At 37.5% G+C, this 144,179-nt stretch overlaps 2 protein-coding genes across 17 annotated transcripts; one reads left to right on the forward strand and one right to left on the reverse strand.

Moving 5' to 3' along the window:
* The first annotated feature begins 2,946 nt into the window (after positions 1 to 2,946).
* Positions 2,947 to 33,541, forward strand: GSDME (gasdermin E). Of its 2 annotated transcripts, XM_039342083.1 has the most exons (11): positions 2,947 to 4,115; positions 5,737 to 5,977; positions 15,916 to 16,108; positions 16,839 to 17,010; positions 18,418 to 18,538; positions 22,556 to 22,741; positions 26,186 to 26,313; positions 26,704 to 26,814; positions 26,975 to 27,155; positions 29,026 to 29,099; positions 31,331 to 33,541. In XM_039342083.1, exons 2-11 carry the CDS (start codon positions 5,761 to 5,763, stop codon positions 31,565 to 31,567), a joined length of 1,620 nt encoding a protein of 539 aa, XP_039198017.1. In that variant the 5' UTR covers positions 2,947 to 4,115; positions 5,737 to 5,760; the 3' UTR covers positions 31,568 to 33,541. The 2 variants fall into 2 exon arrangements, with proteins under 2 accessions (XP_039198017.1, XP_039198018.1); XM_039342084.1 differs by lacking the exon at positions 26,704 to 26,814 and having other exon boundaries at positions 3,415 to 4,115.
* Positions 33,542 to 34,014: 473 nt separating this feature from the next.
* On the reverse strand, positions 34,015 to 81,931 carry MPP6 (membrane palmitoylated protein 6). Of its 15 annotated transcripts, none has more exons than XM_039342071.1 (13): positions 69,821 to 72,538; positions 69,642 to 69,730; positions 57,994 to 58,112; positions 54,998 to 55,150; positions 54,329 to 54,481; positions 53,500 to 53,727; positions 50,056 to 50,187; positions 46,912 to 47,011; positions 46,497 to 46,565; positions 44,980 to 45,141; positions 43,628 to 43,830; positions 41,333 to 41,461; positions 34,015 to 39,214 (listed from the first exon to the last, which is right to left on the reverse strand). In XM_039342071.1, the coding sequence occupies exons 3-13, from the start codon at positions 58,108 to 58,110 to the stop codon at positions 39,038 to 39,040; spliced, it is 1,623 nt and encodes a 540-aa protein (XP_039198005.1). In that variant the 5' UTR covers positions 58,111 to 58,112; positions 69,642 to 69,730; positions 69,821 to 72,538; the 3' UTR covers positions 34,015 to 39,037. The 15 variants fall into 15 exon arrangements, with proteins under 15 accessions (XP_039198005.1, XP_039198004.1, XP_039198015.1 ...); XM_039342070.1 differs by having other exon boundaries at positions 57,994 to 58,115; XM_039342081.1 differs by lacking the exons at positions 69,642 to 69,730; positions 69,821 to 72,538 and adding an exon at positions 81,674 to 81,931.
* Positions 81,932 to 144,179: the final 62,248 nt, after the last annotated feature.

Consider the following 144,179-nt stretch of genomic DNA (forward strand, 5'->3'; position numbering starts at 1 on the left):
TGATTGAATATTATTCCCCCCCAATCAATTTAGTTATATTGTTGAAGACTACACTCAGGTAAGCAAACAGGCAGTTTTTTTATATAAAAGTACAGGTAGTTCTTGATTTACAACACAATTGAGCCCAAAATTTCTGTTGTTAAGAGAAACATTTAAGTAAGTTTTACCCCATTTTACCTTTCTTGTTACAGTTGTTAATAACAAGGTTGTTAAATGAATCTGGCTTCCCCATTGACTTTCTTGTCAGAAGGTTGCAAAAGGTGCTCACATGATCTTGGGATACTGTAACTGTCATAAATATGAGTCATTTGCCAAGTGTCTGAATTTTGATCATATACCATGGGGATGCTGCACCCGTTATAAATGTGAAAAATGGTCATAAGTCAGTTTTTTCAGCACTGTTGTAATTTTGAATGATCGTTGAATGAACTATTGTAAGTCAAGGAATACCTTTATGTATGAATGGACATTTAAAAAAAAAGTTGGATGCTGCATACTCTTATTCCATGTACCAGCTAATTTAGAAATGTGGGATGTCAGCTTCATTTACTTCAGTTTTAAAAACAATGGCGTGTCAACTGCTTTAAACTTGGAATGTCTATGTTAGTTTATGGTAAAAATTGTAGGGTTTAGTGTGCATTTCAAAAATTTGCCTTTGTTTTCTTTACAGGGTGAATCTGAAGAGCAGAAATCCAGTATATATGTAATCTAAGTACTGGAGAATATTTATGTTTGAAATTTTAAATTTTATTGAATGTATTAAAATATTTATATCTATATGACAAATAAATATATTTTAATCCTGCCATAATTTGAGTCAGTATTTTAAATTGATTACAAACTGGATTACAGTACCTGCTGATGTTTAGAACTATGACATACATACATATCACCTTACCCAGGATTTTATTTCATTCAGTAAAGTGTGGAAATGTAATTAGTAAAACCACATGAATTTAGCCACAAAGCCATACTATTCAAGCCATTTTGCAGTACTGAGGCATAAAATGCCTCACTTTGCCCTTGACCATATTGAAAACCAACTGTGTGATATTATTTGTACCTCATTACAAGCAAATCTCATATAAAAATCATTTAAAACATTTGCAGTAGGTCTGACAACTAAAAACCAATAAAATGACAACTTAAGACATAAAAGGACTCAAAAGCAGATTGCTCAATCTGGCTAGATCTAGAATGACCCCCAGTAAGGTGACCAACATTTTTACAATGAAAAGGAGGACACAAATAAATTGAAGAAAAAAATATTGTAAATAAAATAAACATTTTATTCATTGCAACAATAATACAGAATACACTATAATATGATAAATGCATAATAAAAAACATTTGTAACAATAACATTTTATATTGTAATTATGCTTACATGCCACGCCCGCAGCCGCCCCACCAGCACTGCTGCCCCGCCATGTAGAGCGGGCCCCGCAGCTCCCAAAGCACCAGCTGTGCTGGCTCTGGCCCCAGGGGGACAGCCCGCCGTCAACACACCCTGCTTGCAGCCGCCCCACCAGCACCACCGCCCACCCTGCACAGCCCCATGTAGAGTAGGCCCCGCGGCTCTCACAGCATGGGGAGCAGCTGGGCACCGCTGCCCCTCACACCCGCCTGCAGCAGCCCCACTGTCCCTGCCTCTTGCTCCTGCAGCCATTATTGTCTAAGCAGGGGCGAAGATCAAGAGAAAGCCGAGGTGGCGCAGCAGTTAGAGAGCAGTACTGCAGGCCACGTTAGCTGACTGTGTTCAACAGGTCAACGGTTCAAATCTCACTGGCTCAAGGTTGACTCAGCCTTCTATCCTTCCGAGGTAGGTAAAATGAGGACCCAGATTGTTGGGGGCAATGTAAATATATATATACATTGCTTACTGGTGTACACTGCTTAGAGAGTGCTTGCACTTAAAGCGGTATATAAGTCTCATAAATAAAATAAAAATAAATAAATAAAGTTACCGTGGCATCGCCGCTCCAGTCTCCTCCAGGTATATTTGGGACTAACTAGGAGATGGTGTAGTTGGGTAACGGAGGGGTGCAAAGTTCCTGCCAATTCGCCTTCGCTGCAGACAACTTACATGTGCAAAGTTTGCCGGCCGGGTGTTTTGGCGCGCTCAGCAGCAATTCCTATTGGCTTTCAAAAGCCAATAGGGGGAGTAGCACAGCTCATACAAAATTTGGAAAAAAAAACATCAAAAAAAGGTATTGGAATGCCGTTCTGAGCGTTCTATGAGAACATAGATTAGTCTTCAAATATCAAAAAGGAGGACATGTAGGAGGACACTTTTTGAGGGAGGACAGAACTTAAAAAAGGAGGACTGTTCTCCCTAAAGGAGGACGGTTGGTCACCTTACCCCCAGAATATTTGTTCTCAGCATGATTTTAAGTGATTTTGAAGAAACAGCAAGCTATTCTAGCCAGACTGGTCTCTGTTTTTCTTTTTGAATTAGTCTTATCTATTATCTACACTATGGATCTTGCATTGATTATCAGTTACTTTCCAGGTGCAATTTAAAGTGCTAGTTTTGAGGTGCAATTTAAAGTGCTGGTTAGAAAGCTCTTTAGGATTGTGCATAGGTACCAACTGGCCTGATCTATTAGGTTACCTAGTGAAAAACTGCTCCTAATGCCCTACTTCTGGAAAGAAAAGGGAGCTAGGGAGTGAGCAGAAGCAGCAGCACTAATTATTTGGGGAGCTTCCCTTTGGAGGGAAGGTCAATAGCATAAGTACAAAGTGCTCCTAATGAAGGGACTTGGTTAGCATTTGGGACATTGAATTGTGGACTAACTAGTTTCTGAATAATCTTTGTAAGCAGCTCCAGGTAAAATGCTTTGCAGTAGGTAGTCTAATTAGAAAAAAAAAGCATGAGTCATTGTACCCTATTAAGGTTTTTTTTGTCCCAGGTAAGGCAGCAAAGCCAAACTTGCAAGCTATTCCTAGGAGAATATGATACAAATACAATTTTTACTTTATCATGAAACATGATTTTTTTTTACTTTTAATCCATCCATTGCTAACTTAAAGAGGGCTTTGATTTTTAAGTGGGCCCCATGTAATCTGTGGATTGACCCAGTATTAAAATTTATATCATGGCTTGCTAACACAAGGAATGCAATGTTATTTAGAAAAAAATGATTAATTGCACTCAAGAGGAAAATCTGTTCCAGGTTGGTTTCCAAGCTTCAGAATTTAGGCTGCTGCTTTTGTGTATAACAGAAAAAAATGAAGATCAACCAGTTTTTTAGTTTCTTGATGTTATGTATATAATATAGCACTTGTCACATCTGGTGGTGACTAATTCATCAGGGCTGCAAAAAATTATTTTGTCATCCTCTGATTGCATAATTTTTTTTAGCCCACATCTGGTAGCCTTACATTCTTTCAGACTAAATCTAAACCACTTTTTATATTTACATTTTGACTGATTTTTAGATTTTTTAGTTTTATTCTATTTTCATAGCACCTTGCTGATGAAATCCTGGGAAGTTAAAAGCTCGTGCTTATGAGTTTGGCTGGCCTTGATAATATTTACTCAGCTATGGATTATAAACCAAAGTGCAAGGGGTGCCGTGGGAGATATTCTTCCCCGTGATTCCGCCCACATCTTGGTTTTTATGTATTTACCTTTAATCATTGGAAACATGGAAATACAGACCTAGTATTTTTCAAGTTGCCTAAACAGAAATGTATTTTAAGTAGCCTCTTAAGCAGGCATGCAAATCTAAGTACAAAGATTATTATTACGCAAGAAAATAAAACAAGTTCCAATTAGGCAGCTTTCAAATGAATGCTTGCACAGTTGTCTCTCATTCCTTCCTATATCACCGTTTGCATCATGGTTGAGTCCGTCAGTTCGTATTTGTTACGGCGCTGGCAGAGGCAGTATTTGGCCACGCCCCTCGTTTGGAGCACACCTCCTCCCCGCCGGTCACGAGCGAATAAAAGAAAGAAAGCGGCGAGTTCGGAAAGCGAGTCAGGAGAAGGGTTGGCTACAGTCGAGTGAGGCATCGCAGACTGGAGCGATAGGCCCTAACAATAGAACTTGGATTGCAGCAATTGCGAAGAAATTGGTCTTGCGCAGTGGAGTTATTGTCGATCCTGTTATTGTGAGTAAAAAAAGGAAGCGTAAGGGAGGTGCAGATGCAATTCTAGGTGAAAGCCGCTTTTTACTGCACTGGGGTCAACTTATTCTCCCCACCCCACCCCACGTGGTCCTTTCTCGGCTAAATTTTCCTCCTGTTGTTTATCAGAAACCATCTGGGAATATCACAAATGATAATCACAGGGCCCTAGTATGCTGCAATTGTCAAAGATTCATGTTGATTAGACTTGTACCAAGTCTAGCCAGTGTCCCAGGCGTTTGGCCTCCACCCCCTTGATGCTGCTGTCCTCTTCTTGTAGCGCGACCCTCTGCCTCTCTCTCAGCGACCGGGACAGAGCTCTGCTGAGCCAAGGCGAGATTCACCCTCTTCTGCCCTCCGAACCCGAACTATCGTTGTCTCTATCTCGCTTGCTCCTTCCTCATGAAGACCTTCCTGTTCAGTGTGATTAGAAAGGGGGGGAGGGTGTGCTGCTGCTGCTGCTCATAAATTGCTGGTCATAAATTGATTATCCAAATTAGTACCAAGAATTACAAAATACTCCCTCTCTTTGTATCTTTTGTAACTCTTACAGCTGTACCAAGTGAGGTAAACTAAAACCACCAAAATTTCTATTTTAGGCTAGTGTTTCTCAACTTAAGCAGTTTTAAGATATATGGACCAACTTCCAAAATTCCTCATATCAGCAAGAGAAATGCTGCTTTAAAGTATTGTAGTTTAAATTTAAACAGAAAAGGGTTGTGTTGCTTTGGATTCTTTTCTTACTGTCTTACAACTACAGCTGTACATTTATTACACAAACACAATGTCTAGTTGTGGCTGCTTTCTTTTTACTTCTGCCACTGTTGCACATATGTGCTGTTATAGTCTGTAGAGTAAATGAATGGTGTTATTCTGTTATGTGAAAAAAAAATCAAAGAGTTTAAAGCAGAAAAAATATATGATCACATTTTTCATTGCCTTAAATGTCATAGACATGTTTGCTGACAGTCACCAACTCCCTACATAAAATAAAATTGATGTTACAATATTGTATTTTTAAATATATCTGCCTTACTTTGGTTAAAATAAAGTTCTTTTGTTTTCTTACAGCAATAGGCAGCAAAATGTCAAGGTATGGCTGGGTAGAAATCTTATAAGTACAAATCAATACCTTCTTTCGACATATACTTTAAAGGATAGTCCTTGCCTTAAAACCATTTTTATTGACTTTGAACTTGTAACAGTACTGAAAAAAGTAACTTATGGCAGGTTCTTGCACATATGAATATTGTAGCATTTGCATGACCAGAATTTGAGCACTTGGTAATCAACATGAATCTTTGACAATTGCAGCATACTAGGGCTCTGTGATTATCATTTGTGATATTCCCAGATGGTTTCTGGTAAGCGAAGTCAATGGGAAAAGCTGGATTTGTTTAATGATTAGGTAGATTCACTTAACCACAGTGATTCATTTAACAACTGTGCAAAAAGGGTTGTAAAATTGAGTGCAACTCTGTTAATAGCTGCCTCACTTAGCAATATAAATATTTGTTCCAACTGAGGTAATGTCAAAGATTACTAGTAAATGAACATTTTTCCACACACTATTTGTATTTCTCACATTTTGATTTTGTTTCTGCAGATTTTTGTTGAATATCTCCTAAGGATGTTTGCAAAAGCAACCAAGACTTTTGTGAAGGAGGTTGACTGTGGAGGAGACTTAATCTCTGTGTCATCCCTGAATAACTTAGATAAATTACAGTTCCTGAACTTAGTCACAAAGAAAAAGAAAACTTGGTGCTGGCAAAATCCAAAGTACCATCTCTCATCAGTTTCATTGAATGATGTGCTTGCTGAAGATATGCATGAACCTATAAAGCCAGGTAGAGTCACAGTTATACTCTGTTATAGGAGATAAGAGGAAGTGCAAAGTACTATGCATCATTGTATAATTACCTGCTTTATTACTGTTGTTAAAATCGTTATCATTTTCCCCCCAAAAAAGTTAGATACAGCAATATTACTTTACATGTTACTTTGCTCTTTTGTTGGTTTTCTGCAAGTTTTTGAAATCCATTTTCAATCAAAATTGTTCAGATTGATCTATTAGATAATTTAAATTGTGAAACTTTCTACAGTTTCATTGATTGGTGAAAATTCAATTTAAGTTGCACCATTTTATGGGGTACGTGCTATAAAATGACTTACTTGCAGTACTTAATATGTTCACTTACAGAATAAGTGCTAAAGTCTAATCATTTAGTAAATGTCTCAATTTGTATTCAGAAAGCACTTTGACCTTTCAGAATAGCAGTAATTAATGATAACATTTTTTGAATATTGCTAAATTAATACCTATAATTTAGAATATCATTGCTTTTAGTCAGTTGGAAATAGAATAGAATAGAGCTGGAAGGGACCTTGGAGGTCTTCTAGTCCAGCCCCCTGCTCAAGCAGGAGGACTTATACCATCTCAGACAAGTGACTGTCTAGCCTCTTCTTAAAAATCTCCAGTGATGGAGTGCCCACAATTTCTGGAGGCAAGCTATTCCACTGGTTAACTGTCCTCACTGTCAGGAAGTTTCTCCTTAATTCCAGATTGCTTCTCTCTTTGATCAGTTTCCAACCATTGTTCCTTGTCCTGACTTATGGTGCTTTGGTGAATAATATGACCCCCTCTTCTTTGTAGTAGCCTCTCAAATACTGGAATACTGTTATCATGTCTCCCCTATTTCTTCTTTTCTTTAGACTAGCCAAACCCAAGTCCTACAGCCATTCTTTGTATATTTTAGTCTCCAGGCCCTTAATCATCTTAGTTGCTTTTCTCTGAATTTTTTTCCAAACTCTCAACATCTTTTTTGTGATATGATGACCAAAATTGGCTGCAGTATTCCAAGTGTGGTCTTACTAGGGTTTTATAAAGCGGTCTTAATACTGCATGTGATCTTGATTCTATGCCTCTGTTTATACAACCCAGGATTGTATAACTTTTTGGGCTGCTGCTGCACACTGCTGGCTCATAGTCAAGTGATCGTCCACTAGGACTCCAAGGTCCCTCTCACAGTTACTGTTTTTAAGCCAGGTCTCGCCCAATCTTTACTTTGTACCTTTGTTTTTCTCCACATTGAAACTCATGTTGTTGAATAGGGCCCATTATTCAAGTTTGTCAAGATCTTTTTACATCCTGAATTTGGGGTATTGGCTACTCCTGCCAGTTTGGTGTCATCTGCAAATTTGATGAGTTCTCCTTCAATTCCCTCATCTAAATCATTGATGAAGATATTGAAGAGTACTGGGCCTCAGATGAAACCTTGTGCTTCCTTCTCTCCATGGGGATGTAGTAGATAGATTTAAATTGAATTCAGGCATAATATCTTGAAAAACCATTTAGTAGTTTAGGTTTTTTTTAAAAAAAACCCTGCTATAATTAATATAATTAAAGACATAATTTTTCTTTCAGAAAATTGCTTTTACTTGCTAGTTCATATTTTTTAATTTGGTGGTATCCAAATTCGTGGATTACAGTTCAGGATCATTGAGGAACTTCATTATTTGCTGTTTTTAAAGATGTTAAAGATTTTTTACTTTAAATTGATATCTTGTTCCTTCACTGAAGGGGAGTATACATTCTTGCTCTGACTACTGTTAACAGCATCTTATTGATTGAGTTCTCATGCCATGCTAAATCACAATGTAATTTTTTTTGGTGTGGTTCTGTGAGAACTCATCCTTATGGTTTGCAAACTATGTTTTTTTTTAAATTAAGCAGGAATGTGTAAAATAGTGGATTTTGATTTTTCTCCTATAACACATTGGCTATTTTAGGAATACAGGACATCCTTGACTTACAACTGTTCTTTTAGTGACCATTTGAAGTTACAAGGGCACTGAAAAAGTGATTTATGACCTTTTTTCACACTTAGGACTGCTACAGAATCCCCATAATCATATCAAAATTTGGATGCTTGGCAACTGGTTCACATTTAAGATGATTGCAGTGTCCTGGGGTCATGTCATCAACTGTTGTTACTTTCTGTCAAGCAAAGTCAATGAAGCCAGATTCACTTAACAAACGTGTTACTAACAACAACTGCAGTGATTCACTTAATTACATGTGTTATTGCCGGGAGATGGGTTGTTTTTTTATTTTATTTTTAGTATTTTTATTTTATTTATACTGTGTTTTTATTGTTTGCAAGCTGCCTAGAGTCACTGTTAACAATTAGGCAGCTATATATATTTTCTGAATAAATAAATAAATTGTGGCAAGAAAGATTGTAAAATGGGCCAAAAGTCACTTACTGTAACAACTATCTGATCTAGTAACAGAAATTTTGGATTAAATTGTAAAAGTCAATTGTGAAGTCAATGACTACTTGTAGTCTACAAATCATTTCCCATTTCTAATCTAGAATATTCTAGAAAATGATAGACCATTCCTACAATGTTAGATAGACATATTCCAGGAGAAAAACCTAGAACACCAGAATCTTATTTTACTTTCTATATAATATGCCCCCTTTATGGATTACTGCCTTGTCGTGGCGAAGGGGCTTGTGTAACTCAGTGAAGCTATAAGCTATGCCGTGCAGGGCCACCCAAGACGGACAGGTCATAGCAGAGAGTTCTGACAAAATATGGTCCACTGGAGAAGGAAATGGCAAACCACTCCAGTATCTTTGCCATGAAAACCCCATGGACAGTACTAAAAGGAAAAAAGATATGACGCTGGAAGATGAGCCCCTCAGGTCGGAAGGTGTCCAATATGCTACTGGGGAAGAGCAGGGGGCTAGTACTAGTAGCGCCAGAAAGAATGAAGCGACTGGGCCAAAGCCGAAAGGACGCTCAGCTGTGGATATATCTGGTGGTGAAAGGAAAGTCCGATGCTGTAAAGATTTTTTCTCCATAGGAACCTGGAATGTAAGATCCATGAATCAAGGCAAGCTAGACGTAGTCAAAAAAGAGATGACAAGACTGAACATCGACATCTTAGGAATCAGCGAACTAAAATGGACAGGAATGGGTGAATTTAACTCAGATGACCATCAGGTATACTACTGTGGGCAAGAATCCCTCAGAAGAAATGGAGTAGCCTTCATAGTCAATAAAAGAATAGGAAAAGCAATACTGGGATACAATCCCCAAAATGACAGAATGATCTCAATTCAAATCCAAGGCAAACCATTCAATATAACAATCCAAATCTATGCCCCAACCACTGGTGCTGAAGAGGATGAAATTGACCGGTTCTATGAAGCCCTACAGCACCTTATAGAATTAACACCAAAAAATGATGTCCTTATCATCATGGGGGATTGGAATGCTAAGGTTGGAAGCCAAAAGATAACCGGAATAACAGGCAAGTTTGGCCTTGGAGTACAAAATGAAGCAGGGCACAGGCTATAGAATTTTGTCAAGAGAATACGATGGTCATAACAAACACTCTTTTCCAACAACCCAAGAGATGGCTCTACACATGGAGATCACCAGACGGTCAACATAGAAATCAGATTGACTATGTGCTCTGCAGCCAAAGATGGAGAAGCTCTATACAGTCAGTAAAAACAAGACCAGGAGCTGACTGTGGCTCAGATCATGAGCTTCTCGTTGCAAAATTTAGGCTTAAATTGAAAAAAATAGGGAAAAGCACTAGGCCACTCAGGAATGAACTAAATCATATTCCTAATGAATATACAGTAGAGGTGACAAATAGATTTAAGGAATTAGATCTGATAGACAGTGCCTGAAGAACTATGGATGGAAGTTCGCAACATTGTACAAGAGGTAGCAACTAAAATCATCCCAAAGAAAAAGAAATGCAAGAAAACAAAATGGCTGTCTGAGGAAGCTTTGCAAATAGCTGAGGAAAGAAGGGAAGCGAAAGGCAAAGGAGAAAGAGAAAGATACACCCAATTGAATGCAGAATTCCAGAGAATAGCTAGAAGAGATAAGAATGCCTTCTTAAATGAACAGTGCAAAGAAATAGAAGAAAACAACAGAATAGGGAGGACCAGAGATCTCTTCAAGAAAATTGGAGATATGAAGGGAACGTTTCATGCAAAGATGGGCATGATAAAGGACCAAAATGGCAGAGACCTAACAGAGGCAGAAGAGATTAAGAAGAGATGGCAAAACTACACAGAAGAACTATACAAGAATGAGCTTAACATCCCAGATAACCACAATGAGATGGTCACTGACCTCGAACCAGACATCCTAGAATGTGAAGTGAAATGGGCCTTAGAAAATCTGAGCAACAACAAAGCTAGTGGAGGTGACAGTATTCCAGCTGAGCTATTCAAAATCTTAAAAGACGATGCAGTAAAAGTGCTACACTCAATTTGCCAGCAAATTTGGAAAACTCAACAGTGGCCACAGGATTGGAAAAGGTCAGTTTACATTCCAATTCCAAAGAAAGGCAATGCCAAAGAATGTTCAAACTATCGCACCATTGCACTCATTTCACATGCTAGTAAAGTTATGCTTAAAATCCTACAAGCTAGACTCCAGCAGTATGTGGATCGAGAACTACCAGAAGTACAGGCAGGATTTCGAAGAGGCAGAGGAACTAGAGATCAAATTGCCAACATACGCTGGATCATGGAGAAAGCTAGGGAGTTCCAGAAAAACATCTACTTCTGCTTCATTGACTATGCAAAAGCCTTTGATTGTGTGGATCACAACAAATTGTGGCAAGTTCTTAAAGAGATGGGAGTACCAGACCATCTTATTTGTCTCTTGAGAAACCTATATGCGGGTCAAGAAGCAACAGTGAGAACCGACACGGAACCACTGATTGGTTCAAAATTGGAAAAGGAGTCCGGCAAGGCTGTATACTGTCGCCCTGCCTATTTAACTTATATGCAGAGCACATCATGAGAAAGGCAGGGCTAGATGAATCAAAAGTTGGAATTAAGATTGCCGGGAGAAATATCAACAACCTAAGATATGCAGATGATACCACTCTAATGGCAGAAAGTGAAGAGGAACTAAAGAGCCTCTTGATGCGGGTGAAGAAGGAGAGTGCAAAAGTTGGCTTGAAACTCAACATTAAGAAAACCAAAATCATGGCATCCGGCCCTCTCAATTCCTGGCAAATAGATGGGGAAGAAATGGAGGTAGTGACAGATTTTATTTTTCTGGGCTCCAAGATCACCTCAGATGGGGACTGCAGCCAAGAAATTAAAAGACGCTTGCTCCTGGGGAGGAAAGCTATGGCAAATCTAGACAGCATACTAAAAAGCAGAGACATCACCCTGCCAACAAAAGTGCGTATAGTCCAGGCCATGGTTTTCCCAGTTGCAATGTATGGCTGTGAAAGTTGGACCATAAGAAAGGCTGAGCGCCAAAGAATTGAGGCCTTTGAACTATGGTGCTGGAGAAGACTCTTGCGAGTCCCTTGGACTGCAAGGCGTTCAAACCGGTCAGTTCTAGAAGAGATCAACCCTGACTGCTCTTTAGAAGGCCAGATCCTGAAGTTGAAACTCAAATACTTTGGCCACCTAATGAGAAGGAAGGACTCACTGGAGAAGGGGCTAATGCTGGGAAAGATTGAGGGCAATAGAAGAAAGGGACAACAGAGAATGAGGTGGCTGAATGGAATTACTGAAGTAGTAGGCATGAACTTAAATGGACTCCAGAAGATGGTAGAGGACAGGAAGACCTGGAGGAACGTTGTCCATGGGATCGCGATGGGTCTGACACGACTTTGCAACTAACAACAACAGCTGAATTACTAATGGACCCAGACAATATGTAGTCTATTAAAGTATTTGATTGTAAAACTAGAAAATTAATACAATATTTATATAAAAAAAGAAATTCTAAAAATAATCTAGTAGGAGGACCAAGCATCTTCTCTCTTTCTATTTTTTCCACAAACCCATAGAATTTTAGATAGTCATTTTATTTCTAAGCTCTCTCTGCTACTCTATTCCATGTTTAAAATTTGGGGCATAAAAATAGTAGATTTCTCATATAAACCTTCCTGAACTTTCAAGGTGAACGTGGAATTAATGCAAATGATTAAAATAGTAATTAGATAATATGAACAATATGCATCAGAATTAATCTCAAACTGAATGTATGATCATCAGATCAAATCATTCTATCGGATGAGTGAATTTCTCATTGTCCATGGGTCGCGATGGGTCGGACACGACTTCGCAATTAACAACAACAACAACAATATAATATGCCTTTCTGCTCCAGTGAACAAGCAATGCAATTAATAAGATTTAAAAATAAAACATGAGATGAAGAGTAAAAATATACATATATACACCATCAATTTGCCAATAAGCATGGCTTAGTGTTAATGCCTTAGACACGATGCCTTGAGGCATGAATATACATCTCCTTTATTTTATTTTATTTTTTTATAAATTTTTATTAATAATACAAAATTAAAAACACATTGGACATAGATATGACATCACTGGTTCCACACATCTTCCAACATTTTACAATAGTATTAGTACTCATATAGATATATAGTTCTTGAACTTTGCTCACTATTTATAATATACTATTAACACTTTTTCCCTTATTTCTATATGTCTATTTATCTTTTAAATATACATTTGTCTATAATCTATATTTTATTCTAGCACTATATATTTATCTTGGTTACCCTCTATTGTCTATCCAATCATAAAATTGTTCCCAGATTTTATAGTACTTGGTTTCACTTTTATCCTTGAGTTCCCATGTAAGTCTATCCATTTCAGTGCAATTGAAAATCTTCAGTAATATTTCCTCTTCTGTTGGAGTATCTTTCTCTTTCCATTTTTGAACGAAGGCTATTTGTGCCTCTGTTACTAAATGCAGTGGTAAATAATTTGTGTCTTTCTTATATTTTCTTTCTATAATTCCCAATAAGAAAAATTCCGGTTTGGCTTCTATATCTATTTGCAAAATTTCTTCCAACCACTTCTTTAATAAGTTCCAAAATTTTTGTGCCTTTGGGCATTGCCACCACATGTGGTAGTAATTCCCAACGGTCTCTTCACACTTCCAGCAAATCGAGGATTTCCCCTTGTTCATTCGTGCTAGTCTTGTGGGAGGGAGGTGCCACCTATAAAACATCTTATAGAGGTTTTCCTTATAGGAGGTTGCTAGGTAATTTTTAGATTTTTTTTCTCATAAACTTTGCCAAATATCCAAATCAATATTGTGTCCAAAATATTTACACCAAATTATCATCGTTTCTTTCACCTGTTCCTCAATCATATCTTGCTCTAATAAATATCGATATAATTTACTTATAATCTTGCCTTCCCTGCTAAATAAGATTTTATCTAATTCTGAAGAATCTTGCTTTATACCCCGTTCCTTTTTGTCTTTATTAAATTTGGATTGAATTTGAAGATAAGCCCACCATTCCAGATCAATTCCTTCTTCCTTTAAGGTATTTCTCGCTTTTAATTCTCCTTTCTCATTCAAAATAACTTTATAGGTGACAGCACCCCCACGTCTTATCAAATTTGGATGTGTACACATTTCTAATATAGACACCCAGTTGGGGATTTTCCTATAATTATTTCTTTTTATTTTTTCCAGATATCCAATACTCTCCTAATATAATGCTTCCGGAAGTGTTGCTGGCCTAAATGTCTTTCTTCGCACAAAGTAGCATGCCACCCTGTCTGTAGGTCATGACCTTCTAGTGCAGTGGTTCTCAACCTTTTTAATGCCGCGACCCCCCAACTGGTCATAAGTTGAGGACTACTCAACCGGTCGTAAGTCGAGGACTACTCAACTGGTGCAGCACCGTTTGCAGAATGGGACTTTTGGCGGGTTCAGAAGGGCAAAGACAGCCTGGACAATTCCTATTGGTTTTTGAAAGCCAATAGAATTAGACTCTATTCAAGAGAGTCTATTCTATTGGCTTTCAAAAGCCAATAGAATAAAAGGGAGTAGCACAGCTAAGGAAAAGGGGGAAAAAATGGCGGACTGCGTTGTTTGGCGACCCCCGTGAAATGATCGTTCGATCCCAAATGGGGTCCCGACCCACAGGTTGAGAACCACTGTTCTAGTGCTAATAATCTTGAATATACATCTCCTTTAGTAGCCACCAGTTTCTCTGCCCTGACTGACTTTTTTATAGTAAAAACAAAGGAAATTGGAATTACACCAAACAAATTTAGCATCATTTTATTTTCCCTTACTTTATTTTATTTTTGTTGGGAAACACGCTTTCTTGTCCAGAAAAAGGACAAAAGAGCTCAAGGGTAGCAGGTATTATTCCATGGTGAGAAACTAAAGGAGAATAGAAAATTGTATACTGGCGAATCAGTGCTCTATAATTGTGTACAGACAGTGCAATAATTGTATAATTGGGCAACCTATTCTTAAAAGCTGGTTTATTATGATGTATCAGTAATGGTTAAAATAAAATTCAGAAAAGCCATGCATGATTTACTATAGCTTCTGTGACTCAGTCTACTTCAAACATGTCAGGGCAACAGCTCTTGCAAGTTTTCCTTGTTTTACTGACCTTTAGTTTCATTTAATTCTTTAAATGAGCCTTTTAAGTTGTAGAAGAAAATGAATATTAAACGTATAGTAACCTCTTAGAATTAAGAATTAGCTTGAGAGTATAGGACTGCATATTACCCCAACACAAATGCAAGACCCCAAGAAATTTAGAATAGGAATGTCTGTTCTGTGCTAGTCTTTCAAATACATGATTGGTCCCAATCCTCCTTTAATTCTTCATTGGCTGAAAGTTATTATTTCAGTGTGCTTTTGGATGTGGTTGACTTTAATATCCAGCAAGATTTGTATCAAGTTGTTTTTATTTCCTTTGTCCTTAATTTCGTGCTTTGTTCACTATATTGTTCAGAGTCCATCAGAACTAGGGGTGGACTCTGGGGTGATATAAATAGATAGACTAAGTACAAATAGGCAGACAGGCAAAGCATGGCAAGACTTATTTTATGACTATTTCGTTTTCACAGTGGATAGAGAACGTCTGGTGGAATTCAGAGAACTGTTATTTAGAATGACTGCTATTATTCTTTAAATGTTCTGCTGACCAGGACTTAGGGGACAGTATCAATATACAGATGGCCCCTCTGTCTCAGGTCACTTGTAGTCCTGGATGCAGGATCATGAAAGGACAGCAAGAACAATACCCAGTGTCCTAACCCACCCACGAACACCTGAATGGGAACATGTTTAGCTACTTCTGCTTTCTCCCTTCTTATCTATAGTGTAGCAGACTTACTGGGTGCAATCTTTATCTTATGTGTATCAGCTTTGTTGGATGGGTTGCTTATGTAATTATTCAGAATAAATACAAGGATTTCTTGTCATTCGTGGCTCTCCTCATTTAGAGGTGTCCATCTCTATTCAGCTGAATAAAAACGTAAAACTTCTGGTTTCCTATATTTCTTTAACCAGCAAAACCTCAGAACTTGCATATCAGTTCCATATACATGGTTGCATTTCTAAGACCCCAATCCTTTCAAAGTATTGTGAGGTTTATAGCATACAGATCCATACATTCCAAGGATGGGGAACTTGGATTACCCAAGCAACATTGATAAACTCCCAGTAGACTCTACTAACATGACCCACTGGTTCAAAGAAACTGCATTTATTTTAGCATCATGTGAAGGATCACAGATTCTCCATCTTTGCTTTATTCATTGGATGATAAACATTTTTAAATACAGGAAGCAGTGAAAAATAGTAACTAAGTAAGTCAGTAGATGTTTCAATATGTTTTGTTATCAATAGTGTTTGATTTTTTAAATAATTATATTGTGCTCCAGTTTAATGTTCTGTAATTTGATATGTTGCTTTTTGTCCCAAGTTATTGCAGAGTCTGACTTTGTGAAGTATGAAGGCAAGTTTGAAGACTGTATCAGAGGAAGCATAGAAACTTCATTAGGAAGAATTAATTTAGGAACTGGAGGAAGCGATGTTGTGGAAAGTCTGTCCTCTTTTGGAAATCTTAAAAAGCAAGATGTTGACTTGCACAAGCTTATGAAAGATGTGAAGGGAAGGTACATATTTATTTTATTCTATAAATAGTTTTACTGGATAGGGTTTTAAAGGCATCTTTGTGAGGTTTAAAAAGAAGAATTGTTTTGAAAAGTGTTACAGATACTTGGAATTGAATAAATAAGCAGTAAAAAATGGTGATGATGAAAACCATGGTTTCTGGAATTAGTATAAATTTGCTGGGGAAATGCTACTGATAACCAGATTTAGTTTGTATTATAGCTAAGGTAGTTGAATAGACTCGTGTTCATAATTATATTCAACAATTAATCTTATTTTGCCCCAGTCATTCAATTTCAGCGCAAACTACCTCATAGGATTGCATTGTAAGATAATTAGAGTGATCTCATGTATGCCATATTGATCTCAAGAATGAATATAAATGCAATGATAGGTAAATATATTCTCATATCTGTTTTGAAAAAGATGCAGATATGTCGGGAAGACTTGAATATGGAGCATTTGGGAAGAAGGCTCATAGAGTATTGAAAAGTCTGATGTTAGCTTTTAATTGAGTCATAAATCCAGTATTATCACTGTGATATTTTTTATATATGCTGCTTGTATCCAAATGCAATAATCCAACACATTTTTTTCTCTTTCTGATTGGTATACTAGCTCTTTGTTACTAAAGAGTGCATTGTTTATCAAGTTATGGGAGAACAATAGTATGTCCATCTATTAAAAATAAACTTTTTTCATAGTAATTTTAATTTTTTTTTTCTCCTTTAGATCAATAAATCTACAGACTCCATTGTTGGAACAAATGGTTGAAAAAAAGAATGATGTTCTTTGTATCCTTACAGAAAAAATATTGACAACTCAGAAATGTTTAGTATCAGAACATATTCAAAAACAGGAAAAACTTGCTGGAATGGTGGGAATAAGTACAAAAATTATAAAGGTATTAATGCATAACGAAGAATATCAATGAACTCTTACAACGTTCTATTGCATTTTTCCATATCATCCGCCAGCAAGATGTATATCGCCTTTGTGCCCTTTAAATCCCTGTTCTGAAAAGGTTGAAATTTCATCCCTGTCCATTCCAGTCTTGTATTGCATTGCTGATCACATCCTTGTGGCTTTTGAAGCCCCCCACCTTTTTTTAAAGAAAAAAAGTGCATTTATTTGTTCCCAGGCACAAATAAACTGGTTTGCATTAAACTGAAGTATTAATGTTTCTGTTCAAAAACAAATGTTCTGTGAGTTTGAAGACTGTTTGCTATTAAGTCTATTTGCTATTAAATGTTAGAATGAATAAAAATATGTACAGTTTTTATAAGGTGAAAATACTCAGAAGTGTGATGCATTTAACCCAGAATCGTTTCAAGAAGTCTTGCTAAGGTTTTTGAACTTAAATGAAAGTTACCAAATGCTGGATGAGACTAAAGATAATTGAATCATTTTCTCCAGTTCTGTCAGCAGTAGAGCATCTCACAATAAATTAATTATAGAGATGCTTACTCCAGCTGAAAGGCACTGCAGATCTATCTCTGGGGATAGAAGATCCATTTGTATTAAGGAGAATTCCTTGTAGTTGATCTATCTTCTGTGAATTAAAAACCCACCTATTTCTCAAAGGCAAACTTAAGAAAATACATTTGAGAGCTATCTAGTTTTAAAAAACTTCCAAAATATTTATTTATGTAAAGTTTGGTGCTTTCTGAGCTTGGTAGTTTGCTTGCTGATGTTTCTTTATTCTGCTATGTAACATCATCAGTGCCTAATTGGGTAATGAAACATCCGCAATAAACAGCCAAGCTCAGAGAGCACCAATGACTCCAATACCAAGATACATATGTTCTTATTTATTTATGCGTTCATTTCTCTCTTTAAGTACCGTATATTCCGGTGTATAAGGCGACCCGGCGTATAAGACAACCCCCGTCTTCCGCGCCGAGTCGCATGCCTAGAAAGTCATCTTATACGCCAGAAACTACCGTAATTTCCGGCCTATAAGACTACTCGGCGTATAAGACGACCTCTGACTTCAGCACCGATTTTACTGCTTGCGAAAGTCGTCTTATACACCGGAAAGTACGGTAACTCTTGGTCCTGTACCTCTCTCTACACACCTTGCCCCCCCCCCCCCGGCCATATATCTTATTAAGGACTTGGGCTGAGATATGATAGCTTAAATTTATCAGCCCTGGGCATTTTCTGTTTCATTGTTTGGCTTTAACTTAAAAGTAATTGAAAAGTTATTTTTAAATTCTACAAAATGACTCCTTGTCATCCTTTCATGTGTAAATTAATGTATTTTGGAATTAATTTGCACAAATTAACCAGCAATTAAATCTCTCTCTAGGTATCAGTGAGTGAAAATGGGAATATGATCAAGAACTCTAATGTGGTATTAGAGATCCCTGCTCCAACTACAATTGCTTATGCTGTAATAGAATTGTATATAAAGCGCAATGGTCAATTTGGTAAGTAATGTGGCTATTCTCACCTTCCTTTTCCTCAGGGCAGCATAAAAGAGCATGCTTTTTATTAGACCGAGATTATCAGCAGAGGTTCTCTTATCCCAACATTTTATTTTGAATTCAGTTTTATATGTACCATATATCAGTACATAATTGGTGCTCCTTTAAAGGAAAGGCTTTCAGATGTTTTGAATCAGTATTAGTCAGAAACCGAGTATAATACATGAGAAGATAAAGTACAAGGTAAACCAAGGCATTCAAATATTTTATTTGGTTGCAAATTATAGATTTTACTGTAGCCAGAAAAAGAGATAGCATACAATGTCAGAGAAATCTACACACACAAGGCATGTCTTGACAATCTAGATTGCTAATTCATTCTGTTCAGTGCTTGCTCATCTATCCTTAGTGTACTGCAGAGGGGCAAACTAGCTTACACCAGCTGACTAGGAGAGCTTGGGTCTCTGGCAGTTCTGGACTCCTCTGTCGATCTCGCTTCACTTCTTGTCCCAATGCCTTGCACTTGACTAAGTCCAGTGCTGGCGTCCACTCTCTGCGTACACAAATGCAGTTAGGTTATTCCCACTGAAGTGGTACCCATAAATCTACTTGCAATATTGTATGCTTTCGAACTGCTGGGTGAGTGGCAGCTAGGGATCAAGCAATGGGAGCTTATTCCATGTCAGAGCCAGATTCAAACTGCTGGAGTGCAGGCCATTTCTGGTCGGCAGTTCCAGCGTCATTAAGCCACTGTGCCACTGCAACCTCTTTTAGTATATACTCTTATCTCAGTATATGAAATATTTAAAATATGGACATCACATAATAGTATTGAGAACAGGCAGTACTGCTAAAAAAAAAAAAGTGAAAGCATACATATTAATGTGTTCAAAGCTATGCTTACACCATATTTAAAGGTAAGAATTTTGTACATTATTTTTCCCTCCTTTACAATATTGCTATTTCTTTTCTAATTTCTGTTTGCTGGATTTTAATATTTGGCCATCTTATCTTCGAAACCTTATAAATCAACATCTTTGCTCAGCAAAACTAAGCCTACCTTAGGCGGAGTAAGACAGACACTTCAGTTTAAGGAGTTTATGAATAATATTCCTGGACCATCAGTATTTGTTCACAAGACCCTTGGCCATTCTTTTTCTTGTAGAATAAATCTCTGTGTGTCTCGTAGCCTGTTTTGCATTTCCTAAACTAGTCTGCAGCTTCCATGTGTGATCAAGGACACCATTACTTCTAATGGAATAGGACTGCTTTTTGTATTTTGGGATATACAACAAATATCTTGAAAATGTTTGCTGTGGTTTTCTCTGCATGAAAAGATCACCCTATTCTATCCTGTAGTGCAGTGGTTCTCAACGTTTGTGTGACGGCGACCCCCGTCACACAAACGTTCTGCGCATGCGCGGTGCCGCGCGCGTGCGCGGCGCCGCCCCCTGAGGGGAGAAAATGGCAGATTGCCTTCTTTGGCGACCCCCGAAAAATGGTCGATCGACCCCAAATGGGGTCGCAACCCATAGGTTGAGAACCGCTGCTGTAGTGGAAGGATGTTCTCATCTATAGCGATTCTATATATTTTCATCCATTTCTTCAGTGAACATCCAAGTAATTGTGCCAAAAATAGGTGACATGCAATGTGCTTAGAGTTCTATTGACATTCAGTGAAGTTAGGAGGCAGCATTTTTTAAAGTACTTTTTATACAATTAGAATAAAAACTAATGCAAACTATAAAAGTATAAGAATAAAAAAGAAAAAATATAAAAAGCAAATTTTTCCTTTCATTACAACCATTTTTGCAATGTATTACATCTCCCAGGGTACAACAGTACAGCCATTGGTGGTACAACGGTTACCACCAACGGTTAAGACACTGCCTTGGCAGCTAACAACCTGGGTTTAAAACCCGAGTGCCAAATGACAGGACGGGCTTCTATTTTACTTACTCCATCTCTTGCCAACCTAGCAGTTAAAAGCATGCAAATGTGAGTAGACAAATGGGTACTGCTTTAGTGAGAAAGGTTAATGCATTCCATATTTTTGTACTGGCCACGTGATGACGGAAGCGTTTCTCAGACAAACAGGCTTCCTTAGCTGAGAATCTGTGATGAGCACTGCCCTTTTAAACCTTTAGGATACAATATATACTCTCTTCACCTCATATCTCATCTCTTAAGTAAAAACAAAATCCAAAAGTCTCATCATTCCTTCCTTATTAGCAAAAATCCAGTTACCATATCTCTTTTTTGATTTATTGTGTATTTCTTTTAAGCAATGAAACATCAACTAGTTTTGTTTATGTCAGGATTTTTCTCATTGCTTTTCACAATTATATCCACATTCAAATTAAGGTCAAAGTTATCTAAATAGCTTGTTTATCTTTTGCAACTTCCTTGATACTTCATTTATCATATTAGATAATTTTGAAGACCATTTTTTAAAAAAATACCTGCTTAAAAATTCATTGTTAGAGTGCTGTGCTGCATTCTTTATTTAATTATATAAGTTGTAAGGAGTTATCACAGTCACACTGTAATAAGTTTTTTTTCTTACTCAGTTGTTGATTTTTTAACTGGATATCATGGAAGCTCCTAATCTGATATCAGGATGAATGCTATCTCTCAATCTTGATAAATACTTGTAGCAGCATCTCTTTTATACTAGAATGATATTCTTGACATACTTAGCTATATCATTACTTTTCAAATTTCAAATTTCCTTTTACAGTTTGAGCAGTAAAACATTTTCTCAACAATTACAGTAAAACTTTCATGCTCTCCTGAATTGTCTTCTTACATTTGACATTCATATATTTTTCAAATGTGTGCCTTGACTTACTTTTTATTGCTTCTTTGGAGTATCAGTGTTCCCTTTTGTTTATCAGTCACACAGGGTATGTTGTTCTTTGAATGCTTTAAATATTCCTGTAAATCAGAGTCCCTATAGCCTTTTGACTTAAAAACTCAAAACACAGTGTGTTAATATCACAGAGGAACAATAATATGAATAGGTTAAAGAGAGAAGTAGGGAAAGGAGATGATTTATTCTTGGGCAATATCACATAGGTATTAAAACATTTGTGACATTGTCACAAATGTGATAAATCATACTAGGTTTTTTTATTTTTTAATGTGCATTAATGTTTCTGGAAAGGAAGATTTGGAATGGAAATGCTTTCACATAGATCAGAGTTACAAATTCAATTGCAATGTGTTGCTTACTCTTAAAGCTATCTTACCTATGCGCCTCCTTCAGTGATGCAGTATTCAGGAGGAGGGTGCAGACATGTATACATGTATTCATAGAGCATTTATGTTTATATTCTGATCATGAATTTGCAATGGTATACTGATGACCTTGACATTTCTTTATTGAATACTTCACTCATCTGTTCTAAAGTAGCAAATTGTTCTCTATTCTTTAACTGTGGTGCATTTCATTCAAGCTTTTAAAGAGTCTTGACATGGTGTAAGGAAGGACAGAAACCTTTCTGTTTCATTGTTTAAACAGTGAGAAAGTTATGAACATTAATATTTTAAATTAATAAATTAATTTTATAATATAAATTATTTGTCTGCCACCTGGAGACACTAATAGAATGGACGCTATACAATAGAAATTAGATGTATGCACATGAATGAATGAATGAATGAATAAATATTGCAAGTCCAGCCTGCTTAATGTTATGGAATTAATTTCCCAGAGGCATGATGGACGTTTCTTATTGTAAACTCTAGAAGAACATATCTACCAGTGAAAACAACCTGATGGTAATCATAGGGAACATCCTTATTCCTCTTATTAAATAGATGATTTCTGATTTGTTACACTCATCTGGATAAATGTTTTATGAATGGGCAAGATCTCTCACACGTTTAACAAAATGGTTTAATGCTAATTAGACCATCAAGGGATAATTTATTTGCTTTTCTTCATATTATGGGATCGAACAGGAGCTGAGAGCTGAGTTACCTGAGAATAAGATAGCCAAACCATTCCTTTTGTAGAATTATGCCTCCTTCATGACCAACAAGGTGGTTTTGAAAGGGGGACTATGGAGGAACCATCTTACCATTCTTTGGCCTTCAAAGATGCTTGCTGCCCTCATCTTTTTGATGTTGTGGATAATGAGAAACTGTCTGGACCTGAAAGCCCTATTCCAGGTGGTGTTTCACTTAACATTCTAAGCAAAGGTAGGACTAAAAACGTGTTCACATTTCCTGTTCATTACACTAGCTTAAACCAACATTTTTTTCAGCTTAATGTGTGGTTTTGAGGATCTCAGAAAGGTAGTTCTAGAATTAGGTGCATGTGTGTAAAGGCAATTCTTGATGCAATTATGGCATCATAAATAGTTGGGCTTAATTCCTCCGAAAATGTACTGTATCACCAGTTGTAAACACTAAGAGCTACAACATTTACAAGTCATGGAAATTTTGTATTGTTTAAGCAACCTCAATTATGAGTTCCCTCTCCACTCTTTCCCATGCTATCTTTATTATCCTCTTACTATGCATTTATATCTCTTTAAGTGCTTGAACTGATAGATAATAAAAATACCAATAGTCTTCACTTTCAGTTGCTGCTTTTCATACTTGCCCCGGGCTGCTCCAGGGTGATCATTGGCATAAGAATATTTTATCCCCCTTTTAAAATGTAAAGAACAAATTATGTGTGGAATGAACTACAGATACAGACCATACAAAACTAATGGGATACTTATATATTGATGCTATATATTTTACTTATGAATGAACGTGCAGAACCAAAGAGAGCTAATTTTATATGTACAGTGAAGGAAAAAATATTTGATCCCCTGCTGATTTTGTACGTTTGCCCACTGACAAAGAAACGATCAGTTTATAATTTTAATGGTAGGTTTATTTTAACAGTGAGAGACAGAATAACAACAACAAAAAATCCAGAAAAACACATTTCAAAAAAGTTATCAATTGATTTGCATTTTAATGAGTGAAATATTTGATCCCCTATCAATCAGCAAGATTTTTGGCTCCTAAGTGCCTTTTATACAGGTAACAAGCTGAAATTAGGGGCACTCTCTTAAAGGTTGTTACCTATATAAAAAAACACCTGTCCACAGAAGCAATCCATCAATCAGATTCCAAACTCTCCACCATGGTCTCAAAACCTTAATGACTTGGAGAGGACCTGCAAAGAGGAGTGGGACAAAATCCCTCCTGAGATGTGTGTAAACCTGGTGGCCAACTACAGTACAAGAAATATCTGACCTCTGTGATTGCCAACAAGAGTTTTGCCACAAAGTACTAAGTCATGTTTTGCAAAGTGGTCAAAATACTTATTTCACTCATTAAAATGCAAATCAATTTATAATTTTTTTGAAATGCGTTTTTCTGGGTGTTTTTATTGTTATTCTGTCTCTCACTGTTAAAATAAACCTACCATTAAAATTATAGACTGATCATTTCCTTGTCAGTGGGCAAACATACAAAATCAGCAAGGGAATCAAATAATTTTTCCCCTCACTATAACAGTAGTGAGAGAAAAAGGGGAGAGTGTTCATTTGGATGAATAGGAAGAAGTAATAATTCCTACCGTATTAGAAAACTACCCGTTTGCTCAGTTGGAAGGCTCAGACCAAGTCAAAACTAGTATCAACTTCTTAGTTTAAAAAAAAAAATCTCAAACTTATCCTTCTATAGCAAAAGATACATTCTTTATCCTAAAACAAGATAATGATTTTTTATGAAGCTATTTTTAGCACTTAAATGATGGGACTAGTGAAATACACAAAACAAGATGGTAAATTCCAAAGCATTTGTTGAATTTTGTACTAAACAAAAAAACCCAATAAAACAGGGTTTAATTTTATATTTATTTTTAATTTTATATTTATTTAATGAGTTATGCATTTATATGAATCCTTTAACTTATAGACATGAAAGTACAATGCTTATTTCTAGAGTACTAAACTTCATATATTTTCTTAAGATAACTTTTCTTTTCCATGATATATTATAGATCAGGCCTTTTCAATCGGTGGTTCGCGTACCACTGGTGTTACATTGGCAGATGGTACGTGACCGTCCTAGAGAAGTAGTAGCGGGGGAGGGGAATGAGCTGAAGCAATGGCAGCACCGCACAAGCCTGAGCGAGAGATGGCTGGAGCTGCAGGGCTGTCAGGGCTCAGCAGAAGCGCCAGGATCAGCGCCAGGTTCCAGCTGATCCTGGTGCTTCTGTTGAGTCTTGCAGAATCGCCAATGAGCTGGAGCCCGGCATTGATCCTAGCGCTTCTGTTGAGCCCTGATATCCCTGCAGAAGCGCCGATCAGCTATCAGGGCTCAGCAGAAGAGCCAAGATCAGTGTGGAAAGGAAGGGAAGGAAAGGAAAGGAAAGGAAAGGAAAGGAAAGGAAAGGAAGGAGATGGAAATGAGAAGGAGGGAGGCAAGGCGGGAGGGAAAAAGAAAGGACTTCCCCAGATGGTAACCACAGTGCTAATGCGGCCCTCAATGAAATTGAGTTTGACACCCCTGATATAAAAGCTTTTTAAGTGAATCTGGTTTCCCCATTGACTTTGCTTGTCAAAAGGTTGCAAAAGGGGATCACATGACCTTGAGACACTGCAGCCATCATAAATATGAATCAGTTGCCAAGCATCCAGATGTAAATCACATGACCCTGGGAATACTGAAAGGGTCATAATTGCGAAAAATGGCCATGAGTCACTTTTTTCAGTGCTGTTGTAACTTCAAGCAGTCACTAAGTGAACTTTTGTAAGTCGAGGACTACCTGTACTTTATCTTTTTTTCTTTTGGCCAAGTTTTTGACACTTTGCTAGGCGACTGGTGGTATTCGGATATTGCCAAATCCTAAAAGTGGTACAATCGGTGAAAAGGTTGAAAAGCCCTGTTATAGACCACTCTCTAGTAATTTTACATATTGCAGACTATTCCAAATAATAATGTTTACAACTGATGAAAATGCAGTTTTTTAATTAATTGCTTCAAGACAAACAAGGACTCAACTTATAATTGGGATCGCAAACTTGTTTGTTGAGTGAATTGGCCATTAAGCGAGATGTCGCGTGATATCTCAATAATCCTCACTCAACAGCCACAATCCCAGCACTCCTTATTGCAATTATTAAGTGGATGGAGTCAAAGGTTAGGGAGTGTAGGTATGCCTCAAGAGGGTGGAGAAGAAATAATAAATTGTATCATATGCTAAATTATAGTCTGTTAACAATGGTTTACTGACTAAACCAAGATTGATTGGGTTCATGTGATATGACAAAGCCATTTTACATCTTCGCATGAAGCAGGAACCTAGTACATCAGGCTATTACAGAAATGTATTTCATTTGAATTCTAATTTTCTCTGTTATCACTATGTATACACGAATTTTCTCTTTGATAAAATCATAGGATGAATTTTCGAAATTTGAGTCAGGATAAAAATGGTCAGTTTTGTAAAAAAAAATCCCTCCATAAAAATGCTAATGCATATGATGCCTTATACTTCCAACATGCACACACAGAAACACACATACACAATCTTTTAAATGAAATGAATGTATGTTGCATTCAGAATTGTTAGGAATAGCTTTTCCAACTTAATTCTATTTAATGATTACATATGCATGCATAATATGTTTTCAGATATCCTCCAATTAAAGACCCAGTTCCAACCTTTTATGAATCTATCAGAAGAAAAGCAGAGAGCTTTATACCAAATGGTTTGTGACTTTTTGCTTCATGAAGAAACAGTGATGCAACTAGAAAATGTGGTAATTTTTATTTCCTAATCATACATGCAATTTTTCTTATTTTTTAAAGCTTGTTCTTTATAAAGAAAGGAAAACAGTTCTCATTGCAGTAATAATCTGTATGTTTCTAATTAAATATTTATAATTATTATGATAGCTATAAATCAGTATTATCTTGGGGATTAATAGATGGCTTGTCTTCATGATGATCTATCTTCAATCTGATCCTTCAGTATTTCCATTACTGTTATATCTGAAGGCATCCACCTTCCTGTTAGTGATCCTGTTTTTTTTTTCCACACTTCCCAGCAGAGTTAATGTTTAAAGGAGTCAGGTTTTCACATAATATGAAATCAGTGGAATTTTTATTGGTGTTGACTGATTTGAGCATCATTATTTTCTGGATCACAGCAAGTAGCATCACCTACCCAACCTTGGATGGTCTCAGAACAAGTTAAACAGAGTTGCTTAATATTGCTTAACATTTGGATAGAAATTCTCAATAATTTCCAAGGCTTCAAGGTACAATTTTTTAAAAAAATGCCATTTCCATATTGTTGTAAAAGAAACATAAATAGATGTGTCAAGGCAATCAGAAGTCAAACTTGGTCTGATTAATTTTAATCTGAATATGATTAAATCTGCCCATTGTGTCTGTTCCCTTTTTATTTTGTTTTTGCAGCTGGACAGTATATATTCTGAAGGGAGTCCAGGCATCATAGCAATGGAGGAATTAAAGTCACCAGAGAAACCATGTTTAGAAGAATTTCTGCAGCTTGTGGGTGTACAATTACAGAGCAAACAACAGATTCACAATAAGGAGCTTTTCCTAGCTGCTCATTTCCTCCTCAGTGCATTGGCAGGTACAAAAAAATAAATAAGCGGTTTTTCTTCTAAAAATAATTTTTGTTCAGACTTTGTAAATTCAGTTTGTGAATATAGAGGAAATCCTTGATGCATAAAGCATAAAGGAATGCAGAACTAAATGCAGGGTGCTTGGATGTCAACCCTTCAAGGTAGACCTGATTAGGAAACACACTCCACAGGAAGGCCAGAATTATACTTTATTGAGATAAGCTATAACAAAATCTTGTTAAGTCTGACTGCTTCTACCATTCCTCTTATGCCTCTTGCGAATCAGGGAAGAATCATTCCTAGTGTCTTTCTGATATTTCCACAGACTTAAGGAATGTTTCTGTCCTCTTCACAGTATTTACATAAGGGTTTCCAAAAATTTGCTTCAAGGTTATTTTCCTAGCTTCTACATAGGAATTATTTAACCTCAACTGCCTTGGGATGATGGCTTTCTCATTTGGATTCACATGGTTTATATTATTTGCCTTGTGTGCCAAGTTTATTTATTGCTGCTAAGAAAAAAACAAAAAGTGTTCAAGCTTTCACGTCAGTGTTTCTGAGTTTGTCCTAAAACTAATAATTTAGAAAGAAATTGAACTAAACAAAGGAAAAGATGCTGAGTAGAAATGCCTACTTATTAATTAAATATTATTTTTAATAATCTCAGGTGAACAAGTTTCAGGTCATTATCATTTGAAACTCAGTATCTCTAAACAAAAGGGCTATTAAAATTAATCTTTTTTACATTACATTCGCTAGATATCTTTGTGACTCATCCTACTTTACATATGCTTAGTATTTAATTTATGTCTCACTAAGAGCGTCTTTATCATTTCTTCACTCTCTGTTCAGATCACTGACTCCTGATTGAGTGATAAAGTAGAGACTATATGCTTGGATCTTTTGCTAGAGTCTTAGAACTAATCAAAGAACTTAAGTCCCACCATTATAGAAACCCTCACTTTTTCCAAGAATGATATTGATATATTTGCAAAGATTATGTTATTATATTTGTCACCTGGGTCTTTGAAGACTTAAGTACCACAGACTTAACATTGCAATGATTTACTTTACATAGAGCCCCAATCTTTATACTACTGTTTGTGAATCATTGCTCTAATCAGTCTTTGATGTCATAGAGGTTTTTTGGGGAAAATTCTTTGTCTGTGTTGAAGTATTGATCTTCTTGTGACAGGTCAGATGGGATCCATAAAGCTTTTGAAATGAAACCATATTTTTTATAATCTCAGATTGTTTTTGTTGCTAAATTAAACAGGGATTTTTTTTATTTCATATTTTTTCCTTTGATATGGTTGATTACATTTTTGTCTTGATCCTATCATGCATTACGTTTCTTCCACTGTTTCTTTTGCCTGCCTACCTTATTGCTCAATCAATAGGTACTCCTATAGAATCATTCAGTATTGGGGGAGAAAAATTATTTTTCTAATTTTTCCTTAAAGATATCTGAAGGTCCTGTTTTTGATCGTCTGTTACCCTCTTCTTGGAGTCTTCATCATATACTTGTTTTTCACTAGTGAAAACTTGTTTTTCATTTGTCAAACCTTTTAAATGCAAGAATGAATTTTAGATTGTCTGAACAATAGCAATTTAAAGACAAGATTCAATTGTGTGGTTCACCAAACTACAGGAATATTCTTTTCAGCATGGCAATACAGATTCTTAAAACATTCTCTTTTAAGAACAACAATTGCTCTGTATTGGTATATTCTAGATCCTGTGTGGACTTGACTCTGTGGACTGCCCTACTTTCTTGAGTTTATTCAGTAAGGTTTTTAGAGGTCCATGACTCAGCAGGAATATTTCTTTTATATATTTAAAAGTTTTTGTTTTTTAATCTTTATTTCCTTTCTTCAGAACTGTCAAGTTATTCCCTAGTGCTGCTGCTAGCCTGCTGTGACCTCCAGCTTGTCCGTATACTGTATTGCTTGGTAAGTCTGTCAATTTAAGTTGGAAATGTGTTAAAAGTAGCAACAAGAGCATAGGTTCTAGCAGCTGGTTCCTAGTGGTATTTATTCATGGCAATATCACTTCTAGCCCTTTTGGAATATATATTCCATTCAGCTTAAGAAATTAACTAACAAATAATGGGAATAATATTTTAATGTCATAAACATTATCCTTCAACAACAGGTTCCTAAGGCAATTTACAGCAGGAAAGATAAGAAAAATCAGTGCAACACTGAATAAAAAGCAATCACTGATTTTATATCTTGTCATAATTACAGTACTTCAAATAATAATCTGATACCTGAAAAACAACAGTCAACATTTGGTTTGTTTCTTACACTAAAAAATAACACATTTTTCAAATGACATAGATTTTTTTTCAAATTCAAATTCTTTATTACTACAAGTCAGTGATTCAGATTAAATAAAGCTTAATAAGACCTACAGAATACAACCTATAATACAGAACTGTAATACAGAATATTCAATTAAATAAGACAGTAGGAATTAACAATCATTCAATACAAGTATTTATTGCAACTACATTTTTTGTTCATTTGTTGCTATCACCTGCACAAATTTACTAGACTTCATAATCTGCTCATTTTAAACATACATACATATATACATATACATATACATATACATATACATATACATATATATATATATTTCCCCTTCAAATCTGGTCCTTTAGTTCCTGTTGTTACTTATCTACCACTCCCTTTGAAATACATGGGAAAACAATAAAGGAGGGAGAGAAACATGCATGACAACATCTTACATGCTGATTATTGATACGAATATGTTCAGCAGCAGTTCGATATAGATAAGTTTTTGTATCACCTTTTGGAAGCATGAATGGTTATTTCTGCTTTTGCTTGCCTGTTTTAATGTGTTATTGGTAATGGATGGTTTTGCTATAATTATGCTCTCATGCTGTTATCAGCTTTTTTGAAGTATTATGAATTCATTTTAATAAATCTTTATTTTCATAAATTTATGTTAATACATCATCAATATTCATCATCAAGATGGCTATAAAATAGAAAAGTTTCAGTACCCTGCCTATTTCACAGCAGTGTAGAAGTGAAAGTTTGATAAAAATTACCCCCTTGAAGTGAAAGGATGATGAGCAATGATCTGATTCAAAGCGCTGTGCAATGTTTCAAAGTGCTACATAGATAGAATGGCTTTTTTATTACTTCTGGGATGCTACAGATACAAAACAGTAGTGTGCTGAGATATGAGATGCAATGAATGGTATGGTTTCTCTGTCAATGATCTAAGTAACCAATTGGTGCTATCCTATTTATCCCATTGTGCGACTAACACAGATTTTAATCAACACTGATACTTAAAATTGATATAGTTGTATAGACTTTGACTTCTCAGTGAAACATTTAGTGTTTTTAGAACACGGTTTATACATGTATTTTTCTGTGTACCATACTATTCTGTTATTGGGTCTCGCTGTTTCACTCTTAACATGGAGAATTGCCAACTCAGAGTGAACTGTAACACCGATAACGGGGCCCTATTAGGAGGGAACCAAGCTTGTCAACTAGTAGTGTCAATCTTCCTGGCACCCCAGAGAACTTGGCAATCAGAGGCAGGAAACATTATCACAAAGATAGATCTGTGGTCATTTCTCAGTATCATTATCATACCAAGCCTGGACGCTCACGGAAAGCAACACAAAAAAATAAGTACTTGCTTTACTGGCTGTTTATGAACATTTTAAAGATCCTGGACATTTTTAGCATTGCTTCACTGCTTTACTAGAAATACTAGTTGAGATACTAGGCTTTTTGCTAGACAATTTGGAGACTGAGGGACTGTTCTTTCCTCTATTTCAAAAGCCATTATGATGAAACTTAGAGATACCTAGCTGAACCTTGGCAGGATTGTTCTCTAGGAGTTCTACATTCCATTTCATATCATACTGCAAAAAATGAATAACCTAGAGGCATTTAGATAACCTATAAGCATTTCCGCTAAATGGAACCACAAAGTAGGTTCATTTGAATCTGTTCTCAAATTATGCCTCTTCAGTTCCCAAATCTGAATCAGGATTTAGCCAGCCCTCAAACATGCAGATGCACACCTATGTAATGATATAAATTGGATTATATAATGTAATGTACTTCAGTATTGAAAATTATACTATTGTGGAAATGCTTTTAATCAATGCCTTTCTGTCTCTGAGCAGCCTAATATGATCTCAGAAGATGGTACATTGACACTTGGGGATCCCATACTGGCTCCACTTGCTGACCCAAGAAGGTTTCGGATAGCACAGAAGCTATTTGCTTTATCAAACATTAACCTTGAAATGATAGACTCTTCCATCAAAGCTGCAACCATGAAAAAATCCCATTTTTCCCCAATTGTTTTATATATAGCATTGAATGGCCTCTATGCATTAGGCTATGAAAAAGACATATGATGAAGCTGTTAGAATAGTTTAATACTACAACTGTCTCTGTTTAATGCCTCTTAGTGATGAACCCACTAGATTTGTGTCCATGCAATTGAAATATGTGCCAATGGGCTGTGTTATTGGAGCAAGGTGAATGCCTAAATTATATGAATGAAAAGATCCAGATATAAAAAAAGCCATGCAAGGATTTTTGGTGAGATGTTTAACATTCCTGTATTACTTTAAAGTTTAGAAAGATTACATGTCCTTACTTTTAGGCCATTTATTCAACAACCATTCAAAGATATAACAGTGCTGAAAAAAGTAATTTTATGGCTCATTTACGGCCATTCACTACCTTCACAGCATTCCTCAGCCATATGAATTTCATTAGTCAGTATGTACTGTCTTTTTTCCCCTTTCACAGCCCCCCTCCCCCATAGAGATTGGGGAGAAAGATTTCAACAAAGCAAGCCTTTTGCTGTTCTACATATCAAAAGCAAGCATTGTGATAGCACTGGCAGCAGGGAAGAATCAGGCAAAGAAGAAATTGCCTGCAGAAATTACATTTTTTCTTCCCCCCACTTCCATCTGAATGGAAGGATTGGAGAGAAAGGGATTTCAAGAGAATGGCTCTAATCCTAGATTGTAACACAGTTGCATTGCTTTTGATGCATACAAGACAGCAAGGTCCACTTAGCAACCACTTCATTTAGCACTGGAGTTTTCAGTCTCAATTCGAGCTGTTAAGGGGTTACTTATATTAGTTATTGTGCTTTAATATTAATCTTGTTTTCTTTATAAGCTAGAGGATATTCTAATTGAACGTCATTATGTGGCAACAGAGTTTTCAGAGCAAAGACCATCATGAAACAGAAAGATAGTTGAAAGGGCCATTTAAGCAATCAAAGTTAAAAATCTAAGCAGCACAGGAATAAATTTAAAGCATGATCTGAAATGTTGGGCTTGACTTTGGAGCCATTATTTAGATTTGAGCCAAAGATCACAAAGGATATGGCAAGTTTCCAAATGTTTTTTTTTTTATGGCATGGGAGGGAAGCTGGGAACATCAGCATACATTTTAGCGGCCATATTTTTAATCTCTCTTCTTAGAAAGGCATTTTTTAAAATTCTATTTGATTAATGTGAAGTGTACCAAAACTGCAGACCCCAGAGCTGTCCGTTTGGATGGGGGCGGGGGAAAGATATGTTAAGTAAAATGTAGTCTTAAGTTTTTTAGGTATTCACAATGGTATATAAAACTCATTCAGTTTCATCCAATCTGTTCAATGTTAGCAAAGCTATATGGCTTCAAACCAATGGAAATTATAGATTTTTGGATATTATATCCATAGCACTTATTAAATGCTATTATAAGGTATTCTTGGAATGATAGTTTTTCATTGTTTTAATTATGCATATGCAGTGCAAAAATATGACTTGTTATTTTTTCATATTGGTAAAGTTTTTTTAATCATTCAGTATAAAATTGTAACATCTATTGCAAGGCCTACTCTATTTCCTCTTTCCAGCTTCCTTTTCCGATGCCAGCTCTGTGCATGAGAATGTATTTCATAAGAGATGACACTAAATTTTCAAATCTTAAATTTTATTTCATATATACAAAAATAACTTTCTTAGGCGTTTTCAGGATTTCACAGTTTTATACATTTCAACAATGGTATGCAACTTAAATGGGGAAACATTAGGGAAATTTCTTTAAAAAACATTGTTTATCTGAATAGCACACATTTGTCCTATGAAATTTCCCCACTTTTCTTATGATCCTTTTTCAGAATTTTCTAATCTGATCTATGTGGCAATTTTCTTCTGATTTACAGCATGGAAAGACATTAAAATTTGCTATTAGTCAAGCCCCATTTAAATCTTCTATTGTCCTATGTGTGTCAATATTAGTACACATGTTTGAAAAAAGTTATCAACTGTTTTAATAGAAATGTTAAAAGTCGAAGCAATAAAAATTATACTGCATAAGCCTAATAGAATTCATTATTTTGGAATGTAACTAATGATGATTTTCTATAATCTAATCTTAGAAATACAAAATAGCCCCCAAATAACAATTCGCAAAAAATTGTAGATCTCGACAGAATACACATTTGTGTATGTCAGTGCATACAAGATACATTATTTTAATAAAGTTTCCAAATTAAAACACTCTTTCTCTACTAACACATTGCATTTTTTAAAAAAGTACACCATATATGCACCTTAACCCTTAATCAGCTATTTCTCTTACCCTCATATTGGAAGGGCACAACTAACATGACTGGACATGATTCTCAGCTATCATACTTGGTCAGTGGACAATTGTTTTAGCAGCAAGAAGCCTCGAAGTGATTCAGTTCTGCCAAGAAAGCTCATAGAAGGCAGAGAGGTTTAAAGAAATAAGATAAATGAGCAATCTACACTTTTAAAATACAGGTACTCCTCAACTTGCCATCATAATGGAACCTGGAATTACCATTGTTAATCATGCTGGATTTTAAGCACACAATCACTGGTCCACGTCCAGTATGACCTTTTTACCAGTGGTTATTAACACATTGTCCCTAATGGATGTTTTTTTTTTCCTGGAAGCCAGAAGTAAACACCAGGTCCCAGCAAAAAATGTCAATTGCTGTCACATGGCAAATGCATATTTATGGAACAATTGTTATCTAAAGTGTGATCATGTGTCTGTTGGGGGGGGTCATCAGAACTTCATATCCAACCAATTACTTTTGTGTGTGTGGGGGGGTATTGTAACTTTTGTTGCTAAGCAACTGGTCGCAAGTTGAGGACCTATACCATGTAATGAAATTAATATGCAAGAGTCATTTTGAATCTCATCATTAGTTTGTTGCCTGGAGTTTTGATTCTCATGGAAGTTGCCATTTCTATACTGTAGAGAAAGGATTATCCAATACATAGTTCCAGTCACATTGAACTTTAGTTGAAAAACTAATCCAAAGCACTTTACATCAGGAACAAAAATTCAATATGACATGATGAAAGCAGTTTTTGAGAGAGTTTAAGGATAGCTTTATTTTCTCTGAATGTTTCTAAGATTTGTTATGGGAACTCCTGACAATTGAATCAAGACAAAACGAAGCAAAATAATAATAATGTGCAGTTGATGCAGACTATATTTGATTCTGAGTAGATAAAAAAAATTACTCAGGATTTGAAATTAAATGAATTTCAGACAAATATTTCAAAAAAGTCTGCATTTTATACATTTTTATTCCAAACATACATACCTAACCGCAATCCATTCTATAGGTATTGTATGCAGACTTGAACACAATAGTTTGCATTCAAAATTCTGCATCATTCTCAAAAACAGCCGTTGCTGCTGATTCCACAAAATGCTAAAACAATATCTCATTGTTTTTAGGCATCCCAAACTTGAGATCTTATTATTATTGATAGGATTTACCAGACTTTGTGGTAGCAGTTAAATTATTGCTATTATTTTTGAGCATTTTTTTTCAAAATCTCTTAACTACAAAAAATTACTCAAATATTTTGTACATAATTATTTTAAACTCGCTGCTTATCTGTGATACTAGCAGGTTGAATAGAGAGATAGAGTTTTTTCTGAGGCACCAGCATGAACTGTTATTTAAAACAGTGGTCTCCAATCTTGCCAGTTTTGTGGGCTGGCGGGGAGGGGAGAAAAGATGGTTCCATGCGAACAGTGGGCAAGCAAGCAGCTCCATTTGTGCATGCAGCAGGCATATCCGTCTGCTACTTGCACAATGGAGTTGTGCATGCATGCTTGTCTGCCTGCTGCACGCACAAGTGGAGCTGAACATGCACATGTGCTTGCCTGCCGCTTCTACAGCTCAATTCTAAATGGCCTGTGACCTCGTAGTGGACCGCAGCCTCGAGGTTGGAAGTCCCTGATTTAAAATGTCTCTCTTTTTAGCTCTTATTCAAAGTTCTTTTTATAATTTTCCTTTATTATGACAACTGTGTTTCTGACACTAAATTGATTGTTACATTTGTATTTACAAATGTTGAAGGCCAAAAATAGTTTAAAACAATAGCAGCTTCACTGTTTGAAGATCAAATTACTGGCTAAATAGAAATAAGCATTTATATTAAAAACTAAAATGAGCTTTGATTTTGGTCAGACTCAACTTGATTAAAATATACTACATTTTATTATAAATTTAAGATAAATGAAAAGTTTAAATAAATATATAATAATTATATATTCCATGAACTTAATAGTTCCCGTGAATTCAGTATGACCTATTGTAGTTTAGGTATAATCTTAAAGTTACCATAATGTATAAACTATTTATGGAAAATTATTATTTTTTAAAAAAGCTTCAACAGATACAATTATGGATTGCCTTAATAGGTAAGTAATGTTTTAATAACTGCCATCCACTTTTATTGATTTTTTTCCATTCCATAATTTTTGTTAAAATTATAGAATAGAATAATGAACAGTATTTACTAATCCATGTTAACATCTATTATAGGCAATTGCATAAACCATTGTTTTCTACTATTATTACACAGGCATACCTATACACTTAACATATTTCAATATATATTTACTTTGGTACAGATAAGTACGTACCCTAATGTCAGCAAGCAATATTGTCTTTCCATTTCACATACTCATGTTAAGCATAGACACTTTTTCCATTTTTATATTCAACTGAATTGACAGTAACTCAGTTTCAGACAAAGATGCCAAGAACTGAAATTAGGACACTTAAAATGTTCTGCCTCTGATTTACACCTTCCCAATTAATCCATTCTGTACCTCATTTACCAACTGTAGCATCGTGGTACTGTCCTTGGAAGCATTTTGCCTGTTGCATACTTCTCCATTGCTGCCATTCAGTGGGAGGATAAATTCATGGGTTTCTGTATTTAAAGTTTTAATTTCTTCATAGCTGGGATTACACCCATGCAGCAAAAATAGTGAATGGCCCATGATATTCTGCCACTGAGAATAGAGGTGTACTATAGTTTATATCAAATGCAGTAATTCTTATGCATGTAGCGAACTAACTTTTCCTGTTACATTGAGGACTTGTGGTTTAAATTTCCACACTAATGCCAAGAGTGAATTCTGTGATATGAGCAGTTCTCCCAAGATGATATAGGAGTACCAGCATGCCCAGAGAAAATATAAAATATTTCTGGACCAGTTCCCGACTGTTAACAATTTCTTTAGAAAGCCATTAAGGCAAATACTGATGTTCTCTTTTTCTTCTTCCTGTTTGACAGCAGTGAGCTTTTGAGCCTTAAAACCAAAATCAAACTCCTTTAATCACTTGCTAAACTTTCCTTGAACTAAGCCCAATTTGAAAAACCTGCTTTCCAACCAAAGTGGATAATAAAAATCAATGGCTAGAAACAAAACAAGATGGGAATAGACTGAATATCCTGCTTGAGAACATTTTATTTTTTTTAAAAAACAGTTCAGGTAAAATCTGAACAGAACTTTAATCAAGGCTACTTAAAATGCAGCCCAAACTCTCATCTAGCAAAGAGCAGTAGCAACAAACAAACTGGAATGCTATCTAATGTAGTATTAGAAAACAAAGGAATGAGAAGCAATTCTTCGACTTGAGAATTCAGCAATGTCTTCCACTCAATCTCCATTCAAACAACATTATTTCAATAAAAGTATAGTCATTTTTACATTGTAACCCACATCATACCCCTGCAATGACATTGAAATTACAGAATAAAATGTCATTTTGGGTACCAGCAATTTTTTTTCCAGACTCAGGTATACATATTTTTTTTAAATACTTAATATCAGCCTATCTACAGAATTAATGCAACAGAAATAAATTTCTCTATTTCATATTGTTAGAAGCTAATTTCTAAATACCAATAGCAATTAAGACACAGATATGCAATTATTTGCATAACTTTTACAAAATATGCTTAAGTCTTTAAAAAAATACCACAAAGGTTTTTTAATCTACAATACTTTTTTGGTGTCAACATTTCTCTATATAAACTAAAAACTATTGAAACCCTGTTTCCTTGTGCATCTTATAAGCCAAAATAATTAAAAGCTAGTTTATACTGTCTTGGCCTTTTCCAATATTTTTTCATTGTTGGCATCTTGTGTATGATACTTTGGTATTGAAAATAAGCTCTGTAATCGTAGTGCCCAAACTCATATGCAAAATAAATGAAATGGGGAGGTGATAACCACCTCAGGCCCTCTGTATGTTAGCAATGGATGGCTCTATTTATAATAGCAGACATAATATCAAATATTATCAGATTATTCCCTCTTTGTAATCATCCATATCTACATCCTCTCAATAGAATATGTATTGGAAATGTATTTATTAGTAAATCAGTAAATATGAACCTAAGATAATAAACTAACTAAAGGAAGTTATTAACTAACACTGTAAAATATGAGTGTGAAACAAAAATAAATTCTTTGATAAATAATACTGAATTTTAGCATCTGACAATTTTAGTTTCACACACTTTTGGTGAATAAAGCCATGTAACACAAAGTATCAGCTCAAAGCCCCATCACGTTACATTTTATAACACACAATCACTCATAAATACTCTGGTATAAACTAAAAGCCAGTCACAGAACAATATACAAGTACAGAGCGAGGTCATAATAAAAAGCAGATTTTGTTCCTCTAAGCCATGAGTTTTCCACAACTAAGAACATACATTCTACATGCTGAGTTCTTTACTAAGACTCTGTAGCACGAGGTTCTTTAAGGCTACTTCACCATTACCTCAAACACAATGAATTTACATTACGAAAAGTCTTTGAAAAATACTTACTGAATGGGTTGAAATGTTGGCTTTTTAAAATGGACTCTTAGGGAAAGTTTAAGATATTGCTTTTACATCTATGTAAAAAGGGAATCTACATAAAAGTCTACAGTACATCTGCCTAAGACAAAACAGCTGCAAAACATGGATAAACATTAAGCAAATATGTCTGAGTAACATGGCTCAGTGCTGGTTGTTTTATTGAAACTTTTGCTTATGTCAAGGATGTATGCCTGTTAGGACAAGGATTATATCTAAATAATAAAAACTAATCAGATGAAACATTTGATTTAAAACAGAGTTTTACAAAAACCTTTTCAAGTATTTGTCTCCTTATCACAGTGAAAATGTAAGATCAAATGTATAAATGAATGACTGGAAAATTCTTTAGATGAATAAAGGCAAAATAGTAAATCAAAACATTTATTAAAATGCTTCAACGCATTTCCTTCATGTGATATGAATAAAAAGGTTATTTGTAAAAAGTTAGAAAAATTAAAATAAATTACATATTAAGTACACTTTCCCTTCAACATTTTGTATAAAAAATTTAACTAGCATACTATTATTTTAATATACATAAAATAAAAACATATTGGGTCCTGCCAAGTATCTGGCACCACTGTACAATATTTTCTTATTAGTGTTTGTTTCAACTAACATAATATGGTGTTTGTTTCATCTTCAAAAGAACTGTCAGTATACCCAGCTAATCGGGACCCACTGTGATTCCATCCTCAATTTCTCTGTAGCAGTTTGCAACTTCTCAAAAGCTTTGTCTAGGTTGTCATTCACAATAATCAGATCAAAGTAGTGACTATAAGCTCTCTGGATCCGTGCACTTTCATCAACAGTTTTCTTCAGATCAGTATCCTATTAAAATATTGACAAAATAAAAATAAAATACTATAAAAAGCAAGCGACGGGGGTCAGATTTAAAATTGAGAGCCTGCATTAAAAAAAAATCTTCGAGATCAGCAAGACCAGTTTTTTTAGAAAAATGTGTAAAATTTTAATTCCTAAAAATATGATACAGGAATCTGAAAATGCAAATTTTCAGTTATTTAGGTACAGATGTTTTTAATTAGGTTGTAGTCTAGCTCTTGGGATTTTTATAGTTATGTACAACTCTTTAAACATGCACATAATTTGTATACTTTGAAATCTTACTTTAGAAATAAATGTTTCAATATTAGTTTATTGCAATACTGGATTTCATCAGAAAAGTTTTCAAGTATTTTAATTAATAACGAAGCAGCTATATTTTGTGCTAGATCAAGTTGTATGGACCATATTAACCACATGAACATGGTCAATGAACATTTTTCTGGTCCATTTTAATATGCAGGTATTTATTTATAAAGCTCTAGCAACTGAGGACCAGGCTGCCTTAAAGACTACCTTCTGTGACACTGACCTCTCTGGCTATTTTGCCTAATAATTTACTTATGAAATTATTTTCCACTTTCTTTCTGTAGAGCTTCACACACCTTTTAGGCTAAATTTAGATTTAATTATATTCAGAATTATATTTGATATTTGAAATTATCCTTACTAGCTTTTTACCAATCCCACTGATTTCTATATTTCTAACACAATTGAATCCAAACTATTATTTTAATTCATACCATTCTGGCGATTTTAAATGGATAAATACAGCATCATATATTTAAGTGCAGGAGTCATGTTATAAGCGACAGAACAATACATGTTTACAGTACCTAGAGGTATGTCTGACTTTTCAGTTAAGAAACTAGATTAGGAATATTATTTGAATTAAAAGAGCTTCTTGCTCCATAATACATTTTAAAATCAAAGACATTCTTTGCCTCACATTTATATATAAGGGTGTAGGTGTATATACATATATTGTATATAGCGTGTTTATAGATGTGTTATGTACGTGTACACTTTTGAGAGGAAGAAACAATTTCATTTTTAACGTGTCAGTGTGCCCACAGTAAAAAAATGACAATACAGGTTATCAACAAATTATTAATCTGCCAAGTTTTCTGGAACCGATGAGGCAGCTATAACAGAATGAAATAAAAATCTGCAACAAGCATGCCTAGAAAGTTTAGTAAAACTCCAAGAACTACAAATGGCCAAGCAAGCAAAAAAGGAAAAGGAATCTGAAGATGGCTCATACTATGAGGGCAATTTGGAAATAAACCTTCATTTGGTTTTCAATGACAGACGTTTGCAGATACAGAATGTCTATTATACACATTAGAAAACTACATTACATTACTTTTCAACATAATCGCCATTCAGATTGAGGCACTTGTAATAACATCTTACAAGGTTTGAAATTCCTTAGTAGTAGTCACTTGGCACCAAATCTGGGCTATGGGGGAGTGATCAAAAACATCCCAATGGAACTGCTTCAAAAGTTATTGGGCGCATCTAGCGGTGTGCAGGCAAGTAGTAACGTGAACCAACATCATACCAGAAGTGGTACCATAGAAAATCCCACCAAATGTGAAGATACCAAAGGAATACTGCTAGAGAAGTTCATAGAGCATGGTTCGGTGATCAATTCAGAAGTCTACTGTGAAACGTTACAAAAACTCAGACAAGCCATCCATAAGAAGCATCGGGGCATGCTGACTTCCGGTATGGTGTTGATTCATACAGTAACGATGTTCGCCTGCACATCACTAGATGCACCCAGAAACTTTTGAAGCAGTTCTGTTGGGATGTTTTTGATCACCCCCACTCTAACTCAGATTTGGTATCGAGCAATTACTACTAAGGAATTTCAAAACTTGTAAGACGTTATGACAAGTGCCTCAATCTGAATGGCGATTATGTCAAAAAGTAATGTAATGTTGTAGTTTTCTAATGTGTATAATAAAGGTTCCGTATCTGCGAGTGTCTGTCATTGATAACCAAATGGAGGTTTATTTCTGAATTGCCATCATATATTAGGTGTAGCTTTAATCATATTGATAAAACAAACTAGTCTTAAAAAAAGATAATTTCCCTTACTGTTAGAAGCTTGGTTGTAATTCCTGCATCAACCACAGCTTTATGCATTGCACGCAGGGTTTCGAGTTCTGGAGCAGCAATAAAAACTACATAGGGCATAAACTCTGATGTCCGCAACACTTTAAGTGCCTGTAAAGAAAAGAATTAAGTTATGCACTCAATTTTTTGGATAATAGGCAGTGTCGGTGTAAGCACTTTTAACATTATGCAGATTTTCATGATAGCACAGGGGATAACATGTATTTTTCACTATTTATAGACAACATGTTTCAGTACTTTCAATCAATGCCATCTATTAGGACGCGTGCTTTCTGAGTCAGTGCATTCAGCCTCTTAAATTACATGCCCCAAGAGATCCATGTGCCCTGATGATGTTCTGGAAGTCTTACAAACATGGCAATTCTCCCAGGATATTAGTAGTAGTAGTAAAGGTGGTGAAATACAGAATATGGTTGGCAGAAATTTTCTCTGTACTGTTTTCTTGAACTGTAAGCTGCTCAAAAATTACAGACAAGTGACTTCTAAATCTAATTTCAGTATATTTCAATTCAGTTTTATATTTCTCAAAATGATTAGTACCTAATGATAATTTTCTTTAGTTATACTTCTATAATCTAACAACACACACTATATATCATGTCACTGTTACCATATTCTAGTTACATATCAAATATTTCTGTGCACATTTCAATAGTGAAAATAGTATTAGAAATATTTCAGTATTAATTTTAAAAAAAGCAAAATAAGTAAATGTAAATAAAAAGTGACTTGCCACACAACATACTGAAGAATTAAAAATGCAACAAATAAATAAAATATGAGGAAGACTAGGTAAGAATTATTCCAGGCAAAGTCTTGATAAAAAAGAAAGTTTTATATCAAAAAGAATGCAACATAGCTAGTTTAGTTGAGTGGTTAAAATATCAGGCTAGAAACTTAAAGATAAGAAGTTCTAGTCCCATCTTAGGCACAAAGCAAGTCATTCTCTCTCAGCCCTGTGAAGGAGACAATGGCAAGCCATTTCTGAAATTTTGCCCAAAAATGCAGGAACCTGTCCAGATAGTCACAGGAGTCAACACTGATTGATAGGCACCCCTCCCCCTCATCAATAAAGCCTCATTTTGGAATGGATTGACAAAGCAGATTTCCACTAAACCAATAATTTGCACATCCTAATTTGGGTTCAGAGCGATATCAAATTTTGTAGGATATTTAAGGGCAGATTGGGGGGAACTACTACCAAAACTGAGTGAAGGCAGGGCAGGATTAAATTAAAATTAATTTCCCTTCTCCAACCTTTTAATTATTATAATTGAGTTCTTTGTCAATTTTCCACTATAGATATACAGTTTCCAAGCAAAGAAACTTTCTGCCCATTCCCCACTGAATTAACTTTAAATCTCTAATTTTCCAAAGATTAAGAGAACTAGTTTGGTCTAGTGATTAAGGCACTAGACTAAGAAGAGAAAAAAATATTCTTGTCCTGGCATGGAAGCCAACTGGGTGACTTTGGGGCAAGTCACCTTTCCTAAGCTATAGAAAACAATGGTGAATCCCTTTTGACAAGTTGCGAAGCAAATTACATGGACTTCTTCATGTAGTCACCTGAAGTCAACCTCAAAAAATAAAAGAAATGGAGGCTTATTTTTTATCCACCTATTGCTTTTACAACTATAATCTCCACTAATAGGAGGCAGTAGCAAATATTGACCCAAGAAGGTGGGGGGAAAATGCAGTAATGGTAGGGAATGTAGGATCAAGAATAATCATTATGATGTTATAAATGCCAATCCAGATGGTCTTCGACTTTATAAGCCACTTTGCATTTCAAAAGAACAATAAAAATTCTACACGTAAAGTCATGGGAGAATTTCTTTCAGATATGTAAGGTTCTAGCTCCCCTCTAGAGACAACTGGGGAATCCACACTTGCAAATTTCTTCAAGTAGGCGAGACTGTTTTTTTTTTTTTTTTTAAGATTATTTTTTTCACTTGTACTGTCTTGGGGAAGATTAAGAGTCATAATGGGCACTTAAACCTTGTGAAAATAGCATTTAAAACATGCTAAAATAGGAAAAAGTCCATTGCTGCTCTCTCTGGCCATCATTGGCAACCTCAAGGCATGATGTAGTCCCCACCTCCTGTTGAAAACGAAAGCCTAGTCCTCTTGTGAAATCTGCTTACTATTCAAATTAATGTAATTAAAGAAAATCCAACTCTTAAAAGTTTCTCCAATTTGATCAGGTGCAACGTTTTTCGACTGACACTTGGATATCAAAATGTTACACCAGCATACCTGCGGATTCACATCCAAGATACATGTTCTTCCAGTCTGAACCACTTCAATGATAGAATCTATTTTGGTACCATAAAGATTTCCTTCATATTCCCCGTGTTCTAAATATCTTCCTGCTTTAATATCTGCCTCCATTTCACTTCGTGACACAAACCGGTATGCTTGCCCATCTTTCTCATCATCCCTTGATTTCCGTGATGTAACTAAATAAATTGACACATGAGCAAAACAACAATACACAAAAGATACAGACAGGTGTGCTTTTATGTAAGAACTTCTTAGAAAAAGATATGAGGATCTGAATACAGTAGATATCCTGTACAAGTAGAAAGGCTCTTCAACCCAAGAATGGTTTCCTGTTATGGCTCATAAAATAATTCCTATGTTTCGGGAAACATTCCAACCCTGAGGCATAAACCTGAGAGAAGAATTGGGAGCTGCAAGAGTCACATGAAAGTTTCAGAAATCAGACTTTTAATCTGCAGCACTTTTTTAATTTGCATTTTTATTTTCATTTTGAGTTCATGCAGTTCCTGCCCCTCTCATCTGTATTTGAAAAAAAAAAACATTTAAAATGTTTAAATACCGTATATGCTGGCGTATAAGGCAACTTCCGCGAGCACTGAAATCGGCGCCAAAGACGAGGGTCGTCTTATACGCCGAGTCGTCTTATACGCCGGAAATACTGGTAGTTTCCAGCGTATAAGACGATGTTCTAGGAATGCGGCTCTTATACGCCAGAAATACTGGTAGTTTCCAGCGTATAAGACGACGTTCTAGGAATGCGGCTCGGCGATAAAGATGGGGGTCGTCTTATATGCCGGGTCGCCTTGTACGCTGGCATATATGGTAAACTTGCATGCAAATAGTTTAAATGTCTATCTGTAGAATTCCTTATGTAATGCATCCCAGTGTGCTCAGAAGTACTTATAACAGGGCTTATTCCCAGGTGAATATGCTTTCAGGCACAACTGCCCACATGTTTGCTTATACTATTTTATTGCCAAATATATAAAACAATATTTGAATATTAGAAAAATATTAGAAAAAATGAACTACTTACACAATTTCAAATGCATTTATTCGTAATATTTTAACTTGTAGTTTCCAACCAATATGGTCCTGAGCTTTCTTTTCTCAATTGGGCCTGCAATACTTGCTGATGCCGTCACGTATTGGCTGGAAACCTGCAGAAGAGGCCTTCATCCCGCAGTGGATGGATGATTTTAACTTATAGTCTACTACCTTATTTCATAATGTCTACCTGAGATTCAGAAATCCAGGAATCAAAGAAATATGTTTAATGAATCTATGTAAAATAAGCAAACAAACGGAGTGTTATAAAAACTTACACGGTACTGTGGTTCCAAATTTTGTGGGATTCAATACAATAAATCTGTTTTTCAGACTTCTTCGACCAACTCCTTGGGCTCCTATTAAGACCAGTGTTTTTCTTTGAAATGGAGGCATTTTTGCTACTTCCTCATATATCTGAATTTCATGTCGATCAAATTCTAGATGTAAAAAAACATGTTAAAATCAAGGCAATGTGAACATTATATAAATTTCACAACTCTAAATATTGCAATCCACCAATAAGCCACGCAGCTCATTGGGTGACTTTGGGACAGTTATTCTCAACCCAATCAATTTGCGATTTCTTGAATCTCAGATGGGAGACTGTCCAAAGGGTTGGGTTAACCACTAGGAATGCGCGCCTTTGACATTTAAGGGAAGGGATCTGCAATGCACTTACCCTATTTAGTACGGAAGGATAGATTATTTCAAGGAGAGACAGTGCTGCAGGTAATGTAGCCTGTGCTATGTAAGGTTTAAAGGTGATACCTTTAAACCCATTTTTATTATTTCCAGCACTGTAGATAGTACACACACACACACATATGTATGTATTTATCTATATATGTATTTTCAGGAGGGGGCAGTATCCAATGTAGCCACTGAAAGTCGTAATAGAAAGCTCTCTCCAAAAAGTTGATAGGACTGGGCCACTACAGTTGATTTAATGTAAATTTAAGCTTAATTAAAATTAATTACATATTACACATTAATATTAGACAGATTAAAATTATGATTTGATAATTTTGGGAAAGCACTGGGTGAAAGGTCATATGCCCTGGACCTTCAGATTCTGTCTCTGATTTCATACAGTAGTTTTCAAATGATGAATATACTATGAATATAGAGGATCAACAGAGTAACATTGCTAATTATATGAATGATGTAATATACAACAGCTGCAGTTACTCCTTGTCAAAGAAGTAAAAATGTTTTCCTGTAGTAGGACTTCTACTACTGCATTGCTATTTTATTTTTTTAAAAATAGTGCTGTATAAAAGCCCTTTGTTCCCAATTACTTCTGAGAAAGTTAGATATAATCAGGAATACAGGGCCCCTAAATTATTTTAATATGGTAGTAAAATAAATCATTAATATGCCCCATTTCACTTTAGTATTAAATATGACAAGCTAAATTACCCATGAGTTCAAAGATAATTTTAATTATAAAATAAATTAGCAAAATAGTTAAATATACATTTTTTTAATACAATGACAAGGAATATCAAATTGTCTACATGTAGGAAAACTCGGAAAAGATCAATTGATTTGGAATTACTTTCTGGATTTGTACATATAGCCAATAGAGAACCAAAGATATAAGTAATCCTTGATATATGACCATAATTATGGTTTTATGTCGTATTAGCTGTTGTGTGGTCAGCATGTGAACCCTCCCAATTTTTAATAACTTTTTTTACAATAGTTGTTAAGCTAAACAAATATAAATAACTTTCTAAATGTTCTTGCTAAATTATTTTTCTGTATTCTAGTAATGCTGAAATTCACAAACCTGCATTTCTAGTTGTGAGATACATCATTTTTTTCTTCTTTTTACTATTTATTGTCCCACAGAAAGGACCTAAAAACAAATGAGATATTTCTGAAATTATGATTTGTTATATTTAGTTTGAAACAAAGTCTTAATGTACTCCATTGAAAGCCGTATCACCCTAACTGCTTGTAACTTCTAAATTTGTTTATATAGCTATAATAAATTATTTAGACTTATGGTTATAATGCTCCCTATTTAATTTTGTCTAAGTACCAGCAGATGGCAGAAAAGATTCAGAAATTAGAAAGAAAGCAAATTATTTTGATTCTTAATTTGTAATTATGAACGCTATTAAATGCATTCCATTATTCACAATATTCACATGGAACTTGGAAGAAAGAACATAATAAAATTATATTTTTATGTTCCTTACTTGAATTTTCCCAGTCCCGTCTAACAAATGCTTTTCTCTTTTCTTCTAAGAACTGGCTAGGAATAAGTCCTGCACTTCCTCCTTCTTTGACATGGCTGGCCTGAAATAAAATTAATCATGCAACAAAATTGATTTTTATATTATAAGTTGTAATGTATCCAAAAGCTATTTAATGTTCAGATTTTTATATTCATATAAACAAGTTGGATGCAAAGCACTGTAATACATTAGTAGACAACAGATATCTGGAACATAAAATGAAAGTATAAGAACAGTTAAATGTTCTAAAAAAATTTTCACCTACCTTTCAACAATCAAAGCTCATTTTTCAGTAAATATTTTAAGTGAAGTCCTAAAAGAGTACATGTTAAATATGCATTTAAAAAAAAAATAATCCCATTCCTGCCTTTTACATTCATTAAATCAGTTGAATGAATGGATGTGCACTTTAATTCAGGATTTCTTATATGTTCCAAAGATTTGTACCCAGTTTTTAGATACCAATGTGCACAGTCTTTAGATACCAATGACATCAAAGGGATACACCTCATGGACGTCATAACACACCTTCTGTCATTTGATCCCATCTCATGGCCATCTATGCCTAAAAATAAGGATTACATAATGCAGACCACCTAAATAATATAGAACACTCAATTTGTAAAAGCCAAATATATCCTGAGGAGACAGACTTACTTTTTATATATAACGATATAAGCGGAAATATAAATAAAGGAATGGTACCCCTTTTCCAAATGTTTAGTTGAATTCTATGCAAATTTTCTCTTCCATTTGTATTCCTCCTGAAATATCAAAACTAACAGTCTCTCTCATAGCGAAAACTCAAGGCTAGCTGTGTTGGAATGCACTGGACAAAATTTTAGGAATGTGTCCACATAAATAATCTAGCCATTCTTTTCTTATAACAGATGCTAGATGACAGCCAAGAACAAATTCAAAAGCATTAACTTAGTCACAGAACTAAGTTAATGAGAATATTTCCTTCTGTAAATATATACTTTAGATAAGCCTATCTCATATTTGCTCTCTCACACCAACACATCTAAGACCCATATTTTTGCATTTTATGCATGTATGTGTGTGTGTGTTTGTGTGTGTGTGTATTTGTTTTCTGAGGTTTTTGCGGGTGTTTGTATGTAGGTCTTTGGTTATTCAGGTTTTCTCCCGCGTAAAATTGGAAATATCTTGGCGAAGTTTTGACGTCCATTCATCATCTTCAGGCTGGTGTTTTCGGCTTCTTGCTTCTAGGAGCAATGTGTGATCGTAGCTGTTTCTTCTTTTTAACTGCTAGTGGGGGTATGAACTGATTGGATGGGAGCTTGGCTGTGTTCTGATTAGGTGGAGGTGTGTTCTGATTGGTTAGGGGCTTGGCCGTGTTCCAAGTGTTGCCAAGACACTTCCAATTTTACGCGGGAGAAAACCCGAATAACCAAAGACCGACCGACCTACCTACCTACCTACATACATATAGGTTTGGGGGGGGGGGAAAGTTTGGGAAGGAGAGTCCAACAGGAACGCAGGTTGGTAGATGGGAACAGTACGTAGGACAGCAAGTAAGGGAAGGAAGAATGCTAGAAGTAACAGCAAACAGAGCAGTGGATTGGAGAGGGGGGGAGGAAACGAGAGGGGGGGACTGACAGGAAAGGAGAAGGGCAGATAAGAATAGCAGGCAGGATGGCAGATTGGGGGGGAGGAAAGCTTGAGAAGGAGGGTTTAACAGGAATGGATGTTGGCATGTGGGAACAGCATGTAGGACGGCAGGTCAGAGGAGGAGGAATGCTAGAAAAGAGAGGATGGATAGAAATGGATGAACAACAGGCAAGTCAGCAGATGATGGGGAGGACATTGGAGAGGGGAAGATGGACAGTGGGGGAGGAGGGCAAACAGGAACAGCAGATAGAGCAGCGGATCAGGAAGGAAAAGATATTGAGGAAGAGAACATCAATAGAATGGTCGATGAAAGGCAGGAACAATATGTTAATCAACAGGTGGGAGGGTTGAAGGAAGGGGGGGAAGGATGACAGGAATGGATAACAAAGGGTGCATGAATCGGCAGGCTGGGAGAGGAGGGGGGTTGGAGGAGGGAGTTGAAATAGGAACCGGCAATGGTATGCAGGTATGATCAGCAGCCCAACACGATTCGTGTAGTGCCGAGTCGGAGGAGGCACCTTGCATTGGATAAGGAGGAGGGATTGGGGAGTGTGTTAATGATAACAGCGCAGGGAGGGGGAGACAGCACAAGGATGACAAAGCAGGAAAATACAATGTTAGAGTGCAAAAAAGAGAGGGCGGAACAGGCAAGGCAGTCACAGGCAATCAGGAAGAGTGGCCCTGTCATGAGGGCAATGAGTAGGCAATTGGATCAGCAAGGGGATAAAAAGAACTTCCCACCCCCTAAGCCCCACTCTGAGGACGCTGGCAGAGGACCAGCGAAAGCTAAGTTGTTTTAATTTTTGTATATAACTGTTTTTATTGTTTTAAATGTTGTTTTAACAATAAATAACTGGAGTATACTCTTCCCGGAGATCGAAGATTGCATCATTGAACAATATGCCCGGGAAAGGCTACTAATATCCTTATAGGCTATACTTCTGTAACAATTTAACAAGTATACTACAGTACATCTGTGTGCTGTTTTGTATAATTTGGTTATTCTGAGCATAGAATTGCACATGATCTCCAAGGCCAGCCTGATAATTTCTCCATATTTTTAAAGACAGTATTATAATGTGATGATATAGAAGGAATAGCCTAAGGATCTACTCCACTTTCTTGAAACTGTTCTGAATTTTTGTCTGTTTTTTCCCTCTTCCCCCCCCCCCCTTCCTTCCTCCAAGTCCCTGAAGATGTCTTGGCAAAGCCTTTCAGAAGAGGTTTGCCATTGCTTTCTTTCTGTGGCTGAGAATAAGTGACTGGGCCCAGGATCACCAGCTGACTTTGTTTTTAGGATAGAACTGGAACTGATTTTTAACCACTACATCAAACTAGCTCTCTTGTATGAAATTATATTTAACAGTAATTCCTCATAGGATTCAAAATAGCATATTTAAAAAAATACATGCAATATGTATTTAAGCAGGATTAATGCATTGAAAATTTGTATCAGATTTAACAGTTTCTAACCTGCCACCAGTTTGAGTCTTCTCGATTTACAATCTGAAGAATTTCTCCCTTGGAAAATTTAAGACCAGCTTCTTTGCATGGAATGAGATTATCATTGAATGGATTATAATCAAAGTGACACTTCACAAATACCTGAAACATAATTTTAAAAATAGCTTAAGAACAACAGTTGTAACAGACTTACAAATACTTAGCAAGCATGCTTAAGAGTTAACTATTTTTTTGATTCAGCAAAATGAAGGGTCCAGAGGACAATTCTGAAAGACAATTAAGTTTCTGGTAAAGGTTCAAGCTGTTAAAATCCCTTGAAATGAATTACTGGTATTACAGTTATCATGTGATCATTTATGTTCTTATAATTTGTGTTTTGGTGATCCCAATTATTTTCAGATGTTTATATTCTCAGAAAGCAGTCAAGTGAGCTGAAGTGAAACCAATATTTTAATTAAGAGTTCCAGGATTCATGCTTGCATAGAAGATTATGCCATCTACCACAGAAGAAAACTTTGTCCCAAAGCAATAAACAGAAAGGTTACAACTGATTAGTGTTATAAAAAGGGACTTGCCTTTATATGAAATAACCATCTCAATGATTACTAATACAATTTTAAAGACATTCTGTACATAGTTTAATGTTTGTTCAAAGTTAATTTATTTTATTCCGTATCTTTCAGTCAATTCTCAGAATTATTATTATTTCATGCAGTGTATTGCATTGTCTTTTATAAACAAAGGCTTCCGAACAAAGCATGACTAAAAAGCAGTGAATGCATGGGTGCTACAGAAAGTTCCAACACACAAATTCAGTTACAAAGTAATATTTTCCAAATATTGCATCAAAATATTTTAGGTTTATTCAGAAAATCATAGTTCTGAAAGGATAAAATTACTTTTTATGTAATGAGATTGAATTAGGCCACAACTTCTAACTTAATGAAGGCACTGACAATTTATCTGGGTGTAGTGAGTATAGGGCTATCACAAGGATATTTTTCTTAGCATAAAGCCCCAGGTGGGCATTTTAACTTGGAAAATTTTCAAAACAGCTCAAACTAAACCACCTCCTTTAGTGAAGAAAAATCATACGATGGCTGTTACGGATATTCAAATCATTAGAGAACTGTAATCATGATGGGGCATCCTATTTCTCTTAAGAGTAGAAAACCACTCCCAGCTATTTAAAAATACAGGTGGTCCCTGAGCTGAGAACTCCTGACAAACAGATAATTCACACTTATTAATAAATTTCCATAAACTCTATTATATTAAAATTTTATGTTAAATACAAGACTTCATAATAAATGCTTACACTACTTTGTATGCTCATGAAAACACTGTGCAGCTTCAGAACATCTCCACTATTTTATATATTCAAATTTGACTAAAGGATGATAAATAAGAAAAATATGTATCTGATTAAACTACTGTATAAATTCACTTTAAGCACAAACTTAGGAACAGACCTTTTTCATAATCTGGAGACTGCCTAGATGAGCTTTTCTAAAGTTTCCCTCTATATTCCATCTCACAGAAAGAATCATCCTTCTATGTCCAATAGCACAGTGGGAAATAGGGACTGCATCATCTGCATTTAGCAGTACTGATTATTTGCAGCCTGCAAGTTTAGGGGCATGGCTGATTTGTTCACAATTTCAATCAGAGTTGATGAACAGGGCAAGGTCTAAAATACATCTCTGATGCATACCATGCTGCATCCATATTTCATTAGTGAGTAGCCCTTATACACCTTACAGCATACAAATACAAAATCAGCTGGAGCAACTGCCTGTCCATGGTGTGTTCTTGAGCTTATCCAGTGGTGGAATTCAAATACCTAAACAACCAGTTCTCTTATTTGACGCAGGCCTGGGCCTCCGAGGCCTAGAATGGACTTCCAGAAGTGGCATCCATGCACTTCCAGTGGGCTGTTGTAGGCCTGGGAGGCCTCCTCCAGGCTTCTGAGGCCTAGAACGGACTTTCAGAAGTGACATCCATGCACTTCCAGCGGGCTGTTCTAGGCCTGGGAGGCTTCCAACATCTAGACTGGACTTCTGGAAGCCAACCGGTTCTTTGAATGCAGCAAAATTTAGCTACCGGTTCTACTGAACCAATGTGAACTGGCTGAATCCCACCACTGAGCTTATCCCATTGAATCTCCCTACTATGGAATCAAAAGTGACTAAAGTCCAAAAATGACAGATATATGGATTTAAATTATTCATATATTTCTGAGTAAAGTGTCATAGTATCCAAATATGGACAACAATTCACTATCCATCACCAAAGCCACCCTATTTATCCCCTAAGATTCCTTCTAGAATCTGTCCATTACTGATGTTCATTGTTTAGATGCCAATTGGTCTACAGTTAGCTGGCTCATCCCATTTACCCTTCTTATAGAGAAGGACTATTACTGGTACCCCAAAATCTTATATATATATATATATATATATATATATATATATATATATATATATATATACACATACATACATACAGAGATGACAGCAAAGGCATGACAGCAAAGGCACCATTTGCAGTTACATTTGATCACATCAGGCAAAATACAATCATTGCCCGGAACCTCTATCATTTAACCACTTTTCCCAGAGTGACAGAGTGTTCTTTCTAGACATAAATAAGATGTGTGGGTGTGAGTTATACATAGAGCCAGAAAGAAATAAAACCAATAGAATGTAATGTATAATTTTACTCTCAAGGAATTGTTTTTAAGAATTTACCAAAATTATTGCATTAATTTGTTGCTCAGAAATTAATATCTTCGCTTTCATCTTCAATAGAGAGCCCATTTGGTTTAGGTCAGGGGTAGGCAACCTTGGCTCTTTTATGACTTGTGGATTTCAACTCCCAGAATTCCTGAGTAGCATGGCTGGTTCAGGAATTCTGGGTATTGAAGTCCACAACTCATAAAAGAGCCAAGGTTGCCTACCCCTGGTGTAAGTGACTAAGTTACTGGCCTAGAAACTAGGTGACTGAGTTCTAGAGCTCCCTTACGCACAGAAGCCAGCTGGATGGCTTTGGGCTAGTCTTAGCCCAACCCACATCACAGGATATTGTTGTAGGGGAAATAGGTAAGACCATTAGATTTGTTTGCTGCCTTGAGTTGGCCCAAAATATTTTAAAAGGGGAATAAAAATCTAATAATAGTAATAGATATGGTAGTAACATGCAATTTTTCATACACTTGAGTTGTAGTCAGCTGCAGCTTTACAGTGCCTGCATTCTGAATGAAATTCCTGTAAGTATGTGTAACTACAGTGCATTTACACATATGTTTTAAGTAGCTCTTAGCAAAATATTAACTGCAGACAGCTGTCACCTTTAAATATGACCATAGCTGAGTTAACATATTTGATTAGACTGAGGAAAGAAAACAAAATAACATTCACTATATAGCTTCAAATCAAGGACAATACTACTAACCTGTTGGGGAACAATATTATCTCTGTAGCTAGGAAGAATCTTCAGAGTGACACTACCACTAATACTCTTCAGGAGTTCTTGCAATTCTTTTGGATTGTTTCCAACTTCATGACCATTAACCTCTTTAATGATATCACCTACATGTAGGAGACCTTGTCGGTCTATCATTCCTCCATGAAGGATTCTTGCAATCACCAGGTCATTATTCTCCACCCTAAATGTCACACCCTAAATGAACATTTGAAGGGCATCAGAGTTTATCTCTGAAACATTTATCCCCATTTCAGAACTAGAATCTTAACAACGTGATTTCTTATTAGTTGACATTACATAAGAGCTGTTAAAACTTATACACTGTTATGATCCTGAAATCCAAAAGCAAGAGTATTTCATATAAGGAATTGACTTACAAACATGGATTTCTCACATTTTCAATTTACTGAACACAACTATTTTAATCTTTATCTAACTTATTAACATAAATTTATTTAATCTACTCTATTTACTGGTTGAAGAACATGCATAGATAAAGCAAGTCTTTAGCATTTCTTCTCCTGGGAGCATATTAGTGTTTTCAATGAAATGTGTTATTCGTTCTTTCATATACACTCACACACTGAAAGCTTGCAGTCCCACAAAAGCACTGGACTGCCTCAATATATAAAAACAGGTTTTTAAAGAACTATGTCTCTCCCACTATACTTTTATATTTTAGTTTCTATTCAAGAAGCATTTTGCAATCTTATAACTTTAATAATTAAACAAATGAGAAACATTATGCAAGTCTGCCAAATATATTTATATTTAAGAGGGGAGAAGTCATACTTACCAGAGGCTCCCCTGCTCTTTTATGAATTCCAAGTATACGAATAGCATCGACTGGTACTATCTGATTGTTCACTGAAGCATTATTTATTTCTGGACTAGAGGGAGGAGATTCATAACATTTTGATGCCACAATATCATGAGCTTCTAAGAGTGACTGCAAATAGAGAATGGATGAGATGATACATTTAATACATCTTTTTTTCTGCTATAATTGGCCAATAATTACACAGAATAATTTGAAGGCCCTTTCTTGGCAATCCAGAAGGGTCCTACAATATTAATAGGGCAACTCCTCAATTTTGCAAATAGCAACTGCAAAATATGATAAACTCTACTCATCATACAGAGAATTTTTCTACAGATTGCTCATTTTAGCATGTTTTCTTCAAGTCAAAACAACAGAAATGATCCAGTTCAGACAAAAAGTTAAATTATAGTCTAATCTGAAGTAAATTAAATAGAAATGATAATTGAAGTTATTAATCAATCAAAATATATTTATAGTTCAAAATCAAACACATCTGAAGTTATATCTTCAATCTAACATTAACACAGTATTTTTTAGATCTGAACCATAAAGTCTTGTCTTTAAAACAAAAGCTATTTTAATATGTTTTACAGCAATTGAACAAAAATATATTTAATTGTTAAGACTAGAAAATACACTTACTAGAAAGTGTGGTTCTTTTAGTATACCAATCAATTCGGCAATATTTTCATCTTTATTTATTAATGGACTGATGTCTTCAAGAATCTCATTGACCAGCTCCAGATTGTTATCACTCACAGCCTCAAGTTTAGAATCTTCTAATCGTTCATGAGCCTATAAAAATTACAGAACAAGCCATACAAACAAGAAAAGTATATTTGATTTACTATTGATTTTACAATACTTACTGGGTATTTTGATAACAACTCAGGTTGACCAATTATATTGTACTTTCTGCAAATTGTTATTTCATGCAGGATTTTTATCTTTGCTTCAGGACCCTTGAAAAAACAGCACTTCTGCAAATATATTTTTCTGAATACTTGTTTTTACTCCTAGTAACTGAAGTAATATAATAAGATTAATACACAGCCTTTTGGAAATAGTAAGGCACAATTATGCTTCAGATTCTGGTATAGATTCTCCCCACAGATAATGCTGATGTTATAAGGACTAAATATCTTACAAAATAAAATGTTACATGAAAATATATGTACCAATATGAAATGGGTCTATACTGAAAGATGGTGTTTTTAGGATAATCAAATTAGCAAACTAGAATCATTATTTTACATCTGCTTCCTTACGATATGTACTTTTACCATAGTAGCCTGATTCTTTGCTTTAAAAATATGTAGGGGCACCAGTTCCCAAGTCTTAAAGCATTACTCTGCAAGACTGCAAACTTAATGCAAGGTAAACGAGACTAAGAAAGTATAAATCACACATACTGTATTCAGATTAGCAAAAGCAAAGCTAATTTTTCTCCATAAATTTATCTTCAGCTGGGAGGAATACAGTAAGGAATACCCACATTTATCTTTTTTCATCTGATGCCTAGAATAGTGGGGACAACCTAAATTTAAATCATCCTTTCATCAGGTTGGACTAGACCAGGGGTAGGCAACCCAAAACACTCAAAGAGCCACTTGGACCCGTTTCCCACCAAAAACAAAACACTGGGAGCCGCAAAACCCTTTTGATATCTAAAATGAAGATAACACTGCATATATCCTTTTTTACCTTTATTATAGGTGTGTGTATGTGTGTGTGTGTATATGTGTATATATATATACACACACACAGACACACACACACATATACACATTAAAAATAAAAGTAAAAATATGACTCTTGGGAATATCCATACTATTAAAACAATGATCACCAAGAGAATTCTTTAAGAGAATAAAATTATATACACACATAGGTTAAAAAAAGGATATATGCAGTGTTATCTTCATTTTAGATGTCAAAAGGGTCTCTCTCTCCCTCCCTCTCTATCTGCCCTTGGTCTGCCACTCCTCTTTCCCCACTCTCTCTCTCTCCCTCTCTCTCTCTCCCTCTCTCTCTCTTTCTCCCCCCCCCCTCCTATCTGCTACTCACCTGGCAAGCTTCAAGCTGTTGTCCAACAACTTCCGGGGTAGGCAACCTCGTCTCTTTTATGACTCATGGACTTCAACTCCCAGAATTCCTGAGTCAGCCTAGCTGGGCTAGCTAGCTCTCTCCTGCCCTTCCTGCTTCCTGCTTCCTTCAGAGACGCAGCAAAGGGAGGAGCTCCGCCCAGAAGCTTTTCAGCTCCTCGGAGAACACTGTGAGTGCACTCTCTTTTTTACACACACACACACACACACACACAGAGAGAGAGAGAGAGAGAGAGAGAGAGAGAGAGAGAGAGAGAGAGAGAAGCAGGGAAGCGCAATTCCTCTCTCTGTCTCTGCAAAGGCAGAGGAGGCTGGGAGCCACAGGGGAAGGCTCAAAGAGCCGCATGCGGCTCCGGAGCCGCAGGTTGCCGACCTGTGGACTAGACAGTCCTTCACTTACAACCACAATTAGGAACAAAGTTCACTACATAGCAGTCATTAAGTGAGTCACGCCCAATTTTATACTGCATTATTAACTTGTTAAGTCTGCTTCTCCCATTGACTTTGCTTGTTGGAGCCAACTGGAAAGGTTGCAGTTGGCAATCACATGATCTCAGGATGCTGCAATGAATGAAAATGCATGCCAGTTGCCAAGCATCCAAATTTTGATCATGTGACTATGGGGACATTATGACAGGTGTAAATGTGAGAATTGGTCATAAGTCACCTTTTTTGATTCCATCATATCTTTGAACAGTTGTTAAATGAATGGTTATAAATCAAGGGTTACCTAAATAGTATTTACCCTTTTGGAGAAGAAACTGCCATTCATCTATTAAGTGTATACTGAAGAAACACAATATCAAAACTTCAGATTATAATTCCCTATGCTCTCTATATACAGATCAGATATCCTTCTTTTATCTTTTCACAAGCTATTTTTGAAACATCAAATTAATGCATGTTTACTGAAATCTAGAAGATGAAGTTAAAGATATTTAATGGTCACTTGAGAATTACCACAGCAATTAAAATAATTAAGTTTGGAGGCCCCACATCTGAACAACAATGCGATCAGAAGAATGTATTCCAACCTTCATACCCTCTTGCATATCATATTATCTCATACACTAAATATCAGCAATGTTTATGCAACTGGTCCCCATAATTCAGTCTCCCAACTCTCTGGAGGGCCATAAGAAGTCATTATTGACATGGGGCATTATCACATAGGGGTTAGAGCTGCTACTGTCAATAACAAAACTTTGGGATGGGGTGGGGGTTAGGGTGATATGGGAAAAAAAAAAACATCCTCCAGGTAGGATCTCTAACTTTTCCTAATTCTAAAACCATTTAGAATCCTCCCAGAATAGATTACAATTATCTTGTTAAAATTCAGCAATTTTTGCTGCTAGATTATAGCAATGCACTCTTGGGGTATTCTGGAATCCCCTACAGTTTGCCCTCTCTTTGAAAACTATTTCATAGTCAATTCTCCTCACTTGATGTATCAGGAATGTCCAAGGAACTAGCCTACATGAGAAGGAGCATTGAACTTTTGGAAATTAACTGTCATAAATAAATATCTCATACCTTAGCAAGTGATTTTACAATAGGATTTTCCATAATTCCTTTCAAGAAAATAAGGTCTATTTCTTCAGCTCCTGATGATGAGGGTAAATCGGTAAGATTATCCAAAACTTGCTGCATTGCTACTGAAAAGAAATACATACCAGTAAAATACTTTAGACTTATTATAGCAAATATGTCTCTATTTGCTTTTGCTTTTAAAATAATTGTCAATAAAAGTGACCAGTCACTTAAAAGCCAAACATCAATATTTTTCTACTTTAATGTTGGTTTTGAGGAAGATTATAAAACCAGTAAGAAACCTTTTGGCACCTGAAAGCTAACAAATTTACAAGTACTCTTGGCTTAATGATTGTCCTGTTTAGCAAACAAAATTACGATGCCCCTGAAAAAATAGCTTTAGAATTAGTCCTCTCATGACCATAGTAGTCATGTTTATACGTAATGACCACATCACTTAGCAATGGAATTGTTGGTCCCAATTGTAATTGTTAAACAAATTGTTATATGGGATAAATAATTGAGCATTCATAAAAGTGGGAATGGGTGAGGGTTCTTCATCCATTCCTTCACCTACTTTTGAGATAGAAAAACATCGAAGTGGGATAGCTTCCTTACAGCATGGGAAAGATTGAAGAAATGAGGAATCAATCCTGACAGTTTCCATTCATTGCCATTAGACAGAGCTATACTCATTAAATAGGAATTGTTTAAGCATATGGAAGGACATAATCCTTTAAAAGTGCCAATTACAGTAATGCATAGCAACCCATCTGTCCATTTATATATCACAATTAATTGAAAAGTAGAGAAGATATTGAAATACATATTATAAAATTAAATAGCCTACCTTAAGGTGTAGATCTATATGCTAAGATAAGTTTCCATAGTCCCAATATTCAAGTCACAGTTTCTAATTTCAATAGTACTGTTTAAATGTGTATTACTGTAATATAAGGGGCGAAAAACACTAGTACAGCGTTTCCCTGAAAACAAGACCCGTGTCTGGCAGGCGAAGGGAGGTGGCAGAGGAGGCTTGTTCTGCCCGATCCTTTGGCTGCCTCCGCCTGTCCACAGCACTTACCTCCTCGCCACAAGGCATATTCTGCTGGCGCTGCCCTCGCCTTCTGAGCCTCTGCCCTGGGAAGCCCTGTAAGCTGTTGCAGCTGTGGACAAGCAGACAGTATGAGGAGCAGGCGGGCAGCTTTGGTGGGTGTCTGGCAGGCGGAGGGAGGTGGCAGGGGAGGCTTGTGCTGCCTGGTCCTTCAGCTGCCCCCACATGTCCGTGCCACTCTCCTCACCTGAAGGTGCATTCCACCAGCACTGCCCGTGCCTCCCAAGCGTCTGCCCTGAGAAGCCCTGTAAGCCGTTGTGGCTGTGGGCAGACAGAGGGAGCGGGCAGATGTCTGGCAGGTGGAGGGATGCGGCAGGGGAGGCTTGCGCCACCTGGCCTCAGCCTAAACCATGGGAGAATTTGAGGGAAAGGAGGCTGTGACTGCCACTGGGCAGGTGATCTGCGGGGCGAAGTGGTGGCACCATGACCAAGGAAAGCCCCTCCAGCGGCAGATGCAGCTATTGTGCGGCGGCAGTAGAGCCTCTTTCTATCACTCCCCTCTGGCTCCAAAACAGCAGAAGGGGGCCGGGTAAGGCGACTGAGCCTCCCCTGCCCATCATCCATAGCATGGCAGTCCGGCTCAAGTGGGGAGTGAACGGGAAGAGATGGGCAGGCAGCTGGGTCATTGAACTGGTGAGCAGAGGTCGCCGAACAGGGAGTGGCCTGGCTGTGGAGGCCCTGAGGTAAGCAGGTGTGGGGCATATGGGGCAGCTCTACCCCACCTGCCTTGCTTCAACTTGTGGCGACAGCACCAGTGTGACACACACTCTCCTGTCCGATTGCAGCAGTGAACAACCGTACGGTTGGATGGAGTGAGCGAGCTCTTACCTAGGGTTATTTTGGGAGTAGGGCTTATATTAGGCGCACACCAAAAATCAGGGCTTATTTTCTGGGTGGCTCTTATTTTCAGGGAAACATGATAACTACAGATATTTTTCAACTTAAGACTGGTCATTTAATGACTGTATGGAGATACAATTGCCTCCGAAAAGGTGCTTTATAACCCATAAAGCAGCCATATCATTCTAGCCATATCAAAATGTTGCATCCTCCTCCCATGGTCACATGACTGCATTATGGGCTTAGAAACTGACTAACATTTATCATCGATTGCAGATTCTGTAGTCATATGACTGTGATTTGCAACATTTTTTTGCCCTTTCTAGTGTTTTTGCTGGTTTCTGGCAAAAAAACACCCTTTTAGGAGAATATGTTAGCACTTACAACCTTGTGGTTCACTTAACAATCATGTGATTCAGATTTACAACATCTTGATTCTCTTAATGATTGCCATATAAACAGTCATAAAATTGGGTCTGGTCATGTGGGTTCCTCAATTTACAATCATCACAATTTAATGATTGAAATTCCAGTCCCAACTGCAGTCATGAGTTGAGAACCACCTAGAGCACTAATTTTATCCTTCAAATGTATTTAATTTTGTATGTATGTATAAGTGCAGTAAAGCAATTCACATATAAAAAGCATGTGTAAAAACAGGTCAAGGCAGAAGCACTGGACCAGAATGATAGTTACTGATCCTCAATACTAATTTAATGTGCATTAATGTACGCTAATGCTAGCATTAATTTTTAACAATGATTAAAAATAATGATGACATCGCTGAAAACAAAGCACAGTAATTGAGTATAGCAGACATCTCTAAGCTTGCTTTCTGTAGTGATTAGAGGCAATCAGAGAAAAAATTAATTACCATTTTAAAAAGACAAAGCACATCAAATACGAACTAACGGAATTGTTAAAAATAAAAGATTCTTCAATATTGCCCATAAGGACTACTTCAAAAACAGAATTTCAAGAGCTTATGAACCACTACACATTATCCTCACAATAGCTTTCATTAAATAAAACTAACACCTACGTTCTTAATATGTCCTCGCTTAAAAGGAGAAAAATATTTTCTGGAAAAATATTACTAAATAGAAAATTTAACCATGTAGTACCATTCTTAAAGTAAACATGTATCATACAATGAAAGCTTTTTAAAAACTTTGCTATATCCACACTTTACAATCAATACATCTCCATCTCCTTCTAGCAAATAAGCTCTCTTTGAAAAGCTTGTGTAGGAGGCTAATGACAGTTACATTATGCTTTCAGGAATTCTGACAGCATTTTTTCTTTAGTTGATAAGCCAAAATTGTTGTCAACTATACTAAAATTTCAGGAACATAATGCACTTTTATTAATAAAAAAAATGAAGAGCTAGCAGCTGTGTAGGTAGTAGCAAGAATTGTTTTAATACTTAGTTGGGGCAAACTCAGTTCAAAAAGACGCACGCAAAATATTTCTCATGTTCCTTTGTACAATATCTAATTTAGGGTAATAGTACTGTATTGGCTGTAAACTAGAATTCACTGTTCCTTTCCAAAATTCATTTAAAACAATACACTTTTATTTCCATAATTCAGCTGAATAGCCAACAGCCTTATTTTTAGAATAAACAAATAGATAATCAAGCCACAATATTTAAACTACTGATCTTCTCTAGCCTTTGCTTAAACACATCCAGTGATGAGAAATCCACCCTGTATGTTTAACCAAGGGACATTTCTCGTAATATCAGTAGATGATGATGATGATGATGATGATTATTATTATTATTTTATTATTTAAAACCAGCTTTCTATGACCTGCACCAAGAGAAGAAAATAATTATTGACTTCTGCATAATCATTCTCTCAAGTTATTTAAAGAGCACTATGATATTTACAAGTAGTCCTCGACTTATGACCGTAATTGAGCCCAACATTTCTCTTGCTAAGCAAGGCAGATGGTAAAATGGAGCAAAACTCACTTAACATCTTGCCATGTTTATTAAGTGAAACACTGCAATTGTTAAGTTAGAGACAGGTTGTTTTTTAAGGTTGTTACCTGAATCTGACTTTCCCACTGACTTTGCTTGTCAGAAGGTTGCAACAGATGATCATATGAGCCTGGGACTCTGCGACCGTCATAAATATAAACCAGTTGCCAAGCCTCTGAATTTTGGTCACATGTCCATGGGGACGCGGCCACAGTTGTAAGTGTGAAAAATGATCATGAACCACTTTTTTCAGTGCTGTAGTAACTCTGAATTATCACTAAATGAATGGTTGGAAGTCAAGGACTACCTGTATTTATTTATGAATTTACATTTAAATAAATTTAAAAATAATTTATGAAATGTTTGCAAGAAAACAACCAAGCTCAGAGAGCACCAAGGACCCATTTATTTATTTATGTATTTTAATCCTGCCTATATTATTTTGTTCAAGGCAGTGGAAATATCCATCACACCTCAATCCTGAATTGAGTTGAGAGAGATGAGATGGACTGGCCCAGTCATCCCAGCTGATTTTCATGGCTAAGATGGGACTTTAAGTCACGGTGTCAATTTCTAGTTTGGTGCCTTAACCACTAGACCAAACTGACTATTCCCACTCTGTCTCCTTCTCAAGGCTAAATATTCCTAATGCCTTCAATTTTTCTTTATACCTTTATACCATCCTTTTTGCTCCTTTTTGCACATGGTGAGCGTTATCTAAATCCTTTTGCTAAACTAAACACAATGTTTGATATCAAGTCTACCACTGTAGAAGAACCAGTATTATTTACATAATTTTGAAATTATACTTCATTTGCTCATATTTAGTTTGTAATTAATTACAATTCCATGATTCTTTTCATATGTCCTACTACAAAGTCATATATCACGGACCCCATCTCTGCATTTAATTTCAGTTTCTTAAGTAAAATTTTCATTTGCTCATACTAAATTTCATTGTTACTTTTAGCCCATTTTTCTGAAAGTATCAAAACTGTTTTGGGTTTTATTTCTCTTTTTTAAAGTATTACTCTTCTAATACATTTTGTATCCTTTATAAATCTAATAACCATTCCATTTACCTTTTCATGAATAAAAATGTTGAAGAACTAGGATTCTAGAAAAAAAAGCCTATCTAGCTTTGTTTCTATTTGGAGACCATTTTTAGATTACTTGCTTGAGAAAGATAAAAATGAAAATTTGATTTTAGGACTTGATTAGATTTGTTATGATTAATATTGTGTACTTTTATTCTTATTAGACTTAAATTCTTTAGACCTATATTAAGTTTATTTTTAAACCTAGAGTAAGAGAGTTTTTTATTATATATTTTAATGTTATTTTGATTGATTTGATTTGTATATTTTACAAGACGTTTTTATGTTTTGTTTTAACTTAGAATAAGAGGTATTATATATTTGTGTCTGTACTAAAGAAAGTCAGAAATCAATTCCCCACTTTTTCTTGTCACTTTTTCTTGTCACTTTTTCTTTATTCCCCTTTATTATTTCCTCCCCATAATTTTTCCTTTTCTGTTATTTTATATTTAATTTAATAAAGTTGATAAAAAGAGAGGAATGATTTAAAACTGAACCATATATGTATTTTATAGCTATTATTTGCATTATGACAATAGTTCATAAAATGTGACCATCAGTGAGAATTTATATTGGGACTTACAATCAGATTTTTGGCCCATCTAATCTAGCAGTGTCAACCCAAGCAGCAACTCTGCTCCTGTTTGTATCTGGAGTTACCAAGTACAGAAGGTGTAGATCAGAGATGATTCTGAAATCAAATCACGTTTTGTCTTGTAACAGATTTTATTACTGGTCTGACCCCTAATCCAAATACACAGAGATGAAACCATGATGCCAGTTGGACTTTGTTCCCACTAAAATAAGTTGGACGTGCTTATTATTATTTACACTGATTTCACAACCTTATGTTATACTGGAATCAAGATCTTTTTTTATGCCCAAGACAGTACATATTATCAATAGGCAAACTTGACATGATGTACTTCATTTTTTTTTAACTTTCAAAGATTCATCAATAGGATATATAAAGAGAGAGCAATCCACAATACATAAAAATCAACTAAAAGGATGCATGTCAACAAAAAGGACAGTACAGCAGTATAATCAATAGCAGAACAAATACTGCAATTCCTTCCTCATAAAAACCTCATTCTGGCTTCAACCATCCAAAGAATCTTTTACAATCCCTTATTAGCCATAGGCAGTTGGGAATGTTAAGACAAGAAATTCAAAACATTAGAGAAGGGGGTTACCAGTTGCCTTTCTCTTATTCTAATTTGTAAAATATTCTAATTTGTAAAATACCAGGTTTTAACTTCAGCCATTCCATTGTTTCTTCACTACTCAGTTTGACCTACCCAAATGACATCCACATATATCTTTAAATTCTATGGAAGGGTTTGAAACTCTATTTTTGCTAAGTGTTATAGCAGAGGTCAAGAAGGCTAGAATTCCTGTGGTTATTTCAACTTCCTTTGTTGTGTATAACTAAGAGTCCAGTTCAAAAGTCATTATGAGTTTTTTCCCTGGACGACTCATTCTTTGTCACTTTATGTTAAAGAACAATGTTATGACCATAGTCCTAACTTTGTTGAAACAAGGCACACTCCCTTTGTTTGCAATGCAGACTTATTGTAATAGTATGCGGAAGGACCTTGGGAAACTGGGTAAAGAAACAGTACCATGGGAATGGTCAGATAAGAGATGCTGGGGGGGGGGGGTGTTTGTTTGACTTGCAAGGTTGATGTCATCCTCATAGGATTAACTAGATAGGAAAGACAACCAGATGAGCTAATTCTACTTTATTTTAAAATTATATTGACAGAAGTTTTCAAATCTGAAAGTACAATCCCACGCCCGTCTCCTTTACAACCCAACATTTCTCCTGAGAGTGTTTTTTGAGCCTCTTGCCTCACGCAATGTGTGGGCTAAGCTGTCTGTTATCTGATCTTTTCCTTGGCAATGTCTCTTTGCCCAATCTCCCAAGGTCTTTCCTGCATATCATTATAGTTATGTACTATCCTAAACCATTATGTTCACATCCCTCATTCCTTTTTTCCTTAAATAATGCCCTGCTATAAATCTACATATATGCGTATACATTTCTGATATAAATACATACCAGCCATTTCCAACTAGGAAATAAAAATAATTTCAATCTGATACCACTAAGACACTAGAACATACTATATTAAGAACAACAATAACTATTTCTCTCAAAAAGAAAGACAAGAACTCTTTAAAAAAATAAATTTTCGAGTTGAGCAAAATATTGTTGAATTGAGCAAATTCTTTCTGAGTGGAGCAAAATTCCATGCCTCTTTTTTGACAAAAATATGGAAATTGTTTACCACTGCTTTTTCCCATGTTTTTTCCATTGCCAGTCTAGCCTATCGCTCTAGTATTTCCTGTGGCCTCCCATGAGTTTTTCAGTTATCAGCCACATTCATCAAAATTTCATGGGATGTAAATAATCTTATTAATTTAACATCCACTACACTTGACAAATGTACTTCCATGTGATAATCAGTATAATCAGATTCCAAGACATCCAAGACATTTGTAGCAATGAATTTGATAAAAAGCAGTTAATATGCAGAACTTTTAAAATGTACAATTTTAAAAATATTTTGAGGGTATTTGTATTTTCTCTCCGTCTTGGTGAACAACCAATGCAGGTAGTCCTTATTTAGCGACTGACTCATTTAGCAACCATTTGCAGTTACATTTGCAGTTACAGGAGGGATGAAAAAGTTACTTGTGACCAGTCCTCATATTTTCTACTTCTGAAGAGCTATAAAGCAAAGGAAATCTGAAGTAACAATCACAGTTTTACTTCGCAAGTGCTTTGCTTGACAACCAAGCTGACAGTCCCAAATGTGGTCACTAAACAAGGTGTACCTGTAAGATTATCTGCTCTAGATATGTCTAATTTTTTTTAATCCTGCCAGATTATTGATCTTGACAACATATTTCAAAAATTAAACCAACAGCCAAATAATCATCCTGGTTTGGGATCTTTGGAAAAAAGTCACTTTCCATGAGGAGGGCAGCCAAATATATTTGATTAATAAATACTGTATGTTTAATGCCTTTTAAATAATTATTATATAAGGCTTTAGATAATGACTGATTTACATTTCTCCTCTTTTATTGGATTGCTGTATGCCACCCAGAGTGGCTTCTCATGAGATGGACAGTTATATAAATTTGATTAATAAAAAATTTAATGCTTTTAAAAATAATTATTATATAATAGTTTTAGATAATAATTGTCTTATACTTCTACTTTTTTATTGGATTGTTGTATGCTGCCCAGAGTCACTTTTCATGAGATGGGTGGACATATAAATTTGATTAATAAACAAATTAATAAATAATAATAAGTCAAATACACCCTTAGACTGTGATATGAATAGTTCAATTAGGATTCAATACTAGTTTGATCTAGTCATGTCTTAGGCATGAAATCTGACTGGATGTCCTTGGCCAGTCATTTTTTCTTAGCCCAACTCGCCTCACAGGATTGTTGTTGAGGGGAACATAAGAGAAGGAAGTAAGTGTTGGATATGTTATCTTGAGTTATTGATAAAAATAATAAAGACAGGATATAAATAAATAAGTAAATACATACATGCATATATACATGGGAACAATACCCATTTAATGGCAGGGTGCAGGTGGGAGAGGTTATTTTGTTAAAACTGGCAAAACATTGATAAACAATGTAATAATGTAATCTCTTGCTTTCTGGTAATTTATCATGAAAACCATTAGTAGAATTGTCAAAAATCTAGAACTATATGACAAATTAACTGAAAGAATTGGACATTTTCAATATGTAGCAAATTTAGATTCCATAATTTATTTTACTTATCACTGGATTATATTCAAGAATAAAAGCCACTGTTTCTTTCCACTCTTTAGTGCCTTCTAAACTTAGGCTGAGAGGAATGGTCTGGCCAGTTATGTTGATATAATATTAACATAGCAAAGCCAGAAATGATTGGATTTCCATACACCAACATTCCCTACCCAGATCTTTGGTCTTGGCTTTGCCATGTGGAAATCCACCCGCTTGGAGGATTCACTAATTATTGGAGTAAATAATAATGACAGTTTTATAGCAGGTACTGTTTATCTAGGAATACAAGGCATTCATTTAGCTTTGCAAAAAGCCCATCAAACATTTTGCCCTGTATTTTATAGCACAGGAGCCCACAGCTCATAATCAGGGCCAGTGAGATCTTCCACCCCCTTCTGGCATCCTGAAAGTAGGCCACTCTACTTTCAGCAACTTTTTGTTATTTGTAGAAAATTTAAAATGCAAATTGGCTGCTGCGACCTCAGCAATGATCAACAAATAAGATTGGCTTATTTCTGTAAAACAAAGACTAAAAACTGAATTTGTCAAGGAAATAAAAGATTAAGTGACACTGATATTATTCACTGGAATTAAATTTTCTTGTTCACTACAAGTAAAAAGAGAAACCAATTGTGTATATACCTTTCTCCATCATTTGAAACATTTCCTTTTGTTGATTTTTCTACTAGTGCTAACAATAATCTGAACTGAGTCTAGAAATACAGCAAAAATCAATGCAGTTTTGTTGACATAGATGCAATACATTTTTCATAACCCACATCTATTAACAAGAAAATTACATGGTTTCAGAAGGACTTCCTTTTCTATTGGCATAAAATCTTATGCTGATTGTATCCAATACAGTATCATCATTAAGCATTACATAAACAAGCACTATAAGAATTTTCCAAATGGCAAATTAGTTATTCCCAGTAACAACCTTCAAATATGGAAGAAGGCAGATGACAGCTTACCCATCAAAAATAAATTTCTCCCCAGATGTTAAGAACCAGGCCTAGAGAACAGAATAAACATGCGCTCCTGATAAAGTGCTGGGAAGAATGTCAATCTCTCAATATTCCACCCAAGGCATACTCTACAGAAGGCAAAAAGAGAGTGCTATAGATAAATCCCTCAAAGGAAGTATAAAAAGGTTTCAATCAACAATCTATAAATGAAGATGCAATGCAATATGTTGACAATAACAGAGTGCATACAGGTACGTAGTCTTCAATTAACAACCATAAATGGGATCAGTAACTCAGTCACTAAGCTATTCAGTTGCTAAGTAGAAAATCATGTAACTGTGATAGGCTTATAACCTTACTTTCCCCTTTGGTCTTAAGTGAAATATCATAGTTGGTAAGCAAAAAACCCCACATGATTATGACGTATGATTTTACCTCTGCCTTTCCCTATTAACTCTGAATGTTGCAAGTCAGTTGTAAAGCACACCAATGGTGATCCTTTGACTGCAGGACACTGCAATTGCTGAACGTATGAGGACTGGTCGCAAAGTTTTTTTAAGTACTGTTATCACTTTGATCAGTTGCTACAAAAGACAGTCAGTAAGCAAGGACTACTTGTAATTCACTTTCCCATGCTTTCCCTCAAGCTAGTAGCTCTATAATTTTACGGAAATGATACATTTTGTGATACCTTCAAACAGAACAGATACTTCAATAATGCAATATTGCTACATGTACAAGACTCATAACCAAAAAGTACAAAAAACAGTAGTCATTTTAAATTATCATTTCACAAATATCAATACATAAGCGCTTGACTCTTCCAATTAAAAAAATAGTAATAATGTTGATTACACCAAGGTTTCAAAGTTATCTAGTTATAATTCCGTAGCTGTCTAATCATTTATTTAAAAATTCCACCGCATTCAATCCCAAATAATTATCCTACAATAATGCTTAGTGTTCGGTTACATATATAACCCTCCTGAAGGGAAGACTTGGTTATCATAACTAAGAATCCACTGCAATTATAATATCTTTTTCACTTCCATAAGCTTTTACAGAAAACTCAGCAGATGCAGAAAGTGGGATGAAATCTTGTAATACAACAAAAACTGTTACTCTATTTTAGAAAATATGACACAGAAAAAGTAATTTTTTGTAGGATTATTACTCACAGACCATCTCACTTGTACTGTGATTTTAATTATATAAGTGTAGTCATCCAGGTACACCTACTAGGTGTCTTGTTAATCAGCATTCTCACCCTAAATGGGCAATTTTGTTTTTATTCTGTCCTAAAATGTGAAGTCTGAGAATTATCCCAAGGTCAGAATTCCCTCTAGGCTTCAATCTATTTGAGAACATGTTATGATCACCCATTTCATTCAAAAACTGCAGCCTCAAGGTAGTCAATATGAAGATGCTTTTAATGGATAGGTAAATAGACTTCATGATTCAACTTACAAAAAATGTTTTATTAATCCAGATTATAATTTTTTACATGAATAGCAGCAACTTTCCAGAGTTTTATGACTTCTTTTTTCAGAGATTTTTTTCAGAAAGACATGCACCAAATCTAGGACTTTTTGACTGAAAGAGGTATATTGCTACCTTTGCAAAGCTATGTAGTATATTATATAGAATTTTGTATAAATGTATCAGCTTCTAGAAAATATAACCTGTAGTTTTTAAATCTTGAAAATATTCCAAATAATTCTGACATGATGTCAAATCATAATGCAACTGATTTCTTCATGGTCTGGCAGCACGTGCAAACCAATCCACCAGAGAATAATCAGGAAATTATGTTTTAAAAATCATGGCTTAGAGTTACCTATAAATGTATCCTCAAGGTTTTCTGAAGACTTCCAGCATCATTAATGAAACTTTTACTATCTAAACCTCATATCATTATACATCTATCTGTGGAGACATAAGATTTTATGGTTAGAATTCACTCAAGGGCAGCAATTACCAGCCTATATAACTATATGGAGATAAAAAAGTCTTTACCAAGTTGCTGTGAAAGGGTATTTTCTCCGTAACATCATTAGAAAGAGGTTTGCATATTAAATTTGGGCTGTTCAAAATGCATATTCAAGCAGACCTTATTTGGCAAATTCAAAAGCTGAAAAACATTTAAAATCCAAGCTTATATTAACATTTTTTAAAGAAGAGTTACCCAATAAAAACTTGCTGTCTATTCAAAATTGTTATTTTCCCAATGTAACTTATGTTATTTTATATCCGCTATCATTCCATTCTACTTCAGAGTTCATTGTTTTAATTTGGGCTCCAAGAATACATTAAAGTGTTGATATGGTTAGTGTAGAACACAGGTGTCAAACTCACCGTGTCACGTGACGTATTGCGACGTATCACAACTTTTTTTGCATTGCTGCACCTGGGGTGGGTGCGGCCTCTGCATAATGCAACTGGCCCATGGGGCAATTTGACAGCCCTGGTGTAGAATGTATGTAAGCTGCCCTTCAACTGTAAGTTAATATGTCATAATTTTCAACATCCTCTTTTGTGTCAATTAAAAACATTTATCTTTCTTCTCAATTCAATAGTATTTACAAGCATAATTTCTCCAACATACATACCTGAAATTCTTCTAGAAGCCCTGAGACTCACAGTAATTGAATTTCTGAGAATCAACTTAATTCAAGGTGAAATTTTTGAAAAGCTGTTCATCTGGGATAATTCGAACTGTACACTATTTAATTTCTAGTTACACTTACCATTACTGCTAATTAGAAATTATATATAAACAGGGAATTACATTTATGTTAGAGAATGAAATGATCTTGCTTTCTATCAATAGCTTCATCAATGCTCCTACTTACGTCATATAATTATATAGCTTAAGGCTTCTGAAATAGCAAAAGAGTTTCAAAAATCACGTAACTGCAGTTTTCAGATCAATGGCCCCAAAAGCTTTTAACTACTAATTCAAAAAACAGTGATATGTCACATTCCAACTATTGTAGACAGGAATGTAGAAAATTAACCAATTTAAAAGTTTTTCTTTAAAGCTCAGACATGCAAAAAAAAGCACAGCTTAAAATGGAGATAACACTCCTTAAAATTTCAAGGGATTACCAACTAATGAAAAAAAAGAAAGAAATACTTTAAAAAAATAAGATGTCTTCACTATGTTTATAAATCCAAATTCTTTTAAATAAATGACTTTGCTGACTATTATGAAAACTGACGTTTGATTCTAAGATAATTATGAAGAGTTAGATACCAAGACAAATATTTTTTAGAAACAGATACTAAGACAAATATTTTCTTGGTCTTAGCTATATCAGTTACTTTTGCAAATCTTGAAACAAGTGGAGAATTTTAAACTTTGATCCACAAATTATAGCAGTTCTGATTTTCCTCCTTTTAGTAAAAATAGCTACAGCACAATGTATATAGATACAATGATGTGTAAACTCTTATTAGAAATTCTAAAATATATTTTATACATTCTACACACTTAATTCTGTTCAAATTCACTTAAGTGAACAGGACTATTTTTTGAACTCACACAGAACTGTATCCTTTACTTTCTCTAAACTTGAAAAAATATCTGCATTTATTGGGGGAGAGGTATGGGCTGAAATGTAGATTTTAGCAATTCAGAATTCCAGAACTTAATGGAACATCCAATTATACAGATTAAGTGCGCAACCTATATAAGCTGCACTTCAAGTATATCTTACTATGTCCTATGGCTGTAATAATAAAGCTATTATCGAAGGTCAATTAACGCCACTCTCTACTGTGTCAATTGAAAAAGGAAACTAAAAAAATCCCTTCTCTCTCCTCTAAATTCAACAATATTTACAACCATGATTTCTTTTACTCACACCTGCAATTCTGCTAGAAGCTCTGAGACTCACTTTCCATAACAACATTTAGGTTTAGGATGCAAAATAATTTATTACATAAAATAGATTAACATCTGATTACTTCCCAATTCTATTCAAGTTTTCCTTCTGATTAAATCATTTGCTTCATTAATCATCTGCCAGTTTCCTGTTCACTCTTACTTAGGGTTCTAGACCACAAATTTTTAAACTTTATCAGGCCAGGGCATCTGGTAAACTTTTTCGGAACTCCTGACCAAGAAGTAGAGCTCTTGTGATAGAAAACTGGCTACGTTTGTGGGAACGTTTTTGCCTTTAACCTCCCATGGAACCCCTATCAGGTTCTCTAAGTCTGAAAAACCTTGATCTTGACTAAATATCTAACTTAAGACCACAACCAAGTATACATCATTTTAAATGACATATTATATCCTAACCAAGCAGTTAAGTTGGGTCACCTAGCTATTATTTTGGTGAAATACAATGGAAAGAGGTAAAAGAAGAAAGGGATTGGGGACAGAGGGCCGGTTCTTTGTGTTCCAGTTCCTGTATAATCATGTTATGATGCCTGTGCAATAGTATTTTGATGCTGCTCAGTTCAAGCTTAGAGAAATTAGATATGATGGAATGTGCACCTGGATTAGCAGTTGGCAGGGGAGGGGGAGAGAGAGAGAGTTTTTGCAACACAGAACTTTCCCAGGGAGGTCCATATTAAGAGACTACACAGTCCTGAGTGGGAAGAGGTTCGGGTAGCCACACCTTAGAGCAGTGGTTCTCAACCTGTGGGTCGGGACCCCATTTGGGGTCGAACGACCATTTCATGGGGGTCGCCAAACAACACAGACCGCCATTTTTTACCCCCTTTCCTTAGCTGTGCTACTCCCTTTTATTCTATTGGCTTTTGAAAGCCAATAGAATAGACTCTCTTGAATAGTCTAATTCTATTGGCTTTCAAAAGCCAATAGGAATTGTCCAGGCTGTCTCTGCCCTGCTGAGCCCGCCAAAAGTCCCATTCTGCAAATGGTGCTGCACCAGTTGAGTAGTCCTCGACTTACGACCAGTTAAGTAGTCCTCGACTTACGACCTGTTGGGGATCGTGGCATTAAAAAGGTTGAGAACCACTGCCTTAGAGTCTCTCAGTATGTACCTAGTAGGCTAGAAGATTATAGGTGTATTTTGCAAAGATTCTATCCATTAGATGTAAGCAAATAAAGGACTGGACTTGATTGGATTTTGCGGCTTTGTGCTTGGATCTGACATTATCTGTGGTTTAAAATAGTGAATGTAGCTGAAACCCCAATGATTTGAATGGCAATACAGTACTTCCTTTCTATGCTGGTAGACAGATGGGGACAATATGAAGGATGGCAGTAGCGTGCAAAAAATAAGTGAGGAGGAAAAACCATCCACAATTGGAAGAATGGAAACATACACTACTATTTAAGTGATAAACACAAAATGAATCAACAGATTAAACTGTTTTCCATCAATGGGAATAATTAAACAACCACAATGTTTACTGATCCACACATTCTTATATCACACATAAGAAAATCTAAACTTGCCTTTCACAACAGGGTTGTTGTTTTTTTGTCATCATGTTGTATGTTTTGGAAACTACATGCATTTACTCTTTCTCTGCTTCGTAGAAATAACTAATTTGTTAAAAAAGATGTAGGTTATATCAAAGGTAATAATAATGAGGAAGAAAATAAAAATGGAACAATAGCCATATTATGCATCATTGTAGCTTTTTCAATCCCCGTTAGTCTGTTTTGCAAATACTTACTAAAGCAGTTCATGAATGCTAGTTTGCTCTCTGTAGCAGACACAGAAAATAATGGGAGAATTTATACAAAATTATACTCCCAGTTTTACTACGAATGTGAAAATTCAGCCAAAGATTGCTAAGTACATAATCCTGAAAATTGGTAAAGTTATTTTAATCAGCAAGACAGAAGGAAGAGCATAACCTCTAGTTGTATTTCATTTCCCACTCCACCAAATGACAAGCTAGTTTCTTAATAATTGATAAATAATACACTGATCGCATCTATTCCTATGTTCTGAAAACCACTAGCCACATTTTTTGTGGCTTACTGTGTTATATGAATGCATTGTGATCAAGAAAATTTGGAGAGATTTACTTATTTATCCAATTTATATGATCAGTTATCTCAAAAATGACTTCAGGCAGCAAACAGTTAAAATGAAATTTAAAAAGTTAATACACATTACAAAATTTAAAATATACAGCAGCCAAGCAATGTGAACACAAATCACTAGCATAACTAAAAAGTGGGTCTCTGTAAGGATTCATGCCTTGGGCACAAAGCACCATGTTCCAATTTCCAATTGTTTGTTTTAAATCAACAGATACATTGTTCATTGGAAATTCCCCCATGCTACATTCCCACAGAGTCTATGCACTTAACTCTGCTCCCATAGCTCTACCTCTCTTCTCCTACATCAACATCTTCTATATAACAATAAAATATACTTTATTCTCTTCACAAGCTTTGAGAAATCTTTGCTTTGCTCAATTAATTTTTTTGAGCTGCAAAACAGTTGAATAACCAATTTGCTGCTCAAACTTTGCTGCAATCCTTTACAGAAAAACTTCTCTGATAAATTGTTCCTTGCAATCATTTATTGTTTTTATTATTTACAGAGCAAATCACTGTTTCATAATTTTTTCTAAGCCAACCATGCAAAATTATTAGACAATATTCTTATAAACATAGCTACTAAGTAATACAAATAATCTACTTTATCTTGATGAGGATGGCTATACGATTGCTTTAAATTAAATGCAGGCAGTCTAACCTAGTCCTGTATAGATGGTTTACAGGCAGACAAATGAAAATATGTAGAGGTAGTCCTTGACTTATGTCTACAGTTGGGACAAGAATTTCCACTGCTAAGCAAGGTAGCTAAGAGAGTTGTGCCAATTTTACAACTTTTTTTTATCACGATGAAGTGAATCATTGCAATTATTAACTGAATCCCATGTTAATTAAGTGAATCCAGCTTCCTCCATTTCCTTTGCTTATTGGAAACAGCTGGGAAGATTGCAAACGGTAATCACACGACCCCACATATCTCCATATACTTTCAAATATTTATTCCCACAAAAATTAGATATTTGGGAAATTCATGAACAAGACACAATGGAAATTACTCATTTATAGATCATAATCCTTTTCTTTATCTTTAAATGGATGTCATTAGATAAAAATATCAAACAATACTTAATCTAAGGATTTACTCTTAAGTATGCTCAATTTGACATTGAAACATATTATGAATGTTTGCAGTTAAATGTATTTAGAATTGATACAAATTTGTAATGAGGCTATTTTTAAACAAATTATAAAATTATCATAGCAATATATTTTACAAACACTAGCAGCATACTGCAACATCTTCAAGATCCATAGATCTTATTAATATAGTTGTCTATATTAGTATATCTGCACAAAATTTACAAATCTGAAATAATCAGACTAAGTAATTAAATTTTAAAAATGTTGTAAACCTGAATCAGAGAACCAAATATAAACGGTGGTACCTTAGAACTCAACTGCTTCGAAACTCATTAAATGCGGTACCCAACATGTCTTGATGCAAAATGTTTGTCCCAATACTCATCATTTGTTTGGTACTCAACACACAAGCTAGAACTTGTCGGTTTCGGCTGCCTTGTGACTCACTATATTATTCCTTATGGGAAAAATGTATTTGGTACTCATCATTTTTGGTACTCATTGCACCTTCCGGAACCAATTAACAGTGAGTACTAAGGTACCACTGTACTATATATCTATAGAAGAATAGCACTAATAAAAGTATTTGTTACTTACAATGCCAATATGCAGATCTCTTCTATACTGGTAATCTTCGATTAACTATCATTCATGCAGGAACTATTTGAAGCTACTACAATCTTGAATGAAGAGATTTACTGTATCCTTGAAATTATGGCTCTCACAGTGTCCCCACAGTCACATTATCACTATTTGGGGCTTAGCAACTGGCTCACCATTACAATGATTTCAGCATTCCACAGTCACTATTTGCTATTTGTTGCTGTTTATAATCCTCACTACTAGCTTCCAACAAATAAAATCAATGGGGAAGTTGACAGAAGATTACAAATGGCAATCATGTGATGTTGCCCCTAATAACCACATGGGATTTGCCTAATGACTGCAATTGTTATAAGTAAGAATAGTCATGCGACATTGCACTTTATGACTGTGTTGCTTAGCAACAGAGTTCCTCGTCCCAATTACCATTGCTAACCAAAGACTACCTGTACAAAGATGCCTGCTTCTGCTTACATTCTTTCTATAAGCACTACATTGCTTCACAGTTGTAGTCAATTTCTTTTGTTTTTAAACTTAAAATATAAATGTGAACATTCGATAATTCTTGGGGGAGAGATGTGTTTCACCTGAAATGTCTCTTTCTATGCCATGACATATTTATACTTTTTGTTGTTGGTTATTCCCTTCAACTCAGTGTTGATTCTTGACAGCTGCCCGGGCTAGTCCTTGCAGGTTTTTTGGCAAAAAAGAAGTCCAGCTGCCATGATTCCAGACAACTGTAACTGGATGACTGAGAACATTTTCTTGGCAAAGTTTTTCAGTGGTTTGCCATTGCTTCCTTCATAGGGCTGACCAGAAGTGACTTGCCCAAAGTCATCCAGATAGATTTGTGCCTAAGGTGGGACTAAAACTCAGTCTCCTGGTGCCTTAATCACTAGACCAAACGCATATTACCAACCTCCTATTTGTTATAATAAATAAAACTGTTCTTGTACCAGATTCCATCATGCCCGTTTTCAAAGTGCAAACCCCCCTTCTGCCTGTAAAGACTAATGCATAGAAAAGTGCTAGGGAAACTGAGCTTTTGTTCCTATCTTCAATATAGTTCCACTTGCCTCACCTTTTTACTAATAAAGATATCCTGAGATGATAAAACAATACTAGTACTAAAATCTGGGGAAAGCATATTGAAGTTGGTTTTCTCCTCAGTTATTCTCATTTAGTAACGTATAGGCAGTAGATGAGCCAGATGACATCAAGAAGCAACTCCTTTTTTTCAAGTGCTCCTTCCTGATAGCAATTCATAAAAGGGTCTCAAAAGAAATACCATATTCCTCTATTTATACATGACATCATATATAGCAGGGCTTTTCAACTCGTAGTACACATACCACCAATGGTACATTGGCACCTGGCAGATGGTAGGTGACTATCCTAGAGAAGAAGTAGTGGGGAAGGGGAACGAACTGAAGTGACAGCAGCACCACACAAGCCTGAGCGAGAGATGGCTGGAGTTGCAGGGCTGTCAGGGCTCAGCAGAAGCGCCAGGATCAGTGTCGTGCTCCAGTTGATTGGCGCTTCTGGCCAGCTCAGCAGAAGTGCCAGGATCAGCGCTGGGCTCCAGATGATCCTGGCGCTTCTGCTGAGCCCCAAAGAAGCACCGATGAGCTGGAGCCTGGCACTGATCCTGGCGCTTCTGCTGAGCCCTGACACCCTTGCAGAAGCGCTGATCAGCTATCAGGGCTCAGCAGAAGAGCCAAGATCAGGGAAGGAAGGAAGGAAGGAAGGAAGGAAGGAAGGAAGGAAGGAAGGAAGGAAGGAAGGAAGGAAGGAAGGAAGGGGATGGGAATGAGAAGGAGGGAGGCAGGGCAGGAGGGAAGAAGGAAGGACAGAAGGACCCGACGGTAACCACAGTGTTAATGCAGCCCTCAATGAAATTGAGTTTGACACCCCTGATATATAAAAGAGCCGAGGTGGCACAGCAGTTAGAGTGCAGTACTGCAGGCCACTTTAACTGACTGTGTTCAGCAGGTCAGCGGTTCAAATCTCACCGGCTCAAGGTTGACTCAGCCTTCCATCCTTCCGAGGTAGGTAAAATGAGGACCCAGATTGTTGGGGGCAATGTAAAATATATATACATTGCTTACTGGTGTACACCGCTTAGAGAGTACTTGCACTTAAAGCGGTATATAAGTCTCATAAATAAATAAATAAATAAATATAAAAGGTTGTTAAGCGAATCTGGTTTCCCCATTGACTTTGCTTGTCAAAAGGTTGCAAAAGGGGATCATATGATCTTGAGACACTGCAGCCATCATAAATATGAATCAGTTGCCAAGCATCCAAATGTAAATCACATGACCCTGGGAATGCTGAAACAGTTATAATTGCGAAAAATAGTCATAAGTCACTTTTTTCAGTGCCGTTTTAAGTTCGAACAGTCACTAAGTGAACTGTTGTAAGTCGAGGACTACCTGTACTTTATCACTTTTTTATTTTTTTCTTTTTGGTCAAATTTTTGACACCTTGCTAAGTGACTGGTGGTACTTTTATATTGCCATATCCTAAAAGTGGTACAATGGGTGAAAAGGTTGAAAAGCTCTGATATATAGGACAGAATTACATTTTAAAAGCAGACATGAAGTCAAGTGTATACATAGAGAGAGGAAAACCAAAGTCTAAAACAGTGGATGAGATAGGGCAATCAACCCGCTGCCCCTTTTAGCATGTGCAATAGATGTCTAAAAGGGGCGAAGATTTGATCACTAGGCTGTACCACCATTTTTATGTTGCTGACCTTTCCCTCAGATGTCCCCATACAAGGCAACTCAAGGCCACAGAAACTGAGAACCAGAACTGATGTATCTACAGATAGTCCTTGACTTATAAACACAACTGGGATCACAATTTCCATTGCTAAGCAAGGTACTTATTAAGTGAGTCACACTCAATTTTACAACCATTTACAAATTTACAACCATTTACTATGGTTGTTAAGCAAATTACCATAATTGTCAAGTGAATTACATGGCTGTTAAGCAATTCCAGCTTCCCTCATTGACTTTGTTTATCAGAAGCTGGATAGGAAGGTTGCAAATGATGATCACATGACACCAGGACACTGCAATCATTAAAAATACATGCTAGTTGCCAAGCACCTGGATTTTGACTATGGGAGGGCAGTAATGGTTCTAAGTACAAGGGCCAGTCTTGAATATTTTTGTCAGTGCTGTTGTAAATTTGAATTGTTGCTAAACAAATGGTTGTAAGTTTAGTTTTTATTAATGTCCTTTGAGTTCAGTTTGATTTCTGGTGATGTCATGGAAGCATCCATGCAATTTTCTGGCACAACATACAACATTATCTTGAAAAAATATTTAGCTTCACAATCTAGTCTATATCTTGGGATTTACTGATGGTCTCTCATCAAAATATTAACTAGATCCCAGATATTTAACTTTTTAAAATCAGCCATGACTATATGGAAGAAAGGTAAGTCACTTCCATATAGTTGTCCAAGAAAACTATTTGAATATATATACACTATCCCACATATTCATACACAGTATTTTTCCTTCCCCTTATAATCCTTGCTTATCCTTTTGATAGAAATCAACAGCTGCATATTAATAATATGCTGGGAACTACTCATTTGTGCAACAATTTAATTCTTATCCAAATACAACAATGGATTTTAGAACATTAGCTATAATTGCATGATGGGAAATCTTATTTCTTTCCATATATAACTAGCTTCTTAGTGAAACTGAGCCATTTTCTATTTGTCCTTTCATGGTCACAGTACTTAAGAACAGATACTTTCTATTTCATAAAGATTCCAAAAAATTATTTCCAAAAAACTCAGATCTTAAAAAAGTGTTAAATCTCTTGCATAATTGCACATCTAACACTGTAGTCCATTGGCAAATGTTCCAACACACTTTTTAAGAAACATTTAGGCTAACAAGCAAGACATTGATATTTCTTCCACATGGTCATTTCTTTTAGTGAAAGGAAAGAGGACCTTAATGAAAACACAAAACTAACACATTATCAATACAGGAAAAATACATCTCTTCATTTTTGTAAAACGCATAAGAATTTTTGGCATGTAAAATTTTTACAATTGTAAATGAATGCACACAACCAAGTCAAGTCCTTCAAAGTTCTGTCAATCATTAAGTATTGTAACTACTAAAATCATTCATATTCCAAGCTACAATTCAAGTTAAAAATCCACACACAACACTAAAGTTTGATAGTCAATTAAGTACTGAAACATTATATTATGAATTCAAAGAAACATAATAAAGTGTAATGTTATCTCCATTATAATTCAAGGTATAATATCTTTCTGCTGTAAAGAGTTCACATAAATTGATAATTTTGAAAAGCCCATAAATTGTAAAGAAGAGAGATGAAAAATGAACAGATGGCTGCAGTATGTACTGAATATTCTAGAGTTTCTCTCATTTATATGCTTTGTTCAAGACCTCAAATGTATTAAATTCAAAATTTGATCCTGTCTGTAATTCCCAAGTCTAGTTATAATGGTTGAAAAAGGGTTTTGACTGAGACATTTTCAGAGATATTGCTAAATAATAGCTTGTCCTTTAAAATCTCATAACACGCACCCAAGCCAGGAGTCAAGATAGAAACATTATGACAGTCATCCCTGCAAGACTACAGTATTACTAAAATTTACTTGTCTTCCTCTACTGATTAGAGCCTAGTCCAAAGGTCTATTTATAGTTGCCTAAGGCCCCTCTTCCCAAAGTCAAATGAAATGAACTTTAATTGATGGATGTAATCCTGTACTGCAGAATTGATTACAAACTGCAGTGGCAGCAGGCAGATTTCTGGTGCTTGCCTCTAATAGGTGAAAGCAAAAAGGTGCAGATGACACTAGCAGATTACTACCACTTGCTTTATCATGAGTTAAAGATTATCCTACATAAACTCTGTTGTCACAACAATAATTGAAAGGATACCCCCCTCCTCTTCAGCGATAGCCATGACCATTGGCTGGAAGCCATAAAGCACAGCCCATTCTATTCAGGATTGACCCCTATTAACAACAAATGACACTCCTGCAGTCTTTCATTCACATGTTGAGTTTCAGTAAACTCTCAATTATTCTGACGCAGAAAGGGCAACGTCGTTTCTAGAGTTTGAATCCAAAAATAAAGAGGTACGCTTGTCAGTTTCATAACAGTGAATGTGGATGCACCTAAAAAATCGTGATACCAAAGGACATCGTGCGATTCCTTGTTCGTTTCGCTTCTAGCAGTTACTATCGTGGGTGAAGCGCGACGGTACGTTTTCCCTGCATTTGGCAGACTTCAACACTTACCTATCTTCTCCCCAGCAAATCGCCCTTCCCGTGGCCAATCCTTGCGCTTGTCCTGCCTCCCGCCCTCCCTGCTCCAAATGTAGCGAAATGACAGCACCACCGTGGCAATTACAACCCACCCAGCTCTTCAATCAGCTCCGCCACCTTTTCTTCTTACTCAGTTGAATGAGGATTGCAGCTACAGGCACCAGGGAAAGAGAGCGGAGATAAGAAACAGAATATGTGTTTTTCATCTGAAATGGAAAGACGGACACCTATTTTGGGAAGAGAGAGCGCAATAATCTCTGGAGGAAAGGGGGGGGTGATCTGTTCTCGCACCGCCCCTAAATTTTGCGAAAAGAGGCGGGGAGAGAGAAGAATAATCCCGCAGAGGTCGAGGAGATAATCCCGAGCGGGAAACAAAGATTATCTCCCATTGGAGGTAATCCGGGGCAAGAAAAAAGCCAGCCCAGAATTGGGAGAAGGGACGCGGAAGAGGTGGGGAAAGCGGCAAAATGCCCCATTACGAACCATGACTAAAATACCTGCTCGAGCCTTAATACCCTACCACAAGACGCCCAAAGAGGCCGCTACTCGCGAGCCAGGCTAAAGCGAGAGTCACGGGGTAAGGCTCCTCGCCGGGAACCAGTCCCGTCCCACAAGAGCCTCCCGGGTTCTTCTCCGCCCTCTTCCATGCCCAGAGGCTCGGCACTCGCACAGGGTGCGCCACTCGGAACAACAGGACCTTCTGCCCCTCTCCCTACCCAACCCCGCGTAAAAAAAAAAGGGGGGGGGGCGCTCGCCTGCTCCAGAAAGCTGCTCTCCAGAGCTGGGCAGTTACCGGCGGGGTGGCTCGCTGGACTGGTCTCGCCTCTCCTTTTGCTCTCGCACCCTCAGCCACCTTCTCCTCAGTGGACGCCGCTCCGCCTCAGCCCCATCTAATGACCTGAAACTCCCGGCAGCGCGCGCCCGCCCGCCACCCTCTCTGCCTGTCGGGAAGCGCACACACGGTGGAAACGGGTACCCGCAGGCGGGCTCTTTTGCGCGCGCAATAGTCGTCCTACTGTTGCTTCTGCCAAGGCAAAAGACCGCGCGAAAGCTTCTCTAGTCTAGTTGATCTGGCGGGAGCGCGCGAAGCAAACCCCTCCCCCTTTAACCCTTTCGCTCTCTTCTGACTGAGCTTGCGGTCGGTCCCACCTTACTCGCCTGAGGACGCCAGTTTCGCCATTCATTCAAAGGCAAAGAAAAGGGAACTCACGTGTGCATTTGTCTTTTGTGCCGGAGATTTTCTGTCGCCTACGTTCTTCGGGCTGGAATGTAACGGGGATGAAAACCGGGCGATTTCAAGGCCCTATATGAATGTGTGTCGATATTGGACAAACAGGATGCAAAATTAAGGATGCAACACTAGTCGCGCTTATTCTGAAAAAAGCCCGATTAATTTGACGAACGATTACTTCTGGGTGGGCGTGTTTAGGCGTATTGTTAACTAAATAAGGAAGTAACCCTTATTGGAAGACTATAGAGTTTTTACTTCAAAGTGTAGATATTATTCAGGGCACGGCTCGGATTGAAAATAATTCGAAATAAATCCGAATGAACTCAGCTCAATTCCCCCCTCCCCCCCCACACGCACTTCCTTTCTGAACTAAAACAAACTCTTGGGGGGGGGTTGAAGGTTTGTTTTTACATACCAGCTTCACATACATTAGCAGCATTTGGCAGTAAATTTACATAAATTTACCTGTAATGGTTTACCTATTATTCAGAATGCTTGGGGTGATTATTTCAGAAGTCCACAATTTCAGGAGTGTTTCCAAAAAAATTGTTTGGAACCGAATAATGTGTTATAAACACAGTTAAGCTGGAAAAAGGATGACATGATTTATTTGCACATTTGAGCTTTGATTCCAACTGAGGTGGAGTAAGGCTTTATAACATGGAAATAGTAATCCACTTTTTAAAAAAGTAATATAGTTATACACACTCTTACTACTTGTTTATTGATTGGCTCTTACATGTTTTGACTAAGTGAAGTCTATTGCTCTTGCTCACAGAACTTAACGCTTTCCCCCACCCTTGTTCATTGCCATTTTCTGAATGGGATTTCCACTAAAACAGAGAAGATAATCTTATATTTAGCTATTGGTTATAAAAAAAGATTGTACTGGTCCTTTTAATAGGTTTTAAAAAATAATTCTAGGTTATTTTTTATCTCTAATAATTAAACAGCTAATAGTTAATAGATGTCACTCATGACAGTGAACCATTCAGGCCCAATACCCTTACAGTATATTCTCATAAACCAAATTCAAAACCAATATAATAATATACCCAAAAAAAAAGCCAACAAAAATATGAAGTCCTTTTTTTATTAGTCTTAAAAGTAAGAGCAACCTGATAATAAAACAACTGCTGCTTCAAGTAATTTGATAAGTAGTTTAGGATATTGAACAAAATCTACACACTTTGCGGCATCACATATGTTTTCTATAATACCTCAGTTTAAAGGAAAGACTCAGCTGCCCCTTTTAAAAATCTATACTTAATCAGTATATTGTACATGGTTTCAGTGGTGCGTTTCCACAATGAGTACACAAAATAAGGCTCTTGAGGAACAGAATGATAGGGTAGAAACAGTACCCTGTTTAAAACAACTTATTAGCATTGTGTCCTAGAGTTGTTATTTACAGTACTAAGTGGTGATTCTGTTGTAGTAACAATCATCAGTTTGACATACTAAGTCATATAACAATATATATATTATATTGCTACCTTAAAAGAACTAAACCTCATTTCCCTTAACACTATCCAGGATTCTGGTTTTATTTATTTGTTTGTTTGATTGATTGATCTACATCTCACTTTTTTCTCAGTTCAAGGAAGCTTAAGTTGGAATCTCTCTTCATTTCATGCCCATACTAGCAGCCTCGTAATTGAAACTAGATATCTCCAGGCCTAATCCACTAGTTTAAGTACCATACCACCCTGGCTTTCATATAATGCAGCCTTTTAGTTAGCCTTTCATTCCAGACCTTTGATGAGGAAAAGTACAACCCCTCACTTCATTCAAAATCTTTTTTCTTTATTTTTTTATATTTTGTAATTCCTTTGTTTCTTGTAAGTAGCCCAAAGTCACTGAAAATTGGCTGGCATACAAGTTTAATGTATTAACTATAGTTGATTGCACAGTCAGCCAGATGTTTAGGCTGAATTTGATATTTTTGTCCTCCCAGGGACTGGGATGGAAATATAGTCACAGAATCAGCTAGATATTTAGAATGGATTTGGAATTTTGTCTACCAAATGAATCTTTCCCAAGAACCTGGAATAGACAGATATCTAATAATATTAAAAATCATAGAATGTAACCTGTTCCAAACTGCCTTTTGCAATTAACTAGTGGTGATAATATATTTGTTCTTAAGGCTTGGGTTTGTAGAGTCAGAATCAGTCCCTCTTTCTGATTAATCAATTTTCCTGCTCTTAGTCATTGCCAGTTAGTATTATCTGTGTTGCCAGTTTTTTTATGTGCTTGCCTTGTACTTTGCCTTGCCTTGTCTCTTTTATATTCTTCATTTGGTGTCTTTATAGGCCACTTTAGTCTATTTGGTATTAGGTAACTCCAGTACGTCTTCCTTACTGTCCTTAGATATTCTTCCAATGCTGTTTGATAAATATACATCAATATGATAAATCTTCAGTCAGTTAAAAATACAGATGGTGAGAGTCAGGAAGAGATTAAGGAAGTAAGATAAGGCAAAAATAGTTGGGTCTGAGAAAGGAAGAAGAGAAGCTATAAAAATATAAAGGAAATGGCTAGCCAGGAAGGTTGAATGGAGAATAAGGAAAATAAGCTGAATAAGATAAGAAGAGAGGCACACTGAATTGAAAAACAGGAAAAGAACTTATTGTTTAATGGGGACATAAATATATCTGAGTTTAAAATAACCATTTCCATGTCTAATTTTTCTTATTCTTATTGTATAAGTGAATATGATTTAGTGTGTTATCAGGAAATGTGTATAGGCGGACGGAAAGAGTGTAACCTCATACTACCTCAGCCAATGGGGAAAGAGGAGGGCTGTAGCGGCCGGTGATAGGGATGAATAAAAGAAGGAGATATTTTGGGTTAAAACTTTGGAGAGAACCAAGCTTTGAAAGCTTCTCTCCCCGCTTATTGCAATAAACGAAACAAAAGGCCTTCACTGTGTCTTGGCTGGTTATTGGTCAGGCGAGCTTGCCTCTGGTCACGAAGGAAAGTAGCCAGGAGCACATAACAGCCTTGGGGGCTCGTCCGGGATTTGCATCCGTTCCACCTTTGGCAGCCGGGAATATTCGAAAGGGGAGTGCGCACCTGGGTAAGTTTTTCCCAGCCCTAAAGGTCGGATTGCCCCTGCTCAAACAAGGAGGAATTGGAGATCCCGAGATGAAAGCCAGGACCCAGTGAAAACCTAAGGGAAAGTCGGCCGACCTAAGGAAGGACTTCAACTCAGCCTGACAGGTAAGATACCAGAGGGGTATCTGTATATCAGAGAGGTGTTAATGGGCAATAAGAGTTTGAAGAGGAGGGACGCCTCCCCGGCCAGTGTGCCGGCCAATAAGGAAAAAGAGGAAAGGTATTTACATTCTGGAATGAACCCCCTTAGGGAGATGGGAATCCTTTAGGGAGAATGTTGAAGTGTTTTATGTCAATGCTTTAAACAAGGCATTTGAACAAAGGAAGGATGATACATTACAGTATATATTTGACCTAAGTTTGGCCAGCCAATAAATTAAATTGGGCTTCTCAGCTTAGCTTAGAGCGATGGGGAATGGATAGGCAGTGGTTAAAGTCTATCAGAAACGCTCCTTGCATTTCTCCACTGCCTGGAGAACAAGCTACAAGTGCCCTAAAAGAGTAAAAGTGGAAAGGTCTGGAAATTATGTTTAATGGTCTGTGTGTTTGGAGAGTGTATTGACTCATTTCTAAAGACCTGGGGGAGGGGAGGGAGAGACCCTCTAACAGTAATATACAAAACAACAAGGTCTTATTCCAAAAGGGAAATTTGGGAAAAAAGCTTCTTGAAAATAAGAATGATTGTTTTGCCTGGGGTGAAGCATTTGGAATTTTTTGTGTCTGGTGTAAAAGCAAGAAAGGGTGAAGAAGGGTAGTTTCTTAGTAATTAGAAGGACAATGGAAGGTGTTAAAAGAATGGAAATAATCAGATGGAAGAGAGGGAGAAAAAGAGAGAGAGAAAAAGAAAGGAGCTGGGGGTAAGTTTTATGCCTGGCCAGGATGAAAAGCGAGATCTCTGATCCGCTATTTTGTGTGAAAGAGTTAAGTAGAAAGCTATGTATTTCTTGAGGTTCCTATAGTTTGGAAGGTGACAAGAGAGGAGAAAACCTCTCTCCAAGGGGGGGGGGATTGTCCCCCCTAACACTTTTGAAATCAGGCAATCTAGGAAAGAATTGCTCAAACCTAATAGAAGATCCTATTGAAGTAGGAAAACAGGTTAGAAATGTTTTTAGGACCAATGGAAAGCATGGGAAGGTATTAGGGTACAAATGCAGAAATTAGACAGAGGGAAAACTAAAACAATAGAAGATTTATTAGCGGTAAAAGAGGCTCAGAAAGTATATGTGAAGTGAGAAGAGGAGAGAGATAAACATAAGATAAGATAAAAATCATGGCTCAATTATTGCAAACAGGCCAGCAAAGAGGATGGGGAAGAGTAATTAGGAAATCAGTAAGGCAGGCTGGGGGTGAGGACAGCCAGTTGGCACCAGGGGATATAAATCTCTAGGAGAAAAATTTTCCCCAGTCTTTAAATAAATAAACAAATGTGCCTTTTGTAAGGAGGAAGGACACTGGGAAAATGAGTACCTTAAGAGGAAGGAGGGGGAAGAACTAGCAAATTTGGTGAATTTTGAGGATTAGGGGTGTCAGGGGACTAATCTGTTTTCTGGTCCAGCTTTTTAGGAACCCCTGATAAACCTTAAAGGTTGGATCTCTGGAGGAGGAAAGGGTGTATTCGGTGGATTCTGGACCACCAGATTTACCGTGAACTTTTACCTCCAGGAATGCAAATTGGGAAAGGGAAGATTAAGGATCAGGGAATTATGGACATGTAGTAGAAACAACAATATTTAAATCTGCTATGGTCCAGACAGTAGTAAAAGGACCTGAACTTTGTATTGGTTAAATGGAGCTGTAATTTGGCCAGGGGGTACTTAATTGGTAAATTGGGGATTGTTATTATAGGAAATGAAAGAGAAATAATTGTAAATATTATGACCTTGAGTGAGGAAGCTCAAGGAAAAGTGGACCCTCTTATATGGGCCCAAGAGGGCAATAGAAGAGGGATACACATGGATCCTTTAAAGGTGACTTTAAAGAACCCTGGTGAAGTAATTCACCAGATACAGTATAACATTATATTGGAAGGAAGAATGGGTTTAAAACCTATGGTGGAAGGGCTATTGAAGGGGGGTGAAATTTTTGAGCAATCTTTTAAAAATGTTTAGTTTGTTACTTTTTTTTAACCCAAGAATTTCTGCCTTGGAAAAGTAAAAGATGCAGAAAGAAGAAGAAGAAAAGGGGGGGAGGCAGTTTCTGTCTGCATGTTTGTTTGTGTGTATGTGTGTTTTTAAAGAACAGAAATTGGGTAAAATTTCATGACTGTAAGGATAATTAATCAGTGGGATAATTGTCTCCAGAAATTGTGGATGCTTAATTATTGGAGGTTTTTGGGAGGAGGTTAGAAATTGATAGGGTCTGAAATGGATAGAGTTTCCTGTTTCAGTAAGGGGTTGGGCTAGAGGACCTCTAATGTCCCATCCAACTCTGATATTCTGTTTTTGTATGTGTGGCATGCTTCAGTGATTTTTCCTTTGCATTTTAGTTTGGATTTATCCTTAATAATGCATTTGAGGGTATTCTTGTCAAAGGAACAATCTTTTGATGTTTTATTTAACATTTGATAAATATGTGTCTTTGGAACTCCTTGCTACTGCAGAAAAGATGATTAATTGCTGCATACTGTGTGTGTCCAATTTGTTTTTCTTTTCCTTGGAGCCAAGGAGGGGAAGGGAAATCTTTATAGAAAACCAATTTGGTTTCAGGGTTATAGCCACAGGCTGCAAGGCTGGATTTGAGTTCAAATCCTGCTTTAGGCATGAGGGTTGGTTGAGTGTTTTGGGGCTGGTTTATTTTTGTTCAACCCTAGGAGGGAGGTATTGGCAAGCCACTTCTGTAAATGTTATGGCAATTTTCCTCCTGAAAATTTTAAGCAAAAGTTTTGTATAAATTTTTACTCTGTCTGGTTTGGTGAGTGGGGGAAGGGGGAGACAATCTTTTGTCTTCTTAGCTATCCTGGCGTTCTTTGATGTGCTGCCACAAGAGTGATTTGAATGTTATTTGCCTGAGACAAAAGGCATTCCAGAAATGTTGGCCCAATGCTAATTGGTGAGCCTATGTGCTTTACCTTTTAAAATTCTGAATGTGTTATTTACAATAAGTTTATTGAGTTATATTTTTGTAACATGGTATCTAATCAGGGTGAAAGGGGGAGGAGAAAGAAAAATGTGACAATTTTTGATGGAGCTTCCATGGACAAGTGTAGTCTATCTGATACAGGACAAATGATTTTTTTTTCTTTCTTTTCTTTCCTCCACTTTTAAGATGTGGAAGCAAATACATTTTTATGTAGCTTCCCAGTTTTGTAAGATCTTATTCTGGGAATTATAAAGAAATGGGAAAGCAACTTTTTGGCAGAAGAAAGGATTGAGGGTTTCTAGCAAATAAAGCCCAATTGGTATGAAAGGAGATAAAATATCTAGAAATGTATTTGATAGTTGAAGGGGAAAGGAAAATAGATAGTAAAAGGATTAAGGATATAGATTTATAATTACCAAACAACAAAAATGGTCTTAAGGGGATTCTGTGGTTATTACAAGGTACTGCAAGAATGGTGATCCAAAAACTATACGAGGGGAATCATTGGGGAATTAAAGCATAGGTAGAAATGTATTTGAAATTCTATGCTACCCTTGGAATTTATGGGATAGCCCAAAGGGCTACAGAGGGATGTTTGATATGTAAAAGGGTTAATAAAGGGTTAAGGCTCCCAAAGGAGGGAGACAAATAGCTAAATGTAGAACAAGTACTGGGGTCTTTGTCTTCTTTTTGACAGGAAGGCTTGGTGGCGCAAACAACTCCTTTGGAATTTCCAGTCTATCAAATCCAGCCGGGACAGAGGGTGCTGAATCGTAAATGGAAGGAGGAACTTCTACAACCAAAGAAAGGAAGTTCCTTATGTTATATCTGCTGTCCGGAGGGCTGAGAAGGGTTGGGCTCACTACACATGAGCAAAGGTGGTGACTGGACCTGAAAGAGGGTGGACGGTTATTCCAGGACAAGGACTGAAAGCCACGTTTAAAAAGGACTTGAATGGGTAGTGGACCAGAACCCCTACCTATTTTGAATATCTTTATTAGAATTTCAGGTGACCCCAGACGAAGAACAAAGATGTTGGTGGTGACTCATCAGAGAAATAAAATTTGTTTGTTACAAATAAAATGAATAATTAAGTCAGAAGTCATACCATTAGAAACTGAAAATGTAGAATTGTACATTGTAAGAATTAGGTGGTAGATGTGTTACCTCTGTAATAGCTAGTGATTATTGTTATTGTTATTGTTGTAATTGTGGATCAATTTGTGGGTATGAAACACTGTGTAATAATCATGAAAGGTGGATTCTACTTCTAATGTTACTGAAGACAACACACCAGAACAGCCTGGGAAATAAAGATAAAAATATGTTTGTGGGATTTAAAGGTAGATGATAATCATGAAGCAGTGATGGACATTGCAAAAGGAATCAGGAATATGCCCAAAGCTCCTGAACAACAGTATGAAAATATGTGGGGTGATTGGAGTTGGTTAACAAATTGGCTTCCCAATTTTGGATGGTTAAAACAAATATTTATAAGACTAGTGTTTATAGTTGTGATAGGTATTATGTGTTGTGTCTGTCTCCAATGTTTACCCTGCTGTATTTCATTTTGCACCCAAACATTGGGGTCAGTAGTGAAAAACATCTCTGGAGAAGATGTACAGATTAAATTTATGTTATTTAATATAGCCAAAAATGAAGATTCATCAGAGTATACAGAAATACAGGGGGGATTGATAAATATACATCAATATGATAAATCTTCAGTCAGTTAAAAATACAGATGGTGAGAGTCAGGAAGAGATTAAGGAAGTAAGATAAGGCAAAAATAATTGGGTCTGGGAAAGGAAGAAGAGAAGCTATAAAAATATAAAGGAAATGGCTAGCCAGGAAGGTTGAATGGAGAATAAGGAAAATAAGCTGAATAAGATAAGAAGAGAGGCACACTGAATTGAAAAACAGGAAAAGAACTTATTGTTTAATGGGGACATAAATATATCTGAGTTTAAAATAACCATTTCCATGTCTAATTTTTCTTATTCTTATTGTATAAGTGAATATGATTTAGTGTGTTATCAGGAAATGTGTATAGGCGGACGGAAAGGGTGTAACCTCATACTACCTCAGCCAATGGGGAAAGAGGAGGGCTGTAGCGGCCGGTGATAGGGATGAATAAAAGAAGGACATATTTTGGGTTAAAACTTTGGAGAGAACCAAGCTTTGAAAGCTTCTCTCCCCGCTTATTGCAATAAACGAAACAAAAGGCCTTCACTGTGTCTTGGCTGGTTATTGGTCAGGTGAGCTTGCCTCTGGTCACGAAGGAAAGTAGCCAGGAGCACATAACATGTTCTTTTCTTCTTCCACAGTCTGGTGTACTTGCAACATTCTATCCCCACCTACACTCCCTGGTAAGTAGAGTCTATCAACATTGTTGTGTGGATGAAGGGCATGATTCATTGTCATTACTTTTCTGGTCTTCCTATCCAGGGCTTTTGATTCTGTTTGAGTCCAGGCCATTTTTCCAGTTATGTGTATAATAGCTGGAATTTCTCAGGTGTTAATTGCTTTGATGATATTTCCTCTATTGTGTTTGGACTTCATTCTCATGATGTAGTCACTTCTAGTCTTCTGTCTTCATTGTACTTCAGTGTGCATTTATATTTTATTGTTACAATAGGGTTAGCATATAAAAAATCATGAGCACTACTTTTCTCTTTAGGGACATCCAGTGGCCTTATCAATGTTTCCAGCCCAGATATGATAGCCTATCTTCAGCCCTTTTTGTGGTGTAATTTTCTATGTTAGAAAGATGTCTTTGATTCCTAATGGTGATATTCATGGATAGTAGACTGTAGCTCTAATGCATATCTCTTATGATTAGTTCATTAAGGAATACTTGAAAAAAGAAAACACCCTATGTGTTTTTCAATTAACAGAGGGATAGAATCAAGATCACATGAAGTATTAATACCACTTTACAATGTCTTGGTAAGGCCACACTTGGAATACTGCATCCAGTTTTGGTCACCGCGATGTAAAAAAGATGTTGAGATTCTAGAAAGAGTACAGAGAAGAACAACAAAGATGATTAGGGGATTAGAGGCTAAAGCATATAAGGAACGGCTGCTGGAATTGGGTATGTCTAGTTTAATGAAGAGAAGGACGAGGGGGAACATGATAGCAGTGTTCCAATACCTCAGGGGCTGCCACAAAGAAGAGGGAGTCAAGCTATTTTCCAAAGTCCCTGAAGGCAGGACAAGAAGCAACGGATAGAAACTAATCAAGGAGAGAAGCAACCTAGAACTAAGGAGAAACTTCCTGACAGTTAGAACAATTAACCAGTGGAACAACCTGCCTCCAGAAGCGGTGAATGCTCCAACACTGGAAGTTTTTAAGAAGAAACTGGACAGCCATTTGTCCGAAATGGTATAGGGTTTCCTGCCTGAGCAGGGGGTTGGATTAGATGACCTCCAAGGTCCCTTCCAATTTTATTATTAGTATTATTATTATCAATTCTTTATCTGTCAGTCAAGCTTCCGGATGTTCCACATTTTTTGTAATTTTTCCATATTTGTTGCTTCATAAATACTTTCCAAGAAGTTGTAAAGTTGTCGATCAATAGGTTTGATTCTGATATTTTTTGTTCATGCATCTTATCAGGTGAGATGTGATATAGATGAATAGTGTCTCCATGCACTTAAGACAGAGGCTGTCTTTGACATTAGACAGCCAAGTTCAGGAGTCAGAAAATATTTGCTCTGCCTTTCAGTGCCAGAATTGGGTATACAGAGGAGAAATGTTCTTGGACATACAATTTATCAGTAAGACACAAGATGGCTGCTGTTGTCAAAAGTATTTTCCATAATTTTAGATGGTATGTTAGCAAAGTGGTACCAAACTGGAACTAATGGAACTAATCCCAAAATCTATTATTGCTGACACCAACCTCTTCCCATTTTAATAGTAAATATACATTATATGCAGAAATTTTGGGTTCAGGCAGTCATATCTATAACTACATTTTATGAATGTCTTTGTTCCATTAGAAATAATGGCCTTTTTTGTAAGAAAGATAAGAAATTAGCCACCAATAAACACAAAGAGATAAATTTACATATTATTTAAAAGACAACCAAAAGTTTAGGGAGGAAGGAAACAGCCTACAACACGTGTCCTTCAGTACCCAACACCCAAAGAAGCAGGAAACAGTATCAAATAAACAATGAGGAAAGAAATCTAATCAAGGAGGAAGACACACCCCCACCAAAATTTGCAGGGCAAGCTCGTATATATAAACAACATCCACAATTCACCTTTCCCTCAATGATGTTACCTGTTGTGCAAGTAAGCTATCAACCTGAAAGAGTACCAAAAACGCAACAGAAAGGCAAAATAGTGCCTTAAGAAAATTGGCCTAGAATTACAGGGGGGAAAGTGTTCCTAATACTATCAATGTGGTGCATATAGATAGTCCTCAAATTACACAACTTAGCAATGAGGGGACACCCCCCCAAGGTACTTAAAATCTGGATTCAAAATGGTGACAGCCCTCCTCCCCTGCCCCCCCCCACTATTATTTGATTGCATTTTGGATGCTTGGCAACTGCTCCACAGCATTCCATGGTCACATGATACAATTTACAAGATTCTTTTGCTGGAAACTAGCATTTACTCCTGGTTTCTGCAGATAATGAGTTCACTTAACAATCATGGCATTTGCTCAACAGCCATGGTGTTCACTTAATGATTGCCACAAAAATGTCATAAAATTGGGCCAGTCATGTGGATGCTTTGACTTATGACCATCATGACATCAGATGGAAATTCCAGGCTCCTTAAAGTTATAAATTGAAGAGTATTTGCATACACATACTTTGTATGTTTGAATGTATACTGTTCTTCTACCCTCAGATATAATTTCAGTAATATGATTTAAAATATTTTAATATCAATTTTAAACAACTACTAAATTAGAAACCTTTAGTGATCTAATGGACATTATTTAGAGATTTACTCTACTTGTTAATAATATACTTCTTTTGCTGATTAAGGTCTTACAGAACTACTTGAACACCTTTAATTACTTATTGTGAGACTTAAATGTCTCACACCTTTGATCTTGGCCCAGGGACAATGAAGTCATCATCAAGATTAGCATCTCCTTTCCTTTAATAGCAGGAATTGGTGATCTACAACATACTTGTGAATCTTAATCTCCATTTTGCAAAGCAAAAGTGAAAAAATCCAATTCAAAGCACCTTCCAGATTATGCTGCCTACATTCAGTAACAAAACCACTTACTTTCAAACAGCTGATTATACTGATTTTCATTTTACTTCTCCCCTCCCAAATGCATAATACAAATAAGCATATAAGCCACCACAAAATGTATTGTACCTATATTGTATTTTAAACCACCCATTAACTTCTTAACAAGAAAAAAAGGAGAGAACAAATATTTCACCCCTGTCTATGACATCATATAATCAACAGAAAATTTCCATGAAAAATTTCTTGCTCTGATTTATGTTTGCCACTTTATTAGGAAGTAGCTTCTATCCTAGTCCCCTGCCATTCCAGTGTTTAGTAATGAAATAGTTATGATGATGATTTGTTATAATTATTTTTTCCATTAACGTGTTATCATTTAATTTGTATGCTGCATTTGTTTTGAGAATTGCATGTACAGCATGATGTAGAGATTTGACAATCAAACATGAGGTCTGGCAAGATCATACGAAGTCCTACCAAGTAAGAATGCTTTCATGCAGGATCTCAAAACATGCAACAGAAATCCATATGGCTCCAGCCCTGTGGTGTTTTATTCAAACCTTGAAGACCAGCTGCATCAGCAGGCCCTGGAACAGCAAGATTATGATTCCTTCCCAGATGGATGTTTTACAGTATACGGTTTTATAGTTAGTCGTGTTTTTTCCCATGCGTCCTTGCTAAATTTATTATGTTTATTTATTTGTCAGTTGTCCTCATCTTATTTATTTTCTAGAGTTGCAAATGTGATTGGGGTGCCATGATTGTTTGATTAAATTAAAAATAACTCCATAAAGCTTAATGTACCTATTCTCCATTTTAAACCACTTAGTGAGGGGTCTAAAAAAATCCTCACCCTAAAATATAACTTTAAGTAGTGAGAAAATAACTAAAAATATAGACCTTTTGTAATTTTCATTAAAATTTCCTAACAGTAAGAGAATTTTCAAAGTGGGCTCTAAGATAGTAAAGTCCCAGGTATGTCTTCAGGCAGAAACAGGAGAGCCCTTTGCTCAGAACGCTTTTATTTATAATCTGGCCCTAAAATGGAGGTTGGATTTAATTATTCAAAATAATTCTTCAAGCTCTCTCATTTGTCACAGATAGTACTCAACTTAACAATCATTTGTTTAGCAACCATTCAAAGTTATAGCCCATTCATTTAACTTTGGTTGTTGCCCACAATCACATGTTTGAGATGGCCAGCTATATGAACCTAATAAAATAAGTATTTCAGTTTTTTTATATGGGCTGATGTCATTGTCTATCACTGGATGTTGCATTGTTTTAAAACAGTTTCAGGTTTAACCCATTGCAAGCATGCCATGCTTGCTGTTGTATAAAGTGAACAATGAGATAGCTAAACAATCTCTATGTAGATAGACCTCAACTTATAGCCATTCATTTAGTGATCAAAATTACAATGACATTGAAAGCCAGCAACTTTGGGCTGGTTCTCGCACTTACAACCATTGCAGCATCCCCATAGCCAATTTCAGGTACTTGACAACTGGCATGTATTTATGACAGTTGCAGCATCCTGGGCCCTGTGATTGCCATTTGCAATCTTCCCATTCAACTTCCAAAAGGCAAGTTAATGGGGAAAGCCCAGATTCATTTAACAACTGCATGATTCACTTAACAACTGCAGTATTCACTTAACCATGGCAAGGAAGGTCATAATATCAAGCATCACTTACTTAACAACTACTTTGCTTAGCATCAGAAATTCTGATCCCAGTGATCGTAAATTGAGAACTAGAATAGAATAGAGCTGGAGGGGATCTCCCTCTCAAGCAGGAGAACCTGTACCATCTCAGACAAGTGACTGTGTAGCCTCTTCTTAAAAATCTCCAGTGATGGAACGCCCACAATTTTTGGAGGCAAGTTGTTCCACTGGTTAATTGTCCTCACTGTTAGGAAGTTTCTCCTTAATTTCAGATTGCTTCTCTCTTTGGTCAGTTTCCAACCATTGTTTCTTGTCCTCCCTCTGGTGCTTTGGAGAATAGTTTGACCCTCTCTTCTTTGTGGCAGCCCCTCAAATACTGGAATACTACTATCATGTTGCCCCTATTTCTTCTTTTCTTTAGACTAGCCCAGGGTTAGGCAACCTTGGCTCTTTTGTGACTCGTGGACTTCAGCTCAGGAATTCTGGGAGTTGAAGTCCATGAGTCATAAAAGAGCCAAGGTTGCCTACCCCTGGACTAGCCAAACCCAAGTCCTGCAACCGTTCTTCATGTGTTTTAGTCTCCAGGCCTTTGGTCATTTTAGTTGCTCTTCTCTGAACTGTGTTTTGTAACTGCAGCTTGCATAGATTCCACAGCATATTAGTTATTTTCAACATCTGTAAATTCAGTAAAACAAAGATGTGTGAGTACAGTAACCCCGGTGGGGAATTCTTTATATTGCAATTAAGGTCAAATATTTAATGGCATTCATGACAAACCATTTAGATCACATCTGGCAACATCCAGCTGGAGGTTTACTGCATAAGATTCAGTGACATCACACAATTATAATTTCTAAACCAATATGATATTTTGGCTTAAAGGGTTTCAATGGTTATGCCATTTATAATTCATATGTGCTGTAAGGGCCTTTTAAGCAGCTGATACTCATAGAATGTTTATCTTTTTCATCAGCTGTTATTCATCAGCTGTTCTTCTACTTCTCTGTCTTAAAAAAGAGTTCTTTCCCCAGGTGTACATGGTTTCTTAATTTAATTTCAATTCATTTTAATAACTTCAGAGTCACATTTAAACCTTTGGGTTAAAAAAATAAAAGGTAATTTGTGAAAAGGTTTTATTTTTTTCTTAAAGAAATAATAAAAGTTAAATGATAAAAGCCACAAAATAGGTTAGAAAGGATGTTTTTGAAAACCATAGTTACCCTAATGCCTTCAAAAGGGAAGGAAAAAGGCCTTTAAAAAAGGAAAATAAATTAAAGTGGATTTTTTTTATTAAAAAGTTTTACAAAAATTACAAAATATACCCCAAACCCACCCACCCTTCCCACCCTCCCCCCTCCCCCACTTCCCAGAGCTGAATACAGGGTAAAAAATATAATAATCAATCTAACTAACATTAGCCAACTATGTAGATAAACAAATATAATGCGCTTTAACTCCCTTTTAACACAGAATAAACAATTTGCAAATAAACTTAATCATATAAACAAATTAAAATCCTAATTCATAAACAATACAATATAATAAAAATTCCACTATACTAAACTAATAATAATAATAATAATAACAACAACAATAATAATAATTCTAAAATTTATTCATAAAATAAATGGAACTTTTTAGTCCCATATTTATTCTGAATATAATCTATCCATCTTCTCCAAACCGAAATGTATCTTTCTTGTGAATGATCCTTCAAATAAACAGAAATCTTAGCCATTTCTGCTAAATTTGACACTTTAAGCGTCCATTCTTCTATAGTTGGCAAACAATCCTTCTTCCAATATTGCCCTACCAACAGCCTTGCTGCTGTTATTAAATTCAATATCAAATTAGTTTCCTTAACATCAAAATCTACAATTATACCCAACAAAAATAGTTGAGGAGTAAACTTTATCTTTCTTTTAAAAATATTTTGAATGTTCCACCAAATTTTAATCCAAAAAGCTTTTATATATCTACAAGTCCACCAAATATGAAAGTAAGTTGCATCCAAACTACCACATCTCCAACATTTGGGCTGCAAGTTGGGATACATACAAGACAACTTTTGGGGATCCAAATGCCACCTATAAAACATTTTATAAAAATTTTCTCTCAAATTTTGAGCTTGAGTAAATTTTACATTTCTAACCCAAATTGTCTCCCATGTGTCCAATAGAATTGGCTCTTGAATATTTTGTGCCCATTTTACCATACAATCTTTAACTATCTCCATTTCAGAATCCAATTCTATTAAGGCATTATAAATTCTCTTTATATGGGCTCAAGTTTGATCTTTAATCTGTTTACCAAATTCGCATCCTCTAAAGTAATACCAACCTTTTGATCTAAATTCCACCTAATAATTGATTATATTGAAACCAAGAGTGTACAATATTTTCTTGCTTCAACTCAGCTAAAGATTTTAATTGCCAATCCTTCCCGACCAAACTAAGTAACTCCTTATAATTTTAAATTAGGCACCTTAAGTCCTCCTCTTTCCTGTGTATTTTGTATAATCTTAAACTTAACTCTTGGTTTTTTTCCCTGCCCAAATAAACTTGCTAATACCCTTCTGCCATTCCTCCAAGTTGGCATCTTTTTTCAAGATGGGTATCATTTGAAACAAAAAAAAGAAACTTTGGAAGAACATTCATTTTAACTGCTGAAATTCTCCCCAACAAAGATAACTGTAATTTTTTCCAATCATTCAAATCCTTTTGCACTTTTACCCATAATGTCTCATAATTATTGTACAACTTAACATTTTTGTACAACTTAACATTAGAAGCTGTGATGTAAACTCCCAAATATGTAACCTTTTTCACTATTTCAAAACCTGTTAATTTAGCTAACATATCTTTTTCCTTCATAGACATATTTTTTGAAAGTATTTTAGTCTTATTATTATTTACCTTAAAACCAGAAAAATTAAAGTGGATTGTAACAGTGGGATTCATCCATGCCTGGGACAAGCATTTTTAAAATTCTCATTAGAAATGATTCTATAACTAAAGAATTAAATGCTTTTTAAATTTTTGATAAATGAGCAATTGAATGCTAACAAAATTGTCCCAATAAAAGCAATCCAAAAGCTAAATTGGGCTTACTTTATAATTACTCACAGTTTTCTACTTCAATTATTTCACAGTGCTTGACAATAATCAGATATCTTCAGGAAAGACAAATTATTCTTGGAGTTATAGGAATACATTAATATCAAGAATATGTAGATGTGCTTGTGCATGCCTATAGGGAAAAAAGCATTTAGTATTTTTAATTTAAAATTTAAATTTAACAAAATACCCTTCAAAATCTATAATATGTGCATATTTTAGCATACTTTCACAACCTGCCTTAAATGCAAATTGATTTATGAATTCATGCTGTTATTTTTAAAATGTAATAATTAATGAAGATAGAGAAATTAGATATATGAATTATTCTTTATTACTTTGAAGAACATCCTTAAGCTTTGCCCTTCAGTTATTCAGTTCTATTGTTCAGAGGATTGAACTCATTATTAAAATAAACAGGGAATCCTAAAGGGTAGGAGCCTAATGTAAAGCAGACAAATATATACTAGCTGAAATGATTAGTACAAATATAATAGCAATTGGAAATCAAATATGCTTTTCATACTTTCATCAAATGGAATTCTCTTAATAACGGTCCTTGATTTAGAGAAATTAAATAAGTCCTGTCACATTTTAACTCTTAAGAGAATAAATTCCTTGTACATTGTCAACAAAGTCAGTGTGGAATAGTTCCACTATAGAAATTTTTTATTTTAATTTTCTAGATGACCCAACCATGTGCCTAAAAGAATTTGGCTAAAATATATCTGCCACATGGATGGCATATTCTTTACAGAAGTTGCTGGGTGTGATTTTTAAAAAATCGCTATTCTTTCTAATTTTGGGAACTGGCTTAACCAAGCTCTCCTTTGTACTGATTGCCTCAAAAACTAATAATGTTGTGGCATGAGACAATCCAATATTTAAATATCTGCAACTTCTGACATAATCACAACAGTAATTACATTGTTACAGTTAGTGTAGCTTTCTCTAAAGAAAAGCCTTAATGTGACTGAGTGCATGTTACTGAATGCAAACAATGAGTCATTTAGTCTCAAACTGCCTGTATTCTGCATTGTCTCTGAAAAATTCCCTGAACCAATCAATAAAGTACAGGTAGACTTCAACTTAACAATTGTTCATTCAGCAACTGTTCCACCATCTTTCAATTCAGATTGCTGTTCTTTCTTTCTTTCTTTCTTTCTTTCTTTCTTTCTTTCTTTCTTTCTTTCTTTCTTTCTTTCTTTCTTTCTTTCTTCCTTTCTTCTTACTTGCTTGCTTGCTTGCTTGCTTGCTTACTTACTTACTTACAACCCCTACTGGAAGTTATGGCTGCTGCAGCACCCCTACAGACATGGGAACAAAGTTGGGCACTTTGGCAGCCCTTAGCGATTGACTGCAGGGGCAGGGAATTGTACCTGCTCCAATATGATATCTATTTACAGAATTGTGGCTTACGGTCTCCTTACCTTGTAGAGAGGCCAAAGTGAAGATCGGCCAGCTCTCCTTCATGAATGTGATTTCGGAAGGCTGCAAGGCAGAGTGGCTGCTTCCCAAAGGAGATCTACAAAAAAGGTAGATCTCCATGATGGAGAGTGGGGAGGAAGATATGAGACTTAGTGAAATGGGAAGCAGGCCCAAGACTTGTGGGGAGCCATTGGCGCAGGAACAGGCCATGTGTGAGCTAAAGAAGTGCTGCAGTGTGGGCCTGGGCATGTGCTAGGCCTCTCAGGATTTCGCCTATCCCAGAGGCAGCCCACGCTCTGCTTAATTATCACAAGGGAAGGAGCAAGGATTGGAAAATTGCAATGGAAAACTGATTTGTTAATTGGAAGAATAAGCCAGTACATAATCAATAATTGAAGGATATGGGAAAAAAGCTTACAAAAACTCCACAAGGATCTGATTAATATCAGGAGCATTAAAAAGAGAAACTGGAGGCTTTATTTTAGTGGTTCAAGAATAAATTTTGCTGACTAATTACATGAAAGTAAAAAAATTCATCTCATAACAAAGAATAGTAAATATCCCCTTTGTAGTGAAAAGGATAAGACCATTTGATCAGTGGCTACAGCAAAATTGCACAAACTGACTATAAACAGTGTCATGATCAAGTTGCCAAAATTATTCACTGGAAACTGCCAGAGGTTTGGATTTAAATGAGGTGAGATGTTAAGCTACATTAACAGTGGGACAGAATCAAGATCACGTGAAGTATTAGCACCACTTTATGATGCCTTGGTAAGACCAAACTTGGAATATTGCATCCAGTTTTGGTCACCATGTTATTATTTTTTTTAATTTTTATTATTTTAGAGACTTATATACCGCTTTATGTTATAAAAAGAATTGTTGAGACTCTGGAAAGAGTGCAGAAAAGAACAACAAAGATGATTAGGGGACTGGAGGCTAAAACATACATATGAAGAAAGGTTGCAGGAATTGAATTTAGTTAATGAAAAGGACTAGATGGGACATGATAGCAATCTTCCAATATCTGCCATAAAGAAGAGAAGGGCAACCTATTCTTCAAAAATCCTGAAGGCAGAACAACAGATGGAAACTAATCAAGTCAACCTAGAAATAAGGAGAAATTTCCTGACAGAACAATTCACCAGTGGACCAGCTTGCCTCCATCATTGGGGATTTTAAAGAAGAGATTGGACAAGCATTTGTCTGAAATAGTATAGAATCACCTGCTTCAGCAGGGAATTGGACTAGAACAGGGCTTTTCAACCAGTGGTACACTGATGGTACATCAGTACCTGGCAGGTGGTACGTTTACAATGGGTTGAAAAGCACTGTAAAGAAAGTATAAAAGTATAATGTGGGGATGAGCTGAAGTGGCGGCAATGCAGCACAGGCCTATGGGAGAGCCAGCTGGAGCAGCGGTATTGCTGAGGCTCTGCTGAGCACCCAGGATCCGTGCCAGGCTCCAGCTGATGCCTCCTGGCATAGATTCACCGGCTTTGTCCTGCAAAGTGCGGCTCACCAATGCTCTCGCCCACCAGCATACCGGCAGGCCTGTTGGAATTAGGATTGCTCCGTAGCTGTGTGTATGGGGGGGAAGCAGGAGGTTTTCCAGCAGGTGCTGCCAGGCCTGCAAACATGGTGCTCCACTTTCCAGTCCTGAAATTCCAAAGTAAAGTTGGGCAGCCTTTGAGTGCCACTGACAAGCTGCAGATCTGCTGTAGTCTCGTCCACCTTCTTTGGCTGGGCAAGGCTGCAGTGCACGACCTTTAGTTAGGGCTGCCGGCATGGCGGTAGGTGGGAGTGCCAGGAGAGCGCTGCTTTGCAGGACCGAGGTACTTGCCAATTCTGCCCCAGTTATGATGAGCAGTGACTATGTCTATGCCCAGGGGGCGAGGAGAAGGAAATGGAGGGGCGTGGTGGCTGGGCTGCCTTCTGGCCCGCTGGATTCGGTGTTTTCCTTTGATTGGGGGTGTATGGCCTGACCCTGGCTGAAATGCAAATCCCTCTCTAAGCAGGGATTGGGAGGCTGAAGGCCTCTACTATCTTTGTGGCCATGCAGTTCTGAAACCGATGGGCTGCTGCTGGGGAGGAGAATCAAAATAGGGCAAAACAAGTATAGTCCACTATAGTTTATTGATTGCAACGTTTTCCTCGGGTTTTCCTATCCCTTCCTGGGCTATTAAAGTCACATTGGCAAAGTCTGTACTGAACATCTGGTTGCAAACTACTCAACCGGATTTTAGCCTAGCCCCTTGTGCAACCCTAGGCCACATTCTAGAGGTAAGAGGATGTAGTAACAGGAGAGAGCTGCAAAATTGATTTGTTATATATTCTTGCCTTTAGCAGCAATATCTACATTGTTTGACAACTTTGCTAGCAACCTGAAAGCTGCGAACTTTCCTTTACCCCTTGGGGAAAGAATTCAGGAGTGCTAGATTTATTTTTCCTGCTATTTACACTATACCTTATGGGTTTTTTAAGGAGCTTATGAGAAAAAAAAGTGTCTGAAAATTAAAGGATGTATGGATTGAGTTGTGAGATAGAGAAGGGAAGTACATGGACTTATGCACTTCCAGTTGTTGACAGGTGTGCCACTAATATTTTGACTGGACACCTGCATGCTCTCAGGGCCCAAAGATTATCTTCATTCTTCATAGGGCATATTGTGGATTAACTAATTTTTTCTGGGTTCTGATTTTAAGGTGAGTATCCTGAGCTATGGAGGCCTTTGATCATCTTCTTAAATACATAATACTAAAATAATGAGAACTAAAGGCTCAAAGGGAAGGCAGATTAGAAACAAGAACAAGTCCTTTTGGCGTCTTCAATTCCCTTCCTGTTAAGAGTTCCTTAATAAGGTTTGCTCTTCCTTCCTAGGTGGTTTTTCCAGAAAATATGTGAAGAGCTGTAATTAGTGATTTAACTATGTTTTCTTTTTGGCTGTGTTTTAATTTATATATAATGTATGTTTAATTGAGCAGAGTTTGTAGAAGTGGCCAATATGGAGGCTGCACCTTGCCCTCCAAATCTCTGTCTCCCCTACTGATCTCTGGAGAGGAGGAGGGTGGCAGGGAAACTGTGTGAGGGAAAGCTGCCCCAACAAGCCAGCATCCTTATCGTGCACAACAGGAAACGGGAATTCCCTTTCGAGAAGAGCCAGCCTCCCTTGTGCAGGACCCGGGAGCACTGCTCCCCTGCCGCTGCCTCTTGCTCTCCAGAGATCTGTCAAGACAGAAGTTGGACTCAGAGGAAACTGCTTCCTGCAAACACCCTCCACCTCCTGCTTTGTTGGGAGGGGGCACTGGACAGGGAAACACCAACAATGTCTGAGATTGGGAAAAGAACATCTCTTTAGTGTACTACACACACACACACACACACACACACACACATTCCAAGCTTGGAGACTTGTATCCACATCTAAGCTAGCAAATTGCCAGTCATGCCTGGGTTTGGGGAGAAGGCCTTCTCCTTCCTCTGTGGATAAAGGTCCCCAAACCTGGAATGCAGTGTATGTGCGTGTGTGTGCGCATGCATGCACTTGGCTGCTAGCAGTTTGGGGAGGCGAGGAGTTTGTGGGGCAACGAGTTGTCCCCACATCGAATTAGCCAGTGAGACTTGTTCCATTCTGACCCAGCTATCTCAAGTCAGCTTTGTCCAGTGAGTGGCATCGAGCAGGCCATGCCTACCTGCTAGGCGACTGATGGTACTTGAATATTGCCATATCCTAAAAGTGGTACAACCTCTGAAAAGGTTGAAAAGCCCTGGACTAGAAGATCTCCAAGGTGCCTTCCAACTCTGTTATTCTGTTATCTGTTCTGTTAAGAACCACTAAGAAAGTTAAGATCAAGTTTTGAAAATGAGTGGGTTAAAATTTTATGGGACTTTAAATCCAGACAGACAGACACCTTGTTCATAACATGCCTGATATAATAATTACTGAAAAGAGGCAAGTCTGTTCATTGAGGTTGCTATATTGGGTGATTCTAGTATTCAGGAAAAGCAATCCAACTCCCCCCCCCCCCGAAAAACCAGGATTTAGAGATTGAAGTTGAACATAGTGAAAGAAATTATGGTATTATGCCATTGTGATTGGAGCCCTTGGAGTAATACCTAAAGGATTTCCTCGATATCTGAAAATATTGAATTTATTGGACCTGAACAGTTAGGCTTAATGCAAATAGATAATTAATGCACACTATTTGCAGGGCTGGAGTGGTGAATCTTATGCAGAAAAGATGCATGTTAATAGGCCATTAGGTGTATCCTGTTGAGTTTCATCATGGCTAAAGTAATATACTGCGAAATAGGAGCTGTGCTGGGACCATCTACAGAGTAAATCAAGTGATATCAAAAGCTTTATTAGAAGTGAGCATTTTTATGGCTTCCAAGGGCAATGGGGCATGACCAATCATAGAAAGTCATCCCAAGAGGAGAAAGTTGAAGATTTCACTTTGATTTTCAGTTTTTTGATAGAGAAGGAAGTTCTTTAACACAAAATAAGTCTGTTAAATCTTACTGCCTTACATCTCCTCCCCAATGCCAAAAAAATGCCCTACCAAAAATCTAGTTACTGCCAAATTTATGTGGATCATCAAAATGGGGTTGGAGCATCACATTAACCACTGTTGCTGTATCGTAAGAACTATTGCTCATAGAACTTAATATTCTATAATGACTCAAAAATGTCACAGTATTTGCAATTTTAACAAAAGTCTGAACAAACATTTGTTTTATATTTCATGCATATTTTATTATGTACATTCTGGAATTTATTTCTTTAAGTATATTTGTATTTCTTAGCCAGTTGCTACTCAGTGCAAAATCTGTCTGTAATGAAATTGTTTTCATCTATGACTTAATTTAATTATGGATTAGAAGGGAGAACTGGCCTGCATCACTGAAATATGATGCAGAGGTTTGTCATCTTTCAGGGGTCTGCCTAGCCAAAGGATACCAAGAGGGCTATGGTGGTGGGGGAATGTAGTAATTATCCATGAGTTTCTACCAGTATCTATAGGCCTTACTCTGAAGAGACTCTGTTTGCATAACTATTTGTAGCTTATATATTGCTCTCCATGCTACACATTAGCATCCTGTCAGGTCTGCTCAATTTTCAGTGGATGGGAGTGAATTTTTTTTTAGACTAATATATTCCTTAATGAGAGATTTAGAGTTACGCAACAACAGTGAACCTACCAAAATTATTGAGCACCTCCACACACTTTGGGGTGGGTGGGAAGGATCTCATAATGGATGTGACATCTTTCAGGGAAGACACAACGTTATTTGACAGTGGGGCACGTTGATCTTGGCCTGGCTAGATCACATTTTGATAGCTGTGGAGTTCCATCAGGCATATATACCTCTTCAGTAAGGAAGAATCTATTGGATCATTTTGTCCTAGGTGCATACTGGGCTTTCAGAGAGAATTCAGAGAGATTTTCAAGGATTCAAGGTCAGTTCATGTGAGACAATGGCTTCCTGCTGAAACAGGAGGGCAGCCATGGCTTTGGAACAAATGGCACTGCAGCAGCCTCTTTCAAAATATGTATAGTTTTTCATTCTTTGAAGTGTTTAGGAAGGTGTAGCAAGAGATGCTTAAAGTGCTATTGTAGGAAAACATATTTCAAATCTGACTGGCCCTTGATAAATACTCACATTTGAACCTACCCAATGATATAAGTAAATATTTTGCTGCTTTTATTACATCTGTGGAATATCACCCAGCTAAGTGTCGCATTCCATCCCACAGAAGGAGAATAATCAAGAATACCTGAAGGGCTACTATAAAGAATTCTTCTAGCAATTGGGCAAATAAAGCCATCCGTATCTGAGCCAACTTAGATTCTAGCTGCTCATTCTCAGTGCTCTCCACTCACTTGTTTTTAACATCTACATAAAACAACAGGTCCCAATAGTATCCTGATGATGTCTAGTTATATATATTAGTCTTTTGCCAAACAGGCAATGTAATAAAAGTGTTGACATGGCACCTGGAAGTTGTCAGTGCTGGGTGAGGAGGGATAGAGTGAAATTGAATCTCTCCAAGAATCTCTCTCTGATTCCAGAGTAGCAACATTTTTGGCTCTGAATGGAGTTCTATTCCCCTGCTGTCAACAATTTGGAGGTCTGATGGATTCCCAGCTTCAGCTCAGGGAGCAAATGTGGCCAGAATGGCTTTTGCACATTTACATCCTGTCTGCCAGTTGCAGCCATTCCTGCACCAGGAAGTCCTACTTCTTTCCCTTACATCTATCTTTAAACTACTGAACAAATAAGAGGAGACTCCATCTTTCTGTTCCTAAGACAAAACTGATTTTAGAAAAGATGTTAATTTGCATCAGGGATTTTTAATATTAATTTGCCTTAAAGATGTTTCGTTAGCAGTAATAAATGATAATTTTTGAACTATAGAACCCCATTTAATCTTGAGCCTTTTCTTTCTCAAGGACAGCCCCAAAATGATAATTCGGTACAGATTCAAGGACCCCAAGATAGTAAATATGTAGCACAAAATCCAGTGTCTTAGAATCAGCTAAGCTGCATAACTGAATGACTTAGTATACTGTACCATGTAATGGTTTATAACCATATTTCTGGCTTAGTGAGCTGTATGACCTCAGCCACAAAACAGATTTCCAATTCAAGTATGAAACCTTACAAACACCCCAAACACCTGCTAAAGCTTGTTGAATGCATTACCTCAGCATCTCAGCTGGCAATGTTGGAGCTCATATAGCCTGTGCTAGTAAAATAAGTTCCTACTGGTACACTCTTACAATTAAACTGGCAAGAGCCAAGCTTGATTTCTATTACCTCCCTGTTTGCCATGTCCAGCCTCACTATGTATAAACACTGGGAATAAAGAGTATTTTAACTTTAAAAAAAAATAAATTTCAAACTTTCTTTTTTAAAAAAGAAAGTCAGATATCTAACTATCATTGAGACTAAGAGCACAAGAGAAATGGAAGTAATCTTCCTCTGTGAAATCTGTTTTCTACTTTACTTGCAGATTAGGGCTTGGAGTTACATATTTGTGCAAATAAATAGCACATTTCTTGTGCCCTTTAGCAGGTAAGTTGGAATTCACAGAAAAGATAGCTTTTCTACAGTAACTACATTTCTGAAAAAAGAAAAACCAAGAGAGAGGTTTGAAATGATAAACCATGGACATTAGATCATTTCAAGACCTAATTTTACACAAAAGCCAATAAAAACCCTCTACATCATAATGAGCTTGCATATTTGTTCACCAATAATTAGTTTAATTATAGATGTTGCTGATACTCTATCTACATTAGAAGGATCAGGTATTAGGACACTATACCAAAGCACAATCATGCGCAGCAATGTACCAGCACTAAACTGAAGGTCAGTGGATGAAACATCATCTTCAGAAAATGAATGAGCTCTGCCTGGGGTGCCAAACCAAGAGTCCTTAAGACAACAGCTCTAGCTCTTTGCTACTCAGCATGCGAATATGCCTGGTATAAATCAGCACATGTTGGGAAATGAGATGTTGCTGTGACTGAAGCTGGCAAAATTATTACCGGATGCCTTAAATCTACCCCTCTAAATAAGATCTAACACCAAATCACAGATAAGAAGCATACAGAGAGGCTAAAATCATCTCTAGCTAGACAATACCCTCTCTATGGCCTACAACCAGTTCATCAGAAATCAAAATCCGGGAAAAACTTTCTTAGATTGATGGAAGATTTGAAAAATTTGAAAGCAGAATGGACCTATGTGTTGAGTCCTCGGTTAATGGCAATGACGGTGCGAGACATTCTGTGGTTTCAGGAATTCTTTATTGGTCTTCAGTAGCCCCCATTACAACTCTGAGCAGCACAAGCCTCTCAGCCTCTCTTAAAGACAAATCCCGGGCCAAAAAGCAACATTTAGGCGCACAGCGTGCCTTGCGCATGTGCGCGAGCGCTGGCGCCAGCCAGTCTGGTCCCAGGCAGCTTGCAACTGCCCGGGACCATTGCTACGTCCCGAGCCTGCCTCTGCAGGCTCAGGACACAACACCCCTTCCCCCCCGGCTAAGACTACATGAATAATTACACGTGACCTCAACATGAGCGTGGTGTGCCCACCCTTGCTCAATGGTACCATGCTATTGTTCTGGGCATTACTTCCCAGTGTCCCATTTCCGGCTTCCACAGAAACACACTCTTACTGTTTCTGCTTGGCCAGCAAAGTTATAAAATCTTCAAGATATTTGGGAGACCTCTTATCTCTCTGTGATCTGCGTAGGCCTTGATAATTCCCAGGTACACCTTGTCCAGGCTATAGGTTCACTCCCTTTCTCAGACCCTGGTGGCCCCCGTGGACCATGCCCCGTTGCCTGGCCTGCTTGCTTGCCCACCGGGCTCGTCAGACCAGGACTTTGCTCTCTCTCTAACCTGGTTGACCTGCCTAGTTGCAGGCGTTCTGTCCCCTCTAGGAGGCTGCCCCTGTTGGGCAACTCTGAAAAGTCTCTCGAGCCCACACTGGACCTAGCATGAGGCTGCCTTCCTCCACTCCCCAGTTCCATAGCAGGACTGTCTGTAATTTCAGTACTGTCCCAAAACTCAGTTGTCCCCTCCGTTGAACCAGAGGGTTCAGGATCTGGATTTGGCCCTTCTATCACTTCCCTGTGGAAGTGTCCTTTTCTGGGGACAGTGGCGATGTTGGGCCAATTGCGTTGATTATGTGCCAGCTCTCTTGCAATGTTTGAGTTATTAGGATGCTCCCAGTTATTCTCCCTGACTGGAGTGCTGAAAGGTGTAAGTGTGTAATGATTATGCCCCCGGGGTGACTCCCTGGCTGGAGTATGCACTGTAGCCCGTGTGCTAGCTGGTTCCCCTGAATTCCTGTTCGGAACACTCACGGAATCTTGTGATAGGCCGTCTGTGGCCTCTCTGTTGGGGCCTGGTTGCTGCCAATACCCCTCCCTTTGCCCGTAGGGGTCCCCCTCCCCCCTGGAAAAGAACCAGGAGTCTCTGAAGGTAAGTCCAGTCTTGTACGCAGCTGGTCGATATGCCGTCGCAGGATACGACCGTCATCCAAGGAGACCTCGTAGGACAAAGGACCTGTAACCTTGCAAACTAGAACAGGAACCCACAAGTGACCTGGCCCGTAGTTACGGGTCCATACAGGGGTACCCAGTTGCAATTGCCTCGGTGCCCTCGGTTGTGTACCCCTAGGAGTCAGTCTGTCCGGGTGCAACCGGTCAAGTTTAGTAGTCAGTTTGCGCCCCCAGCGAAGTTCAGCTGGGCTTCTCCCTGTAGAAGTGGAAGGTGTAGTGCGGTAAGCAAGGAGGAAGTCAGCCAACCTGTGATGCCAGTCCTCATAGGTCAGTTTCTTTAAAGCATCCTTGGTGATGCGGACCATCCGTTCAGCCATCCCGTTGGTGGAAGGGTGGAAGGGCGCAGAGGTGGCGTGACGAATCATGTTGGCCTGTAAGAAAGCTTGGAATTCGGAAGAAGTGAATTGAGGGCCATTGTCAGACACCAAAACATCTAGAAGCCCATGTGCAGCAAAAATCCCCCTCAGTACTTGGATAGTCTTTGCAGTGGTGGTGGAGGAGACAGGTACAACCTCAAGCCATTTTGAATAGCTATCAACCAGGACCAAGAAGAATTGACCCTGAAAGGGCCCAGTGTAATCAATGTGCACCCTAGACCATGGAGACTGTGTTTCTTCCCATCTATGCACAGGAGTCTGGGGCATTTCTGGGCGTGAGCGCTGACAAAGGTGGCAAGCATGCACTTTAGCCTCAATTTCCTTATCTAACCCAGGTCACCATAAATGGCTGCGCGCAAGCGCTTTCATTCGTACAATGCCAGGATGACCCTCGTGAAGGGAACCTAAGACCCTAGACCTCATTGAGGTAGGAATGACAACTCTGCTGCCCCACAGCAGACAACCCTGGAAAGTGGATAACTCGTTCCTTTTCAGCCAGAAACTCTGAAACTCAGTGCCTGGACAACTCTCTGGCCAACCAGACAAAACCCAGGATAAGACACGAGAAAGTGTGAGATCCATGGCTGATTCAGCAGCCACATCCCTGGCGTTTAGAGGTGATTCAGGCAGTGCCTGAATTGAAAGGATGTTGATTGCCAGGGCAGGATCAGCCTCTACTACTTGTAAGGATAATCTACTGAGGCCATCAGCATGGCCCATTTCCTTGCCAGGTTTGTGAATTAGAGAAAAGTCATAAGCTGACAGGAATATTGACCATCTGAGCATCCTGGGGGAGGTGATGTGGGGGGTCTGTTTATTAGTGGTAAACAACCCCAACAAAGGTTTATGATCAGTGTAGACCGTGAAACGTCTGCCATACAAAAAATCATGGAATTTTTTAATTCCAACAACAACAGCTAGGGCCTCCCTGTCTATCTGGGCATAATTCCTTTCAGCAGAGGACAATGTTCTGGAGTAATATGCAACAGGAACCTGAGTTCCATCTGGTCTGAGATGACTGAGTACTGCTCCTACTCCATAAGGAGAAGCATCACAAGCGATGCACACAGGAAGAGTTTCATTGAAGTGTGCAAGCACATTGTTGGATGTTAGTAAGGCCTTAACCTCATTGAAGCTTGCTTCATGTGCCTGTGACCACTGCCACACTGCCTGTTTGTCCAGAAGCCTATGAAGTGGTTCAGCTACATTAGCCTTATTAGGAATGAAGGAATTATAAAAATTCAAGAGTCCCAGAAAAGCTTGCAGTTCAGCTTTGGACTTAGGTCTAGGAGCTTGCAAGATAGCTTTTAATTTGGACTCAGCAGGATGAATCCCATTGGCATCAATTTTGAATCCCCGAAAATCTGTAGAAGGCACCACAATTTTACATTTGTCCTTTTTAAGCTTGAGTCCTGTTTTCCGGAACCGCAGCAGGACAGCCCTCAATCTCTCAGCTAGATTTTGGGTGGAGTCTCCAGCAATTAAGACATCATCAAAATAGGGGCAAACCCCTGGTATACCCCTCAAAAGTATTTTCCATTACACTTTGGAAAATTCCAGGAGCTACGTTTACTCCAAATTGTAGTCTCTTAACTTTGAATGCCCCCCTATGAGTTACAATGGTTTGTGCTACAGCAGCAGCTTCATCAACAGGCAGCTGTTGATAAGCCTGTGCTAAGTCAAGCTTTGCAAAAACACGTCCCTCCTTGAGGGAGGCCAGAATATGGCTGACTACAGGTACAGGATAGGCATGTTGTTGCAATGCCTTATTGAGAGTGCATTTGTAATCTGGACAGATGCGAATGTCCCCATTAGCCTTAAGAGGCGTAACTATGGGAGTTTCCCAAGGACTGGAGACAACAGGTTCTAAGATTCCTTGCTGAATTAATTTGTCCAATTCAGCATCAATTTTCCCTTTTAAAGCAAAAGGTACCCTTCTTGCTTTTACTCTGATAGGAGTGACAGTGGGGTCCAACTTCAAAGAGACTGGGGGCCTTTTGTATGTGCCCAGCTGTGGGCTGAAAACATCTGCAAATTCTTTGCAGACTTCCTGTAAATCTACTGTTTGCATGCTATTGAGCCCTGTAACTTGTATTCCCAAGGCCTCAAACCAATCGAGTCCTATGAGACTCGTGCGCTCACCCCCCAACTATCAATACATCTAATGGACCTTCAAAATCCTTATACTGCACGTTAAGGGTGGCCTCCCCCTTAATACACACTTTGGAGTTTTGGAAGTCTGTTAGCACTATATTAGAAGGCCTAAGCTTGGCCTGAAAACCACTACCAGAGCAAATCTTTCTGAATGTGTGAATGGAAATGATTGAAAGTGCAGACCCAGTGTCTAGTTCCATGACCAATGGAATCCCTTGCAACTTCACCTTAAGTGACAATTTCTTTTTAAGTGGCTTGTGTGTGCCTGTCCTATAAATGCTTCTTTGTGAAGCACAGAAACCCACCCTGTTTTGGCTGGGGCAATTTCAGGCGCAATTCTTCTCGGGGTTGTACCCTCTGACGGCCCAGACACACAGCTGCTATGTGGCCTTGCTTCCCACATGCTCTACAAATTGCAGAACGGAACTTGCAGTCGGTCCTCTTGTGGCAACCTCCACACCCGAAGCACTTGGGTACAGGTGAAGACCTTTCTTTGCCTTCCCTCTGCTTCCCTTTTTTGGTTGGGTAGAGATGATCTACTTCTTCATCAGGTTCCTCTTCTGAGCTTCCTTGGACTCCCTCGTGGTGCACAAAAACAGCTTCTGGAGTACTTCTGATAGGCCTCATATTCTTGATTGCCCCACTTGCTGCCTCTTCTGCAGTAACCTCTCTCAAGGCATCTTGGAACGATATATCCTCTTTAGCAAAAAGTCTTTGCTGCATATCTCTGTTTCTCAGCCGCATACAAATCTGTCTCTCAATCTTTCCTCTAAGTCTTTAAACTCACAATGCTTAGCTGCTCTTCTTAATGCAGCAATGTATTTTTTAGCTGATTCGTCAGCCCGTTGATCCCTCTGTTCAAAAGTATGTCTCCAAGCAATAACAGATAACTTGGGTTGAAAATGCTCTTTTAATAATTTCTTTAAATCTGTGTAGGTAACAGATTCAAGAGGTGCAGGGGCTACTAAATTTTCAGCGATTTCAAATGCATCTTGACCACAAACACACAGTAGGGTGACGGCCTTTAAGCCATCTTCTCTTACTTGATTAACTCTGAAGTAATTTTCTGCTCGGGCCACATAAGACTCCCTTCTATCTGGATGTGTAACATCAAACTCAGAACGTTTCCCTATCTTTGCCATGTTCAGTAAAGCAGGAAGGGTCTATCAGCCCCGGTTACAACTCTGAGCAGCACAAGCCTCTCAGCCTCTCTTAAAGACAAATCCCAGGCCAAAAAGCAACATTTAGGCACGTGGCGCGCCTCGCGCATGTGCGCGAACGCTGGCGCCAGCCAGTCTGGTCCCAGGCAGCTTGCAACTGCCTGGGACCATTTCAACGTCCCAAGCCTCCCTCTGCAGGCTCAGGACACAACACCATGGAAAGCAACAAAGAACCAACACTGGATGGAACCTATGGAGGAGCAGACATTTGGGTCTGACGAAAGCTGGGAAGTATGGAAATCATTGAATAGACTGCATGGATACAACAAGATCTAGAGACACTTGAGCAAGTGGAGCTAGTTTCTGGGCAAAATTTGTTTAACTAGTACAGTGGTTCTCAACCTGTGGATCGGGACCCCATTTGGGGTCAAACGACCATTTCACGGGGGTCGCCAAACCACGCTGTCCGCCATTTTTTTCCCTTTTCTCTAGCTGTCCTACTCCCTCTTATTGGTGGCCACACCCACTTGGGGGTCACCACAACATGGGGAACTGTATTATGGGGTCACGGCATTAGAAAGGTTGAGAACCACTGAACTAGTACATATTCATATTTTCTATTTTAAATTTTAAATTTTACATTGTATAGCATACCTTATTTTAACTGTGATGCTTTGACACAAATAAACAAACAAACAATAGTTGAACTGAACATAAGGAGAAACTAAAGCTACCTAATACAAACACAGTTCACTGATCGAACTTGCTCATCCAACTATCAGTGGGTCTGTCATGTTTTGGACAGGAAATATTGTCCCTGTCTACAAAATTAAATCCTGGAATTTCTGCCTACAAAACACAGCTAAGGTTTTTCTTCATTATGTCATGTTTTACTTGAGCTAAAGTTCTCAGTTTAGCTAAAGCTATTCAACATATAATCAAGAACCTCAACATTATTGCTCAAAGTTATTGATAACTAGAGTAAAATTATATGGTAATTCTCCTAAGGGTTTGAACAAAATTGACTTGTTTTGACAAACTCCTGTATTGCAGTTTGGGAAAAGATTCACTTCTACAATATTTCAAGGATCTTTTCCTAATTTTTTTTTTTTTAACCTTTTAAACATTTCTGTGAGCACAATTTTCAGTGCAACAGGCCTGAGGCCAGGTCTCCCAATAGCTCATAAAGAGCAATTGCTAGCCCTGATTATATTTCATCAACTTCAGGAAGGCAATGGTAATTTAGGTGGCTTTGCCTGGTTGTGTGCTGAGAGTTATTTGAACCAGAAAATAACACAAATGCTGGAAGAAAGTAGGATTTTGAGATTTCTTTGAGAGGAGGACTTTGGCTTTATTTGTGTCATAGAGATAGCTTATATGTTCCCCATATCAAATGACATCCATATCTTTTCTGAGTGATATTTGGCCTAGATACAAATTTAACCAATTGTGTGATGCCCAGTGAGAATCTTTTATTATACTGATATCAAGTAACAGTACTAGGAAATAAGAGAAGTCTAATAAACTGACTTTTAGACTTGAATAATTCAAGTAATATAATATTGTATATTTTATTCATTATATACATGAAAGCTGTGTATTAAAGCCTGCAAATGCAAATAAATAGGTCCCACTTCTGTAGGGAGGTAACAGCATTCCGTGCACCTCGACATATAGTCAGCCTGGCTATATGGAGCATCTCTGGACAACACTAGTTCCCTCAGCGTTCTCAGATGAGTACCACCCCTAAGAGTTGGAAACAACTCGACAGAGGAAACCTTGAAGTCAAGTTTTTACTCCTCTGCTTTAAAGGAGCTCTAAAAATGAATGTACACTTTATAATATATGCAAATAGTTGTCAACGCCCTAGTGGACAAATACTTAAGTATGAGCCAGCACTGTGCTGCAGCTGCCCAAAAAGCCAATGCAGTCTTAGGCTGCATTAATGGAAGAATAGTATCAAGATCATGTGAAGTGTTAGAACCACTTTATACTGCATTGGTATGACCACACTTGGAATACTGCATACAATTCTAGTTATTACAATACAAAAAAGATGTTGAGACACTAGAGATAGTGCAGAGAAGAACAACAAATATGATTAGGATACTGGAGGATAAAACATACAATGAACCATTGCAGGAACTAGGTACGTCTACTATAATAAAGAGAAAGTCTAAAAGTGACTTGATAGTGGTCTTCTATTATTTGAAGAGATGCCACAGAGAGGAGTAGTCAGCCTATTCTCCAAACACCTGAAAGCAGCACAAAAAATAATTGGAAAATTATGAAAGAGAGATACAATCTAGAGCAGTGGTTCTCAACCTATGGGTCGGGACCCCATTTGGGGTCAAACGACCATTTCACAGGGGTCGCCAAACAATGCAGTCCACCATTTTTTCCCCCTTTTCCTTAGCTGTGCTACTCCCTTTTATTCTATTGGCTTTTGAAAGCCAATAGAATAGACTCTCTTGAATAGAGTCTAATTCTATTGGCTTTCAAAAGCCAATAGGAATTGTCCATGCTGTCTCTGCCCTTTTGAGCCCGCCAAAAGTCCCATTCTGCAAATGGTGCTGCACCAGTTGAGTAGTCCTCAACTTACGACCGGTTGAGTAGTCCTCGACTTATGACCGGTTGGGGGGTCGCGGCATTAAAAAGGTTGAGAACCACTGATCTAGAGTTAAGGAGAAATTTCCTGACAGTGATAACAATCAGAAGTTGTTGGTGCTCCATCACTGGAGATTTTAAGAAGATTAGGCAGTCATTTGCCAGAATGGTATAGGATCTCCTGCTTGAGCAGGGGGGGTTGGACTGGAAGAGCTTCAAGGACCCTTCCAAATCTGTTATATTGTTAAAACTGTGAATTAAAGATCTACACATCTGGAAATATTTCAAGTTGGGAAAAGCTATCCAAATCTTAACTGATGCTATACAATCTAGGCCTTCAGTGGGCTGTCACTATCAGACCTCCGTATCCTTTACCATTGTCCATTAGTATTACCTTTAAAAAAAGGTGTTATACTGTATTGAATTTAGAGATATGTTTGAAACTTTCAGCTTGTTCTTTAAAGACAAGCTGCTACAATTATTGATAGTTCTTTTATTTTCCCTCTGCCTTTTTACAACATACAGTAATTAGAAATTGAAGTCCAAGTTATTGTTTTTTTAAGGTAAGGAAGGACTTCATTGGAGCATAGCACTGGTGGGATTCAGCCGGTTTGTACCAGTTCGGCACAACCGGTAGCTAATTTTTTGATGCCCAGGCCCAGAATGGAATTCCGGAAGCGGCATCCACACAGAGAACCAGTTGTTCACATATTTGCATCCCACCATGGAGCATAGCATTACTTCTTTATTAGGCCGATACTCCAAATTCCTTTTATCTGAATATGTTTGTACTTGTGATTCAGAGGAGACTGAAACCATTGTCCATGTGCTTTTGGAATGCAGTTTCAACAGAAATACGAAGAATTCTCTTATTTCATATCTTCTGGGGCAATACTCAGGATGCAGAGATTCTTACTGCAAAAAGTTTCTACTTTCTCATTCCCATGCTAGTATAAGCACTATTGTGGCTAAATTTTGTGCTGCTACAGTACATTTAAAATGTGTATCAAATACCCATCCCCAATTATTACATTTTATATACTTCTATTTGTTTTTGTATTTTTACATCTGTTTATATATTTTCATGAGTTTAATCCTGGCCATTGATTACAATAAAGATAAATACAAGTACATGAGTGGCATGCAAATGTAAACAGCCATGCTTCTGGATTTCTTCCAGGTCAGTATGCAAAATCCAGGTAAAAAAATAATGCTACACAGGCATGCATTTTAAAGGGCAGCATTCGAGATTAAGTAAGAATAAGAAAGCAAAATGCTAATCAAACTGCTAAAAAGATAGTGGCTTCCTTCAATGCAATTGTTTATGCTTCAACTGTCTGCACCTTACCTGCAGTAATGCTATTTTCAGGTTTCACTGATAAAATAGATTACAGGTACTTACTTACAGGTACTTTTGTTGTATGTACAAACAAAAGAAAAACCTTATTTTTGTGTTCTCTCTACCAAGGCAGGCTTTAGTTTGCTAGGATCTTTTCTTTTTTAGCTAAACTGATGATTCATCAAAAGGAGTTTAATGCATTAAACATCGACTATTATTAAGAATTTCTGAACCCAGAAATTGCTTTTGAGCAACAGATTTGAATGAAGTTTAGCATTCTTCCATACACAAATGCACTACTTGCCCTATATTATCTTCTTTTCATCGAGGATAGTGAAGTTAGAACTAGGGTTAGGATTGAGGATAGTGAATTTAGGACTAGGGTTAGGATTAGACGCATTTCAAAATTGGTATAGGGATTGAATATAGAGATTGAATATGCTTGCATCATACAGATATTTATTAACAAATCCAGATCTACTGTATCTCCTGCTGTTTGTGCTCAAAATGGAGTTTTATGAGTCAATATATTTACAGCTTGTTCTCTTCCAAAGTTCTAACTACCGGTAGATCTTTCACATTCAAATTATGTCTCTCTTATTTTATTTCTAACATCTCACTGAGAACCCAAGAGAGTTCTACAAATTCTTGTTTTTGCCTCAAATATATTCCTTCAATATTACTGGTAGATTAGACTCATTATCAGCTATTAAGTAATACAATTTCTTTCAAAACAAAAGCTTGCATGCCCCCTTTTCCCCATGTTTGCAAAGATATTTTACATCTAGTGGGATCAAGAAGAAGGGCCCTTTCTGTGGTGGCTCCCACTACAGAGCATCATACCCACAGTAATAGGATTGGCCTCCACTATGGCATTCTTTCATAAGGCCTTGAAGACCAACAGGCCTAGGGAACCAGAGTAGGATGGAGCCCATCAAGTGCCTTAGCTGATTGACTGTTATTGCCAGGGGGATGAGGGTTATTGCTTTTTATTGATTTATATTGGTTTTTTATCTTTGTAAGTCACCTAGAGCAGGGGTCCCCAACCTTTTTGGGTTGGTGGCCCAGTGGGAAAGGGAGGGGCAGGCACCTTTATGCACGTATGTGCAGAGATGCAAATGTTACTGTGTGCATGTGTGTGTACGTGACTGCAAGCATGTGTGTTCTGCAAATAGGTCTGTGAACATGTGTGCCATGCTCGCAGAAGCACTAGCATCTGCACGACACTCCCAGCAGTGCAAGCGCGAGGTGGTGAGCACACACGTACACACGCACACACTGGCCAGCCATTCACATGGCCCAGTGGCCAATAGGCCATTGTCCGGTAGTGGGCCATGGCCCACAGTTTGGGGACCTCTGATCTAGAGTCTCTGAGAGTGAGTTGGGTAGTGAAAGAAAAAGAAAGAAAGAAAGAGAGAGAGAGAGAGAGAAAGAAAGAAAGAAAGAAAGAAAGAAAGAAAGAAAGAAAGAAAGAAAGAAAGAAAGAAAGAAAGAAAGAATAGTTCATGGAATGGTTCCTTTTAAATAAATTCATAATTTAGCCTAGCAGGAAATGAAACAAACCATATTATAGAATATAGTAATAGAATATAGTACATATAAATATAGTTTATATCTATCTAGTATACTAAATATGACATTCTGCATAACCTTATGATAAAAATAAAGGGAAACCACTTCCAAACTTTCCATAATACCGTTTAATATGAGAATATGGACAATGGTTTGTATTACATTGTACATTGTATTACTAATTATGTCCCATTCCCAAATCAGAGCCAAAAACTCATGAATTTATTAATCTCCCATCTTGGAAACCATTTTCAATGCCAGACTTCTCTGAGACACTGAGCATTTTCCAATGAGATTTGGCACACCATAGAAAACTGTCTAATATTGCAATCCACTTTAATTTTCATGCTACTTAAAATAACCCATTTCTTCTATTCTCCTTAAGCTATAGCCCTGGCTATGTCTAATAAAACCTGCTCAAAACCTATATCTAGAGACATTGATTGGATGCATATATGATATTAAGATGACTTGCTTAAATGTAATTTGTTGAATAGACCAGATTTAACTGAGTTTATACAATGCACTAAGACATACCTCATGGGATTGGAGTCATAGAACAAGTTAAACCCGAACCGAATAAAATACATTATAGTTAGCACAATTTATGAAATCAGGATTTTTTTTATGGAGTTCAATACTAGACAAAACATTTTCAAGTCTTTATTAGGCCAATTTGATTTTAAAAATGCAATTTTTAAGATCAGCAGAAGTCATAAGAAGGTGTTTTAAAGAGTTAAGGCATTGAAATAAGGCCAGGGAGCCCCCCTGTTCAAGGCCAGCCTCTGAAATGGAAACCTAATTCTTTGTCCCTTTTCTTTCCCCAGAGTGAATGAAATGGAAAAGAGGGTGATAAGTATTCTAGCTCCATCTAGAAAAGTATAATATAGATATAATAATTTAATTCTTGATCAAACAATTTTGAACTAAATTGTTTCCTAACAGACTACAGCTGCAGGTTTGTCCATGTGTATTTACTGCATTATGAAAGCTTATGTGTTCAGATAAAAAAAAAGCATTTCTGTATGACAATCTAAACTGCTTGCTTCCCAATCCATCACAATTCTCCCTAAGCCAATTTTTAAAAATCCAGCTTGATTCTCAATCCAGACTATAGACATTACAGATTCTAATATGTGTTTCTTTTGTTTCTCACCCTTCCCAAATCTTGTTGACTGGTTCCTGTATGGACAGGTCTGTTACATGTGTACTTTCTTTTGCTTCCAAGATAACTAGATACATCGACACCTTCATACTCTCATCCAATGTTCTTTGCTTTGTCATTAGTGCAGACCTTTTCTGTATTATTTACCCAGGACATTGTTTAAAACAAGAGAAGCCTGCTCTTCCTTTCGTTCATTTCGTTTTAGGTCCATGGAAGTTTTGTGAGAAAAATCTTAAGGTTTCAGCTTCAGAAAAGCAAAATGGCATTCATTGTAACCTAGGAGATTTGTACCAATGTTTTAGAAATTTATTCCAATATTTTGGAAATTTGTTCCAACATTTTGTTCCAAAGACTTTTTAAAAAGAAAGGGAACCACTGCAATATAGTTGGCATAAGGTAGAAAGAAAGAATAATAGAATCAGAGGGTTAGAAGACTAGGTGAGGTGGTGGCCAGGAGACTTTAGAGGACTTTATGGGTCTTCATTGGATCAACCTAAAAGGGGGGAGGAGATGTGGACCATATGAGAATATAAAAGCCCTGTGTATTTTTTTTAGACAGTCGGGGGGATATCATTAGACTAGAATGAACTACAATAAATTAACTGCTGAGAAGGAGTAAGGTAGATCTAGACAGCAAACAATATATTTGTGGCAGACTGGGGGGGGGACTGCATTTCTGGTGGATTGAAGACACCTATTGTATACTCGAGAAATAATGAATGCCCATTTTGGCATTGGGACAAGGATAAAATGCAGATTTGGTCTGAGATGTTTTTCAGATGCTGAGAATTTTCTTTATGTCAAAGGTCAGTGAATTGGCTTTTTTTCTGAAATAATACTATTGAAACAAATATATAAAAAAACCAAACTATGCAAATGTCCCCTTCCTATTTGTTTTAAGAAATGCAACAATATTTTCAAATGTTTTCTTTTTTGAAGTGGTGGAGAGAGGGCAAAGTACCAGATTTTCATGATAATCAGATCCAAACTCTTTGTATTATTGCAAAAGATAGTTCTAGGGGGAAGAACTCTTAAAATGTGTTGCGCTGTATTATTTTAGAAATTTTGGTTTAGGAGACATTCTGACTCTCAATGAATTAAGTTGACATCTGTGTAAACAAATATAATTAAAAGAGATTCAGAGTTGTTATTGCATTTTTATTTGTAAACAATATCATTCACATCTGCTAAGGGTACTATTTCACTCCTGTCCTCAGTGACATAGAATTAAACAGCAGGCAGAGAGATTGCAGGTTTGTTACTAAAAACAGCATGAAACCAGTAGGTCATAAATGGTCTGTTTGATTTCAGAAAAACAAATACGTGAATTGTATTGTAACTGAAGCCTCTTGTTATATTTTTCCAAAACATTATGAAAGTCCATTTTATTGGAACAGAACCAAATAGGATGAACCATTAATGATATTTGTTTATCATCACAGTTTGTTGCAGAGCATGGCAGGGTAGAATAGGACACAGGCAACTCTGAATGATTGATTTTTTTAAAAAAATGCTTCCAAAATGATTTTCATGCAGTAAATTCCTAAGCATAGCAATGCAACCTAAAAGACATGATATAAGAAGACAGACTATTAATTAATCTAAAATGAGATAATTAATTAAACAATTAATTAAAACATTTTATATTTAGAACATCTACAGTTCCTTATCCCTGTTTTCCTATAATTTTCTTTCTTGCCCTTCAGTTTTTAAAAGATATGTTATACATCTAAAATAAAATTAAAGAGAGGTAGGAAGCCTGCTAATAATCACCTAAATATAATGTATTTGTCACTGGTTATGCTTCATTATTACTAATATTTATTTCTTGTCTGTTAGCTGAGGCCTTTCTTTTGTCTGTTTTAAAACTGAATGCTCTTCCCAGCTGTTCCTCTGCTCTTTTCAGTACACATTTATTTTAAGTGATTCTTGTTTTTCCTGGGCGTTGCCTTTGCTTTATATGCACTTGTCTTGGCAGGTTGGTGGGGAATACACTTATTAATTTGCCTCAATTTACTCTGTTATCCTTCTAAATTGCAAGTGGTGCCTTTTCTTCCACATAAATGCTAATGTCAATAGATTGTTTCTTTAGATGGTTTCTGTTGAGTCCTCGAGTCAACGGTGAAAGAAGAGCACACATTCTGATGGTTGTAACAGCTTTTATTCTCTTCAGCTCTCTCCGACACAACTCAGAGGCTCACAGGCCTCTCTACCTCTAAATAGAATCCCCGGGCAAAAAGGTAACAAAGAATGGTGCGCTTTTGCGCCTTGCGCATGCGCGCAGGCTGGTGCCACTCAGTCTGGTCCCGGGCAGCTTGCAATAGCCCGGGACCATTGCAACGTCCCAAGCCTGCCTTTGCAGGCTCAGGACACAACACCCCTTCCCCCCTGGATGAAACTTAATGAACCTATATAGATAGGTATACGTGACCTTCAAATGGACGTGGTGTGCTATCCCTTATGGAACCGCACAACTGTTGCAGCTACTTTACTAGCCACTCTATAACATGGTACCATGCTATTATTTTGGAATTAAGTGCCCAAAGACTCACAATTCCAAATTCACCCAACAGCAGGCACCCTCTTTACCTCCCTTGCTTTGACAGCAATGTCACAAAATCTGCCAGGTATTTGGGAGATCTTTTAACCCTCTGTGACCTCCTCAGATTTTGGGAACTTCCTTGACCATCCTGTGCAGTGATTGTAGTGGAGTTGTCCCCTCTTTTAAGCCCTGGTGGTCCCCGTAACCTGGGTTCTGTTGCCTGGTCTGTTTGCTTTTTCACCGGGCTTGTCAGACCAGGACTTTGCTCCCTACTGTACCTGGTTGTTCTGCCTAACTGTAGGCTCTCGGGTCCCTCTATGTTCCCATCAGTATTTGGAGATTCTGTGGTACTCTCCAAGTCCACAATGGACCTATCAAGGGAACACATCCCTTCACTCCAAGCCCCGTAACTGGGTTGTCTAGGGTTTCTGCGGTACCCCAGTACTCCGTTGTCCCCCATTCTATGCCGGAGGTACCAGAATCAAGATTTGCCTCTCTGTCTATTTCCCTGTATGCAGACTTCCTTTTGGGAGCAGTAGCAGCATTGGGCCAGCTTGCTTGTTTGGATGCCAGTTCTCTTGTGTTATTTGGGTTGTTTGGATGCTCCCAGTTATTCTCCCTGCTTGGAGTGCTGTAGTGGGGTTGTGAATAATGAGTACGCCCCCTGGGTGACTCCCTGGCTGGAATAATTACTGGTGCCTGTATTGTTCCTTGTTCCCCTGAATTCCTGTTAGGGATACTTGCGGAACCTTTTCTTTGCCTTCTCTCTGCTTCCTTTCTTTGGATGGGTAGAGATGATCCACCTCATCTTCAGGATCTTCCTCCAAGCTTTCTTGGACTCCCTCATGGTGCACGGAGACTACTTCTGGATTGTTCCTGATGGGCCTCATGTTCTTGACCGCCCCACCTGCTGCCTCCTCTGCAGTGACCTCTCTCAAGGCATCTTGGAAGGAAATATCTTCTTTTGCAAAGAGTCTCTGCTGCGAGCCTCTGTTCCTTAGCCCGCATACAAAACGGTCTCTCAGCCTTTCTTCTAAATCTTTAAAGTCACAGGGCTTAGCAGCTCTTCTCAAGGCTGCAATGTATTCTTTGGCTGATTCACCAGCTCTTTGATCCTTCTGTTCAAACATGTGCCTCCATGCAATGACAGACAACTTGGGCTGAAAATGTTCCTTCAATAACTTCTTTAAGTCTGTATAAGTGACAGATTCAAGAGGAGCAGGGGCTGCCAAATTTTCTGCGATTTCAAATGCGTCTTGACCACAGACACACAGCAAAGTAGCGGCCTTCAAGCCATCTTCTCTAACTTGATTCACTCTAAAGTAATTTTCTACTCTAGCGACATAAGACTCCCATCTTTCTGGGTGAGTAATGTCGAATTCAGACAATCTCCCTATCTTCGCCATCCTTGCTTCTTATTCTAGGAAGGGGTCTATCAGCCAGCTTACCTCCAGTGATGCTGTACTGGCAGGCCAGGTGCTGAGTTTAACGCCGTCTTCCTCTCTCCAGGACTCCTTGGGTAAGCCTTACAAGTCTTCTTTCTTTATCTTGTAAGCGATCCCATCCTTGTCGCCAGTGTTGAGTCCTCGAGTCAACGGCAAAAGAAGAGCACACATTCTGATGGTTGTAACAGCTTTTATTCTCTTCAGCTCTCTCCGACACAACTCAGAGGCTCGCAGTCCTCTCTACCTCTAAATAGAACCCCCAGCAAAAAGGTAACAAAGAATGGCACGCTTTCGCACCTTGCGCATGCGCGCAGGCTGGCGCCACTCAGTCTGGTCCCGGGCAGCTTGCAACAGCCCGGGACCATTGCAACGTCCCGAGCCTGCCTTTGCAGGCTCAGGACAACAGTTTCTGCTTTAAGTTTTGCATTTGTGCCTTTTCACCTGTTTCATCTGACAAGCTTTATTGTCTAAATGGCTTTTTTTCTAATTTGGATGTTTTCCTTGTCGATCATTCTTTTTAATTACCGTATCTGAATTTATTCCCTTTATTTCTTCTTATTGTTTGTGTATACCGGTATAAATCGAGCATTGTTTTTCTCTCTGTGTTATTTGTCTATGTCCTCTTCATAGGCTTATGGTATAATGGTGAGAAAGTCTTTGAGAAACCAGGGAAGAAGAAATGATGCCTAGGGAACAGAGATTAGAAAGGATATAGGTCACAGCTATATAATGAGTTGACAAAGAAGCTCAGAAGGGACCCTCCCTAGTTTATTGGGCTGTAAAGGGGAAAGAAATGTACCTTCCATCTTACAAGATTCTGTTAATGTAGTCTTACAATAAAGTAGAATTAGCTGTATTTAATATATATCATCCTGCACAGATCTTTGCTTGTACTCCCACAAGGACCAAACTGGTTGAAAATAGTTAGTGGAAGTTTTTAAAATGCATACATTGGTAGAAATGCTTGGCAATTTCTCAGTGAGCTAGTCAGTTCTGTCTAGATTAGCATAAGTGTGTTGCTCTCTAAGGATATTGTTTATTTATCTGTTCCATTCTTAATATTGACAACATCTCAATTATTTCTCAGCATGTATTCATAAATGCAAAGATGTTCCCAACCTGCATTTTTTTCCTCTAAAAGCAAATGAATTTGGAAATATTATCAATGGACAATGTCACTTTCAGGGTTTTTTTGTTTTTTTTTTGAGAGAAAGGATTTTAAAAAGTCAAGATGGTGGCCACCATATATATAGTCAAAGCCCCGTTTCTTTTTTTTTTACAAGATTCATGATGCATGTAATTATATATGGTGATGCCACCATCTTGACTTTCTTGACCCCTTCCTTGTGGGCATACTGTTCACTTTTATATATTTCTAGGCCAGAAATGGGCAAACCTGTGAGGTTTGGGTCAATAATACAAAATCTGTGGATCTCTTTCCTATGCATGAGTAAGATCAAGATTTTTGATTCCTCTTTGGTCATGGCCAAAATCAATAACATTTAGTCTTATAAAGCTCCATAGTGTTTTACAACGCTTCCTGGAAAGTTTACATTGTCACCATTACTTGCATATTGTCTCCAACAATCTGGATCCTCATTTTACCAACCTTGGAAGGATAGAAGATTGAGTCAACCCTAAGCCCCATCAGGATTGACTTCCAGGCTATAGGCAGAGTTTGCCTGCAGTACTATACTTAACCACTGCACCATAGTTTTTCACACATTTATTATTAAAAATAATACAGAATTTGTTAAACATAGTCAAGATGGCAGTTGTAACCATGAAAATCTCTGCACTTTTTAATGCCTTGTTGCTCAATTAATGTAGAAAGGAGCACAGTTTCAATTACATAGTTGTAATCACTTTTTTGACTCCTGTCCTGTATACATCAAGGTAGATTTGATAAAACTTAAACATATGTTTAGGATATGGCCCCTCTTACTTCCACATTTTGTTCTCTTCTACCACTTTAATCTTTCTCTCAGCATGGGGGGGGGGAAATCTCCTTGCTCTTGCTAACTATTGAGAAACGTCTCCTCATTTAGGAGTAGAAATGTATGCATATAGCAATATTTTGGCAGAATTCTTACTAAAAGACTGCTGTGGCCTTCAGGTGATAGTCATCCATCATCCTCTCATGGGATTTAGAATGTCAGGTGGATAGATATGATAAAAAGAGAGAATGTATTATTACAGCCATCCGTATAATCTTTGTGAAAGCAGAGGGCCAGTAGGGCCAAAATCCATCAAGATGATTGCCTTCCATGGTTTGCTCTGAGTGCTCAGCAGTTATAGAAAGTCAGGCTGGTAAGACACTATTACTCTTATTCTCTTGACTGATCAGCTTTTGCTCAAGGAGTTCCTTTTTTCCAACTTAAAAACCATTAGCTTTCAAAATATGTGAAGATTTAATGATTGGATTCTTTGCAAAGGTAAACAGGTAATATTGAATTTCCTACCAACTTGTTTATTAAATCTTAAAGCAAACCTGCCTGTTAAAAAGAGTTGAACACATACCTTTTCTATGTCTAAAATAAAAACCTTGACAACATCATCTGTTTCGTTTGCAGTCTCTGCATGTTCTGTCCACAGCACGTTGGAGACAAAAAGTTCCTGACAGTGTGCAAAAATATATTAACGCTCATAACCTTTTATTAGCTGAGCCAAAATTGTTTTAATTTTCTGCTGGCAATTGCAGAGGTTCCATCAAACTGCACACCCGAGCAGAATCCATAATGGAATACTATCCTTGCTCTATTGTGAGAATTTTAACTTTGGTGTATGAAAAAAGAAAAAAAATGGTTGAACAGCATTTTCCTCATATCAAGAGCACACTGCAAGTGAAGAAGAAGTATTGATATTCATGAAATGGTAATACAACTATCCAGGCTATTTAGGTAATACTAAGATCACTAGTATTTATGATACTTGTCTATGTCTAAAATTGTCCTATTAGATTATTTAGCAAACAAGCAACTTTTCCATCTTGTTTAGAGAACATGAAGTAAAATAAACCAAGAAACTAATGACATCAAAAAACTGATTGAAAATGTCTTTGTCAAAATGATGAATGTATGTAAATAGGTAGCTGTCTATAACCTCCACATATAGTTTTCTCCCTCTCTTTCAGGGCACTGTTATCTGTTTAGCCATCCAGTGTTTTTTATTCTAGCAATTGATTCAACTGGCCTTTTTTTTTTAAAGTCATAATACTAAGCCTCCACCCCAGCAAGGATCCTATACTTCTGATATACAGAAATGCAGCAGGTAAGTTTTAAAACCACTGGGTGTAATGAAGCAACTCCAAAATTGAATTGTTCTCTCTTGCGCTATTGTCATTAAAGGCAGATAAGCCCAACAAGGAAGGAAGATTTCTTCCTTGACCATCATTCTTTTATCACTAGGTTTCAGTTGATCTGTTCATAACATGAGCAGTCATTCTGTGAAAGGAAAGCTTTGAGTTTCTTTTAATACCAGCCTATTAGGATTCTATGTGCTTCAAGGATACAGGCTGGATCACAGCTGGTTATTGCTTTTTTGACAAGACTGTCAAGCGAGGCTCCAGTCTGAGTATATTCACTGAAAGACATGGTAGCCATTGCAGCCAGCGGGTATTTCCTTCTACTATTAACAATCTGCTGGAAAACTAGTTGGAATTTTTTTCACACAAATTTCAAAGCATCACTGACTCAGCTTCATACACCTGCAGGCACTGCTCTTTTCTTAATCTACTTTTGGAATACATGCAGGGCTCTGGAGAGACTACTCTCTGAATTTGCCTGCCCCTGTTGAAAATATTATTTTATGTGCAATGGATAGAAAGGCAATTATTCAACCCTATTTAGAATAGAAATGAGCAAACCACAAACAGCATGCAGCCCTGAAGCCCATTTGGAGATTCATTGATGCATTTGTTCATTCATTCCTTGGTCATTTTCACTACATACACACACACACAGAGAGAGAGAGAGAGAGAGAGAGAGAGAGAGAGAGAGAGAGAGAGAGAGAGAGAGATCAGCAACCAATTTCAGCAAGAAGCAAGAATGTGTGTCAGGGTCCACCACCACCCCAAAATACACAGAGATTCTTCCAAGCAGTTTCCTTTATTGTTCCTCATCTATAGGCACAAATCTTGCCAAATCAAAGCAGATTACTCGCACCATAAAACATACACTCTGGAAACTATCAGGGAAAAAGCCATCTTAACTCTTTTACTCCCTCACAAACTATCTAAACCAGTGGTTCTCAACCTGTGGGTCGTGACCCTTTGGGGGTCGAACAACCCTTTCACAGGGGTCGCCTAAGACCATCGGAAAACACATAATTACATATAATGCTTTAATTATGTTCAATTTGTAACAATAAAAATACATCCTGCATATCAGATATTTACATTACAATTCATAACCGTAGCAAAATTACAGTTATGACGTAGCAACGAAAATAATTTTATAGTTGGGGGTCACCACAACATGAGGAACTGTATTAAAGGGTCGCAGCATTATGAAGGTTGAGAACCACTGATCTAAACTATGCTGTCTTTTGCTCCTCTGGAATGCACTTCCTCCATCCTGGGAATCTGGACATTCCATCCCAGAATGCCACACCAGAAGGAAAGAATGGATGGAGAAGAGAGAACAGAATGGTGGGGAAGACTGGGTAGAAGTGACTGAGATGACAGACACTGAAAATTAAATCTATCAGATCTAGGTTGCATAAATCTGGATGACCAATAGGCACACAAGAAGGACAGATGTGCTGCCATCTACTGGTTGCCCATATAATCCAATTCTTGTATCTATTAACTTTATCATTAATCATTTGCTGGTTCTTCTTGAGAGTTATCTGGTGAAAGTGCAGTCTGGTTATGAGATGGTCCTTCTGGTAACCCAATGGCACCTTGCCCTGGATTTTGCCATTCCAAGCAATTGAGAATGTGAAGGAGAAAAATATTCCCAAATCCCAGTTCAATTAGTGATATTGTCAGCTAGACACTATATTTCAGGATTCTCTCAAACAGCCTAGAAATAGATAGATGAATGGATAAATGAATGGAAGGAAGCAGGGAAGGAAGGCTGCATTGTCATGCCCAGCAAGGTAGACATCCTGAACAAATGGATAAATAGTTTGAACAGTTCAGATCAGTTGCATATGTGTTTTGAAAGAATTAGATTGGGGTTGTTACATAAATAAACTGGTTGAATGTAAATGCCCTTTGTTATGTCCCGAGCCTTTGCAAACGGCTCGGGCGTTTGCAGGCAGTCCCGGGCAGGTGCAAAGCTGCCCGGGACCAGACAGGCTGTCGCCAGCGCCGTGCGCATGCGCGGGTGCTGGCGCGGGAAAAGTAACCCATTTACCCGGGAGTTGCCTATATAAGAGGCTGCGAGGCGTTTGGGCGAGGCTGAAGCCATCTTCCTGTAAGCTGAACGCTGAATAAAAGAAACTGAGAACTCCAGCTGCTTCTCGTGTCTGTTTTCCTGCCAAGGACGCAACACTGGCGACGAAGGTGGGATGCCTTGCACTACCTGGAAAGGAAAAAGTGTAAGCTTACCCAAGGAGTCCTGAGCGGCGGAAGAGGAACGGCGTCGACTCGGCAGCTGCCCGCCAATCCGGTGCGCATTCGGGGGTAGGCTGGCTGATAGACCCGTCTCCTGAAGATCCGAAGATGGCGAAAATCGGAAGGCTTTCGGAATTCGACGTCTCACATCCAGAGCGGTGGGAGTCCTACGTATCCAGAATGGAGAACTACTTCAAGGCAAACCAAGTGAGGGAAGATAGCTTGAAGGCCGCCACCCTGCTTTGCGTTTGCGGCCAAGACGCCTTCGAAATCGCAGAAAATCTTGTAGCACCTGTTCCAGTAGAGTCTGTAAGCTACGCAGACCTGAAGAAGCTGCTGAAAGAGCACTTCCACCCCAAGGTGTCCGTTATCTCATGGCGCCACACCTTCGAGCAGAGGGATCAACGGTCCGGTGAAACAGCCAAGGAATACATCGCCGCGCTACGGAAGGCCGCCAAGCCCTGCGAGTTCAAGGACCTCGAGGAACGACTGAGGGACCGATTCGTGTGCGGGCTAAGGCATCGAGAGCTACAACAGAGACTTTTTGCCAAGGAAGAATTATCCTTCCAAGACGCCTTAAGGGAAGTCACCGCAGAAGAAGCAGCAGGCGGCGCCATCAAAAACATGCGGCCGATCAGAAACAGTGCAGAGGGTGCGTCCGTGCACCAGGAAGACGTCCGACGAAACTCCGAGGAGGATCCGGACGAGGAAGTCGACCGTCTACACCCCGCGAAGGAAGAGAACCAGAAGGGAAGCTCTTCGGCTCTGCTCAAGTGCATCGGCTGTGGAGGTCGCCACAGGAGAACCGACTGCAAGTTCCGCTCCGCTACCTGCCGGGCATGCGGCAAACAAGGGCATATTGCAGCTGTGTGTCTGAGCCGACGAAAGGCACTCACGCCTACTCCAGCCAGGGAGTCACCCCGGGGGCATACTCACTTTCCACATACGTCACACAGCACTCCAGTCACGGAGGATACCCGGGGGCATCCCAACAAATCATTCCCCGCAAGAGAGCTGGCACACAATTCCCAAGGTTGGCCTGACCTTACCCCAAATCCTACAGGGGGTCAAACATACACAGAGCTAGTCGAGGAACCAAGTCCCGACTACAACAACCCTAGCACAAATCAGGGAACACCTGAGTTTTGGGAAAGTACAGAAACCCACACGAGCCCGAACACAGAATGGGGTTCAGGGAATGGACAGCCTCCTGACAGGTCTTGGACTGACCTAGGAGGGTCTACAGAGACGCCCAGCAGCGGCTATCACTTCAAGGGGCCTGAGGGTCTACAGCTAGGTAGGTCAACCAGGTCACAAAGTAACAGAAGCCCTGGCCTGACGAGCCCGGTGGGCAAGCAAGCAGGCCAGGCATCGGGGCACAGTCCTTGGAAGACACCAGGACACAATAGAGAGAACAGGCTCACGCCTCCCTCCAGTCAGGGGACTTATGCCAGTAATCCACAGCTAAGAAGGTCACAGAGAGCAAAGAAATCTCCCAAGTACCTAGAAGACTACATAACATTGCTGGCAAGGCAAAGGCCAGTAAACAGTGGGAGCACTGGGGAGCAAAATGTCATATAAAATAAATGTTGTATGTTGGTAGTAGTTTTAGCCCGGGGGAAAGGGGTGTTATGTCCCGAGCCTTTGCAAACGGCTCGGGCGTTTGCAGGCAGTCCCGGGCAGGTGCAAAGCTGCCCGGGACCAGACAGGCTGTCGCCAGCGCCGTGCGCATGCGCGGGTGCTGGCGCGGGAAAAGTAACCCATTTACCCGGGAGTTGCCTATATAAGAGGCTGCGAGGCGTTTGGGCGAGGCTGAAGCCATCTTCCTGTAAGCTGAACGCTGAATAAAAGAAACTGAGAACTCCAGCTGCTTCTCGTGTCTGTTTTCCCGCCAAGGACGCAACACCCTTTATCTCTTGAAATTCTGAAGAGAGAAGCCAGGTGAGGTTAAAACAATGGCTAAAGAAAGAGAAGATAAATTGGAAATGGTTTTGACTCCTATGACCACCAAAAATTGGCCTCCAAGATGTTCTGTCGAAAGGTACAATATGTATCCCTAGAATGGGGAAAAATAATCTGAAAACACTTATTGTTGGATACAGTACATCATCTCCATCCACTAGTTTGCTTCCTTTATAGTGCAGAATAGAGGAAGGATCACCTGCTTTCTATCTATATTTGCTACTATTATGTATTTACAAGAATTAAAGCAGGAACCAATCAAAGTACCCTCTCCAGAATGTTTGTGCTAATTACCACAGCATTTTCATCAGAGGCTCTGGAAAATTCTGTATCTTTTGATATAAATATCTTTTCTTGCCTTTTGTCCCATTTTGCCAGTTAATTTTTTTTTTGATCTTTGCAAATGTTTAACAAATAAACATGTAGCTACTAGTATGTATGCTGCCTCTGATCTGATCAGGAATTGACTGGGAAGGTGCTTTTCTGCAAATTAAACTGCAAACTATCTACTGTAATTTTTCAGTAATAAAAATGTTATTTGGGACAGTTATTTCTACATGGAATAGAACACACTGCACTCGTCCTATAATACTCTGGTACTGCTGCACTTGCTTCTTTGGGTGGCAGACAGAAATTACCAGTACGATGCACAAGATCAACCCATGTCCTCAAGTCATTAGTAGGCAACCTGAACACCAGGAGTGCAAGTAGAACTAAACTCATGTTTTGTGAACTCTTGTAACTATCAGTCCAACACTGCAAGGAATTGGCCAAACAGTTTCTTGCCACTCTAAAATGAAAAACAGATGACAACTGGAGTGTAAATCTGAAATAGGATTAGTATTGTTTAAAAATTACACCCCCCCTACTGATAACTTCTATGGTCATCCCTATAATTGGTACCTCCTACTCATTTTTTATTAACCACTCACTCACTGTGGTTCTTCTCAAATATGTTCAAGAGGTTTCTGGGATATCAAAGCCTTGCCCACTCTGCCTTGTTTTATTGTGCTTTGGTGTACGCCATGCTTACTAATGACGACAGTTTCTGGAGTCTTTATAGCCCTGCAGGGTTAAGCAACTTTGAGATGTTACCATTTTGCAAAATCTCTTTGAGCATGATGGCACCACTCTGTGGATTATTAATTATCCCAGAAAACCTTCCTCCTTGAAGAAATGTATTATCTAGAATGTCATGAGATTGCTGTGTTTGCCACTGACTTTCCTTAAGCTCTGGAAATACTGCGTGAAGCTGCAAAAGATAGTGGCATTGTTAATATGGCTTCCTGGCCATCTTTTCAATTCACTTCTAGTTTTGTTTTCTCTCACATATTTAATTTGAACAGTCATCTATCCAGAAACAGAAGAGGTGCTGCTTCCTCTGTTGTACCCATATCTGAGTTTCTATTTGTTGCAGTATCTTAATCCTATACTTTGTTGCCTGGTGTTGACTTATTTTACTCTCCCTTCTTTTTATCTCTCCCTCCTTTACCTCCAGTCTCCAAACAAATATCAACACCTCTCCATAGCCTGAAATATTTTAAAGGGTGCTGTTTTCAGCATGCTTTTCACCCACTTACTGTAAGTAGATCTTGTTTTGGAAACTGAAAACTCAATTATTTTGATTTTAGGGGGAGTCCCACACAAAACCATTAGCATGATGAATGGATAATTCTGCAGATTCACTGGAAGAATAAATGAGAACCCTCTTCCAATTATGCAAATGTCATTCATGATTACATGATTCAATAAAATTACTGTTTCGTTTAGGAAACACAGCAGAAGAAACTCACCTGAAATAGAGGATTGATCTGTCCAGTAAGTTGAATGCAGTCTACTTTGAGGCTGGCAAGAAGTATTAAGGGGTATTAAGCAGACAGGCATTTGGCTATTCATCTGAAAATGCCAGAAGTGATCCTGGGACTTTTATAGTCCTGAACATGTTCTCTGTCACTGAGCTGGGCCAGGCCTTGGTTTTAGCTCCATTTAGGATTAACTGAAGTGGTAAGAAATGTTAAGACACTCTTAAATAGATTAGCTGTTCTAATTTTATTGCTTTACAGAACAAAGATGGAGCACTTGACCGTACATTTGCTGGGTCAAAATGCAGAGATTGCCATTGTGTATTGATTCTGCATGCATAACGAATGGAACTTCAGGTAGGCTATTTTTCTAAAGATTGAAGAGTGAACAAGCAAAGGCCTCGGAAGAAAAAAAAAGTGCAAGAAGCTAGTCTGATGGTCAATACAGCCCCAATTTAAGATTCTGGGGGACATCTCATGGACTTCTGCTTGCCTGGAGGGGGGGGGGAATTCTAGGACTTAATAGAAAATATGGTATAGATATCCCCTGATGAAAAATATCCCTAAATTCATAGATGCTTCTCTATGTATCTTTATATGGACTAGAAATTCGATTTTTTTCCAGGAATCTCAAGAATGCACTTAAGCAATAACAGGAAATGAAATATGACTGACATACATCCATTAAGGGATGGATAAAATAAACTCATGATAAAATCTATTTGTTATCCTGCATTCATTAACATTATTTTGCTATCCCCAGGAGCCTGTTCATAGCCAACATTAATTTCCTTGTTCCCTTAGGAGCAGGATTTTTTGCACACAAGAATAAACATTATATGTTAATTGAGCTACTCCTGGCTTAGAGACACCTTTGACAAAAGAACAAGTTTTCACAACATCTAGCCTTGATTAAAAGATACTATATCTATATGGCCAAGCTTTCTCTTTCCTGGCCAGTGTTTTGGACAGGAAGATCTGTGTTTTATTTATTTATTTATTTATTTATGAGACTTATATACCGCTTTAAGTGCAAGTACTCTCTAAGCGGTGTACACCAGTAAGCAATGTATATATATATATATATATATATACACATTGCCCCCAACAATCTGGGTCCTCATTTTACCTACCTCGGAAGGATGGAAGGCTGAGTCAACCTTGAGCCGGTGAGATTTGAACCGCTGATCTGCTGAACACAGTCAGCTAAAGTGGCCTGCAGTATGCACTCTAACTGCTGTGCCACTGTTTTATGATATACTTTCTTATATCATAAAACCACATTTTGTAGGAAACAGCAGCAGCATTGTTGAACATTAATCAATCACCCAGCAAACAAAGGAATGGTACTGAATTTATAAGAATTGTTTATCCTTGTCCCAAAATCATAATATGGTTTGTACTGCCAAAGCATTATATCTTCTTGAAATAAGTCATAGGAATTATGCCTTCGGGTATGATGCAGCCTGAAAGGATAAATGGATGAATGTCTCCAGGGACCCCTTTTCTCCTGGCAGGTTTCTGATATTAGAACATATTAGAAATAGCATTCAGTAAAATGTTGAAACTTCATTATGGATACTAAGTCTTAATACATCCTATTAATTTCGCACTTCTATTTTTTTGCCTTTCATTCTTTATCAAAGATGTAAAAAATTACCCCCATGCTGTTTGGAAACTCCTTTGTTATTTCCAGAAATGCAATTTAATAATACTCATCAGGAGTGACATAATTGTCAATGCTAGGGGTAAAAGAAAACCCAGGGTGTCCTAGAACATATGCTGACCTATTGGGTTGTACAAAGATATGGAGGATTCAAGTCTTGGGCATGACATGGGTCATTCTTCTAGCCTTAGTCCTGATCCTTTTTGAAGGTCCAGAGCATATTTTGAAACATTGCAGATCTTCAGAAGTTTGGAAACATAACTTCACAGTACTTTCTATAGACAGCCATAGGCAACAAATCTTGGACCATATGCAATCCCCAATACCTCACTACTGCATTGCCAAAATATTGTGCTCAAATGGTGAGGTTTAATGGGTAATTTCAGGAAATGATTTGGATTGAAAGGGAGGATCATGCTAGTTGTTTATTCCCATTTGCCCTTATAAAATTCAATCCCCCCCCCAGAGCCCTCCCCTCCATAACCAAATTCTTTCAAACATCTGCTTTAAGGCAGTGTTAAAAAATCAGTAACCTGACTTTTAGCCCCAATCCTTCCAAAACTGCTTAGCTGATGATGGTTGAGACTGATAGGAATGAAAGTCAAAAGGATCTGGAACAGGGGTTCTCAACCTTGGCAACTTTAAGACTTGTGGACTTCAACTCCCAGAATTCCTCAGCCAGCAAAGCTTCTGGGAGTTGAAGTCCACAAGTCTTAAAGTTGCCAAGGTTGAGAACCTCTGAATTCTGGAAGGTAGTGCAACACTTTTCCCCACCCTGCTGCTTTGCCAGTGATCGTTACATTACATTACAGCATATCCTTGATACCATCTCTTATAATGTGCTGAATAATTTTTTATTTTGATTGAAATAAAAAGCCAAGCTGGCTAGATATTCATGGAGTTATCAGACCAACTTGTGTAAGACACTAAATGAAAGGAGGTTATATAACTGGTAATAAATTAGTGAGCCTTGAATAACAATGATATAGTAGACAGCAAGTACCCCTAAGAGAAAAATTGTTTTCAGAACTGCCTAATTTATGAGGCCGTTTTTTTTGTTTCATAAAACAATTTCCACTTCTTCAGGGACATCCAGCAATAGGAAAGATACCTTTTTAAAAGGTAACTTGCTAAGGTTGAACAAAACTGTTGATGATTTCCAGCAAAACTGCAGCAAAATTATTGATGATGAATCTTCCTCAATACTTTTTTCTTTTTCTCCAATTTATAATACTATTTTTCTCTTCTAAATGAACTATTCATTAATGTTCCTTTAATGTTAGTAGAAAATATCCTGAACGTGAACCTTTGTTTCCTTAAATCCTACAGCATACCATATTTATTAAATGCCCAAAAAATTACTTTAAGATAATTTAAATCACATATCTGTGTTTGGGAACTTATTTGAATTTTTCAAGTTTAAATCCAGATCAGTGTGATTTTGGTCATATGTAAATCTAGTTTGTTTAAATTTCTGCCTTTTCAGGCATAACCAGTGCTTTTTTTGTTTTAAAAAAAAAAGGTGCTGGAACTCACACATGTCATACAACCCACCTTGCCTACCCTACAAGGTTCCATCCAAAAAAGGTGCCGGAACTCAGTTCTGGGTGTTCTATGACAAAAAAAGCCCTGGACGTACCACATTTAAACATATACAACTACATGTTTAAAACTTGTGGCCATCCATTCCAGTGTGAGATAGTTTGTAAGTCAAAGTATGAAATGTAGAAGCAAACTCATTTCTCCTTTTTAAACAATGCACATTGCATGAAACAAGTTATACCGATTTCATTTTCATTTAGATCAAAATTAAAAAGAGATTGATCTGTTTCCAGATCTGTTGGATTGCCTTGGCAGGTTGATACGAATATAGTCCACTATGACTAGAGAATTTCATTTTAAGAAAAGCTAATAGAGGAGCACAGAGATATCCCTGAGCATTTTTGCCGAACCAAGATTATTAAACAGTTGCCATATTGTGGCATGTTGTAGATTGTTTCCAGATGGCTCTTTTAATGTATATTGGAAAGAGTCTGTTATGCTAATTTCATAGAGAATGCAGATGTCATTCTGTAGGGTTTCCCCCCTTTTTTGTGTTGTGTGTGGATATTCTACTTAGCCAGAAAGCTCCAGGTTCTGTAAGAAAGGTTCTATGGGTATGAATTATCCACCTGTTTTGCTCCCATTAGATTTTAGGTGAGGGTAGCTTCATTTTATCAGTGATATTTATTGATCCTTCCTCTCATCCATATCCTGTTACCTCTCTTAAACATTGATGCAGCTTTTTGTAAAGATTGTGCACAAGCATGCAAGCATGTATTTTTTTAAATCTTACACTAGAATTCAAAAATTGGAACAATCTTGCCAGTTTACCATTTTGGAATTTGTTTGACAGCTTGAATTGCTGTCCTTTCAATTTTCCTGTTCAAACTAGAAGTGGGTGCAAATTATCTGTAAGCACACATTTGCCATTGGATTTTTCTAAAATTATGATTTAATGAGAGAGAGCATGGTGTAGTACTGAAAATATTAGCCTGGAGATCCCAAGATTCAAATCCATGCCTAGCTACAGAAACTACTAACCCACTTTCAACTTAACCAACCTCATGCTCTTATCAAAGTGTTTGGGGAAATGAATAGGAGGAGGAAGAGAGGTAATGGTAATATAAATATGTAGAGAACTGAATACCTTATCCCTAATTATAACCATTGCATAGTTAACATTTTGTTTTGTTTTGTTTGCAGTAAAACATGAGCAACAAATTATATGAACATTATTGCAGTTCAGAAAAAAAAGCAACAGCAACAGCATAATGTAAAAGCAGACTTGCATCTGGACCCAGTCAGGGTCATAATTGTGTTTGGACAAGTGTTGAGGTAGAGAGAGGAAAACACTAGCAATCCTTCTAAGGCAGCCAAATATCTCTAGAGCCTAGAAATTGTTTGGAAATTGCCATTGTATATTTTGAATATGTTGCAAAGAGACTGTGAAACTTTTAAAAGTTATTTCCCTGTGGTTAGGAGGGCACATTTAATAGTGTTTTTTTTTTCTTTGCTCCATAATTGTTTTCCTTCTGCAGCTGCCCATTAAAGCTTAATTACCAGAAGCTACTCCATCTACTTACTCTTTGCAGCTAAACAACGGGCTGTTGTTATATACAGTGTTGTTTCTTTTTCCCCAGATAAAAGCTTGCAGTTCGATATTCTATGGGAATAGATTGTTCATTATCCAGTCCTAAATACATTTCTGATAAATGGTGCTATTTTATTTACTCTATAAAGAGAGTATGGTAAGCACAGGGTTTGGTTTTCCTTTCTTCTCCTCTTACCAAAATTTATCAGCTGGCAAGGAAAATCCCACAAATAGGGCTGGGACAGAAGACCGTTTTGGTAGATGGCTGAATAGATTTAACCATTTGCCCAAATTTGCCCTTATTTTGCTAATATGTTTTGTGATGAGAATGCAAAGTGAATCTGACTATTAGTTGACATGACTTTTGGATATGGGTTTATTGTGATTCAAAAGAGCACTAAATCATTGTTGAAAAGAAGCCCAAACAAACAGACAGATTTATTTATCCTACTTTTTATTCAAAAGCTTAAGATTATACACATAGCACTCTTTCTTTCCATGTAACCATGGAAGGTCTAAAATTATATAACCACACCAATGGATTTATTCTGCAGACATCCCAAGGGATAGAAGCAGTGCAAATTCAAAATAAGTAAATATTTCCTGATCCTGAGAGTGATTAAGGTAGAACAGCCTTCCTCCTGAAGCCATGGATGTTTCACACTGGTTGGGTAGAATGAGGATTCTTGGTTAGGAGGTTGGATTAGGAGACCATCAAGCTTATGATTCTGATTTTGTAAAAACAATATTGGATCTCAGCATGTCTTTATGAATTAATTTACTGAAGTTGGGCTGCTTTATTATTTACTATGACTCTCTGCATGAGCTAGGTTAGTTTGAGCAAGAAACTATCCTAGGGAACCTCTGGGGCTGAGGGAAAGTTCTCCCACTGCCCATGTCAGAATGGGAAAGCAATGTCCCAGGAACAGAATAGAGGAAGCCTCCCATCCCAGTTTAAAGTGGCAAATAGATTCCATGCTGATCCCATTCCCCTTTATAGTTCCCTGACTGTGATACTTTCCAGTGTTTGGTTAAGCGTATGAGATTTCTGCAGCTTGATTTGAGAAAGAAAATATTAAGCATGTAACAGTTAAGAGTGACTTTGAGCTGCATCAGACATGCATTGGGGAATGAGATGAAGTCAACATCATGATATGGCAAGAGAAAGACATGTTTATGCCATGGTACAGAAAAGTTTTCTATGTTAAATGAGAAAACAGATAAAGTTAGAAAAAATGCCTCTTCTTCAAGAACTGGATTTCCTCCTTGGGTAATCTAGTGGGAACCATGTGCCTGTAGTAAGCAGGATAAAACTACCTCTTTCCTTTCTGCTACCTAATTTTTTCTTTCCTTTCTCCTTTCTTTGTCTTTATTTCTTCCTGCCACAATTGCTTCCCAAATGCTTATTACTTGAGGCTTGATGTTTCTTTAAAGTATTATGGATGTATTTCCCAGCCAAGTCCCAAAAACACTCCCTTCTATAGCATTTCCCATAACTGATTTGTACCAAACAATTATAGCACTTACACATGACTCAGTCTCATTGGCAAATTACACTCTTAAACTTCAAACTCCTTTTCTTTTCAGGTTCCACTCAAGAAACATAGGTTATGTTTGGGCTTCAGTATTTGCTGAAGCAAAATCTCAAATTAACCAGCTACTTCATAAAACTATAAGAAATTAATGCTGCATATTCCAACATTTCTAAAATATTCATGCTCAGTAATTAGAGAATGCAAGACATCTTCTGGGAAGAAGAATGCAAAAGGCTGCCTTAGTAGAAAGAACACTCAACAAGCAGATTCTATTCTATCACCATTCTTTCTGTATTTCAGTACAGAAAATATTTCGTGCAGCCAAAGTTGGTCTTTGCAATTAGTATAAGGTCCAAAAGGTCATCCAGAAAGTCACAGCAGATAATAAAATAGCCCAACTTCAGTAGATTAGTTAATAAGACATGCTGAGACCCAATATTGTTGTTCTTACAACATCAGAATCATAAGCTTGGTGGTCTCCTAATCCAACCCCTATCCAAGAATCCTCATTAAACCCATCCAGTGCGAAACATTCTTGACTTCAGGAGGAAGGCTACTGCTTAATCACTTTCAGGATCAGGAAATATTTCCTTATTTTGAGTTTGTAAAGCTTCAATCCCTTGGGAGCTCTGAAGAATAAATCCATATCCTCTTCTCTCTGACCGTCCTTCAAGGATTTGAAGACTGCTTTATCTTTCTACAACCTTCTCATTTTTAAGCTAAACATATTCATTTTCCCAAATCATTCTTCAGAGGATTATAATAATAAATGCCTATAGATGTTTCATTTCTATTTGGGATACATATATTATTAAGATTATTTTCTATGAAATTATTTTTATTCCCAAATAATAGACACAAATGGCTTAACGGGGCAGAGAACAAAAGAAAGACCATAAAGCTTAGGGTCTAAAATTATACAGCTGCACCAAAAGATTAATGGAACTAGGTTTCTAACCACCTGAGGAAAATAGCAACTCAGTTGTTCATAGTCACAAAGCAATAATTTTTCACTTATTTTCCATTGTTTTCGTAGAATCATAGAACTATGCAGTTGGAAGAAATCTAGCCCAACTCTCTGTGTTATGTAGGAAACTCACTTAAGCCATCCACTTCTTCTTAGGAATCTGCAGAGATAGAGACCCTATACATTTCATACGTCCACTGTATGACGTTTCATTAAAAAAGATTAGAGTAATTAGAATATTAGTAATATCCTCCAGATTGAGTTCAAATACATTGAATTATTAAGTGGCAAATATATAATAGTGATATATACAATTTCCTTCAGAAATGTTGTTTCATATACAGATAGACTCATTTGGAGATTTGAACCAGTGTGCTACATTTATTTTTAACCTATACTTTTGTAAATAAAATGATAAAAATGCCATATGTCTTTAGTAATCACTCAAAACAAAGAAAACAAAATCTGTTTGGCCTGGAAATTATTACCAGTTTAGAAAGAAACGTACATGGAATAATAGTGAGTTCACACAGTCTTTATCTCCACAAGCAAAAAAATCTACTTCTTTAAAGTGTCTGGGAATATGAAGAGGGAGCGTATGTGTGCTGTCACAGGTACAGCAATCTATTTTAGATTTTACGTCAGCCAGAAAACAAACAGCCACATTCCTTCTTTCACCCTGTATCTTCAGACTGTATCATTCATCATATAAAACAATTGTTCAGCCATGAAGGGGAAAAAAACCAAAGCAGACTTATTATTTCATCAGGTGATATTGGAATCTCGTACACTTTAAAAATTCTTCCATCTTCTTTTCTTATGACATCAGTTTTGTCAGCTGAAGATTTTGGGAATTTTTGGAATACATTTCTTTAGTGTTTTATCAATTCTCTACTCAATCCATAATTAAGAAAAATAGAGAATATTCTTTCTTTTCTTTATCCTAATCCAGTGATGGCAAACCTTTTAGAGACTGAGTGCCCAAACTGGAACCCCAAATCCACTTATTTATCGCTGGGTGCCAGATGGGTGTGGCCTACTGGGCGGGCAGGGCTGGGGTGGTCCTGGCAGATTGGGTGGGTGTGGCCAAGGTGGGTGTGATCACATCAATGTTGCTCGTGGGGAGGGATACCTGTGGGGGCCAGGCAGTGTTGGGGGAGATCCAGGGGGTCTCTGGCAGGTGGGGCAGTGGGCAGGAGGCTCGTCCTGCAGAGAGAGGTGAGGCAAGGTGAGGCAGAATGGGGGTGCCATTGTCACAGGGCAAGGTGAGGCAGGGGCCAAGGCAGCTGCTGCCTGACACCATCGGCCCCTGCACACAGAGGCCAGCGAGTGCATGGGTGCTGGGATGCATCCAGCCACAGCCGGCTGGTTGAAAAGTAATGGTTGTGAGACTTCCGGTGGATTAGCGCTGGCGATGGCGGCTACTTTGTAGCCGTCCTCCTGAAAAAGCGTTAGAACCGCAGAGAACAGCAGGCATCAGCTGTTCCACGGCTCAAAACCTCCTTCCTGGGCAAAGGGAGGGAGGGGAGTATCACCTGAATAGAGGTAGAGCCTCTGAGACCCCCAAGGAATTTTTCTTTTGGGGGTGAAAAGAGTGCTCCCATGGAGTTCAGGTTGTCTCCGCTTCTCAGCTGTCTTTGTCCCTTGGGGACAAAGCAAGACGCCGCTCCCACCTCCGCGCTTAAAGGAATCGGGTGAGTTATCTTAAAAGCGGACAGAGCTGGATAAAGGATTTTTTTTTTTTTTGATCTTATTTGGACTTTAAACTTAAAGATTGATTTTTACTTCCCTTTTTTTCTTTTTTCTTTTATCGAGAGGGAAAGTAAAATGGCAATTGGAAAGTTTTTTTTTCTTTTTGAAGGGAGTGGAATGGAACGGACTAGATTGTTTTTAAAGGTTTTTTCAAGGTGGATTTGTGTTTTAGGAAGATTATTTTCCCTCTCTGTCAAGCTCTTTTTTGTTATTTCTTTAAGGGATTTTTTTTTGTATTTTTTTTATTTGCTTTAAGAAGGAGGAAAGAAGAAACAAAACTTTTCTTTTTGAAAATGGCTTCAAGGCAGCAAGTAACATCTACAGTACCTAAGGTGGCTTTCTCTCCTGCGATTCTACCAGCACAACAACCTAAAGCCACACCACCACCTTCCCCCCCTCTGCCATCAGTAACAGTAAAAGATATGCAAGATATAATGGGAAATGCTATATCTCAAATTAGAGGGGAAGTGAAAGAGCTTTTAGTGGAGAATAACATTATTTTGAGGCAAGATATAGTTGTGGCTCTACAAGTACTTGCTTCTGTGGTTCAGAAGCTGGTCTCTCAAGTGGAAGAAGTGGCAGATAAGGTGGAGGTTTTGGAGGATAAATTTGAAGGCATGGAAAAAAAGATGGAAATTTCACAAGATGATATTGTTATGTCTCAATATAGAGAAATGGAGTTTGCTTTAAGAATCAGGGGGCTGAGAGAAGACATGCAACAAGATCTGAGAGAGATTGTAGCAAATGATTTTGCTGTGATTCTGGACAGAGAAAAAGAGGCAATATCTAGGGAAATTGAAAAAATATTTAGAGTCAACTCCTGGGTTGCAAAGCAAAGAAATTTGCCAAGAGATGTGGTAATTTATTTTGGGAAAAGATCTCTGCGTAATGAATTTATACAAGCTTTTTATAATAAGAGGTTTCAGATTGCTGCACAAGATGTTATAATTCTAAAGGAGATTCCATCTAAAATTTTGAGAAGAAGAAAAGAGTTTGCCTTCTTAGCTGATGAACTTAAAAAAAGGTTGATGCCATTCAGATGGGAGATTCCGATTGGCATAGTGGTGAATCATGCGGGGACGCGTTATAGACTTAATACTGTTTCTAAAGCAAAGGAGTTTTATATGTCGGTCCTGGGAGCACACTCATCACCACCTATGATGATGAAAGTTTTGGATGGCAAGGAGGTGGAACAGCAGTCTGAAGAAGTAGTATTGATGGAAGCTGGAAGACTACAGGCTGAGTGGTTGCAACAAGCAGGGATGAAAGAGCAAAGAATGACCCGGGCAGCCCACAGACGTAAGGAAAAGGAACAACAGAAGAAAGATGTTAAAGAAATTTTACAAGAAGCTGTTTCTGAGCCTGTGGGAGGAGCAAGACCCAAGAGCTCTGCGGTACATTCTTCAATGGCAGATCTTCAAGCAGTCTTCTCTAGGCTTTTGGTCAAGGGAGATGGTAAAGCTCCTGACATGGAATGCTAATGGCCTCAATTCCCCTCAAAAGAGAAAGAAAATATTTCACTACTTAAAGCAATATAATAATGATATTATTTGTTTGCAGGAAACACATATTATTTCTAAGGATCAAAAATATTTAGTTAATACCCGATTGGGATCTCATTTTGCATCTTTTGCTCTTGGGAAAAAAGGGGGTGTAGTTATTTATGTTAAGCAAAATTTATCAGCTTGTTTAGTAGATTCTGATCCTCAGGGGAGATATGTTATGATTGAAGTGGGACTGTATGGCAAGAAAGTACTTATAGTAGGTTTGTATGCACCAAACCAACAACAGGAACAATTTTATAGACTGTTACATCAAAAATTAATTTTGCTGGACTATAGATCTGTTATATTAATGGGAGACTGGAATGGTGTTTTAGATACACAAAGAGATAAAAAAGGATTTTCTACCTCTTTCAAACAGGCTAAATTACCTAAGGCTTTTTTTGATTTGAAAGAGGACTGGGAGTTGCGAGACTATTGGTGTGAACACAATTTGGAGGAGAGAGACTTCACCTTCTTCTCGGACAGACATCAATCTTTTTCAAGAATTGATTTTTTTTTATTACAACGGATTTATATTTTAGGGTAAAGAATGTTAAGATTTTTCCTAGAACACTGACGGATCATAGACCAGTCTGGATGGAACTGGTTAATGAAAAAGAGGAGAGGAGATCCTGGAGGATGAATGAAAATTTATTTAGACAAGAAAAGAATGTTCAGAAATTAAAGGAGCAATTAAAGGAATACTTTGCTTTAAATATGTATAAGGGAACTTCAATGCCAATGGTTTGGGATGCAGGTAAAGCATACATGCGGGGGGTTTTGATACAAATGAATAAGGTTTATAGACAAAAGCAGGTGCAGAAACGTAAGGAGTTGGAAGATGAGATTAAATTAAAAGAAAAAGCCTTAATTTTGAATCCTACAGATGAGAAGATTAAAGAATCTATAAAATTGTTTAAATCACAATTTAACATGTTGATGGCTGATCAAACTGCAACCAACTTACTGTATATGAAACATAATACATTTTGCAATGCTAATAAACTAGGGAGATGGTTGGCTTATCAATTGCGAAAGAAGCAGAGGTTGAGGACTATAGATAA

Source organism: Crotalus tigris, unplaced genomic scaffold, assembly GCF_016545835.1.
Source record: "Crotalus tigris isolate CLP2741 ecotype Arizona unplaced genomic scaffold, ASM1654583v1 scf7180000017774.6281472, whole genome shotgun sequence".
NCBI lineage: Eukaryota > Metazoa > Chordata > Lepidosauria > Squamata > Viperidae > Crotalus > Crotalus tigris.

Excerpts from the sequence above, each read along its gene's own strand:
- MPP6 (XM_039342067.1), bottom strand. The coding sequence starts at position 58,131 with ATGTATTTCTTTTCAGTAGCAATGCAGCAAGTTTTGGATAATCTTACC. Across the intron at positions 53,728-54,328 it reads AAAGAGCAGGGGAGCCTCTG|GGTGTGACATTTAGGGTGGA; the intron begins GTAAGTATGACT and ends ATGTTCATTTAG. Across the intron at positions 39,215-41,332 it reads TTACAACCAAGCTTCTAACA|GATACTGATCTGAAGAAAAC; the intron begins GTAAGGGAAATT and ends ATATTTTAATAG.
- GSDME (XM_039342083.1), top strand. The coding sequence starts at position 5,761 with ATGTTTGCAAAAGCAACCAAGACTTTTGTGAAGGAGGTTGACTGTGGA. Across the intron at positions 26,815-26,974 it reads ATAATTTCCAAGGCTTCAAG|CTGGACAGTATATATTCTGA; the intron begins GTACAATTTTTT and ends TTGTTTTTGCAG. Across the intron at positions 27,156-29,025 it reads CCTCCTCAGTGCATTGGCAG|AACTGTCAAGTTATTCCCTA; the intron begins GTACAAAAAAAT and ends TCCTTTCTTCAG.